At 35.1% G+C, this 144,179-nt stretch overlaps 2 protein-coding genes and 1 non-coding gene across 5 annotated transcripts; 2 read left to right on the top strand and 1 right to left on the bottom strand.

Annotated features, from left to right (window-relative positions):
- Positions 1–2,797: 2,797 nt before the first annotated feature.
- On the bottom strand, positions 2,798–2,904 carry LOC124077975 (U6 spliceosomal RNA). The gene has a single exon (XR_006846772.1). It is a non-coding gene; the product is annotated as a U6 spliceosomal RNA (small nuclear RNA).
- Positions 2,905–31,788: 28,884 nt separating this feature from the next.
- On the top strand, positions 31,789–45,458 carry Ndufa5 (NADH:ubiquinone oxidoreductase subunit A5). The gene is made up of 5 exons (XM_046422462.2): positions 31,789–31,900; positions 32,223–32,267; positions 37,027–37,143; positions 42,417–42,482; positions 44,796–45,458. Exons 1-5 carry the CDS (start codon positions 31,880–31,882, stop codon positions 44,895–44,897), a joined length of 351 nt encoding a protein of 116 aa, XP_046278418.1. The 5' UTR covers positions 31,789–31,879; the 3' UTR covers positions 44,898–45,458.
- A 144-nt stretch (positions 45,459–45,602) lies between these two features.
- Iqub (IQ motif and ubiquitin domain containing) lies at positions 45,603–127,095 on the top strand. Of its 3 annotated transcripts, none has more exons than XM_046422460.2 (13): positions 45,603–50,933; positions 61,116–61,498; positions 64,598–64,732; positions 68,236–68,397; positions 68,485–68,657; positions 68,895–69,050; positions 74,673–74,883; positions 87,608–87,783; positions 95,870–96,040; positions 100,245–100,421; positions 113,749–113,997; positions 122,393–122,578; positions 126,676–127,095. In XM_046422460.2, the coding sequence occupies exons 2-13, from the start codon at positions 61,120–61,122 to the stop codon at positions 126,856–126,858; spliced, it is 2,358 nt and encodes a 785-aa protein (XP_046278416.1). In that variant the 5' UTR covers positions 45,603–50,933; positions 61,116–61,119; the 3' UTR covers positions 126,859–127,095. The 3 variants fall into 3 exon arrangements, with proteins under 3 accessions (XP_046278416.1, XP_046278415.1, XP_046278417.1); XM_046422459.2 differs by having other exon boundaries at positions 45,603–51,139; XM_046422461.2 differs by lacking the exon at positions 68,236–68,397 and having other exon boundaries at positions 45,603–51,139.
- The last annotated feature ends 17,084 nt before the right edge of the window (positions 127,096–144,179 follow it).

Below are 144,179 nucleotides of genomic sequence, written 5' to 3'. Positions count from 1 at the left end.
TTGAACAGAAGTGGAGAGAGAGGGCATCCCTGTCTTGTTCCAGATTTTAGAGGGAATGCCTTCAATTTTTCTCCATTCAGAATGATGCTAGGCTGAGGCTTAGCATAGATTGCTTTTACAATATTGAGGTATGTTCCTGTTATCCCTAGTTTTTCTAGAGTTTTGAACATAAAGGGATGCTGTACTTTGTCGAATGCTTTTTCCGCATCTATCGAGATGATCATATGGTTCTTATTTTTAAGTCTATTGATGTGGTGAATAACATTTATTGATTTCCGTATATTGAACCAGCCTTGCATCCCTGGGATGAATCCTACTTGATCATGGTGCACAATTTTTTTGATATGTTTTTGTATCCGATTCGCCAGAATTTTATTGAGGATTTTTGCATCTAGGTTCATTAGAGATATTGGTCTGTAGTTTTCTTTCTTTGAAGTGTCTTTGTCTGGTTTAGGTATCAGGGTGATGTTGGCCTCGTAGAATGAATTTGGAAGTTCTCCCTCTTTTTCTATTTCCTGAAGTAGCTTGAAAAGTATTGGTATTAGTTCTTCTTTAAAGGTTTTTTAAAACTCTGCTGTATACCCATCCGGTCCTGGGCTTTTCTTAGTTGGTAGTCTTTTAATGGTTTCTTCTATTTCCTCAATTGATATTGGTCTGTTTAGGTTGTCTATATCCTCCTGACTCAATCTGGGCAGATCATATGACTTAAGAAATTTATCTATGCCTTCACTATCTTCTAATTTATTGGAGTATAAGGATTCAAAATAATTTTTGATTATCTTCTGTATTTCTGAAGTGTCTGTTGTGATATTGCCTTTTTCATCCCGTATGCTAGTAATTTGAGTTTTCTCTCTTCTTCTCTTCGCTAGCATGGCTAAGGGTCTGTCGATTTTGCTTATTTTTTCAAAGAACCAACTTTTAGTTTTGTCAATTTTTTCAATTGTTTCTTTTGTTTTGATTTCATTAATTTCAGCTCTGATTTTAAATATTTCTTGCCTTCTACTTCTTTTGCTGTTGTTTTTCTCTTCTTTTTCTAGGATTTTGAGATGAAGTATGAGATCATTTATTTGTTGGTTTTTTTCTTTTTTTAAGGAATGAACTCCAAGCAATGAATTTTCCTCTTAGAACTGCTTCCAATGTGTCCCATAGATTCCGATATGTTGTGTCTGTGTTTTCATTTATCTCTAAGAATTTTTTAATTTCCTCCTTGATGTCTTCTATAACCCATTGGTCATTCAGTAACCTATTGTTCATTCTCCAAGTGATGTATGCTTTTTCCTTCCTTCTTTTATCGTTGATTTCCAGTTTCATTCCATTATGATCAGATAGGATGCATGGTATTATCTCTACTCCTTTATATTGTCTAAGAGTTGCCCTGTGACATAATATATGATCTATTTTTGAGAAGGATCCATGTGCTGCTGAGAAAAAAGTGTAACTGCTTGATGTTGGGTGGTATATTCTATATATGTCAATTAAGTCTAGGTTATTAATTGTGTTATTGAGTTCTATAGTTTCCTTATTCAACTTTTGTTTGGAAGATCTGTCCAGTGGCGAGAGAGGTGTGTTGAAGTCTCCCATGATTATTGTATGGTGGTCTATTAGACTCTTGAACTTGAGAAGAGTTTGTTTGACGAACATAGCTGCACCATTGTTTGGGGCATAAATATTTATGATTGTTATGTCTTGTTGGTGTATGGTTCCCTTAAGCAGTATGTAGTGTCCCTCTTTATCCCTTTTGATTAACTTGGGCTTGAAATCTATTTTATTTGATATGAGTATGGACACTCCTGCTTGTTTCCGAAGTCCATATGAGTGATATGATTTTTCCCAACCTTTCACCTTCAGCCTATGTATGTCTTTTCCTATCAAATGCGTCTCCTGTAGGCAGCATATTGTTGGGTCTTGTTTTGTGATCCATTCTACTAGCCTGTGTCTCTTAATTGGTGAGTTTAAGCCATTAACATTTAGGGTTATTATTGAGATATGGGTTGTTCTTCCAGCCATATTTGTTTATTTCTGTTACTAAACATGGTTTGTTTTCCTCTTTGATTATTTTTCCCCCCTATACTGTCCTACCTTCCACTGTTGGTTTTCATTGTTATTTTCCATTTCCTCTTCCTGTAATGTTTTGCCGAGGATGTTTTGAAGAGATGGTTTTCTAGCTGCAAATTCTTTTAACTTTTGTTTATCGTGGAAGGTTTTAATTTCATCTTCCATCCTGAAGCTTAATTTCGCTGGATACACAATTCTTGGTTGGAACCCATTTTCTTTCAGTGTTTGAAATATGTTATTCCAGGATCTTCTAGCTTTCAGAGTCTGTGTTGAAAGATCAGCTGTTATCCTGATTGGCTTACCCCTAAATGTAATCTGCTTCCTTTCTCTTGTAGCTTTTAAAATTCTCTCCTTATTCTGTATGTTGGGCATCTTCATTATAATGTGTCTAGGTGTGGATCTCTTATGATTTTGCACATTCGGCGTCCTGTAGGCTTCTAGGATTTGGGATTCTGTTTCATTCTTCAAGTCTGGGAACTTTTCTCGTATTATTTCCTTGAATAAATTGCTCATTCCTTTTGTATGGAGTTCTATACCTTCCTGTATCCCAATGACTCTTAAGTTTGGTCTCTTAATGTTATCCCATATTTCTTGGATGTTCTGCTCATGGTTTCTTAACAGTCTTGCTGAGCTGTCTATGGTCTTTTCAAGTTGAAATACTTTGTCTTCATTGTCTGATGTTCTATCTTCTAAGTGTTCTACTCTGCTGGTAGTATTTTCCATTGAGTTTTTAAGTTGGTTTAAAAATATGGAACACTTCACGAATTTGCGTGTCATCCTTGCGCAGGGGCCATGCTAATCTTCTCTGTATCGTTCCAATTTTAGTATATGTGCTGCTGAAGCGAGCACTCAAGTTAGTTTTTGACATGGCTATCCTTGGGCTAACCCAGGCTACTCTCAGCATTCACAAGGTTTCTGTCCCTTCTACCACACTAAAACAACTCTCCCTGAAGATCTCTGGCCTCCTAACTTTAAAGCTGAAGGCGCTCCTCACTTCTCATTTTACAGGTCCTCTGTGACATCTGTTGTCAAGGTTCCTGCCCTTTCTCCTGCCTCAGTAGTCTCTGGGCTCCTGGGAGCATGAATTGCTTTTCTTTCTTTTCTCAACTTTCTGGTCTTAGTGTTTGATGTTAATGAATAAATATACAGATAGTAGGGACTTTATGAATTTGATTTAAAAGTTTGAAAAAAGCATAAATGTGAAATGAGAGGTCCTGCTTCCTCTACCTGGGATAGAGTGTGTTCACTTTAGTCATCCTCAGAGCAAACTCCAAGAAATATTTCATGTTTATGCCACCGTTGACTCTGTATTGAAAGTGTCAAGCATGGAGATTAAAAACACTTTTGCTAATTATTATCTAATAATTCAGAATTATTCAATAACATTTTTTCCTGGAAAGCACTACTATTACAAAATGTTTTAACTTTTATACAATGCTTTTATATTTATAATATTGAAAATTCAAATAAATTCATTTAAAGTGTGATGCCAAATTATGAGAAGAAGTGTACTCGACACTTTGAAATGTGGTTTGTCATATTTCAGTAAAATTTCTGTTTCTAAATCAATTTATACCTGTCTTACCCATTTATATTATAGCTGTTAGTACAGATTTTTCTATATCATACTATATGTTAAATGATGCTTAAAATGACAGAAAGGACAAAGACAGTGAGAGAGAGAGAGAGAGAGACAGAGAGGTTGCGTGATAAAAGGAATGAGAACAAGTTACTAAAGACAGTCCTGCAAATAAATCTTGCTTTACTACTTGCTGTTTCTGTACCTTCAATTAATTATTTAAATTTTTGTTATGAAATTTATTCATCTGTATTATGAGAATAATAACACAATGACCATGGCACCCCCCATTTTCATGAGGTCTGTTCCTGAAGTAGTTAGTTATTGATACACACAAATAAAACGTACTTTGAGTACCTCAAATATTTGAAAGAATGATCTGTTCCTTATGTTAATATTTTCTTCCACATTTGCCTATTTTGGAAGCTGGCTCTTCCTGTGGGTTTTCTCAAATTGGAAATAAAATGATCCCAGATTTTTGCACAATGTTCCTCTGGTTTGTCTGGTGAGGGTGTGTTTAGGGAGAGCTGTGACTTAATTGTGAAGGGTTACTGAACACTGCTATCATGCTGAAGGTACATTAAAGGCACTGACATCCAAATACACGTGGCTTCTCTCTATATTTAGGAAGACATGCATGTCCTATTTCAAGCTGATAATTATAGCAAATGATACTGAAGAGTCTTAGGTTAAAATGGTTGGGGCATAGTGTTAGAGGGCCTGTCCTTGGACCTATTCATTTCTATTTTGGGAATAAGGACTGTATGCTTCCAGGGGACATCGTCGTGACATCTTGGCATTTGGGCTTAAGGCACCTGCCGCTACCCCACTCCCCACTTTGTCCACAGGTACTCTGTGTTCATGAGAACAGGCGTGAGGCTTGCTGGCTTTTGTGGATTAAAAATACAGCTATTGCTATGATTAGTCATGAAGTCACATCCACTTTCTTTGCCCCACAGTCATCACGTTCCTATTGACCCAGCCCAACCCACTCTTTATAAAGCCTTATCAGAAATGCTGCTTTACCTCCGTGCTCTTAGTAAAACTGAACTATTCAAACAACTTGGAGAGTCCTGCTCTATTATATCTTATTATTTCGTTGTTTAGTAAGCAATACCTATATTTGTATCTCTCTTGGCTCCATATTTACTTCCGTGGATTTTAGATTTTTCGTTATTTTGCATTTGGGGTCTGTGATTTAAAAAATGCAGATTTGGTTTCAACTGTGCATAAATAAGACTGTAAATGTGAAGGGAAAAAATCTGTTTTTTTCAGTATATTCCCCAGTGCCTTGGTAGTTTGCTTTGGCTGGGCTGTGCACTCTTTTCTGATGGAAAACCCAACAACAGAATCTATGACTCCAATGTATTAGCATGAACACCTCTAGGAGTGCTGATGTCATAGGTCCTTGGAAGGAGCCCCACTGTTGACATCACTCTGGTCATTTCGTTGCCATGCAGCAGCACAAAGACAAGGTGACAAGAGGGCAGTCTTTAGTAAGGTACTGTATAGGTAGTCATACTAAATCCATGATGAGCAAAGGGAGTGGGGAGTGTTCTGTACAGGGTTTCATTTTCACTTACCCTTTATTAAGGGTGGCTGGCAAAGGGGTTGACACGTAGGAAGCACCCTTCAAATACGCCTTCAGCGATTTTGCTTAACACTGGGGACTTGTCCATATGGGTTAACTGTTATTTCCTGTATAATTTAACTGAAGATTAATTTGATTCAAACTGAGTCATGATAAGTTCTTCAAAAGCTGATTGATATTATTATTTTTTGTTTATAACAAAGTTCTTAATTTTTAGTTCTGTGAAAGACATTTTGAGTGTATTTAGAAGAAACAAATGAGTTTAATGAAGGCAAGGGATGTATATTTTAGTCATGTGTGTGTGTGTGTGTGTGTGTGAGAGAGAGAGAGAGAGAGAGAGAGAGAGAGAGAGAGAGAGAGAGAGGTACTGGGGATTTAACTCAGGGGTACTCTGTCACTGAGCTATACCCCTAGCCCTTTTATATTTTTATTTTGGGACAGGGTCTCACTAAGTTGTTGAGGTTAGCCTCCATCCTTCTCCCTTGGCCACCCGAGTTGTACCACCTGCTTGGATGATTTTAGGCTTAAGCTTTACCAATATTTTTGTGACTTAAGGCAAACATTTAAGTGTCCATGCCTGTTTCCTCCTAAATAATACTGCTCTTATTATTTCACACTATTGTTGAGAATAAAAAAACCCTATGCAGATACAGGATTTACTATTATAATATCATACTTCTGAGACATAAAATAGACATTAAAGAAAGTATGCCATTTGGATCTCTCTTCCATATATGTAGGCATACATTTTAGCAAGCATAGAATGTGGAACTAGACATTTCAGGGTATGCTAAGATGGGTGGGATACATGGTTCTAGTTCTAGAAGTTTACCTTTGTGTAGAGAACAAAACCACAACAAAAGCCAGAATTTGGTAAGAGAGTTCAGACCTAACTGTGAAGGAGAGAATCTGAGAACAAAGACACACATACACATACAAACACACACACATATTTCAACTTAAAAAAATAATTTTATATTAATGGATTACCAAAGAAATTTAAGAACTTTCTTTTTCTTCTCGTATCTTTTAATTCTGACCTTTTTTAAAAAAAAAAAAATTTCAGTTGTAGATGGACGCAATACCTTTATTTATTTATTTGTATTTGGTGCTGAGCATCAAACCCAGTGCCTCATACATATAAGGCAAGAGCTACAATCCCAGCCCCTAATTCTGACCTCTTACATATCCCCAATTGGTAGTGCTAAGGCAAGGAGACTTTTGCTATTCTTAATATCATGTTTAACGCAAACCAAACATAATTATAATCAACATTATACAATAAAGGTATTAGCAGCCAAAGGAAATTTTGAATTATTGAAATTATTATATTCTGTTCATTCTGAAAAAAAAACTGTAGTATTCCTGTGCTCTGGTTATGTTTCAATTTTTAACTGTAGTTGTAATTGCATGATGACATTTTATTAATTAGTATTTGATTATGAAAATGATCATTTAAAATTACCTCTTATGGAAGAAATTATATAAATTTGATGAAGAAAACTCACCATGCTAAAATTAAAAATTTCAATGTAAATCCATCCTTTTCACCATTAAAAATTCCACTCTTTCCCCTTTGCTTTCAGATTTTATTGTTTATATTTCAATTTTGTGTATGTTAAGATAATTTTAGTATAAAATATAAGCTTAATGATTCAGGAAACTAGAAAAAATGTGATTATTTCTGCTAAGATTAGGTTTCTCTTTAGTAGAATAATGTTAGTACTGGGACAAAATACTTTGGATTTTCAGAAGGTATTTCTACTAAATATTTGGCTTTTGTGGCTTCGTGTGAGGATTTAATATATAATTGTTATACAAATAAAGCATATTTTTCATATTTCCTTGATGTATGCTGTAATTGAAAAAGTCTTAAAATCAAATTGAGATTTGAGGTTTTGTTGAGTTTGGAATGTCTAAGTAATTTTCTAATTCTAAATATCTAGTCCATTCACTCTAGATGAATATTTTCAAGGAAGTTTTAGGAAGGAAATAATAGTAAACTGGCTCATTGGCTGTAGAGACCCTGACAAAATCAAGAAAGGTAGGACCCAAAGAAGAAGATGAATGTGGGATTCTCATCAATGCAATATTTGACAAATATATATTGAGTTTCTATAATACTAGGTACTTAAATACTGGTACCAAAAAACTAGCTAGTTGCTATGCATGAGAATTTTTCATTTATATCTATGAAGTGAATGCTAAATGAGTAAGAAAATGAATCATGGCAAACTCTGTGAAGAAAATAGGTATGGCAATAGTTAATAACTGATGTGAGAAGACGTCTTTTAGAAAGGACAGTCTGAGAGGTAACACATTTGTGCTAAGACTTTTCACAGATCGGAATAACCAGCAACAGAAAGTTATAAAGGACAGTCTCAGGCAGGTGAAACTGCAAGTTTAGTTTTTACTTGTTACCTTGAGGCAAAAAAGAATGTACCATGTCTGAGGAAGAATTGACAAAAGAACAAGTCAATCTGAAGTTTAGTGAAGAAGGGTAAGGATGGGAGGTAGACTATGGATAGAAGCTTAAATTTTATTTAAAATGAAATGGGGGGTGAATTAAATGACTTTAAGCAGGAGATGGATAATCTGGTTTATTACTAAAAAAATAGAAAGTACCACTTGGGGCCAATGACCTTTTCAACTTTGGCTTAAAATTAAGCTCAGGAAAGCAAACCTCTGAGATGTTTTGTTGATATATAATATATTGCTTTCCAAGTTGGATTTCCAGTCTTAGGGCCAAGGGATTATATTTGATTGCTTAGTGGTTCTGTCCATAATATGTATCTTGTCAAACCAAGATGAAGTGTAAGAGAGCTGGAATTGACAAGTAACATCAGCAAGATGAAAGAATAAGAGTTTTATTCTGTCATGTTCCCACAGTGTGCCAATTTTTACAACCACCCATGGAAAATAGGACTTCAGTGAAGTTTTTGTACATCATCGGATAAGAAAATCCAAAAATAGATGATGTAAAGAGGGTAAGAAGAAAGTTTCCCCTTACCTACATTACCCCTTCCCCAGGGTGGCATAGCTCAGTGATAATGAACCACCTTCAGCCCATGAAGCCTCCCATGGAAGAAAGTGAGAGCATAGTGAATAAGTGGCAGCTCCCCAAGCTCTAAAGGATGCTTCCCAAGAGGCCCATTTCCTTCTCTCCCAACCCCAAATAATGAGGGGATGAGCATGGCTGTGTAAAAGGGAAAGGATGGGTGCAGTAGGGACTTGAAGCCATCAGGGGCTGAAACTCAACAAAAGGCTGCATATCTCACTAATCAGTTTGTGGACTCTTACAGGAACCCCATCCCAAGCCACTTAGTGTTGGAAGCATGTATAAATTATGGGTTTGTTTGAGCCATCATAAGGCAGGGAGGCTACTTTTCTGGGAACTCCTGGGTGAAATTCCTCAGTTCAAGAAAGCCCAGATCATGCTGCCACCCTGCCTTAGCTCACAACCCTAGGTTCAAATGCAGCCGCTCGGAGATGGGCATAACCTGCCAAGCCCCAAACAACTTCCTTCCCCCATTCTTATCCTGTTTTCCTGAAGAAGCTCCTTACTAAATCCCTTTGTTATGTTTCACTATAAGTAAAGCATTCAAGGGCTTTTCCCTTTGTTAGGATCAGACCCACCAGGTCTCTTCCACCTGCCAATGCCCCCACTTTGAACACTTTGAATATATATAGTTGACGTTTTTTGGGTTTATTTCCATACACACATACACACACACACACACACACACACACACACACATATATATATATATATATATATATATATATATATATATATATATAGTTGTTGATAGACCTTTATTTATATGTGGTGCTGAGAATCAAACCCAGTGCCTCACACCTGTCAGGCAAGTGCTCTACCACTGAGCCCTAGCCACAGTAGTGTTTTTTTTTTTCTTAATATTACTTTCCTAGCCTTTATTTCAGCTGGACCACACCTCAAGGATTACCTACTCCCTCCCCACGCAGGTTGTGAGCAGGAACTTAGGATATCTGGCCTGTGGGGACTAGACGACTGGCCCATAGATTCTTCCAGTATCCCACCTGCTTCACTCCCTACCCCGCCCCCCCCCCCCATGGCCAGCTCCCTACTAGTGTCCCCTTCTCCAGTATGGGAAATGTGAACCTTTGCAGATGGCTTCTGAGCCCACTCAGTAGACAGGTTCAACTCTGTAGGATTGGGAGAAGGAACACAAACGTGTGTATTTCAGGGCACAGCCCTAGGAAAAGTAAATGGGAGGCTCTAGGAACATGTCTTGGCTTGGCAGGATCAAAAGAAGGCATACCATGTTCAAAATTCCTCTTGAGAAAGAATTAGAAAGGTGAAATGGGCCACATCTATAGAAAACGCCTGAGAAAGCCTCAGAATCCCTAGCCAAGCAGACTGGTGAATTTCTCTCCAGAAGCCAGTAAGTAAAGACGCAAAGAAATCAACTCCTCAATTGTGAAGACAGCCACACAAGATTTAAAAGTACATGAAAGTTGAAAAAAATGACATCACCAAAGGAAAATAATAATATTCCAGTATGTAGACCAAAAGTAATGGAGATTTACACATCTCCTGACAAACAATTCAAAATAATTATTTTAAGGAGGCTCTGTGAATTACAAGAGAACACAGACAATTCAATAAAATGAGAACCTAATAAAGAGATAGAAATAATTCTAAAAACCCAGAAATGCTGGAGCCAAAGAATACAATAAATAACATGAAAAATGAAGAAGATAGCTTCAACCACAGACATCAGCAGAAGAAAGAATCTGTGAAACTGAAAACAGTTCATTTGAAATTATGTAGTCAGAGGAGAAAAAAAACAGAGTGAAAAGAATGAAGAAAACTAGGAAAATTTATGGAACATTATGAAGAGAAATAACACATGCATTGTGGAATTCCAAGAAGGAAAAAAGGAAAGTTGAAAGGGGGAGAAAGCGTATTTAAAGAAACAGTGCCTGAAAATATCCAAACCCAAAGAGGAATTCACAGCATATTGTCCAACATCAACAACAAAAGGAGAATTTTGAAAGCAGCAGGAGAAGAGACTCATTACACATAAGGAACCTCTAATTAGACTAATGGTAGATTTCTCAGCAAAAACTTTGCAGGCTAAAAGAGAGTGGGATGACACATTTAAAACAAAGGAAAGACGGAAGAAAGGAAGGGAGGGAGGAAAGGAGGGAGGGAGGGAGGGAGGGAGAAGGAAAGGACTTCAACCATGAATACTTCACCAGTGATGCTGTGTTTTCAGAAATGAGAGAGAGAGAAAGATTTTCATACATACACATGCAATAAAACAACAAAAGAAACAGTTCATCACTACTAGATCTGCCTTAAAAAGAAATATTAAAAGGAGTTCTGCAAGTTCATAACAAAGGATACTGATTAGTAACATGAAAACATAAGAAAGTATAAAACTCACTAGTGGAAGTAAAAGTGTAGTCAAATTTGGAATAGTTTAAGACTTCAATATTGGTCTACAGATCAATTTTAATTCTAGTATAAATATTAAGAGAGAAATACTAAAAATAAGTATATCTATGTTAATTTGTTAATGGACACATAATAAAAGAGAAGCAAATTGTGCCATCAAAAACTTAAAATGTTAAAGGGGAGTAAAAATATAGGTTTTGTATGTGATTATGATGAGCTTGTCTTTAGCTTGTGTTTAGTGTGTGTATTCACATACACAATGATAATTATGCAAAGCAGTGGCTATATTAATTAGTTTGGTTGTGGTAATCATTTCACAATGTAAATCACATTATCACACTATATACCTTAAATATATACACTTTTTACTTATCAATCAGACATCAACAAAGCTAGAAAGAAATTTGAATAAAAATAATAAGGTTGAAATTCATGTCAGACACTATAAATGTTAATTGAGCTATATTTTATATGAATTCTCTCCTATAGTAAGTCAATTTGGGGACTCAATTCTAATGATTCCTAAATTAGGGTTTGGGGGAAAGGGGGAAGGAGTTTTGTTTCTGATTTGAATAAATTTGTTTAACAATTTAATCATTTAACAAGGTTAGACAGTTTATTTTTCAGAATCATTAACTTGTAAAAGTGAATGCACTAATTCTCTAAAAGGGGGTGTTATACAATTCAAATACAAGATTATTGAGTTCTTTGTTCAAATAATTATATTCTACAATTGAATAACAGACTTAGGAAAATACTAGCACATTAATTTATCTGTCTGTTTCCTTACTGGCTCCACAGTATTTGATTATTGCTTCATAAAATGAGATTGGCAGAGCAATCCTTCCTTTATAATTCTTCTTTTAAATTTTTTAAAATTTTGTGTTGTTTCTTATGGATGATTTTTAGAATCTCTATAGTAGTCAACATGAACTTGTGACTAAAAGTAAATCCCTGTGGGAAGATTTGACATGCTTAAAATATTGTCTCTCTCTACCCAGAAAAATTATTGGTCTCAATTTGTTCAAAACATTTATTTTGAACTAATAGAGTTTCATAGTTTCCTACTGAAACCTTTTTGAATATTTTTTATTTATTCCTCAGTATTTTGTAATTTTATTTCTTTGTGAATAGAATTGTTTTTGCCTAATATTTGAATGGACTATGGTTATATTTGAATTGGTTGTTGGAAAGTAATGCTTTTTGTATATTTATTTAGATTCAGCTCCTTTTCAGAACTTTTTTTCTAATGATTTCAGATTGATTTTCTTGCACTCTATACACAGTGCCATTGTACTGAGAGGCAAGAAAACTTAAAAAGAAATATTAGGTGAGCTTGTTAGGGAAAAAAGACATTTCTATTTTGAAATACTTAGAATAAGAAGTTAGCACACAAACACCAGTGTGCCTTCTAGCCCCCTAAATAAGTACATGGAGGTACAGAAATAATGATGCTGAAGGGATGAACGGGGGCTAGTCAAGGCCCAGAGAGAGAATGCAAACCAAGGAGGAAAGATCTGTGGCTAAAGAGGGTAACCAACTAAATCAAATTCTTCTGCTGGGCCAAGTCAGATGAGCACTAAGGACTAACCATTGGATTCAGCAACCTTTCGTCTTATTTTCTAGAATCATCTCCTTTCAGTGATTTCTATCTTTCTCTCCCTCTCCTGAGCGTCTCAGTATGTCACAAAGATGGTATGGGGAAAAGAGAGATAGCGTGGTTATGTTTAGAGGGTGCTGAGACCCAGGTATAATTTCCTAAATCTAGGAATGTTGCTTCCTTTTCCTCTGCTTTTTCTCTTTCTGAAAAATCTCAGCTCATTTTCTTTGACTTATTTTACGACTAAGAACCATTGATTTGCAAAAATCACTGGTTCAAATATTTCTTCTACTAAAAGAAGACTCTCCTGTAACACTCTTAAGTAGAATTTAAAGTTCTTTCATAACAACTTCTTAGAGAATGATGGAATGCCAAATGAATAAGTGATTGTGGTGAAAGGCATAATAACCATTGTCAGAGCAGCCCTTTGTGTCCATTTAGAATTTTCTTCCGTTCTACTTTCCTTTAGGTCTCACTTCCCCATGATGTCTCCTCACACAATGTGAGGCCCTCCGCAAGAGAATTGCCAAGGCACTCGGAGATTCGGCCATCTCCTGCCTCTCTAGATCCTCCCTTTCTCAGCTGAAATATTGCAACTGGGCCTGGAATTAGATAAGCTCTGATTTCTTGTTCATTTTTAGAATCTACAACATTGTTACTCTGTATTCTACGGTCTGAATATTCCTTACTTTGACAGTTTCAGATTCTGCTAAAATGTGTTTGCAAAGCTTACCACCTTTTTTTGTCTTCTGTATGGATTGTCTTTTTAAATCAGAGGCTAACAGATTAATTTTTGAGTAAGAATTATACTGATCCTAATTTATCATCTCTGAGCAACCTAAATGAGGTATTCCTCTTTGAGTAATACCAAATTCATTTATTCACTGGGCATGTATTTATTAGCTATTATGTACCACACACAATGGTAATACTAAACAAGGCAGGGGATGGAGGGAGAAAGAAAGAGCTGGGTAAAGAAAGCTTAGTTTCCAGGAGGAAACAAAGAAAGTGACATAGAGAAGATGATGTCTTGAGCTGAGAATTAAAGGATGGAAAAGAATGTTTTCTGGGTAATCTAAAAATGGACAGACATTCCAGACATAGAACCAACACACGAATCTGAGAGAAAATGGCATACTTTGGACGAATTATAAACACTTGTTATACAGCTGGTCACAGAATGTATTAAGGAGCCTGCAGAAAATGAGCAGGTTTAGATAGGTGTTCCAATATGTGGAGCATTATGTTCTGAACTAAAGAATTCATGGCTTTATTTCTCCCTTAGGACAAAGGAGACAAGAAAAATCTTTTATCTTTAGGGTAACCCACAATGAGTGTATTTTTATCAGAATCTCTAGAGGTCGTGTGTGCAGTCTGAACATTTTGAAACACATACTCCCTTTGGATATCCTCCTGTACCCTCTCCTACTCACTGTCTTCATACATCCTGCCTCCTACAGGAACATTACCTTGAAACACTGAACGAGTCTCTGTCTCAAGCGTTCTGGATCTGAGAACCAGTGAGGGAGACACAAGGAAGTTTGACAAGCAAGTTAGGTGGGGAAATATCACGGTTAGATTAAACAATGTCTCCTCTTTTGCAGATATTTTACATTAAAATTTAGATGTAGTTTGTGTTCCAAATTAATAGGAGGAACCACCCTCTGTTCCCATAGACCCGCAGAAACACAGTTTTTCTGCCCAGAAGGCATGGCTGGAGCAGTAAACAGGATCTCTAAAGATTGCATATCAATCCACTTGCTTTACCTAAAAAATTCATATGTATGGTTTTAAATGGTTTGAAGAAATCTTGTAAAAAGTACCCTGAAGTCTCGTAGTTTCTCCTCAAAACTTGTCAGGCTTAGTAGTGACAAAAAGGTAGAAAATATGTAAACATGTGGTGTATCATAATTGAGTACAAAGAGCAATAGGAGAAATTTTTCATATTACAAAGGAATTTGTTGAATTATTTCTTAATAACAAGTTCTCTGATATGTGTGTGTGTGTGTGTGTGTATATATATATATATATATATACACACACACACATATATATATATATATAGTTCAGCCAAAAGATCTTTCAGAAACCCATCTATTATGTTGTAAAGCTCACAAATTCTTTAGAACCCCACATATCAAGAAAGATGAAGGTAGAAATTGCAAAAATAGACTTAAGTTGGGCTGGACAATCTTCCTGGGGCATGGAGCCCACGTATTTGGAGAACAACTATTTTTTAAACTATATGGTTGGATGATCATGTCCTGACTTTCACTCCAACACTAACAATGAGACCAAATAGTCAAGTGAAGCTGTTACTTAGCAAATTAATCATTGATGCTAGCCGGGTTTCAAATGGAAAGTGTTAGGTTAGTGGAACTCTCCACAGTGGCTTACGGACTTATTGCCTTGTACTATCTAGTGAGAATCATCTCTTCTGAGGTGTGTTTATGTGTATCATGTAATACACAATTTCAGAGAGATGTAACTGCTCCTCGCCCACAGAGCATAAGGGAGCCTGTTGGAGACAGATGTCACCATTTCTAAAAGGAAGTCAGTTCCACTGTAACAAGCAAAAGCTGAGCACACACGAAAGCCAGCACCATCTAATGGGAGCAGCGTACCCAAGAATGATGCCTATTTGGTTTGCTTTCCATCTTTGTACTTGGAATTCTTTTTTAAGTGTATATTGTGAATATGGGTCTGTTTTTATAACAGGCTTAACTGGGAGGTCCCCTACTGGCTTCAATTTTGTCTGTTTTTTTTTGGGGGGGGTTGCCCCTTCATAATTGTGCTAATATTTATTGAGTTTTTGTTATAACCAAGCATACGACACCCTTTCCTCAGGGCTTCAGTGTGCAGTTGTACAGGTTGTGCCTTGCAAAAGATGCTTGGGTGAAGGGACCAAGAGACTGAGATGCACTTTCATCTTCACCCCTCTGTGTTCTCTGATGAAGGACTGCATCCACCTGGAGAGAGAGTGGGGCCTTTCTAACCTGCACAAATTTACTGTCTGAAGCAATTCTGGTGTGTTATATGCTTGATCTTATTGAATCCTCACAACCTTCTTGCAAAGTAGTATTGACTCATTTTTTGAGGAGGAATTAAGGCTTAGGGTAATAAAATACCCAATGTCACGTAGGTAAGGAGGGGGCGTAGCTTTAACCCAAACAGAATTAACTATTATTGTAGAAGGTCCAAAATGTGATTGTTCATGTGCACAGGTGCTTACATGGTAAAATCACAGTCCTCCCCACTCCCATCGGGAGCCAGAGATGCTGTGCAGTGTCTTCCCAACCTGAGTAGTCCTTGCTCAAGTGGTTCAAAACAGAAGCAAGCTCAGAGCTGCCTCTGCCTAGCAAATTTGACTGTGGGCAACCGAACAAGTAACCAAACCAAGAACTTATCAGACACTGTGCTAGAGGACCCAGGCTTGCCAGGCTCATTAGGGGGTCACCTGCTCCCTTAGCTTAACTTCTCAACAAAAGTTAAGCTTTGCCCTCTGAATAAAAGAAGCACATTCTTCCCTCCAAATTCTTGTTCACCTTGTCATCCATCTCAAATGCCCTTTCTTACCACTCCCCTATTTCTGCCTTTAGGACGCAACTTCAACCTCTCTTCCCTATCTCAGTGAAGTTTTGATATTATGCCAGACCCCATTTCTTTTCCTCCTTTATTTCCCTATCATGTTTAGTTTGCCTCCAATAGTAATTATTTGTGTCCTTTCATTACTTTGGGTTTTATTGTAATCTCTTTGAGGACAAGAGGAATAACCTTTTGGCTTTGCATAATGTGGACATTTGAAAACTGTGAGTGGAATTGAAGCCCTGGGACCTAAACACTGGCAGGAGAGAGCTGCAGCTCTGACATATGCTTCATACTCTCAGGGAAAAAAAAATTAATACAGGGAAAGACAAGCTGGGAATTTAAGCTGAATCCACAATGCATTCTATAGCACAATAGATTTGTTTTTAATAAAGACCTAGTGAATAATTTAATTAGTGTGATTTGCCATAATTAACTCAGCTCCCAGAAGCCAAAGGAGTTACAGAGTTGTAAATCCCATGGTACCAGCCAGGTTGAAAACTTGTTCTGAATTATTTTTCACTTTCATTTTGACTACAATTATCTATTAAGCCCTCAGGCTGGAGTCTGGAAGAAATTAAGTACAAGAAAAAATAGAAAAACTACTCAGGGCACTTCTGAGAATATTTATAAAGAGTTTATTTTGCATAGAAGCAAATTATCCATAAAAGAGAATTCAGAAAACAAACTATTGTGAGTATGTAGCAAAATAGAAATTTATTTATTTAAAAATAAACTTAAGATCCTTATTCTTAACTTTATAACTTAGAAGATATTTTTATCTAAATTTTTCACAGTTAAACCTTGATATTGTTAGTTTGGAATCAATATATTCAAATGTAATTGATAAGATAAATATGATCCACATTTTTACATACTATAACATTTACTATGAATGTCATTTCTTGATTCATATCTTAACATATAAAATATTTTTGAACAGAAACTGCATTATAATTGATTTATATTGACGAAGGAAAACAAAACTGGCTATTTCAGACAGGTTGCTGAAATACAAGACTTTTATAAGACTTTGTTAAGTTTAAAGGTAGCAATGAATCTCTACAAGAGAATGGACTATAGCATATAAAATTTTAACCATACATACAAGGTCCCATAGAAAACAATAAAGGGAGAGGCATTGAATGAAATCACTGTGGTGGGCTGCATTCTCTCCAATGAAGTCAGATATTAACAGAGTCGATAAAAAAGTTGTTAAAGGTGTTTATAATAAGCATAACTATAAAGATTTGTGATAGTGCTAGGACACCTAAAGCTTTAAATGAACTGAATCTATACAAATGAGTGGGTTAAGTAATAAATGAGTTCGGAAAGTATAAACAGAACTTTTAATGGTTCAGGAAAAGAAGTAGTAGTAGGAGAGGAGTACGTTTACAGATCAGGCAAATGGCAAACCTTAAAATAATAGGTACCTGGGCCAAAACAAGTGACTCCCGACAACCTAAAAATATGCAGAAATATGCAGTTCTGATAACAGAAATAATGATGTAATTTTTGAGCAACATTGAGAATGAAAGATACACAGGAGGCTTGGGTGGACATGTGTCATATTTTTTCCAGATGACACAGAATATAAGCAGGTAATTTGTGAACACTTACAAGAGAAATAGATAATCCAAAATGGGTTTTGAATGACGTTTATCATTTGAGCCCTATATTAATATTCAACTATCTTATTCCTTCAACATTTTACAAGTAATTTCTATATGCAAAAACTCCACTTTTTTTTTCCAGTGTTCCCAAAAGGAACACTGGACTAGCAAACAAAGATCAGGATCTCTATGTTTCCTTTGACAGAAACTCTCAGCAAACCTGGGGATAAGATGAAGAAACAAACACAAGTTCAATGTAGAACAGGTGTTAATTTTATTATTACCAAGCAGAATGTTGATGTTATATGTCCTGACAATATAAAAATAACAATACTAATATAACTTGGAACAGAAAAGGAAAAAGAAGTCAAGTGGAATTGATTGTATCATCTAGAGTAGCTAAGAGTAAAAGAAAACACATCAAGTCTGACACAACATAATGGAAATATAAGCATATTTAACATATGAATGCAAACCCTAAGGAAGACAAGGTTTTACTAAAATCAGTAGTAGAGGAGATGTAAAGATGGAAGAGTTAGAAACATGACAGTTTTATCATTTTTTTCCAGGTAAGGAATAGGTACTGTACAGAAAAATTGAAAACCAAAGAGTTCTATGTTATAAATCTAAAGTTTTAAATTTACAAAATGTGAGCATTCCTAAATAGCTGATCAACTACAAATAAAAGTGAAAACAGATTCCATAGGAAAAGATTTTTTAAAAACTATAATAAACCAAGCAGATATATTTGGCATTCCATTAAGTATAAATGAGTCTAACTCATTGATTAAGGGGGGGCAATTTAACACATTCTTGGTGGATTCTTACCTCTGTCTTCATATTTTCTCTCTTGCATGTCTTAAATAGATCCCAAGGAAGATGGGAGTTAACAGAACGGAATGTAGATCCAATAGTCTTCAAGACTGAAATAGACAAAATAAAGAGTACTGTGGAGGATAATAAGACAGGAACTACTAAAACAGGAACTGCTTGTTACTGGATAAGAAATAACTCGTTCATTAAGAAAAATATAGAAGACCTTTTATACAAGGTATAGTGGGTTAAGTAAATATCTGCATGTCTTGTCTCTGTGGCTACAGAGACAAGGCTATTGATAGAATGGGGTTCAGTGTGGGAGGACCTGGAACTTGGTCGTGTGGATGTGATGCTATTGGCAATTGGAAACTGCTGGAATATAGTGAGAAGAGTCCTTTAATGTGAACAATGCTTTTAACTGTGGTTCTAATGTGTGGTCCTCAGACCATCATCATCATCACCTGGGAATTTGCTAGAAATTCAGATTCAGGTCCTGCTCCATACTTCTAGACCCTACAAAATTCAACTCAGAGGTGAGGACAGGTTGAAGAAGACATGATTGGGGCCCAACATTCTGTGTTTTGATAAGTCCTTGGATGATTCTGATGGAAACTACAGTTTGAGAACCGTTGTTTTGAAATGTGTCCGGGTCTAGGCCTTTGTTTAGAAGACTGTTGCACTAGTATATCTGTGAAGTATTCAGAAACTATAATGGAAAGGGGTGAGAGTTTTGAGACAGTGAATCAAAAATGGAAGATGGAATCTGCTGATCAGTTTTACAGAAAAAGAAAGAGAAATGTCCAAAATGATTCCAAGAAATATTTTGGAAAATATGAATAATTGTTGCCCAAAAAGGAATATTTAACTGATTAACAATCATGTGAAAAGAGATTAGTTTTACTTTTAACAGAAGCAATGCAAAAACAATAAGTGACATGAATACTTTGGGTTGTCATATAGAATTAGAATAAGTAATGGTTCCCAATTAAGTTTTTTTTTTTTAATGTAAAGTCCACTCCATGAAGTTAACCTGTAGAAACACTCCAAACATTCCTGCCAATTCCTCTATGCTAGGGTGATGGGAATAGAGAGGTGGGAAAGACCTGAGTGAAGACTACAGGTTCAAGGGCTAATTAATAGCTCGATCGATTTTTCAGTACCTATTTAACATAGATTTTGACCAATAGCCTTAACACTTTTGCAATACCTCTTTATCATAGATTTTGATTAATGTCCCTACCCAGAAGATACATAAGCCCCTAGTACATTTAAGTGGCAACCCCCATTGGGACCCCTCTCACTCTGTGGAAGTTCTGTCTCTTTTCTTCTCACTTGAATAAATCTTACTCTCTTAAACTCACATTTCCTCATCTGTGAGTTTAAGAGAGTAAGATTTATTCAAGTGAGAAGAATTAGTGAACAAAGAGCCCAGAAAGCAATTGATGGTGAGAAGCTGAGGTCTGTCGTAATAAGGGGATGCGGGTGGGAATGGCCCACCATTGAGAGTTGCAACACACTGCTCAGCAATAATGAAAAATATGACTTTGTTTACCAAGGCAGGTGTCCCCTGCTGTTATTAACTGCTTAGACTACAATGGGCTTTCTTGGCTGAAAATACCTGCAACTTACGTAGACTATACCTGCCAGTAGAAACAGAGAATCCAGTTTTATCTCAAACTCCAGTTTCAATATTATCAAATATTTATAAAAGTGTTTAAATAAAATGCAGTCAAAATAGCCTTGTAAGTTTGTAATTTTTGCCTCCTTTTTTGACCTAAACATAAAGTAATGGTAGTTTTCTAAAAAAAAAAATGCTAAAAATAATACGAGCATTTCTGTAAAGCAAAAACAAAACTGATGTTTACACTCAGGTGATGATGGAATCTACAGACTTGTTTGTCTTTAGTCTTAAATGTAAAACATTCTAGAAATTTGAGACTCTCTGGGTAATTGGAACAAAAAGTGCTCCACTTGTGGAAAGATTCAGAAGCCAGGCTTACCACATGAAATTTAAGGCTGGGGCAGATTCGCTGTCTTACAAGAGAGGTTATGCCAACACTAGGGCCAAAGATTTTACAAACCTAAGTGTCTGGAATGTTAGAAAGGATGATGGAAGGAAGAAAGGTCAGAGACAATGTCCCCAATCTCACCTTGTCCCTCAGAGGTCAGGATGTGGTCCAAGCTGTGTCTTTGCTCAAGTGTAAAAACTATGGTATCTCCATGTATTACAAAGTTACCAAGTCTGGGAGTCAAAAAGTGACTTAGTTCTAGGTTGTGAACTACAGTCAAAATATTCAGATAAAGAAGGATTCATGGTCAGATAAAAAGGAGAGGGTGGGAAATTCTACTTAAGAGAAGACTTCAAGCTAAAATTTTTGACTATTAAGATCACAAAGAAAAAGCCCAACTCAAAGGAGTTGACCATCTACAGACTGAGACATCGGAAACTGTGAGCATCAAATATTTTCTCCTTTACATTATTCTTCTCAGGTCTTTCGTTTGCAGCAGAAAAAAATTGATTAAAACATAAACATAATAGTGAAAATGAACATGGAAATTCAGATATTTCTTCAAGATGTTGATTTCAATCATTTTGAAATTTTACCTAGAAGTGGGATTCATGGATCATAAAACTCACATGGAATTACAAAAAACACAAACTAAACAAATGACCAAAGGAATCTTAAGAAGAACAACGTTGAATACATCATATTTCCTGATTTCAAGGTGTATTACAGAGCTATAGAATTAAAAACATATGGTAATGATCTAAAAACTGATATGTGGACAAATGGAACATAATGGAGAGCACAGAAATAAGTTCATTTATTTACAGTCAATTAATCTTCAACAAGATTGCCAAGAATACACGCAGAGAGGATCATCTCTTTAATAAATGATACTGAGAAAACTCAATACTCTCAAACAAAAGAATTAAATTGGAATTTTATTTTGTACCATAAACAAAAATATTGATTTTTGGATTAAAGACTTAAATGCAAAATCTGGAAACTGTAACGTTACTAGAAGAAAACATGGGAGGAAACCTTCTTGACATTGGTTTTGGCAATGATTTCTTGAACATGGCACCAAAGGCTCAGGCAACAAAGGCAAAAAAAACAAGTAGGACTAGATCGTATATTTCTTTGCACCTTCTAGGTTTTTCAAAATTGAAACAGAATTCTGGTAAAGGCATGGTAAAGCAGCATCACCTGCACATTGATGTTTGTACTGCAAATTAGTACAGCTTTGAAAAGCAGTTTGGCAAGGAGTATCAAGGGCCTTAACTGTTCATATTTTTTGCCTTAATATTTTGTGTATGGGGGTGGATTTGGGTCCATGATTTATCTATAAATGAAAAGACAAATTGGAGTAAAAAATTATTATATTTTCTCTTAAAAATATTGTTATGACATTACTGTGATATTTAATTACTTTCATCAGGTAAATGAAAACCCAAATATTTTGAAGTTAATTGTACATAATTCACATTTTTTGCATTCTTCCTTAATTTGAGATTGACACTAGTGCCCTCACCTTGACTATCTTAAACAATGACTTGATGCAATTAAAGTCACAGAGAGAGGCAAAATTAAAAAAACAAGTAGAATAACAGTCCAAATTTTTGAGGTGCTCTATGTACAGACTTGAGAAAGTACTCCCAACCTCATTTGCCCTCCACAAACCACAGTACATACAAAGCTGCTGTTCAATTGAAAGCTCTCAAATATTTTTGTTTTAATGGGAAATTTAAAATATTGTTTTACTTATTACTTAAAATATAAATGGAAATAAATATTACAACTTTTATTGACCTGAATTATCTAGAGCACAGACTTGAAGAGCTAGGGCATCAGGAAATAAGGACCTAGTCCAAGCATTGTGTGCTTTACAGATGGAAATATTGGCCAACATCCAAAGGTGTTAAAGGAATTGCCTGAGCCATAAAGCTATTAGGTTTGTAGAGCTATATTCCTGTCAGAGTTCTTTTAAGATTTAATGATTTTTAAGAAAAGGCCATGTGGGTGGAAAAACTTGTTAGAAGGAGGAGCACATAAATTTCAGTGGGGAAGGGAAATGGGTAGAGCTTCAAAAGTAAAGATGTATAATCCTGCTTGATTTTCAAATTAAGAATAGAGAAGTAGAAATTTCCTGATATCTCCCTTGGGGAATAATGATTTACCAAAGGAGTCTTTAGGGCCATTCTGGTCAGGCCCATAGTTTGTCAAGGCAAGCCTGATGAAACCTTTGTAGAGGTGAGAGGACACTGGGAACCAGCTTTCAACTATATTCGGCTTTCCTTGTGCATGTTTTGATCATCCCAGAAACAAAGACCAGCACATGACAGCTCACATGGGTTCTCTACTAGCAAGCAGCCCATGTAGCTGCTGTTGAAGGGCTAGCCTGGGAACTATGAGGGTGGGTGACACAGTCTGAAAGAAAATGCTACTTTCCATACTTAAGAGCTGGTAATAGTTGTAAGCTTCAAATATGGTTGACAAGGATTAAATCACATCCCACCATAACAATTTTCTTAGACAAAACCACTATCATTACCATCATTATTTGCTTGCACTTTTTAATTGTCGGTTACCCATATGAAGGCATTTCCATCACAGGCTAGTTCCCTTCTGTGTCCCTTTTCTTGTAACTTACCAGGAAATCAGTTATTCTCAATGCACTTGCCACTTAGTTTCCTCAAGAGTCTCTTCGAGAGGTCTCCTGCAATCATCACGTTGCTTTTAAGATACTATGAAAATTCCATTTAGCTTCCCTTCTCCACCTCGCTCACTGGCTTTGAGCCACTGTGGGTGTGTGGGTTCCACTTCTTGCTCAGCAGGATTTAATCATGAGTTATCCACCCTTCTTCAGCCTGTTCCTTTTCCTTGCCTACTCCCCTTCCTCTAGGTTCTGACAACAACCTACTAACTCCCTGCTTCCTTCCTTCTTCTATGGCTCCTTAAGTCAGTTTCATATTCAACTATTAAAGTACATAAAATGCAATTGCATTTTAATATCAAGTAGCGCCAAGTAACGAAGACTTCCTTATCTAGGTCTTTACTATTATTAGTAAAACTTTTTTAAATGGCAGGTTGACTTTTTTGGGGGTGCTAGCCCTTTCTTGGACCAGATTTTTTTTTCTTTCTATCAGCTTGTACCTGAGATCTTCTAGCCCAATTCCTTTTACTAATTATATATTTTTTTTCCCAAATGAATTTGCCAGAACACCTAAAAGAAAAAAAAAAAAAATCTTGGTCTTCTCACTGGTGTAAGGTTGCCAAGACTGCAGTTAACACCTGTCTCTTTATCACCACCTCCTGGTGAAATGACTGCATAGCTCACACATGACTGAACTTGTTGGAAGGAAAAGGTACTTTGGGATATTTCATAGTAGTTCTACATTGCAGGTTTTAACAGAGAAAGGACGAGTTGCCTGAATGTATTATAAGACCACCGTACATGTTGCAAATTATGTTACATGTTATATACAACAAATAAAGCAGCTCTTGTGAAAGATATAGTGACTATGAAATTTAGAAAAAAAAATCCATCATTGAAGCATTGATTTAGCTTTTCACAGCACATGGATTTATATGAAGGATACTGACAAAATATTTAGTAGAAGTTTTGAAGTTTATACACTACAAAACATGTTATCTTTAAAACATGAAATATTTAAAACAGCTTCTCTATTTTTGAGCTGGACTTTTGGGGATCCTTGGACAATTTTCCTTTCTCTTCATTCATTTCTCCAATTGTTTCTCTCCATCTCTCTTTTGTCAGTCCCAAATGCAGGCATCTCATTTTAAATATATTCTTTCATTGCCCTCTTCTATTACTCTCTGAGAGTCCTGCCCAATGTTCCCAGTAAAGCATGACTTTTCTGGGGTTTCTTTCCTTTGGGAGAGTCTTCTGAGCAAGGAGGCTTTGCTGGATTTGAAGGTGGGAGGGAAAGTCAACTGAAGCGACATAGCAGTCATTGCCTTTGTATTTATGAAAAAGTTTCCCTCTGGTCAAATATTTTTTATCCTGAAGTTGCCTAAGGTAATGACACTTTCTGGCCTCAGTACTTTTCCTCACTGTGCCCTCTGCCTGGAACATTCTTCAGCTAGTGTTGTTGAATGATGAGGTTCTTCTCTCCCTTCGTGTGTCAGCATAAATGTCACCTTCTCAGAAAGGATTTGGTGCCCTTCTAATGAGGTCTCTTCCTGTCATAGTGTACTGATTATGCCCTTTTGAAAATATTCACATTTGACAATTTTATTAATTAACTTATTGACTTATTTGCCACTAGAACAAAGCTCTGTGAAGCTGCCAATCTAGTTTACTGACATGTTCCCCTGTACCTATGGCAGTTCCTGACACAGAATAAATTATCAATATGCATTTGCTCAGTAAATGATCTTTTCAGTTGTTCTGCTATATATCTAGTTTAAAAAAATCATATTATTCTTTTCATACTTCTGAAGTCCCTGGTCTAATTTTAGCTATTTTCCTCCATTTTATCTTACTTATTTCATTTAATTTGCCATTTTATACTGGATGAGATTAGTCTAACATATAGCATCAATATTTAGGATCTCTTTTATCATATTTCGCTGTTTTTCTTATCTCTAATTTTTATCTGCTTCTAAAAGCTGTTATTCATTTAAAAATATTTAAATTGATTTATTATGATTTTATTTATTAGAATATTCTGATTATCATTTTAGCGAATAATGTTTGTTTACTTAAAAAAATAGATTTCTTCTCCTTCAACAATTTCCTTGCCTTTCATCACTTCTTTTCTTTATTGCTTCTAAGGAGAGGGCAATAGCATTTGGTAGGCAGAAGTGGAACTAGGCAGAGCCCCAGGGGCAGTGGTGAAGTGGTCATAAATATTACTCAATGCTCCCACAGGTATTTTTTCTTTCAGTAGAAAAAATATGTTTAAAGTCAATATTATACCTAATCCAAGTTTGGGTTGGAGTATTGGATATCCCCATTTTTACAACATTGGTTGGAATATATGGAAGCAGATAGCCACTAAAGTAAAAAAGATAATGGCTTTAATTGCATTTCAGCTCATTTTCCATTGAAGTTCTGCAAGCCAACCTATCTGAAAAACACAATTACCTAGTTATTACCCTAGTTATTACTTTTTAGGAGTGTCCATAGCATTGTTAGATAATAAGACAGGAAAAAGTCCAAATAATTTTGAACATACCTGATATAAAGGGACAAGAGATGGATAATATACAAATTCTTGGAATTTGAATGTTAGTCTATGTTAATATTTAACTTAAACATATATATATATTTTTTATTTTTCAGCATGGGAGAGGAAAGTATGCTCTCTGACTCGGATTTTCTTCTTTGCTTCCTGATTATGAAATTCAAGAGGAAACAAGCAAAGGCAGTACTTGTCCTCGGTATGTAGGTATCCAGAAATACGGAGCCCTCAGGCCTTCATAACTGGGGTGCTTTCTTCCTTTGAGTCATTTGTCCTGGTTTCTCCCTCTGTGATTGGCTATGTGCAGAGCCCTAGTTTTCAGGGAGATATTTTAACTGCCTAATTTTGTTAAGATGCCTTCCCTCACAGAAGCTCTGCATCTCTGAGAAGTGGTGTAGGAGATCCTCATTCTTCAAGTCACTTACTTTTGCAGAAAGAATTCTCTTGTTGCGTAGGAGCAAATTATATAAAATATATTTTGACTCTAAATCGCCTGGCCCATTAACATTATTTACTTAAGAACTTCCCAACATCCATCTCATTTCTGAGGCATTTGGAACATCTACCAATCAGGGAAATACAATTTACCTCTCTCATCTGAGAAAGTCATGCATTTGATCCCCATGCTATGCACATTAAGACATTCCAAATCCCCACTCAATATGAAAGATGCCAAGAATGATGCCTCTTTGTACTTACTTCTACTGTCACTAGCCATAGAATACCACTATCAAGTGACTGTCCCTTTGCTAAGGGATTGACTGATAAAACCCACACATTGTCCCATTACCTAGAACTGGTCATCTAAGTAGTACCTCAGCTAAGATCAGCCAGGTCTGTTTAACCAGGTGTCTTTAGCAAATATGATGCAGCAAAAGCCTGAACCCAAAGTTACAACAAATAAAACATATGCATCTTATATAATCACATGGTTCTGTATTCTAGAACACCTTTCACAATGACAAAAATTCTTAGAATCTGGAGGGATGGGGAATAAAGGCTATAACCTCATAAACTTCCATTCATCTCAGTCCCAGGGGCTGTATCTGTATTGTCTAGTTATAAAAATAAGGATGCTTCCTCCCAATCCTCATGTGATCTCCTAAAAAAGAGTGATCTATTGTTGAGAGCCACAGCTGAAACGGCCCCAGCAAACTTCCAGCTGATTGGCTCTTCTCCGGTGATGCTCATTGGGCTGTTTCCCGGCCCTTTCAGACCATGGAGCTGCTCATTGGGGGACTCTTTTGGCTCCGCCCACGCAAACCAGCCAATCGGCCTCAAGAGCTGGAGGAGTGGGGGTTGAGAGGCTCACCAGAAGCAGGTGGTGACAGTTGGGCTCTGAGGGAATTCCTGAAGAGCTCCTGTGGTGCTGCGTGTGTTCTAAAAATAAAGTTCGTTTCTGCTTGACAAGTGGCTCATGAATTGTGCCCAGCCAGACTGTGGCATTTGGTGGCCCTCACGGGGAATGAACCTGCGACCTTAGCGTTATCAACACCAAGCTCTGATGAATCCAAATTTAAAAAGTTTAGAGTAAAAAGGGTTATTTTAAGTTTATCTTTGGGGAATATATACCCCTTCCCAATTCCCTCTTTTTGCTTTAGTAAGTACATTTTAATAGTTTGATGAGCTCTTTCAACTATGCCTTGTCCCTGTGGATTGTATGGGATTCCTGTTATATGAGTAATGCCAAATGATAAGCAAAATTGTTTAAAAGAGGTAGAGGTATAGCCAGGACCATTATCTGCTTTTAACTGTTTTGGAACACCTACAGTGGCAAAATTTTGTAAGCAATGAGCTATAATATCTTTAATTTTTTCTCTGGTATGAAGGGAACCCATCAAAAATCCGGAAGAAGTATCAACTGTAACATGCAAATATTTTAATTTTCCAAATTCTGGCAAATGTGTGATGTCCATCTGCCAAATATGGTTAGGTATCAGTCCTCTATGATTGACTCCAAGATTAACTTGTGGTAAAAAGGTCGCACAATTTTGACATTGTTTTATTATTTGTCTAGCTTGTTCCTTAGTTATTTTAAAACGCTTTTGTAAAGTATTAGCATTGACATGAAACTTTTTATGAAAATTTGTAGCTTCTTCTAGTGTAGAGAAAATATGTATGTCATGAGTAGTTTTATCTGCTAAATCATTGCCCAAACTAAAGGCTCCAGGCAATCCTGTATGTGCCCTGATATATCCTATAAAGAAAGGATCTTTTCTGTCCCAGATAAGACTTTGTATAGTGGAAAACAAAGAGAAAGCAGTAGAGGAAGGGGAAATCCTGCCAGCATCTTCAAGGGATACTATAGCATTAACTATATACTGACTATCGGAAAATAAATTAAATACAGAATCTTTGAACATCACAAAAGCTTGTAATACTGCATTAAGCTCTACCTTTTGAGCTGATTGTTTGGGTACTAAAAATGTAAAAGTTTGATCAGGGGTAACTACTGCTGCTGTACCATTATTTGACCCATCAGTGAATATATTTGGAGCATTCATGATAGGTGTTTTTCTTGTCATTTTTAGAAAAATTACAGGATGTGATGACCAAAAAGACAACAAAGGATTAGATAGATGGTAAGTGGTTATCAAATGAAACATTAGATTTGCACATGATTATTGCCCAAGTATTTAACTCATTAGCTAACTCATCAATTTGATCCATAGTAAATGGATTAATAATTTTATTGGGAGAAATTCCAAACACTCCCTTTGCTGCTTTTATTCCTTTGAGTATTAATTGTCCTACAGCCTCAGTATACCTAGTAAGAATAGTGTTAGGAGAATAAGATAAATGTAAAATCCATAATAATGGACCTTCTTGCCAAAACACTCCTGTAGGAATATTTTTTGTTGGTAGTATAATAAATAATAAAGGCAAACTTATATCAATTCTATCCAAATGCATATTTTCCATATATGTTTCAATAATTTTTAATGCCTTTCTTGCTTCAGGCGTTAACATTCGGGGTGAATTTGGATCTGATGGACCTTTTAGGATATCAAATAAAGGTCCCAACTCTCCTGTTGGTATACCTAGATAAGGCCTTATCCAATTTATGTCTCCTAATAACTTTTGAAAGTCGTTAATTGATTTGAGTTGAACTATTCGTATTTGAATTTTTGGTGGACGGACCATGGTTGAGGATAATAGAACTCCTAAATAATTAATTGGAAAATTTAATTGTACTTTATCTATTGCTATCTCTAGATTATAATTTTTAAATAAGTTTGTCAGTGTGGCATAACATTCTAGCAATGTGTTTTTATCTTTGTGTGCTAATAATACATCATCCATATAGTGAAATATTTGTAGTTCAGGATTTTGATTTCTAAGTGGCTGGATTACTTTGTTAACATAAATTTGACACATAGTTGGGCTGTTAGCCATCCCTTGAGGGAGTACTTTCCATTCATATCTCTGATCAGGACCTTCATGATTTAGTGCAGGGATAGTAAATGCAAAACGTGGACTATCCTCAGGATGAATTGGAATTGAAAAAAACAATCTTTAATATCTATAACTAAAACATACCAGGTTTTTGGCAAAGCAGACAATTGATGAATCCCCAATTGAGCAGGTCCCATAATAACCATCTCATTATTAATGGCTCTTAAATCTTGCAATGTTTCCTTGTGTGTGTGTTCCTTAATATTTCTGTATATAAGGTCACAGAACTGTAAAGAGACTTCTGTTTTGGATGGCTCTTTTTCCCCCCTATTCTTTCTTCTTGCCTAATTACCCAGGCTAAATATTCCAATAAAATATTAACTAGAATTGGTGAGAGCAGATGGCTTTGTCTTATCACTGATCTTATAAGGGAAAAAAATAGTGTTTCTTTTTAAAGTATGATAATTCAGTTTTTATTTTTTAAGTATGACGTTAGCTATGGCGTTTCTACTTTTTTTAGTTGTGTGGTTTTCTGAAATGCCTTTTATCAGGTTAAAGAATTTCTTTTCTATTCCTATTTTTTTAATCATGAATGGGCACTAGATTTCAGCAATCAAAAATTTTTTTCTATCAAAATCATATATATTTTGTCCTTTATTTTATTAAATGGGACATTACATTAATCAATTTTGGGATACTAAATCAACCTCATATTCTTGCAATAAATCCCACTTTGTTATGGTATATATATTTTTTATATGTTGCTGAATTTGCAAGTGTTTTTTGAGAATTTCTATGTCTATTGCCGAAAGCTCAGTCCTTGTCCCTGATGCCAATCCAATAAAGAGGACATGGTTTTGAGAAAAGGGAAAAAGTTTTATTGCTTTGCTAGCAAAGGCAAAACACAGGGGATTCCTGTCCCAAAGGCTGTGATTCTGCCCATCGGCAGAACAAGGTGGCTTTTATAGAGGTGATTCAGAGAAAATGAGATTTGAGAGGAGAGATCAGGGAAAAGAAGATCAGGGAGGAGAAGGTTAGGGAAATGAAGATCAGTGACAAGAAGATCAGGGAGAAGAAGGTTGGGGGGAAAAAGTAAGTCTCATAGCCACAAGAGATATAGTCAATGATTCAACGGAATGCTTGTTACATGTTACATATCTATTCATAAGGAATATTTCTCTGAAATTTTCTTTTCTTGTAATTTATTTACCTTCTTGAGTTCAAAGTAATCCTTGCCTTATGGAATGAATTGCAAAGTGTTCCCTCCTCTTGTATATTTTGAAATAGTTTCTGAAGGAGTATTCTTTAAATGTTTGGTGGAATTTACTAGTGGAGCCATCTGATGCTAGGTTTGACTTTGTGAATAGTATTTTTTCGTTCTTATTCAGTTTCTTTACTTATTGTAGATATATTCAGAGTTTTAATTTTTTTCCTAGGTCAGTTTAGGTGGTTTGTGTCTTTCTAGGAATTTCTTCTTATCTATGTTATCTAATTTGTTAGCATACAGTTGTTTGTTGTTTTCCTACTTACTCCTGTTATCTCTGTAGGGTTGTTAGTTATGTTTCTTCTTTTATGTTAATAATTTGAGTTTTGTCTCTGTTTTCCCCTTAGGTAAAAACAACTTCTAGTTTCACTAATTTTTCTCTATTGATAATTCTGTTAATTTTTTTCTGATCTTTATTATTTCTCTTATTCTGCTTGCTTTTTTTTTTAGTTTTCTCTCCCTTTGTTAGTTTCATGCCTCTAGTCTTGTCCCACCTTTTCCAATTCATCTTCAACTGTTAACAAATTTGTGTATCCAAATCACAAATGTGATGACGTCATTCAGATACTTAAAATCTTCTGATTGTTTCCATTTCTTACAGCATAAAATTCAAATTCTGTGGAATGGCATAGAAGCTCATTTTTCATTTTAATCAGTTTACCTTACTAATCATCTAGAAATAAATGTATAGACACACACAAACACACACACACACATATTCACAAATATACATAAACACTTCTACATACACATATACTCATATATAAATACACAACAATGAATGTGTACATATATGTTTGTGTGTATATACATGTGCTTTCAATTTATTATGCTCCCTGACTTGTTAAAAAAAATTCCTTAATTCCAATCGCCCACGATTGTTGAATAGTTATTTCCTCTTCCCTGTTACCACTGCACTTAGCACAAACCTCTTTCAGACGAACACTTACTAAACACTGTTAGCTATTGGAAATAAGTTGATACACTTACTAAATACTATCTACTGACACATGCGTTCATCATTGTTCTGTGAATTCCATAATAAGAGATCCTATTTTACAAATTAGTTCCCAAGAGCATGGAGTGAGTGTTCAATACATGTTTGTGGAGTTAAGTGGGGAAAAACGGTGTGGTCTGGTCTTACTTTCACTGGGAAATGGGATGATGTACTTCGGCAATGAAATGGAAGAGAAAAGAAGGCCTCACGCTGCGTACTGCTTTGGTTCATAAGATCGAGAATACTGACATCCCTGTACTATGAATTAACCTTTGCAGAGGAGACCACTTTAGATAATGCTCAAGCCCTACTACCATCATGTTAATAAACTGAGGAAGGGAGATTAGGGAATTCACCTAAGGTTAAACATAGTGCAAGTTCCTACAGCGACTAAGACGGACAAGTATTTTTAGTCTGTAGTGTCTTGCTCAGCCTTTGGGCAAGCAGTCAAAGGTACTAGCAGCAGGGGTCCAGAATGGAATCGCGAACTTGGAATCGTGCCCAACTATTCCAAGCCTTAGACCTGTCTGTATTCATTGCGCATGCGTCAGCTTCCCCGCTCTGCCTTGGACTGGCGGGATAGAGCCTTTGCTCCTTCCGTAGAACTTGAGGGAGAGGAATCAAGCTGTTTCCATGGTGACGGAGCGAAAGCCTCGATGGTCGATTGAGCAGGTCTGCGCGAGGTTCCCAGAGGGCTGCGCGGGGTCGGTTCTTCGGCGCTGTCATGGCGGGTGTGCTGAAGAAGGTGAGACGAATGGAGGTCACTGTTGGAATTTAGATCGTGGACAAAGAGTCAGCCCGATAGCCTTTCTTCCCACGGGGGTAGTGACTATAACTGGTGCGCGCGAGGCGGTGCTTTTTGGGGATTTGTTCTGCCCTTCTTTCAGGGGGTGTCCAGGTTAGTGACTCTGCTCGTAGAAGCAGAAAATAAGTTCCGAATGAGCGGAATTGAGAGACTGTTACCTGACTTTAGACCAGATTAGCCAAGGGAGTGCGGGTTTGCTTAGTAAAGGAAGAGCATGCGCGGAAACCGTAGTAAACTCGAATCGTGTTTTGTTTTTGAACAGACCACTGGCCTCGTGGGATTGGCTGTGTGTGAGAGTCCACACGAGGTAGGTGCCTCTTTCCTTTCTTCATTCCTGGGTCCCTGAGAAAGCCTGGAACCCTGCGACCTTGTTGGTGGCAAAGATAGAGGATGTGGATATTTCAAGCCCTCAATCACAACGCCGAGAGCTCTTGAGAAGGGCAGTAGCTACCTCTTGATCCACTGTCACTTTCTTTTTTCTTTCTTTTTTGGGCCATGCCCTCTTTATTAAGCCACTTTTCTTGTTGACTTTTTCCTTGGTATTCTCGTTGCAGTTGTATACACACTTCTGTCAGCTTCCTCCCAGATCTGTATCTCCATTTTTCATCCTTTTCCCCACCACACCAGTTCTGCTTAGGTGCCATAGATTCTACACTCTTGACTTTGCTTATGGTAGCACACTAGCAGTTACCTCCTTTTCCCTTAATATTCTGAAATGCTTTCATAAAACAAAACAAAACAAACTAAGCTTCATTTAATCCCTCCCTACCTTCAATAATCACTGTCCTTCCCTTTATGAATAACTCAAAAAAAGTATTTACAGCCTCTAATTTCTTATTCCCCCTTGAATGTACTTCAGTCAGGGTTGGCCAGAACTGTTGTTTTTAAAGTCATGAAAGATGCCCTTGGTCCCAAACCCCGTGATTAGCCCATGTTTCTCAATTTAATTGATCCAACAGTAACATTTTGACAAATTTGATACTCTGCATCAAACACTTTGTTTAGTGGGTGTCACTTCCTAAATCTGCTTCCTCCTCCCCCCCTTGTCTTTTGCCTTCTCCTTTTCTGATTGTTCTTCATCATCCCATTTTTTAAAATTTTTGTAGTTCTTCAAGATTTTAGTGTTTGGATCTTTGTTTAGATTTGATCTCTCTTGGTGAGTGGACCCAGTTTTAATGGTTCTAAATACTATCATACATTCTTAAATTTCCATATCAACTCTTGACCTCTCCCTTTATGAGAGTCGCGTATTTTATTGCTTAATGAACATCTCCACTGTATGTCAGACAGGTAACCCAAACTTAACATGTCCAAAATGAAGTTCCTGATCTTCCTAAAACCTGTTCTTTCCTCAGGCTTGCTCTTGTCAGTGAATGGCAGTTCCATTTTTTTGAACTCAAGTCAAAAACCTTGAAATGATCTTTGATTCCTTTCTTTATTTCACACCCTACATTTGCCACTTCTACCTTCAAAATATACCTAGATTTTGATCACATCTCACCACCTCCTCTGCCATTATCTTTTCTGCGACCATCATTGCTGCTGGGAACAATTTCATTAACTTCCTGTTTGCCTCTCCCTGTTTGCCACTATTCTTTTTCAGCCAAGAAATGTGAGGTCCTGCCATTTCTTTACTTAAAACCCTTCAATAGCTTTTCATTTCACACTGAATAAAAGTTAGGGTCCTTGTAATGACTCTAGATCACTAGCAGACAGCATTTTACTGATTTTTCTACTAGAGATAGGTTTCATGAAGGCAGGGATTTTTTTTTTTTTATTGTTCACTGTATATTATATGGTCAGTAAATAATGTTTATTGGATGAATGCCTTGCACTTATAAATTATGAGTTCATGATGACTTTATACTTAGTATTGTGTAGAACTGAGCTTATAGTTTTCCCCTTCTAAGTATGCTTCTTCTTCATCAGACTGTATTTCTCTTAATGGTATCAGAAACTTTCTACTCCCAAGCTGTGAATTTGGATATCGTAGTGTTACTTCTCTTCCCTATACCTTCCTATTTATTTCAGTGATGAATTCTGTTGATTTTTTTTTTCTAACAGCTTTTCAGCGTGACTTTCTTATACCTACTATTACTACCACAATGTAGGCCCTTGTTCTCATTTAGAGAATTGCAACAACTTCATTATTGACTTTTTCCCACATTTCTCCTTCATTCTTTTTAACTTGCTGCCTCCTGAAACCTAGATCTAATCATATGATTTTTCTAAATCTTTTAATTACCCACACAATGAAGCCCAAATGCTTTAACTTAGAATGCAAAATTACTTACAATTTGTCTTATCCTTCTGTCTTATCTCCTCAGAATTTCCTCATATGTCCTGTATTCTGTCCAAGTGCTGTGCAATGAAAATATGAGCCACAAAACATATAAGCTGTTTTAATGTAATTTTAAATTTTCTAAAAATCACTTTCTTAATATAGAAAAAAAGACTTCTAGCTGACAGATCTGACATAACCATTTCAATATATAATCAATATGAAAATATTTTATAGTTTTTTTATACGGAATTATAAAACACGTTGTATTTTTATTTAGAGAACACATCGTAGTTTGGATTAGCCCCATTTCAGGTGCTCAATAACCATAGTTGGTGTGCAGCTATGGTATTGGATAGCACAGTTCAGAAAAATAAAACTATCCTGTTTCCTTTTTGTTCCCTGTGTTTTCTGCCATTCAGTCCTATGTATTTGATGTGAAAATTGCTTTTGCCAAAGTCTTCATTTTTCCAAGTCCTACCATTCCTTTAGGTTTATCTCAGAAGTTACCTTTTCTGGTCTCTGCTGAAGTGATTCCTTCTTTCCTTGTGGAATAATAATGCTAACATTTATTTGTGCCTCCTATTATTTTAAGTGATATAATACCCAATGAGGCAGATATTATAGTCCACCTTTTACAGATGAGGAATGAAGGCACTCAAATGGAAATAACTTGTCCTTTGCAACTAAGCACTGGCAGGCAGTGAAGCCAGGCAGTCAGGTTCTAGTTAGCACACACTTAACCATTGCTTATTGCTGGTCTTTCTGTTCTACATTCTTCCCATCCCTACCATGAACATCTTTTTAAATTTTATGGCGTTGACTACCTTATAATATCCTAAACATACTGGAAATGGGATCCATGACCAATCTATCTTTATATCCAAATAGCACACAGTATAATATCATACATGGCAGTATAGTGGAATACATTCTTATTGAAAAAATAATATTCTTTAGGAGAAGTATTTATATACCTGCAGTCATTGAGATACATTTAAAGTGACTGTGTTTCTTGTTTGAATGGACTATTCTGTTTTACACCTATGTTTTGGAATAATGATTAGTGGTATCTTTCACTCATAAGGGTCCTATAGTATTCTTTTTTTCTATATTAATCATTCATGGTGCTAATGTGTATTTTTCTAGGAATAGATATATTTCTAGCAGGAAAAATTAAGATATTCTAAAAACCAAATATTTAAATCAGATTATAATTTTATTAAAATGCTATCTTGAAAACTAATATGTGCCTTACGTACATGTAAATTGGAGAGGATAAGAATTAGAAATATTTGTAAGTTGAAACTGAAAGCTTAAATTAATGGTTTGTAGACATAGACAGGGAATAATTAATTGGAACCTAAGTCTGTTGGCCAGGACTTTCTATTATCTTCTTCTTTGCTAAAAATTAAGAAGAAATGAGGCTAAAAAAACCCTGCACAATTGTGACTATATGTTATCTGACAAGAGCATCCTTAATCTGAAAATCTAAAGTCTAGAATGCTCAAATATGAAACTTTTTGTGTGCTGATGTGATGCCACAGATGAAAAATTCGCACTTGAAATATTGTATAAAATTACTTTCAGGCTATGTGTTTAAGGTATATATGAAATATAAATGAATTTTGTGTCTTAACTTGGATTCCATCTGTAAGATACTTCATTATGTATATTCAGATATTCCAGAAGGCAAAATGTCCTGATAGTCAAACCACATCTGGTCCCAAAGATAAGGAATAGTCAATCTCTGTAGTAAAATATTCTCTATTATGAAACATCATTTGAAATATGTAAATAATGGCTAAATATGTAGACCTTTTTTAATAAGTAAAACTAATCTTAGAGACCTTCAGAGTTTATTTGTATATATACATATATCTATTGAATTTATATTTGAATGAAACTAGATATTAGTTTCTCTGGGTTTCATACAATTAAACTGAAATAAATTTCAAGGACAGGGATATAGCTCAGTGGCTCAGTGGTAAAGGGCTTGCCCAGCATCCACGAAGACCTGGTTTCAGGCCGTAGTAGCACACACAAAAAACAAAAAGAGTTTAATATCAATTAAATACAAAGAAAAGTACAGACTTCTTAAGTACACAGTACATTTATAATTATATTTATTACATGAACTGCTGTGGGTTAGGATCTGCCAAGACAACAACTTAGCATTATTGGCTGACTGTACTCAGTGTGCTTCAGTATATGCTGGGTAGTGAATCCCTTCTATTCTTTTTCTGTTGAACTTTTGATGAAAATTGAATTCACTTGGTGCTAACACAATTGTAATCACAAAGAAACACTGACTATTATAATTATTCAGTTAAATTTTATTATACTAAAGATCTAATGCATGTGTGTGTGTGTGTGTGTGTAATTTCTATACAAGTTCAACTAAGAAAAACAGAAAAAAATTTATAGTGCCTAGGACCTCAGTTAGAGAAATATTGATCTGCTAAATGATTTGATTTCCAAGAAAGGTCATCAGCTTTAAGTTAGTTTTATTTCTGCTCATTATTATACCTGGACTCATGTACAACTTTTATTGCGCATACAAGACATGGAAAGAGTTTCCACATTTATATTCAGTTTTCCAGAGTTGTAAAGGGTAGAGATAGGGTACAGACAGAAAAAATTACAGTGAAGAAAAATTAAATTTTCTTTAAAAACATAAGATGTGAATCCTTTTAAATTTTTCTGTGAAATTCTTGTTTAAATGTTCTTTCTAATCTTTGGTGATATTTTAACCTATAGAAATTTGTATGGCTTGTCTTTTCAGAGGCTCAGAATATTGTACACAAAGATTCTTGATGTTCTGGAGCAAATCCCTAAAAATGCAGCGTATAGAAAATATACAGAGCAGATTACAAATGAGAAACTGGGAATGGTTAAAGCGGTAAGTAGCTAACTCATTTTTGTTCTTTTGGATTTATGTAGCCTATGTTACATTTAACCAAAAAATTCATTTGCTTCTTTTGCACTTCCTGTACAATTGCTCTCTTATTTGTAGTCTCCTTCCTTCAGTGCTTTTCTTCCATCTTTTCTCCTTTTCATTTAGCAAACTCTTGTTTAATAAGTGCTTTCTAAATGCAAAACACTGTTAATTACTAGAATGCAAGAATCAGATCAAGTCCTTCTCTGAGGTAACATTGTAGCTGTAACTTTTACTTTTCTTCTCTGTATAGTTTAATTCTTTATTGATATTTTGCATTTAATCGGTAGATACTGGGCAGGAACTTTGTTGTCACTTTGATATTGGGCTTCTGGTCTCCAGAACTCTAAGAGAATAAATTTCTGTTCTTTAAGCCATCTAGTCTATGTATTTTGTTATGGCAGCCAAGCAAACTAATACAAGCATTTTATAACTTAAATATCAAAGGCACGGGGCTGGGGATGTGGCTTAAGCGGTAGCACGCTTGCCTGGCATGCGTGCAGCCTGGGTTCGATCCTCAGCACCACTTACAAACAAAGATGTTGTGTACGCTGAAAACTAACTAACTAACTAAATATTAAATCTCTCTCTCTCTCTTTCTGAAAAAAAAAATTAAAAAAAAAATCAAAGGCACTAGACAAGATCACAGTAAACTACTGCTGTTTTTTTTTTTTCATACCAAACTGTATTGCCTTGTTAAATTTTCATACAAATAATTTCATCAATTATTTCATGAGCTTTATGTTATTATCAAAAGTAGTGGTCATAAATTCCGGAAGTATTTTATATACATTCAAAAGTGATCTTAATTTATATTTATTATTCTTATTAGATCACCAATCTTTATATTTGAAAAGAACTCCTGTCTTTTCCTTTGATATACAGCAGGATAATGCAACTTAATTTGGAATTTTTGTTCTTACCTTGGCAATTGTGGAAGTAATTTTATAGATTGAAGTCTCTAATACGGAAGTTCATTTTTTTTTTTTCATTTTGTTTTCATGTTTTCCTTGAGTGAGGAAATTTTTTTCCCTATCATGGAATAAGAAATTTCCCTTTTTCTTTTCATGAGGTGAACCTACTCAATTCCATCTTTGATTTCTTTTTTCTGTCTTTCTTCTCAATAATCTTGTTCTCCTTTGTTTATTCTGTATGTTCCCTTTTTTAGACTCTCCCATTTTATTATCATATTTAATAACCTCAAGATAATAGTAGTGTTGTTTTTCAATATGTAAATCTTACGTTAACTTCCTGCTTAAAATATTAGTATTTTACTGTTCAGTGTTTCTCAGAGACTGAGTTTAAGGATTTATGCTGAGGTGGTTATGTGAAGCTAACCTTTATCTGCATAATTTTTACACAGACCCATGTTTGGGAATCAGGATCTTAACAGAATAAAGTTTTTAGCATGGTATATACAGTCCTCTGAGATCTGGCTCTTAGTTTTCTTCTCAATCCTATTCTGTCATTTCCTCTTACACCCTATACTTCAGCAACATCAAGCTGCTGGCAATTTTGTGAATTCCATGCAATTTTATTTTTATATTATTTGTATTTTCTCTCTTCCTGGAAGGCCCCTAACCTTGTCTAGCTGGCAGTTTGCTATGGTTTGAATATTCCTCTCTAAAATTTTGGTGTTGAAACTTAATGGCCAGCATGGTACTATTAAGCAGTGATTGGTCCGTGAGTACTTCTCCCTTATGAATGAGATTAAGGCTTTTATAAATAAAGAGACTTTGTACAATTTAGGCTTTCTCTTGCCCTTTGCATCCACCACTTAAGAACATAGTGTTTCTTCCCTTTCTGAGGCTGTAGCCCTCACTGGACACCTAAACTTACCAATGTCTTAATCTTGGACTTTCCGCTTTCCAGAACTGTAGAAAATTTAGTTTATAATCTATATAGTCTTAGGTGTTTTGTTGTACCAGCACAAATAGATTAAGATAGTTCTTGAAACTCAGTTTTCAAGTATTCACTTCCTTTGTGACACTTTTTCTTACCTCCCTGAGTTTGACAACTTCCTTACATCTCTTATTGTACCTATCACATTATATTTATGCCTGTCTCATCTACTAGTCATAAGCTACTTGTGAATGATATTGAATTAATCTTTATACCCTAAGATCTAGCATAGTACCTGACACATGAGCCCTTAGAAGTATTTGTTTATTCAAATGACTAAATACAAATAGATTTTGATAATCCCAAGCATTTCATAATAGTTATATCTTTGATTTTACAGAAAATTTTACCAGTTTTTGGTAGAATTATCACATTTTTTAACCATTCACATAGTCATCCATGAATATTGTTATGATGATCAAATCTCTGTTTTCCAAGCCTAAGATGGAAATGAAAATTTTTTTTATATTATTACTTGGGAAAGATAGTAATAGCATATTGGTGAAAAACATTGGTTTGTATCTTGTCCAAGATTTTCATCAGCTCTGATTTGCTGAGTAACATGGTCTACTTTTTATTTTTTCTGTCTCAACTTCTTCATCTATAACTTGGGTATAATAACCTACCTTAAACACTTGTTGTTAGGATGAAATAGGTAATATATGTAAAAAGCTTAATCTGGTCTCAAGGACAGAGTGAGTACTCAATATATATCTTATTAAGCTTAATGCATTGGTAAATAAAAATCACATTATTGATTTACCATCAGTGAAACAAATTTATAAACTGTTTTTCAAAACAGTTTATAACAGGTCTTTCCCGAGTAGAAAATTTTGTTGAACATTCCTTGGCTTCTTTACCTTTTACCCCCTTCTGGTTCTTTTATAACTGTGATCTGCTTTCTTGTTTTGCTTTTGAGTTTTGGCCTCATTACTGAGTTAACTTGGTATTAAATTGTCTTTCTGAAACATGCTCATGTTATTTCTTTTTCCTCCCTTTTCAACTATTTTTAAAGTTATTATCTATTTAACCAAGAAATATTTATTGAATGACTGTTTATGCCATGAATAGTTCTAGGCATGGACACTAGTTCCTAGACGACAGTGAAAACAACAGATAAAAATCCTTGCCCTTAGAAATTACACATTAATGATGGGAAGCCCCAAAATAAATTAGTAAAAATGTAAATAAATGAAGTATAGAGTATATTAGAAGGTAGAAAGTATAGTGAAGAAAATAAAGCAAGGAATAATGATTTGTGCCATGTTAGGGATGGGAGATCTTATCTGTAAACTGTATTAGTATCTTGTGGCTGCTGTGTAACAAATTAACACAGATTTTATGGCTCTAAGATAATAGAAATTTACTGTTTTATTTCTACAGGCTTAATAATCTAAAATTGGTATCAGGAGCCCACATCAAATTGTTAGGGCTATGTTCTCTCTTGTGTCTCTGGGGTAGACTTTGTTCCTTGTCTCTGCCAGCTTCTGGTGAGTTTAGATTGTTTGGCTGTGGCTGCATCACTCTGATTTCTGACAACATAGTAGATTACCATCTCTTTCTTTCTCTCTGTCTCAGTGTAATTTCCCTTTACTTTTTTTTTTTTATCAGGACAGTCCAGGAAAGTCCCCCCATCTTAAGGTTTTAATGAAACCCACAAAGCCTTTGCCACAGAAGATCATAAGATAATATTCACAAGCTCTAGGGATTAATAAATACTTAAACATTTTGTGGGGCATTATTCAGCCTACTACAATGTGAGTTATCAGTAGTCCTTATTAAGAAGGTGATATTTGAGCAAAGATTTGGAGAGGGTGAAGGAATAATCCATGCAGAATTCTAGGCCATTCAGATTCTCTGAAGCAGGAACATATGAATTCCTATAATTAAAATAAATAAATAAATAAATAGAATCCTTGTTTTTCTCTTTTTAAAAAATACTATTATAGAACATAAAACCACCTGATAATGATGAAGGCTTTCTTACATATGTGGTATATGGCATGGTTCCTGACTGACTCTCAAAAAGTTTAGTATACTAGAAAATAAATAATTGACATTAAATGTTCTAGATACTATATTTATTAGAATATTTTCTTTCCAGTACTGAGGATCAGACCCAGGGCTTCACCCATGCCAGGCAAGCATTCTACCACTGAGCCACATCCCCAGCCCAGCAGTTCTTTTTAAAAATCATTTTATTAAAGTATAATGTATATAAAAATATACAGAAATTATAGTGAATTTTCACGAAGTGATCATACTCAAGTGAATACCAGACTAAAGGATATTTCTAGAACTCTAAACCCCTTGTTTCTTTAAAGTTACTATCCTGCTAACAGTAACTATTATTCTTATCTTTAACATGATAGATTCATTTACCTTTTTTTGAACTTTGTATAAATGGAATAATTATTATGTACTCTTTTGTGTCTGATTTCTTTCCATGTAATATTATGTGTGAGAGAATCATCTATTTTTGTGTATAGTTTGTTTTTTCATTTTCATCAGCAAATAGTATTCTATTATATTCAAATATCATAATTTTTTGATCTTTTTTATCATAGATTTGATTTATTTCTAGTTTGGGAGCTACAAATTGTACTGCTGTGTTCTGGAATGTGTTATTTGTTTTATATATACCCAGCAGAGGAATTTCTGGGGTCATACGATAGCATTTTTTTTTAATACCTTTATTTAATTTATTTATTTTTATGTGGTGCTAAGGATCGATTGCTCTACCACTGAGCCACAACCCTAGCCCCAGCATTTTTAAATATTTGTTTATTTATTTTTTGGTACCTGGGATTAAAGCCAGGGGCACTTAACCATTGACATCTCCAGCCAATTTTAATTTTGAGATAGGGTCTCACTAAGTTGCTTAGGGCCTCTCTAATTTGCTGGGGCTGGCTTTGAGCTTGATTGAGATCCTCTTGCTTCAGCCTCCTGAGTCACTTGATTACAGGCATGGGCCACTGTGCCTGGCTTATTTTCAATGTTAATATTCTCAGATGAAATACAGAAAACATTAAGAAAAGCAAAGTGATATTTTAAAATCTATTTTAGAAAGAATGAATTAGGCATCATATGCCTTACCTTTAATAAGCATATCAACAAATAATACTTTTTAACATTAAGACAAAAAAACAATGTAGCAGCGGAGAGAGTAAATGATTTTTACCAATTATTTGGTAAAAGTTTAGTGAGGGCATGTTGATAGGAAGATTATGTTTGTTGTAAGTGCTTTTTATATATGGGTTTTAAAATATAGGGTCTTAAAACATTCAGATATTGTGTTTCAGTAGCTAATATTTTTTTTTCCCCTGAAATGACAGGAATCAGATGTTAAAAAATTAGAAGAGCAACTTCAGCATGGCCAAATAGAAGAGGTGATTCTTCAGGTAAAGAAAAAGTTGAACATTTAAATGTTTGATTTCAAATGTTCATTTTATATAGACACACAAAACTGATAAAAGAAAGCTAAATTTCTTTGCTTTATATATTTATCAAATATAAGACTATATTTAGAAAATGTGCTACTTCTGACATGTGAACGTCACTTAAGTCTTTTATTATTATTTCTAACTTGAATTTTTGAGGCTTCATTTGGAAGATTGGAGTTTGATATTCTTTCAGTTTAGTTAACTGAAAGGTTAGTAACAGTGTGAATACAGTTTTATATTTAAAGAGCTTGGTATACTTTTAACATGGAGAAAAAAAAATGTCTGGAATCATAAAATTAAAATATACTTGTTTTTTGGTTATTGGAGCATTTGACCATGTTAAAAGTAGCTTTTAATTGCACAGTATATTGAAAGTTTGATTATACATTGTTATCTGCATACTAATCCTGACAAATAATGATACTGAATAATAAAATACAAGCATGATTATGAAAAATTATCATTAACAGCATTACATCTAGAATATTTAAATTTTAAATTATTCTATTTGGAAATATTTTATCCTATCCTCATTGTGGCCATTACTTATACAAGAAAAAAAATACTCAGTTTAATTTTGTTTAACTAGAATTTGCATTCTTTCCCCGTATTCATAGATGGGTAACAGAAATGGGCAAGAGAAGAAAACACTAGAAAAATACTGCTCTGAGCATTTGATATTTTTAAAAATCATCTATAATATTTTTGTTGGTAAAAATGTAATATTTTTTGCATTAGAGCATAGTGAATTTAACGTATCGTCTTAAAAATGGCTTAAAGAAGTCATGATAATACTATGGCTTAAATTTAAATGGATTATGTTAAAATGGACTTAAATTGGCCCAAGCTACATTCTAAAATTAGTTGTCACAAGTAACTTCTTTTCATTAGAACAATTTCTTCTTGTATCTTTTAATAATTTAGAGAGCTGAATATATGGCAGTATGACCTTTTCTTCAGTGAAATATGGCTGACTGCCTAGAAGATAATTGTGCTTAACAACTTTTTTGGTAGAATTTGTTTTTTATATAAGTATTTTAGTATCATTACAGAAATTTTTTAAAAATAGAGGAAAATCTTTTCCTATTATGAATAACACTGTGACTATGATGGTTGTACAAACAGCTTTTTCTATTTTTTGTTATTAGGATCAGTACCTTTAGGTAAAATTACTAGTGAAAATCTCTTACATAATAATTAGTTAAATTTTTGGACCATAATACCAAATTATTTTCTGATAGGAATAATCTCTAGTGCCACAACAGTATTTCAAAATACTGGCTTTAATACATCTATGCTGATAAGAATGCAAGTTTAATTTAATTAGAGAAAATGATGCCTCATTTTTATTTGACTTTTTGTTTTAAATAGTCCATTTCCCCCCATTTACTAGTAAGGTTAAATTTTTGGAATACGTTCTTATCTTTCATTTATTATAAATTATATTCATTAATATTTTTACCATGCTATTTGATCTTAATTTTTTTAAATATTAAGATTTGAGTTTTTTTTTTTTTTAATAATAAAAGACATTAACCTAAACTTTTGCCATATTGTCTGCACATCTTTTAGTTATTTCAAGGCCTGTTTTCTTGGCCCTTTTATTCACTTGTCAGGTTGATTGTGATAGCAGATAAAGTGCTAAGGGAACTCTGCAAACCTCTTGACTATTGTCCTCTTCCTGCTTCTATGTTCTGTTTCACTTTCATCAGATTGAGTTTAGTTGATACGTTATTTGATCATACAGTTATAGTCTTAAGGAATTTTCAGTAGTCTTAAGGAATTTTCAGTATTTTTGAGTCATCTTTGCACTTCTTCACATTTTATGGCAATATTAAAATATAAATTAATTTAATGTTTCTTTAACCTGATATGTTGAAAATATTATTTAAGTGTAACCATTGTAAAAGAGATATTTTATATATTTTTTAATATTAAGTTTTCAAAATCTAGTGTGTAGAAATAATTCATAAGTTTAAAATTGCATGATGTTCAGAGTAGCTTAATGAAATCTCACACTATCCCATTCTGTAATGCCAGGGATATGAGTCATCCTGTTGTTCATTGTATCTATGCTGTATGTACTACCTGACCATTAGTTACGTAGTAGAACCACTAAATAGAATAAGTGTCCTGCATTTTATGGTGAAATAAATCATGAGATATTAATATGAAAGTAGTAGCTCTTATAGTTACATTTTAGTTACTAACTATTTTAAGTACCTGTTGAACAGTCAATCAAATTATGTTTTTTAAAAATTTTTATGACAGGCTGAAAATGAACTAAGTCTGGCAAGAAAAATGCTGCAGTGGAAACCATGGGAGCCATTAATAGAAGAACCTCCTGCCAACCAGTGGAAATGGCCAATATAATCATTACATGTATTCTGTGGGCTGATGGGAAACTGATTTAATTAAGTGTTCTGTTATTTTTAAAATGTTTCCATGTGTTGACATAATCAAGAAAACTGACATAGGACACATTGAAGAGACTAGTGTTTATGGTAATAGGGTCGTATGAATCAGTTTTTGATAAGCAGAGTATTTGTGCAGATTATTTCAAAGATGGAATTTCTTTAAACAGAAAGTTTGAGGGAAGATTTGAAAGTTAATTAGAAAAATTCCTATAGATCTTTATTTCAGAGGTCAAAATCAAAAGTTTCAGTATCTTTAGTATGTTACTTAATTTCATTTCATTATCCTGATAAAAAGAAAAAGCACTTTATTATTACTGTCTAAACAAATTTACTGGTCACCATTTGAGATGAAGTAGTAAGCATGAAAATGTTTAGTTTTGAGAATAATGGCAAAAATAGTTCGTGATAAAATTTTAAATTGTTGACCTCCTTGGCTGTGATCTTATGTATAAAGGAAAACTTAAATATATGATTCTGTAATGACTATCAAATCCATTATAAATGTCATTTTATTTTAGGCTGCGTTTGGATTATTTACTCTATTTTCATTATTTCCATTTTATCTTCATTTTGTCACATTTTGTTGTTACTTTATTAGCCTTGAAAACCATCTGATTAGAACTCATTGTACAATTGAAGAATTGATTTTTGGTACTTGAAAAATTTCTTATTTTTACATAGGTTGTTGGATAAGCTTTTCCTTTTGTTTCATTTAAGGAAGTTATCTGGCCCTTAGCCTTTAGTTTTATTGATCAACCCAACTACACCAGGATGGATGTAGAATTTCTTTTAAAAATGGTAGTAGGAGTTCCTGAAGTTTACCTGGCACACATGAGTATATTCAAAATATCTTAGTCATACGGGTATAATTTCAAAGTGGAATCACTAAGTAGTTTTCACTGTTTGTAGTATGCATGCCAGGTAGGTATCAAACAGAAGACAAATGCTGTTCAAGGAAAGAAGTTGGCAAGCTCAAGTTTGACAAAAATCAAATTACTTTGCATCTGTCTTCGCTTTTTCTTCCTAGCTCCCCATTATTTCCAAATACCCAGTTAAATTTATTTTTTTTCTTCATAGATAAATCATAAATACTTCCCTCTGTGTGTGTGGGCATTTATGTGTGTGCTCTCTCTTCCGGCTAAACTGAATTATTCAAAATGAGGAAAAAAAATTGTATTTTTTCTTTAGGAAAAAGAAAAAATATATTTCTCCCTTATAAAGCTATAACCTAATACTAAATTAATATTAAGTAGGTAAGTTGGGTTACTTCTTAGCCATCAGATTACAAGGGAGCTTCTTGTGGAGGGCAAGCAGAAGTATTAAGGGAGAGTCAAGCCCAGGGTTCTCATTCCTGTGGTTCTAGCACCATTGTGAGTTCAGTGGCTAAGGTGAGGAAGGTTGTTAGTCCCTCAGATTATTTAACTTCCTTTTTCAGTTCTACATTTACTTAACTATGTAGTATATTTGCTAAGGTCAAAATATGTAACCCTAAAGCATGTGTGCATGGATGCTTTCAAGCTAATTTTCTAACCAAATTTTTTAGGATACTTTGGGGACATTAAAAAAATTGTTTTGCTGTGTCTTTACTTTCAGTCCCATTTCTCCCATGATTTTTGAGTATCTTTTATATTTCACCAGCAGTGCTTCTGTAGCTTTGTTATTTAAAGGAGACTTTATTCGTGTTTGCAATAGAATTGCCAGTTTTAGAATAACGTACTTGTAGAATAATAGCTAGTATGTAAACCTAATAGTTAATGATTTCTGAGACAAATATGAATGTCAGGTACTGTGCTAAGTACTTTCATTCATTAAATCTACACCACAACTTGGTAAGAGGAAGATACTGTGAACTATCTCTGTTCTCATAAGGAAATGGAATCCATCATGAATAGTGCTGCCCTATTCTGTGTAATGTGGGGTGCTGGAGGAACTGAGACAAAGAAATGATTTAATAATATATTCAAGGTCATATAGACATGGAGTTAAATTTTGAACCTAGACAGTCTGGTTCTAGAATTCATGCTCCTAACTTTATATTATGTTGTTCTTTACTAATATGCTTGGGATGCTGTCATTTCTGCCTATACCATATCAGCTGAATCCAACAAACCTAGATCTTGCTCCCTTGAATTTTTCTGTCAAAGTAATTGTAAAGAATAATATGAACAGAAGTAGTAAACTGGATTTCTCTTTGTTCAATGATCTTTGGATTTGCACAAAATGTTAAAAGGACTGATATCAAAAAGGCAGTGCGATTTGGTCCATCACTCTTTTGCATTTACTGGCATTACAACTGCGTGCACAACTTTACACCTGATTGTTCTTATTCCTTCAAATCTTTTACCATTTGCTTCCTATAAACTTCCATATTAAGTATTCTGACCATTTTGCAATTGATTCTTCTATTCACAGATCTTCAGTGTTGCTGAGTGGTTTCTAGACTAATTTGAATAATTTTCAGAATGGTTTATTTTGGTTTGCAGTAGGCTCCTGATAGATTTCATTCAGGTTAATCACCTTACTCTGACTGCTTCAGAAGAAAGCAATCAATTTGAGCTTTGCAAACAAGAAAATGATATCAAAATTGATACCTTTCACACCCATACTTCAGAATATTTTAATTTCTGGACATTTTTTCAGATGAAATGACTTTTATTTGGGATAATCAACTTGGAATGATTTTGAAGTGAAAGAAGGTATTAATAATTTCATAAGGATGATAGGTATCCTGTACAAACAGGACGTAGGGCCCCCTACTGAAATAAGGCTCAGATCTCAGGGTTGCCATTCTTCCTATAACAGCAGGAGCTGGACAGCTAAACAAACTGTCATTTGTAGCGAATGTGATGCTGTCAGGTTTCCATGGGTCCTTTTACAATATTCTCTCACCCTGCCTTTCCCTCAAATTGGTGGATGAAAGAAAAAATGCTAATCTTATGAGCTTTTTCCTTTTCTCGTCCTAATATTCAGTGAGAAATATAAGGCTAGGTATTTTTTTTAAAAAAGATAATACCTATGACTGTTTACAAAGGAAGAAAAATAATGTCTGTAGGAATAATCTCACATATAAGCTAATATCATTCCCCCCCCACCTCCCCAGCCTCCATGGTTATGTAAACAGAAGTTAATCCCCCTGTACAAGTGTATTCTGGGGTTTAGGGTTAAGTACCAAGTTGTTGAGCATATAATAAGTATATTTTTGTATTTACTGAATGCTATTTTTTCCATTAAAACCTGATTTTCAGTGAGATTCTAGATTTTAGATTCAATGTGATAAAGGATTTGAGTTATTGATGGGGACTGGAGAAATTTATTTGAAAATTTATTTAGAAGTAATAAGCTAAAACTCTAGGTAGTTAATAAAAGTAGTGAGAAAATAAGTGACTTTGCATAGGCTTTCCTAAATGCCAGAATTTTAATGTTTCTTTTTCATACTACTTTTCTAAGAAGAGTTGATAAAGAGTGCTCATATAAAGGAGCCAGGCTGATCATGGTGCCATCAACACAAACTTCCATGAACATAGTGGTAGGGTATGGGAACACAGGAGCAAATCATACAAAGAAACCAAAAAACAAATTCAATCAACGTTTTTGGGTTTTTTTTGGAATGTTCCATAGAGTTTGCCATGCATTGCTTAAAACTATCAAAGTGATCTTATAGTAGCTATTTTTTTTTGTTCTGTGTTTATATGTAAGTTACTATAGATTAGCTTCTATAAGTGACTGAAAACATTACAAAGATTCTTTTTGTGTATTTCTCATGATCTTCAAAACAAAAATTATTAGCTGAATCCTTTAACTTTCCTAAAGATAAGTATTATTTTATAATCATTGTATTTTAATCTTTTCCTCTAACTGTAGGGTGTATTCCTTTTCTCAAGGGCAAAACAGGCTCATGATTACTTATCTAAATTTTACAAATCTCTTAAAGTGCAGTTTTTCATAACTCATTTGAAAACAAAACAACTGATGGAAGGCTATTTGTGGTCTTTATTCCATCTTAATATGAGTATATTTTTGCCATATAAGTATTAATGTATTTGATTCTCGACTGTTTCCCAGACTCACTGAATGCGTTATGTAATATAAAATATATGCCCATATTACCTTTCAGAAATCAGAAATATTCTATAAATATAAAAAATCTGACTCACCCAGAAAGTTTTCAAAAAAGTTACTCTCCATCTGTATTTCCTGTCTCTTAACAATTTCACAAACAAGATACAAATATAATCTATATAGATAATTCCCAAAACATAATTTTCAGATCCTTAATTTTCTCAATTATTATTCTAATATTTGTTTATGTCAACTTGGCATAGCAGTGGAAGATGCTTCGAAGTAATTTATTTCATAAAGCCACTAGATGGCATCTTTGTAAAAATATAAGCACATCAAAAGAAGGACTTATTTATATAAATGTTGAGATAAATGAAAGTAGATGTTTCATAAGAAATAAAAGTCTTTTTGAACAATAAATCCTGAGAAAATGCATAGATTTATGGTTAAAAACAAAATGGAAAATGATACTGAAAATTACTCTTCTACTTTTGAAATTGAATTTTTTTCCTAATGATCATTTTCATTCATTTTACATTCATATGTAATGAAGCAACTGTGTGTGTGTGTGTGTGTGTGTGTGTGTGTGTGTGATTTTGACATGCTAACAATCTCTTCAGGCTGCACAAACTACCTAGAAATTCTACAGATTAGGTAAGATATTGTAAAATTGAGTTGTGTAAAGTCAATTCCATGCACACTGTAAACAAATATGAACATATACTGGGTAACAGGTCACATTTAACACTGTGAGACTAATACTTAGAGTTCTCTACTGTCTGTTTTTTCTTCCCTCCAATTCCTGTGATATCCCTAATGCTAGTGTTTTCAAACTGCCTGTAACATGATCATGAGTGACAAATTTTAAAGAAAAGACAAAAAAGTGTTAAAACCAATGTAATTCTTATTGCTAGTAAAATTTTAAGATGCATTATAATTTTGGAGCTGGGAGTGGGTTTTTGGAAAAACTTGTCTGTGTACCTCCACACCTAGTCTACCTTTATCCTTTGCTGGAATATATGGAAGTGATTCAAATGGACTTGCATTTACTTAAAATCATTCCTACAGCAAAACCAATTTATTTAAGAATACAGTACTTCATATTCTAATAAGAAATATGCATTTTGAAACAGCATAGCTGGAATGTATCCCATTTCAAAAATGGTATTGGACATTAGGAAGTCATTGAAGAGATGAGTGCAATTTTAGCAAAATGGCATAAAGAAATGACACCATTATGAATGAGGGAGTGGACCTGTACTATGTAAACAAAAATTTTAGTTTATTTTACATCCGTTTTAAATATGGAAGGGTGTTGAATAGTGGTTTAAAATCTGGGCTCAAGTCAGACTGCTTGGGTTTAATCCTGGTTTCTCTTTAAACCTCTTTGTGCCTTAGTTTTCTCAATAAAATGGAGCTCATACTAGATCCTCAATAAAATCTTTGCAAGCATTAAGTTAAAAATATAAGTAAGGTGCTTAGTAATAATACGTTTTACGTGCTATTATGAGATAGTAGCATGAAATTTGTTGATATAGTAGGCACTTGCTGTTGTACACACCAAGTTCTCCTTTGTCAATTGCTTAACCTCTCCACTTGATATTTCTATTTTCTTGGATTCTGATTTTTTAAAAACCTGTAAGCTTAAATTGTGATCAGCATTTGTTTCAGAGAAACATTCATTTCCTTTCAAAAATGTAAATGTTCTTGGGGAATGGTTACTCCCTGACCTAGGTAACCACTGGGCACACCCCTACTCTGGGCCTGGTGCACTCAAGGAACTCCTCAGTGCTGGAGGGCGGGGCCCAGCAGGAGGGAGGGACGCTAAGGCCGTTGCTAGGATATGGCCTGCAACAGAGTCTTTTCAAGACTTGTGCTGCTTGGAAGAGCCTCCAAAACCGCTTGGTCCCGGATAGCTGTATTTATTAGCCAGGTAGGACAGGTGTGGCTGCCCTTTCCTTGGGATCCCCCGTGCTCTGCGGCTACCTGCCCAGTCCGGATGTTCCACTTCAAAAGCCCTGAGAAGCGTCCTTTCTAGCTTCGCCTCTCTGATTTGGGATTTGCAGCAGCGTCAAGCTAGGAGGTGTACATCCCCTCACACCCAAAGTGCTTATCGCGGAAATAGTACAGAAGCAAAACGTAAGTGTAGCCCATGTCTGGCGTTAGAAAACATTTCGCCTTCCCTCATTCCTTAGTAAGCCGAGGGCTTTCAGACTTTGCTCACCAGTCACTCTGTTCCTCTACTTCGGACTTCGCCTCTTAACAAACAAAAATTCACCAGGCCAATCTGGTAGAAAGCAGGACTGGATCTCTGTCCTAATACTTACACCAACAAGCTTTAAATGGTAAATGAAATCGTGCATTGCAAGTGACAAGGGAGCTTTATTTGGTATGCATTCATAATAGAAACTGCTTTTTATTTCAGTAAAATCAAAACGTTTAGATAATACATGAATGATTAAAAGTTCAAAGAGTGAAAAAAATGAGCCATGATCATTCTGCCTTTTACCTGTAGTTACACCTGTACATTGTACATACTGTTCTGCACTTTGTTTTTACATTCAATACTATATATTTTGGAATCAGTTTCCATCATTGATGGATTCACCTCATTTTATGTGTGTACTTACATTTCATTGTGAGAAGGTTTTCTAAGCATATGGTGAAATTTGAAACTCTTATAAGCAAAAATATGGATACATTTCACTACCTAACAATTTAAAACTTGGATATAGCAAAAGACAACATAAACAACACATGTAAGGGAAATATAACCACACACTTAACAAAAGAGTATTTAATTAAAACTAATAAAAAATATAAGAACACAAGGAAGCAGTCAAGGGGCTGTTCATGAGTCTGTAGTATGGTGCTGCCTTTTTGGAAAGCAATTTGATGGGATTTAACAGAATTAAATCTGCATATTCTTTGATTTGCTTATTCTAGTTCTAGGAACATATACTTACACTTGTATACCAAGATAAAGGTACAAGGTGTTTGGGCAACAGCTAAATGTAAAGTGGACTTGGTCCTGTGATGAAGTTGTTGAAAAGAATGAGGTAGAAGAGTATGTTTTACATAGAAATAAGTGTTAAGAATGGGTTATGTAAATATTAAATAAAAGTAAGTTGTAAAAGAATCAGTTTTAAATATATAATAATAATTTACATATATAAAGATATGTTTATATGATCATAAACAAATTTAAATATATAATTGTACCTTCATAGACAGTTTCTGAAAAGATAAACTCTAAACATTGCCTAACATTGAGAAATAAAATTAAGGTATCTGGCAAATAAGAAGATACACTTTCTATTTTATTCCTTTCTATTCTATTAAGTTTACTATTTTTTGTATGCACATATTGCTCTCTTAAAAATAATAGCACAGCAACAAAATTAACATCAGTAGTGGAAAGATATTAATTAAAAATGTTTTCAAACTATATGATGCTACCTCTTTAGGTCGAAATTTCACAACATTTTACATTGTGAACTGCAATGTCTGTGCTTTGTCATTTATATTTCATATTTGCTACAGTGAGTTTATATATATATATGTATATATATATATTTATATATAAAAATGGAGCATGTTAATACACATATAGGGAGTATTAAGATCCATTATAATTAGCTACTTATCCTAAGTAGGTTAAGTAAAAAAAAAATGCTGTTGAATTCTACTCAGTTTAAATCATAATCATGTTTTATGTTTTCAATTAAAAAAATGAAAGGCAGTTTCTGGTTATAACATCTTTATTTTTCTTCTGGATCTGACCACTACTAACATACCTTGGGGCATTGTTGAGTCTCAGATTAGAGGGAGATAACAGTTCCAAGGTTTTTTCTTGGTTACAAGTACCCCTTTCCTCTTCTTTTTTGGTTTCCACTGATTCCTGCATTGAAATGACATACAATGTAGTGGTGTAGAAGCATGGATTCATATTGTCTGGATTTGAATCACAAATCTACTGCTTTCTTGCTCAGTCATCTTGAATATATTGCTTAACCATTTTGTTCTGATTTCTTATAACATAAGCACCATAACATCAACCTATCTATGAGGATTAAGTAATTAGTATAACTATTGGCTAGTTATTATGTTGTATTTTGAAAGTGTTTTTTCCTACTGAATGAAATGAATAATTTTTAATACCTCTGAGGCATGACTAATATATAATTATCATTAGCTTTTTGGAAGTATTAGAAATAGTTTATTAGTGGTTAGCTAACATTTATAAAGTTGTTATTGTATGCCAGGAACTATTTGCTAACTATTTATGTACATTATTTTATTTAATCCTTAAAAGCATTTTTTATATTGAATCTATTGATACCCCATTTTGCAAGTGAGGAAAATGAAACTTAGGTTAAGAAACCTCTTTATCATAGTCATATAGTATTAAGAACAGTGAAAGGCTTGGATTTTGGCCCACCTGCAAACTAATAAGTTTGCCTATCACTGTTTCTTGGGTGCTGGTCAGAGAAAAAGAACTCTTTGCAAAAGAGGTAGCCAGTGCTTCAAGTCTGTACCAATATCCCATGGCCTCCAAGTCCTATAGGGGTGACACAGGTGAATATGTTGGTCTGTTTTCTGTTACTATAATGAAATACTCACTATTGAGTAACTTATAAAGAAAAGATGCTTACTTACCCACAGTTTTAAAGACTGAAAGTCAACAGCATGATGCCAGTCTAGTAAGGTGTTGAAGAATGGCATCTTTATGTGGGAGTACTTGTGGGAGGGAACAGTTGCACTGCTGCCCAGAAGCCAGTGTTGATAGGGCTCTCTAGAGAACTAGCTCAGGATCCTACAGAACTACCTTAATCACTTCCAAGGGTGGCCCCAGTGATCTCCCAATAGGCGCTACCATTAAGGTCACCACCTTTCACCATTGCCATACTGAGGACCAAACTCCCAACACATGAACCCTTCTGGAACACACTCAAATGGTATCCAGACCAAAGCAGTAAGCCCACATGGGTGCCTGCATTTGGTCACAATGTACAGAAATGGTGAATTCAATTATTATCTACTATAATCAGTAGGTTTGTAAAAGGGTTTATAGTTTCTAATGGTGGACAAAGAACTGAGGTGAGGTGTAGAATGATATGATGAGGACATAGGAGGTGAGGATATAGAGTTATTATATCTTAGGAAGTATAGAAGAGAAATGTAAAGAAGAAGGTTAGTAGCAGGAGAATAGAGAGGAAGTGATTTTGGGTAGACAAGTGAGAAGACAGTAGAGTACATAAAACAAACACATATATTAAGAAAAATTAAAAAAATGTTAAAATAGTAAAAGTTGGAGGAAAAATAAAGATTATATAACACAATAATCTTCAATCTCACCAAGTTTTCTGAGGAATGTCCACACTGCCTTGCAAAGTGGTTGCAACAATTTTCAGTCCCCCACATCCTCTCCAAACAATTATTATTGCTTATATTTTTGATTAATGCCATTCTTACTGGGGTGAGATGAAATCTTAGATTTATTTGTGTTTCTCTAATTACTAAAGATGTTGAACACTTTTTTATATATTTGTTGATCTCTTGTTTATTTTCTGAGAAGTGTCTGTTCAGTTCCTTAGCCCATTTATTCATTGGGTTGTTTGTTTTTGTGGTATTAAATCTTTTGAGTTCTTTATATATCCTGGAGATTAGTGCTCTCTCTGATGTGCATGTGGTAAAAATTTGCTCCCATACTGTAGACTCTCTCTTTATGTCAATGATTATTTCTTTTGCTGAGAAGAAGCCTTTTAGTTTAACTCCATCCCATTTATTGATTCTTGATTTTATTTCTTGCATTTTAGGATTCTTATTAAGGAAATCAGGGCCTAATCTGACATGATGAAGATTTAGGCCAACTATTTTCTTCAATTAGGTGCAGCATCTCTGATCTAATTCCTAGGTCCTTGATCCACTTTGAGTTGAGTTTTTTGCAGGGTGAGAGATAAGGGCTTAGTTTCATTTTGCTACTTATGGATTTACAGTTTTCCCAGAACCATTTGTTGAAGAGGCTGTCCTTTCTTCAATGTATGTTTTTGGCCCCTTTGTCTAGTATGAGATAAATGTATTTATGTGGGTTGGTCTCTGTGCCCTCTATTCTGTACCATTGGTCTACATGTCTATTTTGGTGCCAATATCATGTTGTTTTTGTTACTGTTGCTCTGTAGTATAGTTTAAAGTCTGGTATTGTGATGCCTCCTGCTTCACTTTTTTTTTTTTGCTAAGGATTGCTTTGGCTATTCTGGGTCTCTTATTTTCCCAAGGAATTTCCTGATTGCTTTTCTAGTTCTATGAAGAATGTCATTGGAATTTTAATAGGAATTGCATTAAATTTGTATCACAGTTTTGATATTATGGCCATTTGGGCAATATTAACTCTGCCTATTCAAGAGAATGGGAGATCTTTCCATCTTTTAAGGTCTTCTTCAATTTCCTTCTTTAGTGTTCTGTAGTTTTCATTGTAGATGTCTTTCACCTCTTTTTTTAGTTTGATCTCCAAGTATTTTGTATTTTTTGAGGTTGCTTATCATATTTTAAAATCATGAATATGTTGATTTTTGGCATAAGTATAGATAGTTTTTTTTCTTTTTGTTTGATTAATATAGTGAACTAATGAACAATTCAGATTTTGTAATGCTCATCTTTGCATCCTATATTTACTTACTCATATATCAGAGTCAAGATTTTTTTTGAGCAACTACTAGTTGTTAGGCCTGTTTCTGGATGTGAGGAACAGCATTGTTAAGGCAGAAAATATTCTTTCTCTCATGAAAGCAATATTCTACTGGGGATGACAGACAGTAAGCAAGTAAGTGAATGAATAAACCATGATTTTCAACATTGATTAGATTTATGAATAAAATAAAACAGGGAGTGAGTGTGGTGTGCTTAGCTAGCTTCCCTGGAGAAATTGCATTTGAGCTGAGACATGACAAATTAGAAGGAGTCAGTTGCACAGATCTGTAGTAACACATTTTTGTTGAAAATATATAATGCAAAAGTCCCAGGGTAGAAATTGACCTTACACATAATAAGGCAGAAGAGTGGTTACAAGATGAGGTCAAGAGGTGAGCAGGAGCTAGTTCATTACATTCTTTTGCATTTCTTCTTGGAAGGCACTGACATCTTTGCTCTGAACTGGCTTTCCAAAGCTATTTCTATAATGAATAGCTTTGAAAGAGAGAAAGTGCAGATCATTCTTTTTCCTGTATTCTAGTATAATAACCACAGTATCCTCCCCTGGGACAAAGGTTTGGCAGATCTGTCTGTCTATCTATCTATTATTTATTTATTTATTTATTTAGCAGTGCTGGAGATTGAACCCATATGCTAAGCAAACACAAAATACTTCACTACTTCTTTCCCTATTTGGATGCTTTTGTTTTGTTTGATTTCTTGGCTAACTGCTCTAAAACTAGTACCATGTTGACAGAGGTAGCAGGAATGGGTATCCTTATAGTGTTCCTGATCTCAGAGGGAAAGGTTTCAGGTCTTCACCATGAGTTATGTTAGCTGTGGGCTTTATACATGTGGCCTTTATTTTGTTGAAATACATTCATTCTATGCCTAATTTATTGAGAATTTTTATCATAAAAAGATGTTAAATTCTGTCAAATGTCTCTTAGGCATTTGTTGAGATGATCCTATGGTTTCTGTCCTTCATTCTGTTATATGTTAATAAATGCATGTTATATTTAATGATTTGTTGAACCATCCTTGCCTTCCAGAAATAAATCCCTCTTGATCTTGGTGAATGTTCCTTTTAATATGCTGTTAAAATTCAGTTTGCTGGTACAGACTGAGTATTCCTTTCTCAAAATTCCTGAGACTGAAAGTGTTTGAAATTACAGAGTTCTTCTAGATAGGTGGGTATTTGCATGGGCTTTATCAATAAGTAGCCTTTACCTTAATCTCCAAATCTGAAATTCTCCTAAATCAGAGAAAAAATGTTTTGAGTTTTAGGTTTAGTCATATTTCAGATTTCAATTTTGGATTATTGGTTTAAGTATGCTCAATATGTAGTTTGTTGAGGATTTTTGTATCTATGTTCATAGGGATTTTTTTTTTCATACTGAGGATTGAACCCAGGGCCACTCAACCACGGAGCCACACCCCGAGCCCTTTTTTGTGTTTTATTTAGAGGCAGGGCCTCACTGAGTTTCTTAGAACCTCGCTAAATTGCTGAGGCTGGATTTGAACTCGAGATCCACAAACTGCCTCAAACTGCGGAGCCGCTGGGATTACAGGTGTGTGCCACTGTGCCCGGCTCCCGTGATCTTTTCTTGTAATGGCCTTGTCTGGCTTTGCTGTCAGTATAATGTTGGCCCATAAATGAGTTTTGCTGAAAGAGTTTGAGAAAGATTAATATTAGTTCTTTAAATGTTTGGTGGAAGAATTCTCCTTTTCTTTGTTGAGAGATGTTTTGATTACTGATTCACTCTCCTTAATCATTATTTCTTCATAATTAAGTCTTGTTAGGTTGTATGTTTCTAGCAGTTTACCCATTGGTTCTAGGTTATTCAATTTGTTAATGTATAATTGTTCATGATAGTCTCTTAATCATCCTTGTATATTTCCTTGGTATACAAATATGAGGATTGTTCAGTGGCTGAAAACCTAAGGAAATTTCTTGAATTTTTTCTTGATATTCCTTTCATTTTTTTCCCCTCTCATTCCACTGCCTCCTACCCCTTTGTTGTTTTGAAATTTCAGAAGTTTATTTTTGTTATTTTATTTATTATATTTTAGATTTAGCTATACATATATAACTTAACCAGTATACATGGCTAAATCTCAAGTACACAGTGAAAGTTTTTAAACAGTAGAGGGATTGAGAACAGTCTGATTTTCCCCTTACAGTTGCATATTATTATCTACTGTTCTAATTCCCTACTATTATTTTATGTTGACAGTATTTGTATTTGTCTACATATTTATGGTTTTATGTCTTCACCTTTCCTTCTTGCACTTGGAAAACAATTTCCCTTGGAAATTTTTTTCTCTTTCCATGTATATGCTTGAAAAAATTTCTCTAGAGCCAGTAAGTTCCTAGTGGTAACTTATTTGTAAATGTTTCCATTTTCTTTCTTGAAAAATAATTATTCCGCGTGCATAATTCTATGTTGATTATTATGTTTTTAAAATTATTACACTTTTTGCCTTTGCTTTTGTTTTTCCAATGAGAAGTTTGCAGTCATTTTACTTTTCTTAGTATTAATATCAGCAAATTAAAATGATTTCAAGTGATGTGTGTGTGTGTGTGTGTGTGTGTATACATTTTTTTTTAAACAACTGTTTGTTTTCAGGACCTTATATTCATCTTTGGTATTCTTTTATTTCTTAAAATGTACATGGTACATTAGGTATAGATTTATGTTGTACTAAATGGATCTGTGGGTTCATACTTTCTATCACTTGTGAAAAATTCCCAGTCATTTTCTTTTAAAACATTTCTTTTCCATTATTCTGTTTTCTCATTCTAATGAGAAAACTAATTTGACATGTGCCAGAACAGGGGCTGACAAACTTTTTCTGAAAAGGGTTCAACAGGGCATTTTTAGGCTTCATGGGGCATATTAAGTCTCTGTTGCATACTTTTTTATTTTTATTTTTATTTTACTTTATGTAGTGCTGAGGATCGAACCCAGTGCCTCAAGTATGCTAGGCAAGCGCTGTACCTCTGAGCCATAACCCTAGTCCTGTTGCATATTCTTTATTGTTTGGTTGTTTTGTTATAACAATACAAAACTACTCTCAGATCTCTGAAAAATGTATGCTTAGCAAAAACATATGTGCTTGACTTTCTTTTTCTCTTCTCCATGCTCTTAATCATAGTTTCAGTCAGCTTTTTCACTGCTGTGACTAAATGATCTGGCCAGAACAATTGTAGAGGAGGAAGAGTTTATGTGAGGGCTCACAGTTTTAGAGGTTTTAGTCCTTAGAAGGCTGGCTCCATTCCTCAGGGCTTAAGGTGAGGCAGGACACCATGGAGGAAGAATGTGGCAGAGGGAAGCAGCTCACATGGCGATTAGAAAGCAGAGAGAGAGAGAGAGAGGTCTCCACTCTCCAGATACAAAATATATACCCCATAGCCATACCCCAACAAACCACTTTCTTCAGCCATACCTCACTTGCCTCCAGTTACCACTCAGTTCATCCCATCAGGGATTAATTCACTGATTAGGTTAAGGCCATAACCTAATCATTTCTCCTCCAAACCTTCTTGCATTGTCTCACACATGAGGTTTTCAGGGACACCTCATATCCAAACCATAACAATCACTCCTATTTTCATATCCTTATCTCTTTGCAGTATTTGATATAAAATCTTATCTTCCAGTTTGCTAACTCTCTCTTCAACTTTCTCTAATACTTTATAGCTTACTTTTTGAGTTCAATGATTATTTATTTTTCAGATGTTCCAGCTCAAAAAATTTGTCCTCTAGTAGCCAGATATCTCCTATGACTAAGGGTGATTTTTTTTTCCTCCATAAACGTCTGTGCTCGAATGGAAGCCCCAGAGAGATCTTTCCTACTTCCCTAAGGTTCCTAGGTTTAATTTTCCCCCAGCTGTTGCCATAGAAATGCAGCCTCAGGGCCCTTGTGATCTCCTCCACTCCTTGCTGCCAGCCTCTATAGGTAGGCTCCTGCTATATTGGCTCCTTGTCCAACTTCTCCTTTTGGCAGTCAGGTTCTGGAATTCTCTCAACTCATTTGGCCTAAGCTTTTAGATACTGTCACATTGTTTCCTACAACCAGGCTCTTAGTTACTGTAACTCTGGATGGAATCAACTCCAAACTCAGTCTAGATTGGTCAAGATGTTTGTTTCTGCTGTGATTTGTGAGAGCAGAGCTAATGCAGGGTGTATTCTCTGGAATACTCTGGCTCTGGAGCTGCCAGGTTCCTTGAAGCACTGCCGCAGTCTGGCTGGGCACACAATCACGAGCCACCACACAGCTTGTAGATTCAAACAGCAACTCTTTATTCCCGAACTCACACCAGCCGTCTACAAACACATTCTGGGGAAATCCACTTTCTCTGCCCAAATCCACCTCCACTGGGCTTCTATCTCCCAAAATATACTGTCTGAATCCCGTGAGAACTCAAGGGGAACTCAGGCAGCAGGATACGCCCTATTCCTAGCAGGAATAATCTTAAACCTGGAACGCCCTAAACCCGATTATCCTAAACTGGGAACACCCTAATCCCGGATCCGCCATGGTCCTTGAGCAAGGTCACCTAACTGCAATGTCACTGCAAAATGTCCTATTTCCACGAGTCCTTCCACTAAGCAACATGGGGTACGCTGGCAAGGAAATTGTCATACCTACTTGGCTAATGGCTCCCAGCAAAGCACCTAATCATTTGTAAGCCAGAAGCATAAATCTCATATCAGTTTTATATTCAGAAAAAGAAGTAGTGCAAAAAGTCCTTTTTTTCCCCCCTCTGGGAACTCTTTATTGGAAAAAGAAGAGATGGCAAGATATTTTAGACTATATTTTCGACATACTTGTTACAGAATATTACTTAAAATTGTTTTGAGATTATTTTTGTGATAATTTAAAAAAAATTTTTCTGCGGTGTTTTTGAAGTAAAAATTCACCAAGGTTTTTAGCCCAATGACAGGCATTAAGAAAATGATCAACTTTTTTTAAAAAATGAGCACCATTTTATTTTTAAGATTTTTTTTTTAGTTGTAGATGGCTTCATGGGTCATATTTTATTTTATTTATTTTTTAATTTTTTTTTGTGGTGCCAGGGATGAAACCCAGTGCCTCACACAGGCTAGGTAAGCGCTCTACCACTGAGCTACATCCCCAGCCCTATTTTGTATTTTATTATTTTTTTTAATTTTTAATTTTTATTTTTTTCATTTTTGTATTTTATTTAGAGACAGGGCCTCCCTGGGTTGTTTAGGGCCTCACTTTTGCTAAGGCTGTTTTGAATTCCTGATCCTCCTGTGTCAGCCTAGCGTGCCCAACCGCACCCAGCCGTGAACACCATGTTAGTATGAACATCACTCTATGTTAGCAATGAGTTTGATATTTGGTGGAGAAACTCCTACATATGTAGTAAATGTGTTAATTTTTCTTGATATAGGAAAATGTCTGATCAAGAGGAAGAGTTTAATATTGAAAATACGGTTGAGCCAGAAGAACATGAGGAGGTTATTGACACTGTCAATATTCCAGCACCCTCAGAAGAACGTTCAGAGTTAGACATAAGTGAAGAGCATGAATCTGAACTAGAACTCAGTGAGCAAAGTGACATCAGCATTTTAAGCCTTGAATTGAACGAGGAAAGAAGACGCCTGGAAGAGGCTGTGTCTCCCAGAAAATCCTTGCCTGTTTCAGGGTATTCACCGCAGCCCAATGTGGAGTTCACCCAACAGGATTCAAATGAGGAGGCTCTGGCATTTCTGAATAAAATAAAGGCTATGAAGGAGTCTTTGCAAACATCAGTGAGAGAATCTTCAGCAACAGGTATTTCCAAAAGAAGATAGCATATTTCATTTCTGCATTTCAACGAAGAGTTGCTTTTCCTTGTTAATTTTTTGTTTATTTTTGTTTGAATACCTATTTTATATTTGTTGCTAGTTTTCCTTTCCCATGTCCACCAAATTTCCATAGTTATATCACTTAAAAAAGGATGAAAGCTTCCCTTTTCTTTTTTCTTGGTACTAGGGATGGAACTCCGGCATGCTTTTCGCTGAGCTACATCCCCACCCCATTTTATTTTTTATTTCCTCCTGCCTCAGCCTCCTGAGTTGTTGGGATTACAGGAATGCACCACAGTACCTGCTATGTGAAAACTTTTTTCTGTACTGCAATATCTACTCTTCTTCCTCAGTAAATGAACATCACTAAATTTTAAATTCACATTTACTTATTTATTCAAATAAATAAGTTTAAAATGTTTAGGGAACTTGAGAAATGGTAGAAAAATTATTAAGTACAATTACAGTTCTTTTGCATGACAACTTGGAATTGCTTTACATAGCTAGAAACCCGATTCCCTAGTTTCATATTCATTGATCATTCCTTGTATTATGCTGCTTTTACATATTTCTATAGTCTGCTTAGAGTTAACCATATATTTAGCCTTGGAAAAATCATTGTCTCTCATTTTAGGTCAATTTTAAAGCCCTAAAGCAGTGTTCATTATTTGAGCTGTGTGTGTGTGTGTGTGTGTGTGTGTGTGTATACTGGGGATTGAACTCAGGGACACTCAACCACGGAGCCACATTACCAGCCCTATTTTGTATTTTATTTAGAGACAGGGTCTTACTTAGTTGCTAAGTGCCTCGCTGTTGCTGAGGCTGCCTTTGAACTTGTGATCCTCCTAACTCAGCCTCCTGAGCCACTGGGATTACAGGCGTGCACCACCATGCCTGGCCTCATTATAATATTATTAATAATAGAGAAGGGGAGAAGTAATAAGGTAGTTACACAGAAAACCATTAACTGACTGCCTTTTCTTTCCTTGTTCATGTGTTTTGAGAGTTTCCACTCATAGGATGGAGAACATGGGTTGTCATTTAATAATGATAATAGCAATAGCAGTTTGGCTGGTAAAATGTAAGTTTTGACTATAGTGGGTTGTTTAACCCTGTGTGGTATGTTCAGAAAACTAATTATGTTATACAATACACAATAGAACTGAGTATCTCTCAATTTCATTATTTAGTGTAAATTTGGATTCCATTTTTGGTGTTTCTATAATTCCCTGATATTGTAACTTAAAAACATGGTGAGTTTTTAAAATTAAAAAGTTGTTTTGACCCTGTACTTATCAAGCTTCCCTCAATATACCACCCATTCCAAAACTTAAGAATCCACTTAATCATTAATTAAAACATTAATCATTAATTAAAATTTTTTAAATTTTAAATTAATTAAAATTTTTAAACACATTAAACACAAAATCATTAAAATTTTAAACACATTAGGAAACTAGAAAAATCTGGTTTATAGCTATGTAAGGCAATTCCATAGCTTTTTGCACCAAGAAACAAAATAGCCTTCTGATAAGTTCTGTTTGGTATCTGAAAGTGTTTCTTTTGTTCATAGAGAACTGTGAGAACAATTTTTAATAAGTTTAAAGAAACTTAATATGACTAATTCCTAGTTAGATTTTTTTCCCATGGGAGTTTTGATAAATGTCTCAGCTTTTTGAAAACTGTCTTGGAAATATATAAGTTTTTTGACCTATAATATGATTACTTATTGCATCCTTTCTATTAAAAATGTTATGGTTTGGATGTGAAATGTCACCCCAAAGCTCATGTGTGAGACAATGCAAGAATGTTCAGAAGAGAGATGATTGGGTTTTGAGAATCTTAACCCAATTAGTGAATTGATCCCCTGATAGGGATTAACTGAGTGGTAACTGAAGTGGTAGGATGTGGCTGGAGGAGATGGGAATTGGGGGCATGGCTTTGGAGTGTATATATTTGTATTTGGAAAGTGGAGTCTCTCTCTCTCTGCTTCCTGATCATTATGTAAGCTGCTTCCCTCTGCCACACTTTTCCTCCATGATGTTACCTCACTTCAAGCCCTGAGGAATGGAGCTTGCCTTCTAAGGACTAAGACCTCTGAAACTGTGAGCCCCTAAATAAACTTTTCTTCCTCCACAATTATTCTAGTTTAGTTTTTTAGTCACAGTGGCAAAATAGCTGACTGAAACAAAAAGTTAAAGTCTATAAAGGTAAAATAATTTATAATATACCTATTCCACATAATTTGTGAATACATGATCATTTATGATAAGTTTTTAATTTTTAACACATAAGCATCTTTTAAAAAACTTTTTAGTTATATATGGGCACAATATCTTTATTTTGTTTATTTTTATATGGTGCTGAGGATCGAACCCAATGCCTCACATAAGAGACGCAAGTGCTCTGTTACTGAGCCACAACCTCAGCCCTCTTTTTTTTTGCACTTGGGATTGAATCCAAGGTTGCTTAACCACTGAGCAACATACCCAACCCTTTTTAATATTTTATTTATTTAGAGACAGGGTCTCATTGAGTTGCTTAAGGCCTTACTAAATTGCTGAGGCTGACATTGAAATTGCAATCCTCCTACCTCAGCCTCCCAAATCACTGGAATTACAGGCATGTGCCACCTTGCCTTACTCAACAGCATCTTGATTTCCTATTTTGTAGGGTGGATTGTGAGCCATACAATGTAAACTTTTGTGAAAAGTAGTTATAATGGGGAGTTCAAATGCATTTCCAGGTTCTGAGACAACCTTTCTATTTCAAGGTCTCATTTTCTTATACTCACTAAACAAAAATGCTTGATTTTTAGAGCTACTTTTTGTACTTAAGTCATAATATAGGTGGTGAACATTGATGAAAAATTTTGAGATTATGGATTAATTTTCAAAGCCTAAGGTTGTAGCTCAGTGTTGGTCATTTCTCTTTAGATATCATTGTGGTGTGGTGGGGAAATATAGAAGAAATAACCTGTGTTTCACACAGTTAAAAGTCAGCCCATAATTCTGTTTGTGGAGTGTAGGTTACGGACCCTTGCTATATTTGATGATGCCTATTTATTTTCTCTTTTTATCTTTAGTAAGAGTTGTACTTATTCCTGTGGGCCAGGAAATTATAATGCCTTTTAAAGTTGACACTATTTTTAAACACCTCAAGGATCACTTTTCACACTTATTACATATCCCACCTTCTGTACTGCAGATAAGTTACAAAGGTAAGTTTGAAGGTTCATGAACTTATTAAGATTTCTCCTGTTTTAGTATGTAAACAGTCAAGACCTTTGATTTTTTTTAAACTAAATATCTACATATTTACTATTTTAGCATTAACTTGTGGTTATGTATTTATTCATTTAATTCCTTTTTATTAAAGACATTTGATTCTAGATATTTTGCAGATAGTGAAGGATAACAGAGAAACATGAAACAAGATTCCTGTTCTCAAATTGCTTGCAGACTAGTAAGGGGGAGAATTGCATGCAAGAGTTTCCATATAATGTGCAAATGCTTTATTGGAAATCTGCACAAAGAGCTATGAGAATAGGAAGGAAGAAATCTGGGAGATTATGGAATGTTTCAATTCATAAAGGTGATGATATTTGTGCTAAGTCCCAAAGAGATGAGAAAAACTGGAGCTTTTAGGAAGTGATAAGACATTTTGAGTGGCTGGAAGTAGATTTTGTATGTGGGATGGGAGGAGTTGAGATTGAAGAAATAAGATGAAGGATAATGTATAGAACAAGAAGACTGAAAATGGTATCTGAATATTGTATATGTTAAGGTCATTCCTGTGATGTCTGGTTTGTTTATATTTTGTGGATGATATTGAGAAGCCCCATTGAAGTTATATTAGTCTTGAATCATGATTGATCATGATTGGACATAGTCTTTGTAACTGTGATAGAGAACCAGACTAACCTAGCGAAAAGTGTATTTTTATACAATGTGTCAGAACAAATTCTAATATTTTAGTTTTAAAAGTCTTGGTATTGACTTATAAAGATGCTACACAATGTTTGCAGAGAAAAAAGAAGTTTCAAAATCAATTTTTAAAAAATCAATTTATAATGTATATACTCCAAAAGTAAGATTTGTGCAAATAGCACATTTAAAGCCCGACTAAGGAAACAAGGCTAAAGTTTAAATAATTATTAGTAATAATAATAATAATGATCATCATGATTAATTTATTTTTTTGAACCCTTACTATGTGTTAGTATGTCTGCAAAGTGTTTTGCCTACATTATCATTTAATCCACACAGCAACCCTTTGATGTAGGTAGTATTATTAACTCTTTCTCTGAGAGAAGGAAACTGAAACTCAGGGAACTTTTTTTTTTATAAAATCACATGACAGATAAGTAGCAGAGTCTGAACTGAAATTGGAGGTATAACTCCAAAGAGGGAAGTAGCAATTGCTGGGCATTAACTCAAAGGTAAAGTTGAAAGTTAGAGAAGAGAACACTTTGTGACTGTAGTAGATGGCCAGAGGTACTTAGGGATCCCTGTCCTCTTCACCTTTCTTCTTTGTAAGTACCAGATATTATCACTGAGTAATAGGTTTATGTTAGCAGCAATTATAGAACAGCTTGATTTGATGCCAGCCATCCTCTAAGATAGATGATTTCTCCCGGACTGGAACTGGACCTCAAATTTCATGGGATTGCACTCTCTAAAGAAATAAATGGAGGAAAAACCAGAGCTCTAGGAACCTGTATCAGTTTTCTAGGTCTGTTGTAACAATTAATCACAAACTTAGTGGCTTAAAGCAGCACATGTATTTCTCTTACATTTCTGGGGGCCAAAAATCTTAAATCAGTTTCATTAGGATAAAATTGACGTTTCAGTTGGCCTTTCTCCCTCTGGAAGCCCTAGGGGAAAATCCACCTCCTTGCCTTTCCAGCTTCTAGAGTTGCATCCCTTGGATTCCTTGGTTCATTGGCTTCCTTGCATATTCGGAGCCACAGAATAGCAGATGCAGCTCTCTCTTTGCTTTGGTCATACTGTCTTGTCTTTTCCTCTGTAGCCAAATCTTTTTTTTTTCTTTTTATACAAGGGCACACATAAGTACATTTAGGGCTCAATAAGATAGTCCAGGATAGTCGCTGCATCTTAAAATCCTTAATCAAATCTGCAAAGTCACTTTTGATATAAAGGTAATATGATGTGGACAAATTTGGGGCTATTATTCAACAAAGCCCATATGACATTCAAGTTAATTTTAAAAATTAAGAATGTAGGATGTGAAATTGAAATTCACAAATCTTTGAGTGTGTTTTCTCAAATATAGCCAAAGTAGTTTTGTGCTGTCTGATATATTTGTGGGTATAGCTTTTGTTATGTTCAAATTCAAAATTGTAATTGAGGAAGACCATACATTTGAAGATTGATAGATTCCATCAATGAAGATTCCATGAGACAAAACAGCAGCCAGTAACATAACATTATTGCATCTTCATGTGCTGTGAAACAGAGAAATGTGATCAGTTAATTTTTTAAATATACCAATGGCAGGGTGGAGTAGAGAGAGGGAAGAAGATAAAGTAGTACAACCACGACAACAAAAATAAAGCAAAGTTCACTTTTTTCAGTACAAAAGTGAGTCTAGTCTCCACCTTGGCATTAATTTATGTGTGTTTCTGACTATGGTAGGAGAGACAGGAAGGGATTATTTAGAATTCAGAGTCTATATTTATAAACACCAGAGGGTGAAATGGGTATTAAAATAATTATGCTTCCCCTGGAATGGATTTGTGTAATATTTACATATAATATATGTGAATTTTCACAGTCAGTGTTTATAGTATGTGGTTCTGCTCATGCTATAGAATGCTTTTATTTTTAAATGTCTATAGAGTTTCATGATTATTATATTTATATATCTGAAGACATGAGAATTGTAGTTTTATTTATAATGCTGAATTTCAGAACAGGAATGCTGCTATAATCCTTCCTATTGTAAAATTTGATTTTTATTTTTTATTAATTATTATTTTAATTATACATATTTATGGGGTACAGTGTGATAATTTAATATGTGTATACAATGAATGTATAATGATCAAATCAGGCAACATTTATTTTTCCTTAAAGATTAAAATTGTTTTGATTAATACGTAAAAATTATACATATTTATGAGATAACAGTGTGATGCTTCAAAATGCACACATTGTGTACTAATCAAATCAGGGTAATGGATGTTTCCATTTCTTTATCATTACTTTGTATTCAAAGGCTTTAAGCTCTTCTCTTTTAGTTTTCATAAAATATATAGTAGGTTATTATGAACTATAGTCACTGTTATGGTATTTTCTGTACTATTATTACAGCAAGAGATGGAAAACATTCATACTATATTTAGTGATTAAGTGATATGTGTTCCTACAAGCACCTGGGATATTTTCCATCACCTTAAAATGAGTACATATGATTAGCCATTTCTAGAGACTGTTGTACATCATGGTGACTACATAGTTAATAACCGTACACTGTATACTTGAAAATTTCTAAGGGAATAAACTTTAAGTGTTCTCACCATACACATAAAAAAATTATGTGAGGTAATACTTATATTAGATTGATTTAGTCATTTCACAATGTATACATATATCAGAAATTCATGTTATACACTATCTATTCATATATAATTTTATTTTATAACTAAAACAACAACAAAAATAGCCATTTTTTGTCATAAAACTTCTTAAAAATTTTCAGGAATAATTTTTAAAAATAATGAGACTTTAATACAACATGGAGTTAAGCCACAGGAAATTATACAACTGGAACTCTTTTCTACAAATCCAGATCAATATCCAATCAAAAGGATAGAGGGATTAAATGATGTCTCTCAAATCCTAACTGTCACTGTACAAATTGGTGAGTTATTTGATGTCTTTCAGATAAACTATGTTAGTTTTCCTTTGTAACTGAACTTCCATTCAGTCTTGGTTTTTATCTCCTTAGGCATTAATCAGTACCAGGTGGTAACTGTTGAGATTATAAAGTCTGATTTTCATAAGCCATTTCTTGGTGGATTTAAGCATAAAATAACAGGAATAGAATATCACAATGCTGGAACCCAAACTGTACCTAAATATATCCGAGGGAAAAAACAAGCATTTTCCAGGGACACCCAGGTAATATTTTTAATTTTCCATTTAGGTTTCTGAAACTATGGAATCAACAATTGTTGTATACTATATGACTTTCTCAAATTCTCCTCATTTATTATGTGGCAATTAAGATAGTAAAAGCAAAATTTACTGGACTGAATAGAAAAATATTCTCTCTGTTGTATGTGTGTATTTTCACAGTCAGTATTTATAGTATGTTTAAGTATGTATACTTACCTAAATGTTTTGTTTTTACTTTAGACAGTTTCTCAGAGAAAAAAGCTCCAACAAACTACAAATACAACATCCACACAAATGTCTAAAATTGGTGTGTATGTATCAAATATAACTGATAAACTGTTAAAACCAGGGGATTATTTTTCAGCAGCAAAATACCATGCTCGAAGATTCAATGCGGTAAGATAATTTCATTGTGAATAAATACTAAAAATTAAATATATAAAGCCAGTTGTTCTGTGTGTGTTTTCCTAAGCCACACCAGCCTGAGTAAGAACCCATATGTGTATGGGTCATGTTTCATGGATAGTCAATGCAGACCTATCTCCAATATCCCTCTGTATAAGCAACCCAGACCCTAAGTGCTCCTAACCCTTCCCTTGTCTTTAGGGACTCTCAGGTACCTTTGGCCATTATTAGCTTCCTCAACACGTCTGTCCCTTGGCCTTAACCCTTCCTTGTCACAGAAGAATCATGTAGGGAGCTTGCCAGACTATTTGAAACTCAATAGAACAAGAGTGCACAAGAAAGTTAGCCACTCTAACTGATATCACTTATACAATTCATCTTTTTTCACCTTTTAACTTTCAACCTATTTGATCTCTTATAGAGAGCATATAGTTGGATCTACCTCCTAGCATTATTTTGAGAGACAGACCTGGAATACAAAAAAGTCAAGTCTGTGGAGTCATCATCCTGAGGGAGACCACTCACTGCAGGGAAATCTTTGAACCTGGTTTATCAGTCCCAGTTACTCCAGCCTGATGAGTTTTTGTTTTTAATCTAAATTAATATTTACCCAACAAGGGAAAAGATAGAGTTGTGAGATTTCAGGGGAAATTGAAATGCAGGTAGAATTTAAGCAAAGTAATCTCTTCATCTTCTGTATACAGGAAGGCTGTACATACAACATCCACACAAATGTCTAAAATTGGTGTGTATGTATCAAATATAACTGATAAACTGTTAAAGCATGTAAGTGGGTCAACATCAAGGTCTGGATTGCAAGGTGAACCAGGATTCTGTTCTCTTGGGAATGAAATTAAAAGAGCTATAGAAGTTATCTATGAAGTTCTCCAAGTTCAGCACCCGTGGTTGAAAATCAAGGCTGCCTTTCCCTGTCAAAGTGATTTAGAGCCTTTTCGACAACACTGGGATGCTTTGTTCTTACTGATCTAATTTCAAGCAATAAAGTTTCTTTGAGTTTATGATTTGAGAGGAGAAAGTCTGTCAGTGAGTAAGAAAATAGTTACTCAAAGAAAGAGGGATTGCTATGACATTTTATAGCTGCAGAGCATCCTTGGGAGAAATATTGTTTCCTGTTAGCTTTGTGGCTGTCTTGATTAGTGTCACTTATTACAGTGATGTGTTTTTTCGTTTCTCGGTCCAAACTAATTTTTACTTTCTTATTGTTCTGGTTTTGGATGGTAATTTACTGTATCCTCAGGAACCTGCACTCCAATTATCTTCCCACTCTTTTACAATCTCACCATGCATAGAGTATTATTGTATGGTGACAAAATGGTTGACTCTTCTCATCACATCTGCATTCTGTGAAGGAACAAGAGGGAAGTCAAGGGAGCATGACCCATGTGCCCTCCTCCTGAAAACTTTACCCAGTGACATGTGCTTTCAATTCATTGGCCTGAGCCATGTCCTGTGATGGCCCTCCCAAAGGAGTAAATGCTAAATGCATTTGTTAATTAGTATATTGTTCCTCCAGAAAGCTGAGATCTTCTTAGTAGGAGGAAATAGAGGACATAGGATATCAGGTAGAGAAGTAGCCCTCTCTGTACTACTTTCCAAATGCCAATAAAATGATATTAAAGGGAAAAAATTCATATATATATATGGCAAAGAATATAAAAGAGAAGAGTAAATATCAGTTGACTTTGTTGAAGTTGTAAAGCAAATGGAGTGTGTAACTTGGCTTACTAGAGCAGTTAAAATCTAAATGCCTGCCAAGAGGGTTGGCATCAAGACCCACATACATTGGCCCCAGAGGGTCTTGGAAGGTGGGTTGGAGATTTTGTGGGAGGTCAAAGTGAGGAGTGGGCCGTGAACTGTTAAAAGGCTATATGAGGAGTCAATTTCCATTTAATAAGTCCTTTTATCCTCATTGATTTCCTTTCCACTTGGGTCATGTTCATTTTATTTTTTTAAAAGGTTTTAGAGTTCAATGCTTAATAGTTCTTGTTTTAAGCAAGATTATATTATGTGTGGCTGATATATTTGTATTCATTTCTGCCATCTCATCTTGTTAATTTACTAATCATTTTTGTTTGTTTATTCTTTTTGTTGGCTTGATCAGCTTTTTCATGTTTTTGTTTTTTCATAATTTAGAGTTGGTAATTTATATGTTAATATGCATTTTCTACTAGTTAATAAAAAATTGTTAAACATGTCTGTTTTATTTTTATGCCAAATGCATGGGTAATCTTGCTGTATTTCCTTTCTATGAACAAGAATCTTAATATGCATTTATTTTCTTCCTTTCTTTTTCCTTCCTCCCCTATTCCTCCTATACAGTGAGGATTTAGAATTATAAGTAAATATAATTTACAATATAATTATAATTCTACATTGTTATTTTAAATATTTGCTTTGATACATATATTTGTTTTTCTGAATAAAATATATTTAGTTTCATAAGTCTTTTTGAAGCCTTTTTTCCCTGCTTTAATTTTCCTGCTTGAATTTATTATTCTTGCTGGAACACATTCTTGAGTAATTCCTTCAGAGACTATGCATAGGGAATGAACCATGTAAGTCCTTACTGAATGAACCTCATATATGGGTTTTAATTTGAGTGGGTATGAAAGGTTAGATTTAAGTTTATTTTCAGAATTATTTTCCTTTGTAACTTTTGAAGCTATATTTGACAGTCAGATATTGATCTGATTCTAATTTCTTTGTTTCCTCTTTCTATGAGCTTTTAGGATTTTCACTTTATCCTTAGTATTTTGTAATGTTATCATGCTGCCTTTGAAACTTGGTAGTGGACCCTTTCTGAGAACTCATGTCTTGCTTTGGGAAATGTTCTTCTATTTTATTTTGAGTAATTTCTGTAATCAAATTTCTTCATTCTGTCTGTAACTTGTATCCGACATGTTTTGGAATGACTGGATTTATCTTTCATGTTTCTGATTTTCTCTTCATTGCTTTCTAACTTTTGTGACCTTTCCTTCTGCATTCTAAAAGATTTTCTCACCTAAGTTTCTGCTTATTAATTCCTTCTCAGTCTCTGCATTCTGCAGATCAGATTATAACAAATCTCTGCCAATATTCTTTCTTCCCTTCTCCCATGTACTGAAGCTTTAACTGGGCACATGGCTGTCCAGAGAAGATGACATTTCTTAGCTCCTTTGTAAATCAGGGGCGGGGGCATGTAACTAAAGTCTAGACAACAGGGTCTGTGGGGCAGTGATATGAGGCACTTCCAGGAGTTGCTCTTAAAGTGTTCTTTGTTCCTTTCCCACTATTTACTGGCTGGAAGATGATGATAAGTGGATCAGCCAAGTGAGACATACAAGTAGGAAGGAAGCAATTTGTTAACTGCTGCGGCAGAGCTTTCCTACCAGCCCTAAACTGCGAGGCCCTAAACTGCTCGCCAGTGACCAGATGGACATACGAGAGGGGAAAATTCCTGTTATTTAAACAAATCTTGTTTTGGTGTCTTTAATAAATTTTAAAAGTTTAATAACCACCCAAACTGACACATATTTTATTGTTTATTTTTTTTTAATTTTCAAAAGTAAAGATTTTTCCACAGTCCTTTTTTGGTTTTTGTTTTTAATCTTGTTTTATACTGATGGAATTTTACACCGAAAACATTAACTACCTTTAGTCTTGTTTTCTGTTTCATTTTACTTTAATAAAGTGGTTCTGAAACTTCAGCTTCCAAGTCGGAGAGTTGTTGTGATCTGCTGGGCAAGGGGCTGGGGGAGGGTGCTGGAAGCTGGTTGCTTGCTGATACTTTTCTAGATAATGCCTATACTGCTGGTCTTCCCACTACTCTTTGAGAATTACTCTTCTACTAATTCTGTTTCAAGCAAGAATAAATTGTTCTTTTGGATGAGGGGCTTTTTATTTTGTTCCCTCTTCTCAAATGCTTGGTTAGTCTGGGGTATCTACTCTCAGAAGATTTGAAATTTTTAACTCATTTTGTTCTATCATCCCAGATGTGTAATACCTATAAAAACTTAAATATAGTATATAATACATAACTAGATAATAATATAATTATAGTACTCATATGTAATAATATTAATTAATATAATAAAATAAATGTTCTAGGTTATGATTTCCAACCTATTTTAATTCACCTTTGTTAATTTCACTTAAATATTCACAGAATTGGAAACTTGGAACTTAATTTGCTAATATGCAATGTGCTAACAGCACTTTCTAATCCCAGTGGTTTTACAGTATAAGGCTTGATTCTGGGACGGAGCTATTTTTCTGGATAGGGCGTTTCTATACATCCTCAGTCTCACCAGCCTTTGGGCACACTAACCACTCTTGCCTAGGGATACATATTTCTGTTGCTGTTTACCTAAATTGTTTAATAGGAGCATGTCCCATTTGCATTTTTCAGGCAGGTACTGGGTTGGCTGCCCTTCTGCTCAGAGAATCCGCCAGTTTGGGGCATGAAGCAGTTCCAGGGCCACTTGTCTGTCTTCTAGCTTGCCTCTCCAGTGCACGACTAGGCTATAGATTCCTTCTTTAGTATGTTCCATCTGTCTCTTTGCTTGAGGGGATTCTTTAAAATTTCTATTCCCTTGGGTGACCCATTCAGTATGATCCATAGACTTTATTGATTTCTGTTTTACACATTTTGCTGTAATTATCAGACATTAGGAAGCGGGAAAGAAATGTGCCAGCATATGTTTTGTCCTCAATCTTGTTGCAAACTCCCCACATTTTATTTGAATTTATAAATAAAGTTATAAAACTCTGTTATATCATGAAGTTTTGAGGGGTTAATAATATGGAATACTGCCAAATATGTTTCCATTTCATGTAATTTAATTCTTCTTTATGTCTCTCTTTTATCTAATCCTTGCTGGTTTTCACACATACCTGTATGTGTTTAGGAAATATAGTTTTGTTTTAAATATGTGCCTTAGCTTATGGCAATTAAGATGAGCTAGAAATAACAAAAATTCATAAAAATTATAGTATAAATTGAGGATTTGTAATGTGATGTACCAGCTGTTTCTTTCTTTTTTGCACCAGGGATTGAACTCAGGGGCACTCTTAACCACCAAGCTACATCCCAAGCCCTTTTAATTTTTTTTTTTTTTTTTAGACAGGGCCTAAGTTGCTGAGCCTGGCTTTGAATTTGCAATCCTCCTGCCTCAGCCTCCCAAGCATCTGGGATTACAAGCATGCACTACCATGCCTGGGAGGCTAAGCACTTTCTAAGCATACTGTTATCACTGTTTTATAAATGAGAGTCCTAAAGTAAAGAGATGGCAAGCAACTTGCCCCAAATAAATCTACTTACTAAGTAGCAGAGAGGGATTTCCAATTAAGTCTAACTCCAGAGTCTGTGCTCTTAAGCATTATACTACAGCCTCTATGAAGGTGTATTTGCTAGATTACAAGACAAATAGCAGTGACATGTATTATCTGTGGCTTCTATGTTCGTATATGTAAGAATATCTAACACGGAACTAAAATCAGACTCAGCACCGTTTTATTGCTGAATTGGTATTGAAATAATCATCGTTGCCTTTCTTTATTGTCTGATCAAAAAGTTGATGGCAGGCACTTTATTTTCTTTTAATTTAAATACAGGCGATAGTAATACAGACTCGCTACAGGCAATGGCATGCTAAAGTCTTTGTAAGGGAACTAAAAGAACAGAAAAAGTTGAGGTTGGAGTGGGAAGCCCAGGAAGAACTACGGAAAATAAAAGAAAAAGAAGAATGGACGCAATTGGACTATCACCGGAGGCATAATCCTAAAACAAATGAAGACTTTGAACTTCTTTATAATGCACTAAACTGTAAGTTTGTCATAGGTTTTGAATAAAATATTAACTTAGAAATTTTTCATTAATAGGTAAACAGTTTTACTGAAGACAAAAGAAAGGCATGTTAGGCAGAAGTCTTGGGAATCTGATCTGAAGTTAGATGAATACTATCTTACATTTGGGACAGAAATTAAGGCCGAAACAACATTAAAAATGCTTTCATGCTAACAAATGTGCATATTGTTGTGTGAACTATATAGTTTAGGTATATTGGGTCATTTGATCCTTATTCACGTGAGAGAGAGAGAAAGCACTGTCTCACCTGGTTTTCTGATGCTTTGGGCAGTTTGTGAACTCAGAGGTGAGCTGTTTAAATCCCTCAATCCAGCATCCTGTGACTGTGCTCTTTAGAGAAGGTGTCAACGATACCTTTTAACCCCCCCAATAATAATAATAGTGAATGATTTATATCCTATTTCTTCTACAGTATGTGTGTTAGTCACTGATAAATGAAAAGCTTCAGTTACTTGAAAAAGGGTGACAGACACACCTCTGCCTTTCTTGAAACCCTTTCCCAATGGCCTATCTTCCAATCTCAGGACAAATGTCAACTACTCAAGGGTTTTGTGACTGACAATATAACTTGGATATACTATTTGTCATCTCGTAATCCTCACCCTACCCTTTTCATTTATATCATAACAATTCATAACAATACATCTTTTAACATTTATTTATTGACTGATTCTTTTTAGTTATTTATAACACTAGAGGATATATTTTGACATAATCACAAAAGCAGGGAATATAATTTGCTTCTATTCAGTCCCCAGCACTTCCCCCCTCCTCCCTCTATTCATTCTCCTCCCTTTACTGATATTTCTGCAATTTATGTGTTGTTTTTTTAAGTCAGTGTCTTACGTCTGAACTTGATGTTGGGATGCACTGTGCTGTATTCATGTATGTACATATGAAAGTGCAGTCAGATTTCATTGCACTCTTCTTCCTTTACCCATCCCTCCTTCATCCCTTCAGTCCCCTTGGTCTACTCTACTAATCTTTCCTCTGTTTTGATGAAATTCCCTCTCCTTTGTTCCCTTTTCTCTCTCCCATTGCCCTTATGTTGGATTAGCTTCCGCATATTAGAGAGAACATTTGACCTTAGTTTTTGGGATTGGCTTATTTCACATGATACTCTCCAGTTTCATCCATTTATTGGCAAATGCCATAATTTCATTGTTCTTTACAGCTGAGTAATATTCCATTGTGTGTGTGTGTGTGTGTGTGTGTGTGTCTATACCTCTGTTTAGAGTTTTAAACATTTAAAGTAGGCTTGGTTGGGTGCAATGACAAATGCCTGCTACTCAGGACACTGAGGCAGGAGATCACAGGTTCCAGGCCAACCTGGGCAAGTGAGCAAGATCATGTCTCAAAATAAAAATAAAAGGGGCTGAGGGTTTATTTACCTCAAGGGTAAAGCACTCTGGGCTTGATTCTCAGTAACACACACACACACACACACACACACACACACACACCTGCACACAAAAAAAAAACAACAAAAAAAAAAACCCAGAGCAACAATGGAAAATAGCCTGTCATTTGTTTTACAGTTGAACAAGGTCTTTTTATTCAAGGAAATTAGTCTTTTACTTTTCTATGATCATTCATAATATTAATTTTAAGTGATTTTTTTTCTGTCTTTACTTCCTTACATAACTTTTTTTTTAACCAGGAACTGAACCCAGGGCCACTTAGCCACTGACTCACATCCCCAGTTATTTTTATTTTTAGACAGGATCTCACTAGTTGCTCAGGGCTTCACTAAGTTGCTGAGGCTGGCATTGAACTAGAAATCCTCCTGCATCAGTCTCCTGGGACCACTGGGATTACAGGAATGTGCCACTGCACCTGGCCCCCTTGTATGACGTTTTGGTTTATGTTGTGAGTTCAATCACTCACGTCATGCTCTCAAATTGTATATAAGTTTAAGTGTTGGATTTTGAGTGTATTTAAATAGCTATGAGATAATACCCTACTTACTGGAGATGAAATAAATAAACACATGGCCTAACAAACACTTATCTCTTCAGTAACAGAAAAACCAAGTGATGTGGGAATGTTTACAACTTGGTGTAACAGTGTTTAAGGTAACTTCAAGCCTTCATAGACTTGTGTATCTGCTACCCTCTTTCTTCTAATCATTAATCTCTAGGAATACTGTTTATTTTATTTTAAACTTCATTTCTATTTAATTTTCTCTGTGAGATGATAACAATGGTTAATATAAGTGTCAGTATTAGAGGATAATTATAAAACTAACCTTATGTTAGAGCAGAGATCCATGAAAATGATAATACTCTAAATTCATACATGAATTAACTAAAGGTTGCCTTGATTATTTTTGTTTGTCTAACAAAAAACTCTGAAAAATACTGAAAAACATGTTGAATGAAGTTCTGCCTCTTCTAATTATTATTAGTGTTAACTAGAACAAGTTACTCACTTCTAAGCCTTAGTTCCTTTATCTATAAAAAGGACTCCATAGTTTCTGGCACACCTATTTCAGAAGGCTTAATAAAGTAAAAAATATAAAACATTATATGTATGAAAGTACTTAAAAAGTACCAGGGTCTATATGTATATGTGAATTGTTATTTTATGGTAAATAATTTTATTCAAAACTTGTATATCAAAATAGAACACATATGTCACATAAATCTACACGATTTGTATTGAGAAAAACAAAAATTAAACAAGATTTTTTTACATGAAAGACATATCTTACTTTCCTCCAATTCTAAAAATATAAATTAAAAACTTGGAGTAATAAGTTAAAATTTGTTTCACAAGCTCTTCTATTAAATATAGTTTTCTTCATTCCATATTCCTAACTCTGGTCCTTGAAACTGCTGCCCTCTTGTGGCTCATAGAGACAGTTATACAGTTTAAATTCATAATAGGAAACCACTTTTCCTCAAGACAAGCTGTCTTCCTATAATAAAAACAAAATGAAGTCAAGTTAAGGAAATAAATGTGACTGAGATATAGTGAAACAAAACCATTTCTAGCCAACATTTGATTTTTATGTCTTTTTTTCTTATAGTAATATGTTGAGGGTGACTTCCTTCACTACTCTGAATTGTCATGAGGGACAATAGAGGAAGAAAACAGGTGCTACAAAAGTACCTAGGTATCCTATATTTCAACAAAAGTCTGAAATAATTGAGTTGATTAAAAATTTTTAAATTTTTATATAAGTGGAATTATTTATAAGGAATATTTTCTATCTGGCTTTTAAAATTCAGTACTCTATCATGAGATTTTTCCTTGTTATTTGTGAATTTGTTCATTCTCATTTCTATAGAGTATGCCATTCCATGAATGCACCACAACTGATATATTAATTGTACTGTGGATTTGGGTCTCCACCCCAGTTTTGTCCAATACAAGTAGTGGTGCACAAATGTCTTAGGTAAAGATATGTGTACATTTCTCTTGGATGTGGATTTCTAGGAGTAGAATTTCTCATTCGTGGGATAGGCATATATTCAGCTTTAGTGGATCCTGCTAGATGATTTTACAGAGATTGTACTAGTTTATACTCCTTACAGGAGATTATGAAAATTTTAATTGGTCCATTGTCCTCTCTAGCATTCACCACTCTGTCTTTCTCATTGTGTCTTCCTGGAGGGTGTGCAGTACTACTACTCTGCCTCATTTTTCACAGAGGATCCAGTAGGTGAGATCAGGATGTTTGTCATGTGAGACAAACCCTCTTCCTCAGGAATAATTTACAAAATAAGTGAGATGGGAACTATTCTTTGTCCTAGGGATTATTCAGCAGGATCAAAGACCTGAAAAGGAAAGGGGGGAGGATTTGAAGAGGTTAATAAAGTGGTTCTTTGGAGGGAGCCAAGGCTGTGGGCTGTGCTTTGGGGTGAGGGCAGAGGGTTGTGCTATTCTCACTGCATGTCAAGTGAGAAGAGCTTCAAGAGAGTCCTCTAGGGGAGCTTTGGAATATTCCCTTTGTTTGAGGAATACAAAAGACTGCTGCTTACACCATGCCTAGGAGGGTAGATTGGAGTCTTTCTCTAAACTAGGAAACTAGAGGTCTATGAGAGAGCCCACCTCTGCATTGGATACTGGAGAGTGTTGCTGCATTGATATGTACAGCACTCTCAAGATTTTTTTTAACAGAGACACGTGTTTGTCAGAAGGCACTACACAGTAGAGACAGTGAATAAGTAACAAGGTGATCTGAGGTCCTCTTGGGCCCACCATTCAATAGAATCAACTGGAGAAAAGCTATTTCTTGCAGTTTGTCAGGAAGAAGCTTGAAGTGAACAGCAGGATCCTCCATAAGTGGCTACCTGGAGGGTGGATGCATATGTCTGAGTCCAGGGGAGTCACAGGAGGAGGGGTTCAGCTGAAGAGCCTCAGAATAATGAACTTGAGCCATCTTTCAGGTCTTCAGAGTGGGAATCTACCCATCCAAGTAAGACCTGCACCTTCCCAATTACCCATCTCCCAAGCCAAGTACAGAGGAGAAATAGCAGCTAGGGATGAGGACAGGCATCAAGCCGAGTCATACAGAAGGAGATATCCTTTCCACAACCTCCAGGGCAGGTTTGCATTTCTTTCATTTGGCTTGTCTTTTCATTCTTTTAATAGTTATCTGTCTCAGAGCAAAAGTCTTTCTTGCAGTTCCATTTGTTAATTTCTTCTTGTGTGGATCATGCATTTAGTATTTGTGTCTAAAAACTTTCTAAACCTAAGGCTGCAGAGCTTTTCTCCTTTGTTTTATTCTGGAATTGTATAGGTTAATGTTTTAAGTTTACAATCCAGTTCAAACTAAATTTATGTGAGACATGAGATATTGAGCTTAATTTTTTGAATGTTTTGTTTTTGAATATCCAATGGTTCCCATATTATTTGTTGAAAACAGTGTCTTTTCTCCCTTGAGTCACCTTTGTATCTTCATCAAAATCTTAGTCCATTCAGTCTGTGGTAACAAAATACTATCTGTTGGGTAGCTTATAAACAACAGAAAGCTATTTGTTAGAGTTTGCTGTCTGGCGAGGGCCCTGTTCTTGGTTCATATATGGTGCCTTCTTGCTGTGTTCTCACTGTGGTAGAGGGTAAAGTGCTTGGGCCTGTTCTATATATAAGGGTACTATCCTAATCATGAGGGTGTCAGCATTAGGATCTGATCACCTCTCAAAAGACCCACCTTTAGCCACGCGACCAGCACGCCAGCTTCATAATAGAGGTTCAAAACTTAGAAATTAACTAGTGAGTTCAAATTAAAGAGACATGACTCTCAATTTACCTTTTTCTTGCCCAGCTCAGAGACGGCTCCTCCCAGCTCCTGCCTCTAGCCATCTGATGTGGTAGCGAGGTTTACACAAGAGGCCAGCAAGAGAGAGAGAAAAACGCCGGGGAATGAGCTTTTATTGGGGAACAAAAAATTCAGGGGAAAATTCTATCCAATGAAGGTTGAGGGGGGGCAGCATTCCAAGGTCAGGGTCAGTGATTGGTTTTCAGGTCAGTGGTCAGTCACACCCCCACACGGACAAGCCCTCACACCTGGGGAAGGGTGGGGAAGGCTCAGACACAGCTTGTCTAAGGGCCTCACACCCAGCCAGGGAGGTAGCTCAAATCACCTGCAAGAACGGCTTCCCACACCACCTCCTCATATCATTGTCTTGGGGGTAAGGAGTTCAAAATGTGACTCCCCACCCCCCCAGAGGGACACAAACATTCAAACCATAGCAGTCAAAAATCAGTTGACTGCATTTGTATGGATCTATTTCTTGACTCTATTTTGTTCTCTCTGTGTGTGTGCGTGTGCACATGGTATACATGTGCACACTCACACACATACATGTACCTTAACTCTGTATCTTATAGTTTATCTTGAAATTGAACAATGTGAGTCTTCATGTTTTGGTTTTCTTTAGGCTATTCTAGTTTTTTGACTTTCCATTTCCACTTCCATTTTGGAGTCACCTTTTGATATTTTCAAAAAACCTTGCTGGGACTTTGAATGGAATTGTGTTGACTGTATAGATAAAACTAGGAAGAACTGACATCTTAAAAATATTGAGTCTCCACCCTGTGAACATGGTACATCTTTTCATTGCTTCATTCTTCATTGACTTCTTCACCAGGACTTTATATTTTCAGCATACAAATCTTGCACATATTTTGTTAAATTTACACACAATGGCTTCATTTTTTGGTGTTGTCTTAAATGGTGGTCTTTTTTACATTTCAAATTCCAATTGTCTATTTCTAGTATAAGGAACACAACTGACCTCTGTATGTTGATCTTGTATCCTCAGACTTGGATAAATTCACTTTTTAATTCCAGGACTTAATTTTTGGATCTTTGATATTTTCCATATAGGCACTTAGGAATTATGTTATCTGTGAATAAAGACAAATATGTATACTTTCTTTTTTAGCTTCCCTTATTCAGCTAACAAGGACTTTCAATATGATGTTGAATAGCAATGGTCAAGAGCATATCTTTGCTTTACTTTAAATCCTGGAATTTCCAAGTTTACCTGTTTTTTGCATGTGGAAATTAAACTGTTTTAATAACATTTGATTTTAGACATAATTTTCCCACTGAATTGCTTTTTTCATCTTTGTGGGAAGTTGGTTGTCTACCTATTTATGAGTCTATTTCTAACTTCTCAATCCTGCTCCATTAGTCTAAACACCAACACCATACTGTCTGGATTACTATAGCTTTATGAAACTTAAAATTCAGGAATTTCAATCCCTTGAGTTTTTCTTGTCAAAGAAGTTTTGACTATTCTACATCTACTGCATTCCAAGTAAATTTTAGAATCAGTTTGTAAATTTTTACTAGAAAGCTTTCTGGGAGTTTGTATGGGATTGAGATGAATCCAGAGTTCAATTTAGGAAATATTCGCTTCCTATCAATATTAAATCATCCAAGCTGATTTTAGGGTGAAAACATTCAGTCCTTCACCACTAAGTGTACTTAAAACAGATATTCACTGGTGTCCTTTATCAGTGATTGATAAAGTTGAGAAAGTTCCCTTCTGAGAGTGCTTTTGAGGAATGGGTGATGGATTTTGTCAAGTGTTTATTCTTTATCTATTGAGACATTCATATAGTCTTTTTCTCTTTCAGCTATGGTTATGGTGAATCATAGTGATTGATTTTCAAATGTTAAAACAACATTGCATTCCTAGGATAAACTCCCCTTACTTATGAAGTATTATATTTATATATTGTCAAGTTTGATTTGCTTAGGGTTTTGTTTGGAATTTTTGCTTATAGATTTACAAGGGATATTGGTCTGTAGTCCCCCCCTCCTTCATTTTATGTTATTGCCTGCTTTTTTTTTTTTTCCCATCAGGATAATGCTGTACCCTTCAATTTTCTCACAGTGCATATTCAGTGAAGTCATGTTGGCTTGGAGTTTCCTTTGTGGAAACAATTTAAATTGAACATTTAATTTCTTGGAAGATACAGTGCTATTTGTGTTCTATATATCCTTTGGTGAGCTTTGATAGTTTGTCTTTCAAGGAATTTTAAAATTTTTATCTAAGTTGTTGAATTTATTACCATAAAAATGTTAACATTATTCAGTATTATCCTTTTAATACCTGTAACCTGTGGGATCTGTAGTAATGTCATCTAAATCCCACTATTGGTAATTTCGTCTTTTCTCTGTTTTTCTGATCAATCAAATGATTTATAATTTTTTACTACTATTATACTCATTTTCTCTTTTATGTTACCTTTCATCATTTTTTATTATTTACCTTGTTATTATTTCTTTTATTCTATTTTTTTTGTTTAAATTTATCCTATTTTTCTAGTCATCTAGTGAAAGCTGAGGGTCTGAGACCTTTCTTTTTCAATATAGGTATTTGGCATTATGAAATTTCCCCTACTATTGTGCCAGTTTCATTCACAAATTTCAATATGTTGAGTTTTAATTTTCTCTCATTTCAAAATACTTTCTGATTACCCTTTTGATTCTTCTTTGATTCATGAATTATTTAGAACTGAGTTTTTTAATTTTAGATATCTTTCTGTCATTGATTTCTAACTTCATTGTGTGAAGAGACAATATAATTTTGTATGGTTAGAGTTCTAACCATACATTGTGTGATTGAGAATCACACAATCAGAATATAGATTATATTAGAAAATGTTCTGTATGTGTTTGAGAAGAGTTTGCATTTGGCTATAGTTGGGTAAAGTGATTGATAAATGTCAGGTCAGGTTGGATGATAGCTGTGTTACAATCTTCTTCTACATATCCACTAATTTCCCCTTTATTTGTTTATAAGTTATTGAGAGAAGAATACTAACATCTCAGGCTATAATAGCAAGGTACAATATTGGATTTTTCTATTTTTTTTGTAGTTCCATCAGATTTTGCTTCATTTACTTTTAATCTCTCTTATTAGATGCATAAACATTTAGAATGCTATCTCCTATTGATTAATTGAGACTTTTAACATTATGAAATAACTTTCCTTATTGCTTTTCATATTTTTTTTGCTATGAAATATACTTTGCCTATTATTGATATGCATTTTAGAGCTTTCTTTAGATTACTGTTAGCATGGTATATCTTTTTACATTTTGCTATTTTAGCCTCTTCTTTATATTTAAGATGTGTTTATTGTAGGCAACATATGCTTAGTTCTTATTTTTTAAGCCCAACCTGATGATCTCTGCCTTTTAATTGAGATATTTAGACAGTTTTCATTAAATGTGATGATTGATATCATTAGGTGTAAATATGTTATCTTGCTATTTGCTTTATGCTTCTCCCTCATTATTTTTAAAGGTTTATTTTTTCTAGATAGTCATCTGTTTATATTATATACTTAATTTGCCTACACTTATTTATTTGCATCCTGCTTGGAATTTCTTTACATCATGAACCTAAGAATCTGTGATCATTGTGAATTCTTGATAATTCTTAGCTAATGTGTCACATAAATATCACCTTTACTCCATTTTCTCTAATCATAACTTTCTGCCCATATTCTCTAGTTTTAAAAATCTTGTTAGGCACATGTTGACTTTTTTCAGATAATTTAGGCTTATAATTAGTGAGGAGAATTTTAAAATGCATATGCATATAGAATGCCAGTGGTGGATAAAATATTGTATGTTCTGTTATTTCTTGCTTAGAAATTATACATTTAAATTTTAGAAAATTTAGAATGAGTATAGATATATTAGATGCTAATATTAGCAGTTAATTTTATAGTTGAACTTCAGACTGGAGATTAGGTAATTTGTCTAAGAATGTATATTTAGGACAAAATAAGTTTGTTTTTCAAATGAACTAAATCCTTTAATATCTTTTGCTTCAAAATATTTATGGGTATTGACATGTGCTATAATGTGAGACTGCATCCCCCCACTCTAATTCATAAATTTAAGTCCTAGCCCTTTTTACCTCAGAGTGTGGCTATATTTGGAGATAGTTCTTTTAAAGAGGTAATTAAGAAACAAATATGAGGTCATTAGCGTGGGCCTTAATCCAGTATGACTGGTGTTCTTATAAGAAGAGGAGATTAGGCACAGACATGTATATAGAGAAATACCCTGATAAAACTAGTAAACTAGATATCAATCTGGTAAACTAGAAGACAATGACCCTTATAAGAGAGGCTTCTGAAGAAATCAACTCTGCCAACAACTTAATCTTGGATTTACAGCCTGCAGAACTATAAGGAAATAAATTTCTATTCTTTAAACCATGCAGTTTGTGGTACTTTGTTATAGCAGCTCTAGCAAACTAATACAACATCTTAATTTTTTTATTATTATCCCTAGGGAACATATATTTTATGAAAGGCGAAGACTTTCTTGTGTTCATATGTCTTCTCTGTATAATTTTGGAAACTGTTAGATCAGATACAAAATCTGTTTTGTTCAGCTGCTTCTGTCCTGTGTTTTTCTATTCCTTATAGGTACTTGAGGCATGCTATTTTTCTATTGGGATGTTCTATCTCTTCCTATAGATTTATTATATTCGTCTAATGAAGAATTTTATTGGAATTAAGGTCCATTATTAACTTGGTTGGATTATTTACTATTAAATATAATGGCAATAATTTAGGTGTATTTGAAAATAACAGTTATAGTGTGTCTGTCTATTTGCATATTTATCCAGGATGTAAGTCTATATGCAGGAGAGTAGTATGCTGCTATTTGAGGTTTCCAGGATAGCTTAAATAATGACCTAGTGGCCTATATTTTTTATAGGTTCTAAAAGTTTCTAATGTTACACTGGGAAATAAAAGAGGCTTACTAACATTTAATTTTCATTTGCTTTGTGGGAACATCTATGTAATCCTACAAGGTAAATATTCTTGGTTATTATTTCCACCGGCAAGCAGTTTTTCTTTTCATTTATATACTGCCTTTTGCCATACAGATTTTGTCATATTTCTTAAGTTCATTTGGTTATAAAGTTACTTTAAAATATCAAACTCATCAATCATATATTTCCTGGACTTCCATAATATAACTTGACTCTTAAATTTACAGTTCTTTTGCTGAGTATAATTTAGCTTTTAAATTTATAGATCTTCTTTCTGGACAGATCAAGCTGTTCAATGTTTGAATAATGTATTCTTGATAAAGGACAGAGTGGGTTTTTATAAAGAACATGACTGACAACACCTTGACCTGATCACGATAATTTCAAGTTGAAATTTGAGAGGAGAAAGAAATACTGATAAAACTAGTGAACTAGGTATCATGAAAGGCAGTGGTTATAAAGAAGGACCCAGAACAGCACTATGGCTTCTGGTATTTATCTTCTACTTCACAGAGATGCTGGTGTTAAAGTAAATCTGAAATTTTAATAGAAGGCAAATACGTTTTCTAGTTATATAAATTTACATGAACATTCTATATTCCGAAGTATCCCTGAAGCTTGATGAGTAAGTATCATTATTTTGTATTTTATGGTTTGGTTTTGGAATATATGTCATATGACAATATTTGTTGACAGTAAACAATGTTTTAAAATATTATAAATATGTTTATAATGTGAGTAGAGTAAATGCAGTTACAGTGGGAAGGAACATAAATTTCACTGAATCCTATCTAATACAAGACAAGGGAACATAATCTTATGTCAAGAAGAGGTCTTCACAAAGGAAGTTGTTAAACATAATGGTAAAAATTTGGGGATTTTGGGTGGTGATAAGTGGAAAGAAAAGCAGAAATTCTGTTCTTATGGAACAAGGGTTTAGTTTCTTAAATGTAGGACAGAACATTTTAATTTCTAAGGTTATCTCCAACCCTATTCTCTGTTAATGCAAATAAGGTTGATATTTTTGAAACGTGGGATGAAAAAGTTTTCTTTCCCAAATCTAGTATGTATGAGAATTGAATGGAGCTGGGTTTGTTGGCACACACCTGTAATCCCAGTGACTTGGGAGGCTGAGGCAGGAGGATTGCAAGTTCAAAGCCACCTCAGCAATTTAGCAAGACTCTAAGCAACTGGATGAGTTCCCATCTCAAAATAAATAAAAAAAGAAAAAGGTCTGGGGATATGACTTGGGTGGTTAGGCTGTTCTGGGTTCAATCCTTGGTTACCACTGCCCCCCCCCCCAAAAAAAAAAAAAAAGAACAGAAAAAAATTGAATGGAACATTTGTTAAACTGTATATATCTGAGATCAGAAATTCTGATTTAATTTTGAAGTAGGACCTAGCAGTCTACATTTTATGTTTTAGATTGAGGATTCCGTGTTATTCTTTAGATAAAGTAAGTTTATTAAAATATCATTCTTTTGCATTTTATGGTTTGGTCTTAGAATATATGTCATATAGACAATCTTTATTAACAGTAAACAATGCTTTAAATATTATAAATATTTTTATAATGTGAGTAGAGTAAATGCAATTACTTTATAACATTTGCTGCTGTAATTTAGGGTGTTGTGAAGAAAGGGAAAGTGGTACGTAAATGAATGAGGGCAATAATTGAAGTCAGCAATTCTACATGAATTTGTTATTTTAGATCCTCAGGTAAGCAGATACCAAGATATGGGGTAAGAAGTGAGAGATAAAGGGGAGGAGGGGAAGGCATAGGGAATATTTAGATTACTGTGAAATCTGACACTTTGTAGAAGTTGAGTGAAGGAAAATGGATGGGGTTCCGTGATACAGGCCTGAGCAAATCTAAGCCCGTCCAATGGTCAACTCTGATGTGACAACAAAAAAGTCCATTGTTGACCAGACACAGCCAGACCCTGGCTCCCTCAGAGTTCACAGTCTGGACATCTTTGTGGACAGAATGTGGCCTCTGCTCCAGCACTGTGGCACATCCTAAGTGCTGGAACTCCCAGCTCCCCCACTCCTCCTGACAGGCACCTCCTGAAGGGAAGCAGAGCAGTGCACATTCCTGGCTGCCACATATTTTTTGATGCTGACCGAGTGCGAATGCATACTTGGAGGCATAATTGGACATCATCTATGCTGATTTCCTTTGGCTTCTGTTTTTTTGCTTCTACTTTTATTGTTTTAAGTCTCTCCGATTCCATTTAGTCCCACACATTTTTCCTCCTCCACCCATCAGGTGTATGATGTGAATGATTCTATTCATGTATGATTTCGTTTATATCGATTCAAAAATAAATACCCTTTGTTAGGATGTGATGGTTAAAAACTGCTCTGTAAAGATATGGGATTTTAACAACTCAAGAGTCTTTCATGTTCTTCCTCTAGTCTGGCACCAAGAAGAACTTTCTCGGATTAACCAGTGTCTCACTGGAGCTGAAAGGAAGGCTGCTTTGTGTGAACTTTTGGAAAAAGAGACCCAGATAATTGCTTCCATTGGGAGACACAGATCCATTGCTTATTTGGAAAGAGAGGAATCAGAAAAACAAGTTTTTTTGAATAAGGTTAGTGAAGAAACTGTTATTTCAATATGAATGTATCTGGAGTTTAAAAATGTGTAATCATGATCTAAAAGGATAGAATTGTAAGAATTTGCATGAATTTTGTTTAGCATTTTGATGGCTTATTTCTTTAAGTTCCATATATTTAATTCTTGTGTAGTTGTATATGTTAGTCACAGCCAAGAATAAAGAATGATAAGTAACACAAAAGGAACGTGTTCTTAACTAAAGGGATTTGATCATGAAGGAAAAGATGGCGACACCTTCCTTGTGTCTCTGTTCATTTAAATTTAGGCTGGCTGTGTGAAGTAGATAAGTTGCACACTCTGGTGAAATGCATGGTATGAAAATCACAGAACATCAGGGTCTGGGGTACTCTGATAGTAAGCAGCCTGGGGAAAATAACTCAAGTCTGGTGTCTTACTTGGGGCTCACTATACCATCAACTGACCCAAAGGGTTTATGATTATTGAAAACCATGAAAAAATTCAGTTAAGGGGAAAACTAAAGTAATTACCCTTTTGTGGTCAAACTGCCTGTTTGATGTTGAATGGCTTGTTTCCATAGTAACACAGTTCCTTTTATAAACCTGATATTTCCAAACAATTAAAAGCCAATCCAGCCAGAAGAAAAGGATGAATTTCTCCAATAGATTAGCCTGTAGTGATTCTAGTTTTGTGGTTCTTATTTTTTGAGAACATTTGCTCTTAAAAACTATATATACATATATATATATATATATATATATATATATATATATATATAAATTATCTATATATAGTTTATCTATATAGTTTATGAGTATATATGTACATATATATGTGTGTGTGTATATATATGTATACATATATATACACATGTGTGTGTGTATATATGTATGTATGTATATATATACTTTAAATGACCTCCTATTATTTTACTTATACACTATTTCATCCCAGTTTATTTTGGCTTTTGCTACAGTTCCAGGTCCAGGCCAAACCTATAAGAGCTTTCAAATCATCTATGCAGCTTCCTACTAGCATTGTCCCTTGGATACCTCAAGAGTGCACCTCAAAATGAAGTAGCAACCCTAAGTCATATCATTTCACCATTTTTTACCCTCCTCACCTCCATACAGATCCTATTCTATAGCACTGGTATAACCTTTCTTAGGAATGTTTCATCATCTACTCATTTGCTCTAGACAGTTGCCTGGTTGGTGTTCTTTCTTCCCCATCTGGCTACAAACCTCTTTTATTTCTATTACTTTAATATCTCCTTAATTCTGCATTTTTTCCTTTCTGACTCACTATCATTGAGTACAGAGAAATGACTCTTTTGTGGCATCCTGATAACCTTGCCTGTAACAAGTAGGCCACACAGGCAAAGACTTGGAGCACAGCTATTGTGAGACTTGTCAGAATGCCTTCGGATCCTCCTGGAACAGGAAAGGAGAAGGGTAGCAGCTCCAGTTTCCTGCCTCCCCATTTTCCCTGAGAGAATGTCACAAGATAGGCCTTGCCTTTTCTTATCCATAAAATTGACACTTATTTGATGGACTCTGGATTTTATTCTCACCTGGATTATTTTATGTTTCCAAGTTGGACTATTGCCTCTAGTCTAAACTTCTCAGTTCCCTCCTCCAACATCTACACCAGGGCCATAGTGACCTCACTAAATACACCTCTGATCCTGTCCTTCCCCATTGCCCTGAGAGAGCAGTGCTTCTTCTCATGATCTGTGATATCTCCCTCATCCACTGTTTCCCTGTCACCACAAACACTGCCCCAGCCATGCTCAATTACTTGCATGTCCCCAGAAGGACCTCATATCCTCATTATGCTTTTGCATCTGAGGCTGCCTCTACATGAAACATCCTTTCCCTTCTTCTGTAGTAGCCAGCTACTCACCCTGTAAAACAGGCTCAGATGTCCCTTCTTCCAAAGAGGACCTGCTGATTCTCCTACTAGCCTGCACTGGGACTAGCTGTCCTGGGACTCTGTCTCACCTTTGTCTTTGTATGCAGTGGCCATGTTTTGCTGTCTGTATTGAATGTCTGAATTCTTCCTAGATTCTGCACTTCTTAAGGCAGGAGATGTCTTTCATCTCTGTATCCTTATGTCTTAGTACATTCTTTATCACAGTATCAAGAAATGTTTGTGGAGAATGGCAGGGAGGAGAACCAAGGAACAGATATAATGGTGTGCAATTTTACATTTCAAACATCATCAAGAAATTATGTAGATTCTGTCATTTAAAATTCTTGAATATCTTTATTCTGAGAAAGAAGACTCTACTGTAGGGAAAGCTGTAATACTCATATTTATTGTCATATTTCAAACAAAGCTTCTTCCTGTAGCAGGTTGCTTTTACTTGCATTCAAGTTTCAGCTCTGGAAACTATTCTGATGTGTCTGATCATTAATCTCACCAGAGAGAATAGCATGACTCCAGGAAACATGGGTGTTTCCATGAGCTGGAGGCTTCTAAGTGCTAGGGGACAGGAAGATGGGTGGCACCTATCCTTTCTTACTTGAGGCTGGTCCATCTCCAAGATGTTCCATATGTGTTATCATTGCTGCTTTCAATTTCCTATGAACTGCTGGAAATTCTGCTGTTCTAAATACTTGTACAATGCCTGTTCCTCTTTATGTGATGACTGTCTCACGTTCCAGTCCCCATGTCCAAAGCATCATCTCTAAACATTTTTTGAAATTATATAGAACTCATCAGTGGGTCAAAGCCCAACATGTAAAAGTGACTTCAGAGCCAGTTGATTACCCTGACCCTTTCTCACGAAGTATAGCATGTTAAGAGCTCTTTATGTAAATTTCATTTAAAAAGCAGATAAAATGGAGAAATTTTGTTTACAAGGATTCCTGTGAGGAAGGAAGACCTTTTTTTTTTTTTTAATACTTGATAAGTTTTTGACATAGAATTTTAGGTCCTAAAGAATCCTGTGTGTTATAAAGAATTGCTGTGTGTTAGGAAAATAGGAAGTTTTTGATTTATTTTGTTGTTGTTTTGGAAGAGGAGAAAGAACCAGATAAGTGAGCTGGATTTGTAAGGCTGTAAGGCTGATGTAAGGCTGATGCAGGGTACCTCAGAGAAGAAAGACCAGAAAATTGAGGGAAAGATTTAAATGTTAGCCACAAGAAATCAAAGGAAGGTTTCTTGTGGGTCACAGATTTCAGAATTGGAGTTCTAATCCTATAGACACCCAAGATGAGAAACCAGTTGATCTCAATTCCCAGGTTAAGTTCAGAGGCAGTGTACATTTTAGCTAGTTTTGACCAAAATGTTATTTTGGCTAAGAAAAACAAACCATATAATGGAACACTTACACTTGAGAACAATCCCCAGTGTAATCTCATAATCTTTGGAAATACAGAGTAACTGTGACTTTTAGCCTGTTGCAGTAAATTAAAAATCTGTTGCTACTATAATGCAAAATAAGTTTTATCTTTTTGTATATGCTGCCATACTGAACATCTAAAAAGCAAGATAAATTTTATAAAGTCTTTGTTGTAAATACTTATACAAGATTCCTGTCCACCTCCCCCATGCTATGCCTGGTGTTGTCTCTGATATTCAGGTGGAGTTGGTGTTGATTTAAAAAATGTTCATTTAAGTAACTTCTTATTCTATGGGATTTTTTTATTGCTAAGAAAAAATAGTTTAAAATTAGTACTTGAAGCTAGACAAGATGTCAAAACTAACAAACAACCAGAGACATATTACAAATATTCAGATCTACATTTTTTAGCATCATAACATACAGATACTTAAACAGAAACAGAAATATTTGCTTTCTTATAGTTTGGAAATAACTTCAGAAAATAAAACTTTATGTATTGGTTTTAGTTTAAGTTCACTGAGTCCAAATACTTTGTGGTCCATTGAAATAATATTTTATGTTTTATCTTTTTATCCTGAACATAGAATTTCTCTGAATAATGAATGATATGATTTTAAATTGATCCAACCAAGTAAGTTATAATGAGTTTCTATGCTGGGTTTTCAATTTTTTTTTAGGTTTTTTTTTTAGTTGTCAATGGACCTTTATTTTATTTATTTATATGTGGAGCGGAGAATGGAACCCAGTGCCTCACACATGCTAGGCAAGTGCTCTACCACTGAGCCACAACACCAGCCCCATAAGTTTTTATTCTTGCTAAGTGACTTACTCTAAATATTTTTCAAAGCATTAAATAATTTGTAATTTTAACACATCAAACATTGACTTCCACAGGTTGTCAGATATTAAAAGCCTATAGGTTGACAGAGGTGAAGAAATTCAGGTCAAGAAATTTGAAAGAAAAATCATCAGCTGGTTTCTAATGTATCTTGGATGCTCTTTACCCACTCTGCATCAAGAGATCATTTGAATTTTGTAAGAGGTTTCCCCTAGAGTATGGGCCATTTATTTCTTTGATTCTCTTTGATTCATACACCACTTCTTATAGCCACAAGCTTAAGAAACTGCAATTCACGTCAGCTGTGTCATTTAAATGCTTTTTCTCCATACTCAGGTCCCCAGCAGCTAATGGGACAGGAAAATGCATCCAGCTCTTTGTGAACATGGCAAGAAACAGGGGTGTCTCTGTGGATGAATAAAACCCCTTTGCTGTATAAAAGAAAGGTTGATCACCACCCAGTGGCTTTTGAGGGGTTAAGCTTGTGCTTGCTTTGTGCCCTTAAGGACTTGAGAATTAATTTAGGAGGAAGAAAAAGCCCACTCTCACAGTGTGGCCATTTCTTCTCTTTTGTGGAGGCCTGCTGCTCTCAAGGTTTTTGTTATCTTTCCACCTTCCCTTCCCTGAAATGCGTCTTCCTGCTGTTCTTCTGTTCCTCTGTCCCAGAGTCTGTGCTGTCTCATTTGTTGGCAGCTAAATGGAATTTATTACGCTTCATTTTCTGAAGCAATTTAAGAACATGATTGTTGTACAGTTCTTATTATAGCCAAAGCATTCAAAGAAAAAAGGAAGTAGGAAAGAGAAATAAGCAAAGTTGACATTTTTCTGCGACAGAGTGAAAAACACCTTAAGACCTAAAATCAAAGAAACTTACTCTTAAAGACAGTCTATCAGTGTTGGCAGAAATACGCCCAAGAATAAAAACATCTTTGCCAAATGGATTTTTTAATATTATCTCCATTAGCTCTAGGGAACTGGAACTTCAGATCTGGGACTCTCTGGTTTTATCACTCAGTTCTCTTTATTTTATTAACTCCTAGTTATTCTTCAGTTTTCCTCTTAGATACTGTTTTCTTTTCACCAGCCTAGTGCTTTATAGCAACCCATAGTTATCTACTAACCTGTAGTCATTTACTCCATTCACCCTTTCTTTTATTTTTTTAACATCTATTTTATTTTTATGTGGTGCTGAGGATCAAACCCAGTGCCTCGTGCATGCTAGGCGAGCGCTCTACCTCTGAGCCACAACCCCGGCCCTCACTCTTTCTTTTAATTACTTATTTTCTTAACTTTCCATCCCATAAGATTTGAGAGTTCTTGACATCAGGACAGTATTTTATTTACTCACTGTACTCACAGTACTCACATAGTACTATTTAGTAAACACAGTAAATATTTGTTGAATGAATGAATAAATAAATAATTTAGGCCTGAGAAATATATAGAATTTTATGAAGAATTTATTTCTTATAATCTTTTGGGAGAAATAGAAGTAATAATCATAAACCAATTATAGAACAATATGGATCCAGCTCTCATTGGCCTGAGTGAGATAGAGGCCCTCCATGTTTGTGTGAGTGTTTCTACAGGTGTAAAAGAATTTTAGATACATTGTTGGCTCAAACCATAGTATTAGATGGCTCTTTATAAAAAAATGTAGGGTTTGAGTTCAAAATTGAAGGGTAAGAAGTATTTGTATAAAGAACATATTTGGAAAGACCCAAAATATTATTATGTTGTACCAGATTCCACAGGGCCAGAAACTTGGAGGGAGAGAATGTAGAATTAAATCAAAGCATCAACTGAAAAAAAAAATATATAGTGAAGTAGATAAAGTAGGCATTTCATAAAAACATTTTAAGGACTATTACAAATGAAAAAAGTAACCAACCTGCAGAGAAAAAAGTATTGTCCACATCACTGGTAGAAAGTAAATTACATTTTATATAAACACCCTGAGAAAAATTTCATGCAATGATTAATATATTAGCTGGACTTTAGAATATTGCAGTATTAAACTCAGCCTAAGCTTGCTTATTCCTTCAAATTTTTAAAAGGAATTTTGAAACCAGTGTTGTACTTCAGTAACATGCTGAGGCTTACTCAAAAATGAGGCTGTATCCATTTTAAATTATTTTATTTCTAAGTGAAAATAATTAAATAATAAAATATTTTATTGCTCTATTTCATTTTTATAATTCTTCAATCAATTTTATATAATTTTATTAGTCTGCTAATTAACAATACATTATTTAATATTATTTTTATGACCTAATATAAATTAATTACAGGGCTACAGCTTCTCAATTTTTGTATTACAACTAGAATTGAGAATTTAAAGTTTCTAATGAAGTTCTCTACCTGTGAACTACATTTATTTTCACTTTGAACAGAATATGATGCCATTATTTTGAAACTATATTAAGGGCAGTTGTTTGCAAGAGGTAATTTTGTAGTGATCAATGTAATTTAGCTAATATAAAATGTAAAAAATTAAAGGTATATTGGTGTTATACCTAAAATTTCTTGATAACACCGACCTTTTGAATAACTGCCTTATATTATGTTTCCATTTGGTTATTCTACATTCCTAATGATTTGTTCCAATGCATACATCTTCTCTTTAAGTTTCAAATTAAATCTAGGATTTAAAGGGCTGCAGGTATGGAATAATTGGGCATAAATTGAGGTCCTTATGAACCCCATAGCAATTATCAGTTAACCTACAAAAACTTGGTAGGAGAGAACAGAAGCAGTGGCAAACAGAGAGGCCCCATCATTACAGATTATCCTGGTGTCCTCTAGTCTGGAAGAACTAATTCTGTGTCCTGTCTCTGGTCTTTGACCTCCTCTCCTAGGAGTCTTTAAATGAATTTCAAGGCAAGTGAACTCCATCTTTGGCTCTTGGCTCAGGGGGAGACTAGGTTGGGAATTACTAAGCCAGATTTGGAAATAGAAAGTGAGAATTTTAACTAACATCAAGGTAGCAGGGATCATAGCACTGCTAAGATAGTGAAGTGCAGATGTCCCCTCAAACCCATGGCAGATTGGTTCCAGGACCCCCAGTGGATACCAACATCCACAGTTGCTCAAGACCCTTATATAAAATAGCATACTGTTGGTATATAACCTATGTATGCCTTCTTGTGTACTTTAAGCCTCTGGATTATTTATAATACCTAATACAATGTAAGTACTATGCAAATAGTTATTACACTTGTTGTTTAGGGAATAATGACAAGAAAAAGAAAAGGCCTATATATTCAGTACAGACAAAATTTTTTAAAATTATTTTTTGATCTGTGGTTGGTTGAATCTGAGTATATGGAACCCACAGATAGAGAAGACTTACTATATAATTGTTTCACTATGGACATCTGTTTTGTGAAGAATTTTGAACTTGTTATAGATTTATTTTTGTGTAGGGCCCCAAACCATAAAAATCCCTTTCTGGTGTATCTTTAGGTCTGAAAACATTGAAGATTGTCATAACTGCTACATAAAGTTGTCTGCAATTGGCAGGGCATAATCAAGACACATTTATTATATACAGTCAACATAGTTGAACCAAGCAGATAAAATATTCTTAACATTCTTAATGCATGCCCCCTGTCCCTACCTGGGGCTAATGAGTAATTCTACATGCCCATAAAGCCATTCAGCATACCAATTAGTGCAGGTTGATTGCAGATTCTGAAATCTGTAGAAGACTTTTCTATTGACAGAACAGCTCATTTTTTTCCTAAAATGTTTTATGTTAGCCTGATCTATAAATTCTTCAATTAATTTTCCTAAGTTTTAGTGCTACTTTTAGTTATGAATGACGTTAGGGTAAACTTTTAGAGGAAGGAACAAAATTGTTATTTTTAACCTCTAATTAACAAGAATTCTAAACACAATATTATTTTAAAGTGTTCAGCTCCAAAGATATGGAGAAGATCTGATGGCAAAACGGTTGAGATGGATACCCAGTTCACCATCAGAGCCAGAGAACTGCAGAACATCTATAAGTGCATTACACTGAGGAATCTCTCTCAAGATGAGAGAGTGGATATACTCTTAACACTTAAACATACTGTGAAGGTAGGTTTACTTTCTCTTAGTTTTGGTGTAGAGTTCAATATAAATAATAAAATTAGCCATTAGCAATATAAGTAAAGTATTTTTTGTTAAGTAATTATAAATATTTTTAATAAATGTTTATATGTATTTTATTGTATCAACAATTATGTTATTTTGATATCATTTGGGAAGGATATGGCTTGTTAATTAATATTTACCTAAAAGCTCTTAAATATATATTATACTACATAATAAAATGTAAGCAGAACTTAGTGAATATTTGAAATGTAAATGTATCTATGCAGTGCATGCAAATGTAAGCAAATAAATTGCATGAGATTAATAATTAACTCATTTCCACAAAACAGCAATTATTATCTACACTTTTGGACATTTTTCAATGAAAAGCTGTTTTTCACAGTTTTAAAGTAGTATCATATAGTATTTTTCAAATCTCTTTTTCTCATCCATTATTGACTTCTGTGTTTTAAATTCTGCTTTTAATGAAAACAAAGTTAAGGGATGGCACAGGTCAAGTTTCCTCAAGAAACCGGCTCTAGTATGGGGTTTGTGTTTAGAGGTTCACCAGAGTGCACTCAAGATCACTGGTGTGAGGCAGTATAGAAAGCAGGATAGGGCAAATGGAGTTCACCTGCAGTGAAGTCTCCACAATGACTTTAGCCAGTTTCTCTGGGAACTCTGAAGCTGGGTCGGCCCTCCAGAGTCCTGCTGAATTGAAGCAAGGGGCAGGACTTTTCACTCCCACATGGACCTTCTATTGGATGTAAGCTGACACTGGAAAAGAAGTGTGATTTTGTATGAGGCACCTCTTTCTCAGTGTGCAGTAAGACTCAGAAAGACAAGTAGCCCATGTTTTCTCTCATATGTGGAATCTAGGGGGGAAAAAGCGTAGATATGAAAGTGGAAGGAGGCTGTCAGCGAAGAGGAAGGGGACATGGGGAGTGAAGAAATAGAATAAATATGATCAAAGTACATTATATGCATTTATCAAATTGTCTCAATGAAACTGGTATTCTGTACAATTAATATGTACTAAAAATTATAATAATAAAAACAGAATTTTCACAAAGGAACTCAGTTGAGAGTTGTTGGTCCATGACTGGCCAGGAGGGGGAGTGTGAGAGCTGCAGTTCTGACTATAGCATACCCTGCACAAATTGCTGTTGATACACTTGTTTCATGTAAGTTTGGGGAATAGTTCCTCAGATCTGGATAAGCCCTTTCTTCCTGGAAAAAATTACAGGAGTGTGGTTAATGAGAACAACTGCAGCCCCTGTTGTAGCCATTGGCTTTAAGGCCACACAGATACTCTTTCCTCTGCTACCCATTTTAGATTTCCATCACTCTAGACTAGCACCCTGACTGATCTGGGTGGCCAATAACTTGGGGTGACCACACCTTCAGAGCTCTAGACTATAGGTCACTATGCTTTTCTCAGGCTAAGGAGTCTAGACTTCCATTTGTTGTCAAAATCAGGCAAGGGTATACCAAGACATGCCTACTGTCCGAGTGTCAAACATATTCTTCACTGTCCCCATTAGGGAGTAAGTGGGGCCAATTCTATTTCCATTCTCTTTGTTTCTAGGATAGAGCAGTTTCAGAGGCTTCCATATGATCTTTTCCATCAGTATATTTCTTAATCTACAGGTCAAAAGATCAAGAGTAGAGTGGTTGTGCCAACTACCAAGTATTCCATTCCAGATATGAATTCAAGGACTGGGGAATGAATGCTTAAAGTCTCTATGACCAATTAGTATCCATTGAGAGCTGGACCTGGGCCAAGTTCCCTTTTCTTTTTTGTTTCCACTTACCCCTGATTCTCAGGGGGTCCTGGGCCTTTATGTCCTGAATCCTTAGTAATTGGTCATTTGAGTCAGGATATCACCAAGAAGAAAGCATGACTGTTTTAGTTAACTTTTTTGCTGCTGTGACTAACCGATTGACCAAAACAATAGAGGAGGAAAAGTTTATTTGAAGGCTCACAATTTCAGATGTCTTAGTCCATAGAAGGCTGGCTCCATTCCTCAGGGCTCAAGATGTCAAGGTGAGGCAGAGCATCATGGTGGGAGAGTGTGGCAGAGGGAAGCAGCTCACATTAGGAAGGAGAGGGGGGGAGAGAGAGGGAGATGGAGAGGGAGAGGGAGAGGGAGAGGTAGAGGGAGAGGTAGGGAGAGAGAGAGAGAGAGAGAGAGAGAGAGAGAGAGAGAGAGAGAGAGAGTCCACTCTCTAGACAGAAAATATATACCATATAGCCATGCCCCCAAGAACCACTTCCTCCAGCCACACCCCACCTACCTCCAGTTACCACTCAGTCAATACCATCAGGGATCAATTCACTGATTGTGTTAAGATTCTCACAATCCAATCATTGTTTCTCTGAGGTATCCTCAGATGGATTCTTACTGCTAAGCACTCTAATTCTTTTGAGAAGAAACTGCACCAAGACACATGGCACTCTTAAAATACATCAAATAGCTGAGTAAATGGTTCTTATTGGGAGACAGGTTCCCATAGTATCTTGCATTTCTGCCTATGTTGAGAGAACAGGCTTTCACTGCTTTTGTTCTGGACTGCCTTTTCAAAGATCGTACGTAGTGTAGTGATCAGCCTTGATAGGTAATGCTAGTTAGGTAGAGAGGGGAATCAATAGGTGTAAAGGCAAGAAATAAACGTGACATTTGTAGAGGGCAAAAGAAAGTTAGGGAATTCAGTAGGAATCCCTACCTGACCAAATAAGGAGCAGTACTCAGTTAATTAAAAATTCCAATGATGAATTCAAAAGATAACTCATGCATATTAATGTTTCAACTTAAAATATTCAGATATACACATATATATGTATATATATATATATATATTTAACATGTAAATATATATATATATATTTAACAGTATTTTGATGGAGTATGGAACAGTATTTGATAATATGTAAATATATATATATATATATATATATATATATTTAACAGTATTTTGATGGAGGATTAAGGTAGGTGAGCATACCTTAAATTCTGACTCTATTCACTTATGATTACACAACCTTGAATAAGTTCCTTAATATTTCTGAAAATTAGTTTCATCATTAGTAAAATTAGTCACTTCAAGAATATGTATATGTGTACATATCTATCCACATATATATAGATATATACATATTGTCTCTCCTAATGGGGAGCCCTCTGTGAACAACAGGTTTTATTTTGATGACAATTACTAACACAGAATCTTAAACCTGAGTATACCTTATAACCTTCTAGGGAGCTTGAGAGAGAAAGAGATCATGAAGGAGTATGAGAATAAATAAGAGTGATGTCTAGGTCTCATCTTAGGGCAGTTAAATTAGACCCTCAAATGTGAAGACAATATCAAAACCTCCCCCAGTTCCTTCTAGGGTAAAGTACCGCTGATGCAGACTTTCAAATTAGCTTTACCAAGTAAGCGTTAAGAAGCATGAAAGAACGTTATTTTACTCCTGCTCATTGCCTTCTAACTGTATTATCTTGTTCTCCTCTGGGCAGTTGGAGGAAAGTATTTCTGTTTTACTACTTATAAGTACTGCTTTCATCCTGGAACTCTTACCTGGGCTTTCTTATTTATCTACATTCATTATTATTACTTTATAATTTGTAATCACAAACCCCTTTCCCACCTGATTGCAGTCCTCTTGTCTGCTAGCACTTACTATCATGCTGACTTGCATGGTAGACATTTCCTTGTTTTTTCTTTAGTTTTACCACCTCTGTATAAATAATATGGTTTAGTGTTGCTTATTTTTGAATTTTCTTAAATTATACTGTATTGTTTCATCTTGCTTATTTTGCTTAAAAATCACTTTGTAAGATTTAAGCATATTATTTTATAAAGCTAGAGTTCATTCATTTCCATAAGTTAGATAATATTCCATTATATAAATAAACTGTAATTTGTTTAGGCAATCATTTTGTTTACGGATGTTGCTTATTTCTAGTTTTTTGACTCCTGTGAACAATAGCCCAAGAGCATAATGACTGGGCCAATGACTATGCATATCAACTCTACTACTAGACAATGCTAATTTTTTCCCCAATTGGTTATAATAATTTCTACTTCTAGCAGTATTGTATCATTTCTCTTAAAATGTAGCCTCTGGTTTGGTTGGGTAATAAATTTGAAAACAAACAGTGATTTTTATAATTTTATATTGAATATTTTGTGTTTTGTATAGGAACATGAATGTAAACTGACCCAGGAAATCCTAGAACTGATTGATAGAGAAGTTGACCTTATGATGAGAGGAGTCAAACCTTATAACCTTGAAGGACTCAGAAAAAGAATTGCAACACTCTTTTTTCAATATATTAAAACACCTCTGTTTAATCCTGAAGTGGCAAGATACTTGAAGGTACTATATTTTTTCCCCTGTATTCCTTTTTCAGAATCCTACATGCAATATGTTAAATTGGAAGATGCTCAAATTTTGCTTTAACTCTTTTTTTTAACATATTTTATTTTATTTTTTTTTAATTTTTTATTGTTGGTTGTTCAAAACATTACAAATTTCTTGATATATCATACTTCACACTTTGATTCAAGTGGGTTATGAACTCCCATTTTTGCCCCATATACAGATTGCAGAATTACATCAGTTACACATCCATTGATTTACATATTGCCATACTAGTGTCTGTTGTATTCTGCTGCCTTTCCTATCCTCTACTATCCCCCTCCCCTCCCTCCCCTCCCCTCCCCTCTTCTCTCTTACCCCCTCTACTGTCATTCATTTCTCCCCCTTGTATTATTTTTCCCTTTCCCCTTACTTCCTCTTGTATGTACTTTTGTATAAACCTGAGGGTCTCCTTCCGTTTCCATGCAATTTTCCCTTCTCTCTCCCTTTCCCTCCCACCTCTCATCCCTGTTTAATGTTAATCTTCTTCTCATGCTCTTCGTCCCTACTCTGTTCTTAGTTACTCTCCTTATATCAAAGAAGACATTTGGCATTTGTTTTTTAGGGATTGGCTAGCTTCACTTAGCATAATCTGCTCTAATGCCATCCATTTCCCTGCAAATTCTATGATTTTGTCATTTTTTAATGCAGAGTAATACTCCATTGTGTATAAATGCCACATTTTTTTTATCCTTTCGTCTATTGAAGGGCATCTAGGTTGGTTCCACAGTCTTGCTATTGTGAATTGTGCTGCTATGAACATCGATGTAGCAGTGTCCCTGTAGCATGCTCTTTTTAGGTCTTTAGGGAATAGACCAAGAAGGGGAATAGCTGGGTCAAATGGTGGCTCCATTCCCAGCTTTCCAAGAAATCTCCATACTGCTTTCCAAATTGGCTGCACCAATTTGCAGTCCCACCAGCAATGTACAAGTGTACCCTTTTCCCCACATCCTCGCCAGCACTTGTTGTTGTTTGACTTCCTAATGGCTGCCAATCTTACTGGAGTGAGATGGTATCTTAGGGTGGTTTTGATTTGCATTTCTCTGACACCTAGAGATGGTGAGCATTTTTTCATGTACTTGTTGATTGACTACATGTATGTCCTCCTCTGAGAAGTGTCTGTTCAGGTCCTTGGCCCATTTGTTGATTGGGTTGTTTGTTCTCTTATTGTCTAATTTTTTGAGTTCTTTGTATACTCTGGATATTAGGGCTCTATCTGAAGTGTGAGGAGTAAAGATTTGTTCCCAGGATGTAGGCTCTCTATTTACCTCTCTTATTGTTTCTTTAGCTGAGAAAAAACTTTTTAGTTTGAGTAAGTCCCATTTGTTGATTCTAGTTATTAACTTTTGTGCTATGGGTGTCCTATTGAGGAATTTGGAGCCCGACCCCACAGTATATAGATCGTAGCCAACTTTTTCTTCTATCAGACGCCATGTCTCTGATTTGATATCAAGCTCCTTGATCCATTTTGAATTCACTTTTGTGCATGGCGAGAGAAAGGGATTCAGTTTCATTTTGTTGCATATGGATTTCCAGTTTTCCCAGCACCATTTGTTGAAGATGCTATCCTTCCTCCATTGCATGCTTTTAGCCCCTTTATCAAATATAAGGTAGTTGTAGTTTTGTGGATTGGTTTCTGTGTCCTCTATTCTGTACCATTGGTCCACCCTCCAGTTTTGGTACCAGTACCATGCTGTTTTTGTTACTATTGCTCTGTAGTATAGTTTGAAGTCTGGTATCGCTATACCGCCTGATTCACACTTCCTGCTTAGCATTGTTTTTGCTATTCTGGGTCTTTTATTTTTCCATATGAATTTCATGATTGCTTTCTCTATTTCTACAAGAAATGCCGTTGGGATTTTGATTGGCATTGCATTAAACCTATAGAGAACTTTTGGTAATATCACCATTTTGATGATGTTAGTTCTGCCTATCCATGAACAGGGTATATTTTTCCATCTTCTAAGATCTTCTTCTATTTCTCTCTTTAGGGTTCTGTAGTTTTCATTGTATAAGTCTTTCACCTCTTTTGTTAGGTTGATTCCCAAGTATTTTATTTTTTTTGAAGATATTGTGAATGGAGTGGTTGTCCTCATTTCCATTTCAGAGGATTTGTCGCTGATATACAGGAATGCCTTTGATTTAGGCGTGTTGATTTTATATCCTGCCACTTTGCTGAATTCATTTATTAGCTCTAATAGTTTCTTTGTAGACCCTTTTGGGTCTGCTAGGTATAGAATCATGTCATCTGCAAATAGTGATAATTTAAGTTCTTCTTTTCCTATTTTGATGCCTTTAATTTCTTTCGTCTGTCTAATTGCTCTGGCCAGTGTTTCGAGAACTATGTTGAACAGAAGTGGTGAGAGAGGGCATCCCTGTCTTGTTCCAGATTTTAGAGGGAATGCCTTCAATTTTTCTCCATTCAGAATGATGCTAGCCTGAGGCTTAGCATAGATTGCTTTTACAATATTGAGGTATGTTCCTGTTATCCCTAGTTTTTCTAGAGTTTTGAACATAAAGGGATGCTGTCCTTTGTCGAATGCTTTTTCCGCATCTATCGAGATGATCATATGGTTCTTATTTTTAAGTCTATTGATATGGTGAATAACATTTATTGATTTCCATATATTGAACCAGCCTTGCATCCCAGGGATGAATCGTACTTGGTCATGGTGCACAATTTTTTTGATATGTTTTTGTATCCGATTCGCTAGAATTTTATTGAGGATTTTTGCATCTAGGTTCATTAGAGATATTGGTCTGTAGTTTTCTGTGTTTGAAGTGTCTTTGTCTGGTTTAGGTACCAGGGTGATGTTGGCCTCGTAGAATGAATTTGGAAGTTCTCCCTCTTTTTCTATTTCCTGAAGTAGCTTGAAAAGTATTGGTATTAGTTCCTCTTTAAAGGTTTTGTAAAACTCTGCTGTATACCCATCCGGTCCTGGGCTTTTCTTAGTTGGTAGTCTTTTAATGGTTTCTTCTATTTCCTCAATTGATATTGGTCTGTTTAGGTTGTCTATATCTCCTGACTCAATCTGGGCAGATCATGTGACTTAAGAAATTTATCGATGCCTTCACTATCTTCTAATTTATTGGAGTATAAGGATTCAAAATAATTTTTGATTATCTTCTGTATATCTGAAGTGTCTGTTGTGATATTGCCTTTTTCATCCCATATGCTAGTAATTTGAGTTCTCTCTCTTCTTCTCTTCGCTAGCATGGCTAAGGGTCTGTCGATTTTGTTTATTTTTTCAAAGAACCAACTTTTAGTTTTGTCAATTTTTTCAATTGTTTCTTTTGTTTCGATTTCATTAATTTCAGCTCTGATTTTAATTATTTTTTGCCTTCTACTTCTTTTGCTGTTGTTTTGCTCTTCTTTTTCTAGGATTTTGAGATGAAGTATGAGATCATTTATTTGTTGGTTTTTTCTTTTTTTAAGGAATGAACTCCAAGCAATGAATTTTCCTCTTAGAACTGCTTTCAATGTGTCCCATAGATTTCGATATGTTGTGTCTGTGTTTTCATTAATCTCTAAGAATTTTTTAATTTCCTCCTTGATGTCTTCTATAACCCATTGATCATTCAGTAACCTATTGTTCATTCTCCAAGTGATGTATGCTTTTTAATAGCACCAATTATATTGATGTTTTTATATTAACCAAGTTTAGCTTTTAAAGAAATAACATAGCACAATTCTCTAAAACAACAGCACTTGTTTAACCAGGTGTTTAATTTCTTTAAGATTACTTGCTCAAAAACTTACACTTATAAGCAACTTACATAGACCTTCTTTATATCATTTACTTAATCCCTCTTAATTACTTAATCATATAGACTCTTATCCAGAAACACATTTTCCCTCTATTAAAACCATACCTAGAACCTTCTAGTTTTTCTTTTTCATCTGTTAACCTCCTTCTGTTCACATTTTGAAACAATACTTGTGAATTTTTGAATTTAAGCAGATTATTTCATAGACATCAACATTTTATTAGGTTTTAATTTTGAACACCTAGAAAAACTTATAAGCTTAATTTTAAAGACATCTTTTTTTTATCTATTTATCAAATTTAAATTGAGCCATTTGAATCACATGAATCAAAGATATTTGGATCCATTTTTTAAAATTTTTCATGAGCGCTCCTCATATATCTATCAATTGTCATATCATTGCATGATATATGGACATTCACACATTCAGACATACCGACATACAACACGTAACACAAATGTAACACATAACACAATAGTAAAGGCCTTGTAGCTTTCTCATGTGAAATCTCATTGCAATGTTAAAAAAAAACTCCAGTTGATCAAAAATAGAACTTATCAGAAAAACATTAACTTGTCTGTAGGATCAAAATCATGAGCTCAAAAAAAAAAAAAAATACAGAATCTAAGAAAAGGCAAAAGTCCTAGAAAAAATTGACCAGCCAGTAATTAGTAAATGCCATATAATTTACTCTTTGGTTTAATCTAGTTTGAGTTCCCATAAAAAGACACTTTTACTCTTTTTTTTTTTCTTGGGCCTCAGATCTGTCTCCTACTGAGTGCTCCAGACTTCTATTTGCATATCAACTTAAGTCCTGGCTGAGGTCTGGAAGGAACTGGGAAAACTGGAATTCTGAGCAGAAACCTCATGCCTAAGGCATTTTAACCATAAGTCACAATTTTCAGGTTTGGATGTTGGAAATTATGATAAAAGTTTAAGATACATTTTCCTACACTAGAAAAACTTGCTCACACAAAACTGAAAATAGGATCTCTACCATCAGAAGAAATTTCTTTAGGATCATTAAGCTACTTCCTTTGTTCTGAAGTTCCTAAAGTAGTATTAGTTACATTAAGTCATTTGAAAAAAATTTTAAAAGAGAACCACACACTACCATGTATATCCAAAATTAAGCTTTAAAAATTTAAGACTGTTGCTATTCAATGTTATTTCAATAAGCCAGACCAACGTTCCAATTCAACATTTTTTTCCTAAATCTTACACACTGAGGGGAACAGATACCATATCATAATTTACTATCCTTGCCCAAGTTAATGCACTGGTACACCTAGTGAAATCTTCTCAGGCTACCCAGTTCAAAATAAAACTAAATGATTGGGAGTTACTTGCCAACTTGGAAGTAGAATTCTTTTAATTTTTTTTATCCTAAGTATTTAAGTTCTCTGGCATGAATTATCTGAAATCACAAACTAAACAATTACCTAACCCCAACTTTTAACTGCAAGATTATGCAATGCTTCAAACTCATTTAGGTACCAGATTGTTACAATAAAAAATCATCTTTTAGATACACATTCAGCCAAGATCATCCCCAAGAAACAATCTATAATAACCTTTAAAATAGAGAGACCAGATAAGAGAAAAATCTCTCCAGGTTTTTAACTTCCATTTAATTATGACTCCTATCAGTGGCACCATAGATTTCCCCATGAGTGGACCAGATGTTTTCACAGAGGGGCAACTATAGGTGTAAAATCAAGGGTCTCAGTGTGACTGACTTTACTGCATTCAGTGTCCCTTCTTTTTAAGTGGACAGAGATGGAGCAATCCTTACAGTGCAGGGAAGGATGAGGAAATTCCCCAAAGCGAAAATGGCTCTGGCAGCTGCTGGGAATCCTCAGTTTCCCTTTTACTTACAGGATTAGCTCCTTTGGATAGATCCAATCCAAGGCAATCTGGCATATCTCCTAACTTTCCAGTAGAGTCAGTTTTTATCTGCCTTAGGTCTTGAAGGGGGAAGGGGGTATGTACTTTGATCGGCCCAAATTTTTCTCTTGATTCTTTTCCCTCAGTGAGTCCAAGATTTTTTCTCTTCATGGCAGATATCATAGCTAAGTCTACTTTACACTGTTGGCATAATTTAGGATTTTCCCTTAGAGCAAAGAAAATCTGAACATACAGCACCTCACACCATTTCCTTTTTTGTAAATTTTATCAAACTGTAAAATTGTATTAAAATTGATATTTTCCTCTGGTGGCCAGGTTTCTCCATCAGAGAGTTTGTATTGAGGCCAGGCCAAGAAAATGAGGCGCTTTTTCTTGAGCGTCTGAGGTTCAAATTTATCCCAATTTTTCAATACGTAGGCTAGTGGTGCACCTAGCGTATTGGAGAGAGAGAAGCTCCTGTCTGAGTGAGAAGAAAACAGGACTCAGAGAAAACTGTTCTCATTAGGGACGTCTCCTTAAGTTTGAGCTTCCTAAATGGTCCAGAAAACCCGTCTCTCACCTTGCTTTGCCAAGGGGTTTCTGGTCCCCTTTAGCAAAGTGCTAGGGTCTCAGTTTGCCCTGTGCCAGAGACCCTGGGAGGATTCAGACTTAAGGGCATTACTGCTTATCCTCCCGGCCACTAAAAACCCATTGCAAAAGAGAAACATGCGCTCTTTGTTGCCTTTGCTCTGTAGACAAAAGGAGCTGCCTAAGTGTTAAGGTTGTAAGGTAGCAGATTACCAGAGGAGTTGATTCTAAAAATGCCTCTCTAGCAGCTTAGGGAACACAACACATTTTAAACATTGGGGCGGTAAAACAGACTAAAGTTACCTATGCATCTTAGGGAACCTGGGCAGATTTTGCTAATTATCCCATGCCTTTCTCTCAGTCCTACAACCTGAATTGCTAACATTTCTGACCTGCGAAGGAAGGGGAGCATCCAGGAGGAATGGATGCGAGGTTGGGAGTGTTGCATAGCCCATACGGAGGCAAATGTGATTGGGGCTTTCCCTCAGTGCCATTCATCTACCGATCACCCTAGATACCCCTGAGGGCTGTCGGAAGGGGGCTCAAGAGAAAGGAACCTTAAGAATACGTCTGAGTGTAGCCCAGACCGGAATTCCGCAGTTGTTCCAAACTCCTTCCTCCACCTCCACGCACCCGAGGCAGATCGGGATTCGGGACACTGTGTACTCACGCCAATTGCTCTCCAGGCCCAGACAGAAAAGTTGGAAGCGGCTTTGGCAGAACCCAACATGCCTGCTCTGTATTGAACAGGTGATTGAGAGCTGCCTAGGCCGGGAAACCTCTCACCCGAGTCTTGAAGAGTGGCAGCTGCACTAATTGCATTTAAGTAGCCGTTGGGTGCCCACCTTACCCTCCAGAAAGAAAGAGAGAGAAAGATGCACCTCAAAGAGACATGGGGTGCGTGCACTTACCTCGGTGTAGAATCTCTGTCTGGGACCTCCAATATGTTACCGCTGTTGACCGGTGACGAGTCCTTGCTTCCCCAATGTTGAAGAATAACACCAAAGAAGCACGCTGAGGCAAGGTCAGAGTAGAAATTAGAAGTTTATTAAAGGACAGCAGAAAAGACTTCTCCCGGAGGAAGAAGGGGACCCAAGAGGTGGAATCCTGCTTTAACTCTTTATTTGGAATCTAGTGGAAGATCTTTTTATTGGTGAAATTTCCTTTGAATGATTAGTATGTTGATAAACTATACTTACTCATTTAACTTCTATGCCTGTGATTATAGCCTTGAATTTTTCTCAAAATGACTAAACTAATGTTCCAGTTGAGTATTGCATTATGTTGAATTCATCTAATATCTCACACCTCGATGCTTTACACACACTGCTGTTTCCACCCAGAATGCTCTGCTATTTTATTTCATCAACCAAATCCTACTTATGTTTAGAGACTCAACTCTCATTCGTGTCCTCTCCTTCATGGAAGAGTTAAACTTTTCATTTCTTAGATTGCATGTTGCACCTTATTTAACTTCCCTAAAATACTTAACACATAGCTATACTGATTAGTGAACAGACCCCTATAGATATTCTGAGGAAAATCCAAATGTAAATTGTGTTTGAATTAAATTGTGTTCTCCAACTCTGGCATTCTTTGGTTTCTGGGGGATTTTGTGGTCCTACGCCAAGATAAGTGCCTTATTGCTTTCATACTGTGCAAAATCATTTAAAACACTTTCAGTAAATTGGGATTAAGGGGAGGGGATTGCCAAAGAATTATACATTGTGTTTTATTTCAATTATTATTTTTAAAGTTATAATTTAAGGAGCAGACTAAATATTTTAGCTTTTTGACAAAACAGAATCCCAATATTTAGACAAAACCTTTAGAAGAATATAATTTATTCTAGAACCTTAATTATATTGTTAAAAGCATATTAAATTATAATGGAAGTCCAAGAGAAAAGTTGCTCATTGTATTATTTCCATCAGTGGTTCATTTGTTCAAGTTAACTTCTAGTCTTTCTCTATAGACTAATGCAGTTCATACATATTCATAAAAACCTTAGTGGGAATTTTGTATTCTGCACTTCCCATATTATTTTATTCATGTTTTAAATTTACCTTTGGCAAAGTTTACTCTTTTTGGTGAATTCTGACAAATGTGTTAAGTCATGTAACTAACAGTACAGTCTAGGTAATATTTCTGTCACCAGAGAGAATTTCTTTTATGCTGCTCTTTGTAGTCAGCACTTTCCTGACCCCCCAACCCTTGGCAAACACTGACTGACCTGCACTTTATTTCCATAATTTGATCTATTCCATAATGTCATCTAAGTGAAATCATGCTATCATGGAATTGTATGCAGTCTTTTGAGACTAACTCTTTGGATTAGCATATTGCTTTTGAGATTCACCCATGCTATTGAGTGTATAGTAGTCCCTTGCTATGACTGAGCAATTATCTTATTGTCTGGATACACATAAGCTTCACTTTTATCCTTTTATCTCTACAGGAAATTTTGAGTTTAGAGTTGGGGCTTTTATGAATAAAAACCTATAAACATGTGATTATAAGTTTGAGGGTAATACCCCAAAGAGAATAAAATCATAGCATTTGCAGGTAAATGGATGGAGTTAGAGAAGATAATGCTAAGTGAAGTTAGCCAATCCCCCAAACCAAATGCTGAATGTTTTCTTTGATATAAGGAGGCCAATTCATAGTGGGATAGTAAGGGGGAGCATGGGAGGAATAGATGAACTGTAGATAGGGCAGAAGGGTTGGAGGGGAAGGGAAAGGGCATGGGGTTATTAATGATAGTGGAATGTGATGATCATTATTATCCAAAGTACATGCATGAAGACATGAATTGGTGTGAATATACTTTGTGTACAGCCGGAGATATGAAAAATTATGCTCTATGTGTAATAAGAATTGTAATGCATTCCACTGTCATATACATAAAAAAAGTTTTGAGGTAAGTGGGTTGGGATTACATTTTCTCATTTTTAAATGCTACTGGGAGTAGCATTGTTGAGCCACCTGGTAAATGCACATTTACATTTATAATAGACTGCTAAACTTTTTTTCCAAACTAGTAGTTCAAGGTTGAATTCTCAAATGCTGTATGTGTGGGAGTTCCAGTTACTTCACATCCTTATCAATACATGTATATCAGTTTTTAATTTTGAGAATTCTAACAGATTTTGTAGTGGTGTCTTATATATTTTAATTTTTATTCCCTTAATAGCTAATGATAAGTATAAAAGTAATGATAATAATATTGAACATCTTTTCATATCCATTTTGCCATACATAGACCTTTTTGGTGATATGTCTGCACATATCTTTTGCCATCTTTCTTCTTTTTTATGGTTATTTTCTCATTATTAAATTTTGAGAATTTACAAAATATATTCTGTATATAAGTTCTTTGTCAGAAATATGAATTGAAAATATCTCTTTCTGTGTGTCTTCATTCTTCTAGTAGTGTCTTTAATAGAGAAGTTTTTACAATAAGGCTCAATTTATTCATTTAAAAAATGGATCTTGCTTTTGGTTTAGTATTTAAGAAATCTTTGCCTAATGTCAAAGTCCACAGGAATTTTCTTCTCTTTTTTATTTTATAATTTTGTCATTTTAAGTTTTTACAATTAGGGCTCTCATCCATTCTCAAATATTATTTATAAGGTATGAAGGATTACTTAAGGCTATTTTCTTCTTTTGTTTTGTGAATTGCCCCCCCCCCCTTTAAAGACAGTTCTATAATGAATTGTCTTGGCACCTTTGTCAAATATAATTGATCACTTTCTTTCACTTCTGGCCAAGATGAAGTAAGTTGGAGTTATATGACTAAAATGGAAAAAGGAGAATCCATGTTTTTTAAGACACCAGGCAATGGAAGAGTGTGGTTCTTAGGAGACAGGAAACAAATGAAGCAGCCTTACAGTTGTCTTATTTTACTGCCCTGAAAAACTGTCCATGCTACAATACAAAGAGAGAGGATTCCCTGGGTTGAAGAGAGAGATCAAGACTCTTATTAGTCCCTGAGATTAACACCACTGAAATTTGTAGGACACAGGGCTATAAGTGACAGAACGGCACAGATAATGAACCCTGGAGATGCCTTTTATCTAGTTAAAGAGTGCCTCTTCAATTCCTGATTTCTTGATAATGGTCTTGCTTTTGATCTCTGGTTGTTTGAGTAAGGGATCAATACTGAATTTACCAAATATATTTTTCTTGCATTAATGGAAATTTCTTCCTCATATTATACTATTTTGTTCCTCATCGACCCTTCCTCAGTTTGATTTCCTACTCTTGAATCCCTTGAGACAATCAGCATTAATAACCTGGAGTGCAATCTTTCCTGCCTTACTCAATGCTCATGCAAACAGCAGTTGAAGCTGTGATTGAATTCAGTAACATAGGAGCACCTTAGATCATCTTTGAGCACCTGAAATAGCTGCTTCAATCTTGAATTTAAACCAATATATTTAATTCCACAAGAGTAACTCATGCTAGTTTTATCTATTTATATTTAACCTTATTCAAGTACAAAGTTTTTTTTTTTTTTTTTTACATTTTCTGTATGCCTGGTAATATGTAAAGCACAGAAGATATAATGATGGTTCACCGGGATCTGAGGGTACAATTGTAGAGCAGGAAGCAAAGTTATAACCACATACTATAGAATCTGAGGAGAGATTCTCCAAAGATCATGTCTTGGAAAAGAGAAGCTGAGTTTTTGGGAAATCAGTATTTCTTTTGTTGTTTTCTGTTCCTGTGGAAAGTTCTGAGAAGGAGTTAGAGTTGCAAGTACTGATTGGTCATTTGGATAACATTTAAATCCACTGGAGTAGAAAGTATAGCAAAATTGGGGATTTGTTTTTTATCCTCAAACAGCGTAAAAATAAAATTTGGAAAGATATGTGTGCCTCATAGGTAGGAACAGTTAAAATAGCGGGAAAGGACAACTGTTTTAGAGTGAAAAGGGAAGCAGATACACTATGCAATAATCAAATAATTCTATGGTCTGTTACCACAATACTATAGAATATGCTCATAAAAATATTCTAATTTATCCTAAAAATGACATACCTGACTGACTACATTATGTTCTGTATGCTTTAATTTTAAACAAAGGAAATTAAAACATTTTAGAAAGAATTCTATCAAACAAAATTAAGACAAACTTCTTCCCCAAGTGAGGTAAACTTAGAAATTATGCCAAAAATGAAGTTCTCATACCTTCAAAAGAAATACTTTGTGTACAATCAGTGTCTTGAAAAATTTTGCTCTATATGTGTAATATGAAATAAATTGGATTCTGCCATCATGTATAACAAATTAGAATAAATTAAAAAAATTTTAAAAAGTCAAAATGATCATTCTAAATAACTTCTATCAAGTAAATTCAACCTATAACCCATTTAATTTTTAATCCAATTTAAAATTACTGTTTGGCTCATGCCTTTGTGAAAATATTCATTAAAACAAAGGATTTAAGATTTTTTCCTACTATCTAGGGAAAATCTTCAGATAATCTTTGCTGCTTCTATTTTTTGGGGATACATCCTTTTATATCTCAAACTACATGCTAGGATTAAAAAAATGTTACTGACTTTAAAGAAGAGTGGCTCCTTGTACATTTTTAGTTTGCTTAGTGGAACAAGAATTTGTAGAAATACCACTAATCCTCTGCCCCCATCCCCAAATTATGTAGCTTAGTTTAATTAAAAGTTTTCTGCCATCATAAGCCTAATAGGGTTAAGTTGTCGTCTTATACAGTTTCAGGGTGGTAGAGAAAATTTTCTCATGGTTTCACAATGGTCTATCATTCCTAACTGGCTTTCATGAGCTGACTAATATAATGTCTAGTTTAATTCCTAAGAGGAAGGAAAATAATATTAAGTGAATAGATCTCAGAATAAGAACCCAGAAATATTGTCTTTGAGTTATTTGATTATATGTCGAGATCACTTTTCTTTCCTCCAGAGCAATTAACTATCTTTTTAATGTACATATTGTTATCTCCAAAAAATTATTAGGCAGCGGACAATGACATTCTCAAAGAATATTACTCTTCAGGAAGATGGACCATTTGGGAAAAGTAAAGCAGACTAGAAGGGAAGGTACAGAAACAGATGATCAGAACAAAGTAAATCATAAGAATGGATTATGTGGTCAATACTATAAATTTACCTTGAGTAAGAGAAAAAAGACACAAGTGAACATTGATGCCTGTTTCCTTCTTTATTAACATATTTTAAGGGCTGGTGATGTAACTCAGTGGTAGAGTACTTGCCTAGCATGTGTGAGGCACTGGGTTCTATCCCCAGCACTGACAACACAAAACAACAAAAATATATTTTTCAAAGTTTCATATATTAAATGCCAACTATGTTGCTGCTTAATCTTTCTTCTCACGGAGGCCAAAAATATGGATGTACCATAGATTAGGAAAGACTGGCTTACATAAGTAAGTCTTTGTTCAGTCTGGGTTGAAAGTGTTCTAATTCCCTTTCTTCCTCCCTCTTCCTTCCTTCCTTCATGGTACTTTGGCCCATAAAGAACAATTGGGTTGAATCTTCTAAGATGGAATTACTTCCTGCCCACAGCTTTAGATATGGAGTTTCAAATATTGAAAATTAATCATTAACTAATTCGAATTCATTTTTTAAATTCATGAAATGAGAAGAATAATTGGCATAGTGAGCTTTCATTTATATGCGAGACTGGCTATTTTGCCTATAGAAATAATTAAGTAAAATAGAATAAAAATATAAACTCTTTTCAAATAAGTGCTGAAAGACTCTGCCCACTATTTTTTTTCCTGTCAATTAATTTTCTAGTGATTTGCCACATGTTTCTAGGGGTTAATGAATGATACAGGGTATCATTCATATTTTGGCAGGGTAAATAAATTTTGTATAGATTATGGAATTTAAATTTTGTATAGATAGCAAGTTCAGGAGAAATGACTTTTTAAATTAGCCAATTTGTAACTCACTCTAAACATTAGTGCACAGTGCTTCTGATGAGTGTTTGGCCTGATTTTCGCACCTTCCCTTTTCTTTTTCTTTTCCTGCTCTTTAGGTCCCTCAAGACCCACTGAAATTTTACAAGAAGATTTACTTTTGCCGCAATTGCCAGCTCTATTTGCCTTCTACGGAATTTGCCATCTCATCCACTTCGAAGCACATATACAGATGTCGCCACTGCACTAACCTCCAGAATGAGGCTAAACAACGAGAAGCATTTTTGAAGTACAAGTGTTTACTTCAGCGGCTGTACTCTTCAGAGGCGGATTATGAAGATGACTCTCAAATTGCTTTCTTGATGCAGGTATGGTCCATATGGGGTGCCATACCTGGCTGAAATGAGTCCGTCAAGGATGATGTCTTGACAGGAAGTGGTTGCAGTTGAACGTGTGCTTGGGTGTGAAATACCACCCCCCTGTTTTCCTAATGTGGACAGTGATTCCAGCCCTGAGTTGTAGGCGTAGACATGTTCTTGGTATGTAAGTACTGTGCTTTGCCCTGGAGATGCACTAGTGACCAGACCCTCCATCCTGGAAAAGATAGACATTAAAAAGTAGGACAAGTCCTTGTAACAGCAGATGACAGTGTGATGAGGAGAAGTGTGGAGACCATGCAGGATTTAGAAAGGGAACTTAAGCTGATTTGTGGGCCAGAAAAGGCTTCCTTGAAGATATGACCTACAGGATGAGACAGAAGAATGAGTGGGAATGAGTCTGGTGACCATGACAAACAAAGTGTCACAGGCTCAAGAGCATTGTTCAGGAAGACCCAGGGCCAGAGGTGGCACTGTGCTGTGGCAGCAGAGATGGCAGGCATATTATGGGCATCTGATTTTTAGATGAGGGAAATATAATACACTTAGTGCTGTTGGGGGAAATGCAGGAGAGAGAGAGAGAGAGAGAGAGAGAGAGAGAGAGAGAGGGAGAGAGAGATATGGAGAGAGAGAGATATGGAGAGAGAGAGATATGGAGAGAGAGAGAGATATGAAAGACACAGGGCCGGATGTTGGAGGCAGCAAAACAAATTTGAACTCTGCTTCAACAGCTGTGTCTTGACATGCTACTTAACTTGTATGCTCCTCAACCTACTTGCCTGCAAAATGGGGATATTCGTAGTACCTACTCCTAGAGCTATTGCAATGATTAAAAGAATTAGTAGAGGATAAGGCAGTGAATTGTTTAAATAAGATGAATGAGTGGAAAAAAAAATGATTATGATGTCCAACACGGCTTGTAGATTTCCCTCTGTTAGGACGAGGATCATCTCCTCTCTTGAATTTAAGGGAGGAAATATCTGTAACGTATTCTGATTCTGGCCAATGAAAGATATCTCTAGAAGGGACAGTGAAAGAGCACAAGAGGAAGGAAGGTGGGGTGTGACTAGGTAAGTGGGAACCTGGTGTAGTAGAGTGAAATAATTAGGAAACAATAGAAGATCCCTCTGGCTCTCTCAGAAGTCCCAGGAAATAGAGGTGTGGCAAACACAGGTGGTTTATAGTGCTGTCAAGGTGAGTCCTGTGTGAGGCAGCTGTTCCAATCAGAGTCCTGTTCCTACTTGTCCTGTTCCTACTTGTTCCTACTTGAGACAGGCATAGGTTAAGAAGCCTCATTTTCCAAAAATGGTGTGAAGCCCTTGCTTCGCTCAGAGGTGGTGTCCTTTTGCTAGGCCTTTCTTGGCTCTAAAAAACAACGCTTTAAGCAATGCATTTCAATGGATTTGTCAAGATTCTCTTCACAGTTCCTTTTGAAATGCATTCTAGATGATACTAAGTAATAATTGGGTATTATTTTCACTGTTTAGTCTACCCCAAAATGAGAAGATATCTCTTCAGTTTTAAAACATATAATAACTTTGGACTTTTCCAAGAGTAAGGAATGGGCAATGAAGAGGAGAAGGGAGCTGTGAGGCCAGCTCTTATGCTTTTCTCTGCCTTCCCTGGAGCAGAAACTATGGGCAATTATAATATCCAATTACAAATATTCCTATATTTAAAGCAAGTTTAATTTTTAAAATATTCATTAATAGAAACATTAAGATAGCAAAAGGCACATAAATATTCCTTATGAGACTCTTTAGGCACTCTTCTATTGTGCTATTGTATACATTAGCACTTGGGATGGGTGTTTGTGGTCTCCCAGTTTATTCTATTTTGTTCCAAAGGGGGAAAAATTATCATTTATGCAATATGCAGAAGCCCTTGACAGACACTATAATAGAGGCTGTTCCGGAAAAGTGGGCTTGTGTAGCTTCTTTTCAGGCATTGCTGGGGACTGGGGCAGAATTGAAAGAGCCCCCCATTCTGGTAGTAGGTTGCAAGACTACTGGGAGCTAGGCACACCACTGTGGTGTGTGATGGGTAGGGCAGTGGAGACCTGGAAAGCACTTCTGTGGAAGTCCTGGGGTGGGGGCTGCTTACACAGGGGCAGAAACACACTTTTGGGGCTGTTACTCATGTTAAAAGGTGTGGTCATTATGTGAATCAATTGAGAAAAGGATATTGTTGATGGAAAATAAATAAGCAGGGTATTTCTGAAGCCAAAGATCTTGACTAGTTCATAAAACTGTCAGTGTTAGAGAGGTTTTAAAACAAATACATCTTGAAAATTAAAATTGTAAAAAGAAAAAAAATGCTGTTTTCATTGTAGACATGGACTTTCCAAAAATCTTACTTTCCTATTTTCATTTTCGATTCATATGGGAATATCATGCCAGGTCAAAATAGGTTAATTCTGTTGATATGACAGTGATCCTTAACTAGAAAGGGAGGAGAGATGATTCATGAAAAGAATTTTTTTGTGAAAATCCAAAAGTTTCTTGCTAGATTTTTAAAAATTTTTATTAAATTTTAAACAGCAAAGTAACTAACTTCCAAGGACACAAAGGAATGTATGAGTGTAAAATGACTTCTGTAATAATTATATGTAATTAAAATCTTTTCATAAACATTTACAATTTTTATTTTTGACTTTGTACTATACTTTGTTTTCTATAAGGATAGATTTTTGTTAATTTATTCACTTAACAGAATTATTAATTCCTGCTGTGTACACAGGTAGCTTTTTAAGACATAATGATATGTCCAGAGCTGATGTTCTACAGAGGTGGAAAGGAAAAGATGAGAAAACAGTTAATAAATAAGTAAAGAGATTCCATCTCACCCCAGTTAGAATGGCAATTGCCAAGAATACAAATAACAATAAATGTTAGTAGGATGTGGGGACAAAGTTTCACTTAATACATTGCTGATGGGAATGCAAACTGGTGCCACACTCTGGAAAGCAATATGGAGATTCCTTAGAAAACTTGGAATGGAATACCTTTGACCCAGTTATCCCACTCCTCAGTTTACACCCACAGGACTTAAAATCAGCAAACTACAGTGACACAACCAGTTGAATGTTTTTAGCCACTCAATGCACAATAGCCAAGCTATGGAACCAACCCAGATGCCCTTCAACAGATGAATGGATAAAGAAAATGTGGTATATGTACACAATTGAATATTTTCAGCCATAAAGAAAAATGGAATTGTGGCATTTGCTGGTAAATGGATGGAGATAGAGAATATCATGCTAAATGAAATAAGCCAATCCCCCCAAACCAAAGGCAGAATGTTCTCTCTGGTATGTGGATGCTAACCCACAGCAAGGGAAGGAAAGATTAGAAGTTCATTGGACTAGACAAAGGTGAATGAAGAGAGGGAAGAGGGGCTAGGAATAGAAAAAGACAGTAGAATGAATCCGACATATCTTTCCTATCTTTATATATGAATATGTGACCAATGTAATGCCACATCACATACAACCACAATAATGGCATCCTAATTGGAACAAGTTATACTTATTCTATGTATGTCTAATATGTCAAATCACACTCTACTGTCATGTATATCTAGAAATAACAAATTTAAAAAAATAGAATAGATAAAACAATTTTTTTTCAGCTATAGTTAATTTTTTTGAATGATCTAATGAAAGAGAGTTACTGGGGGAGGAGGACTTTTTTAAAGATTGTGTGAGCTGATAAAATGACAGAAATAACTATGAAGAGACAGAGCTAGCCCTCACATCAAATAATTCTTTGAAAATTTGAAATGTATAGTTATGATTAAAGATGTATACTTTTCTTTGTATGTATGTCATTGTTACAGTCATGTATGTGTGTGAGAGAGGGAGAGAGAGATCATTTAATGACTAAACTGTAAATCAATCCTGAGAGGGCAGGGTTGTTCCTTTTTTTTTCTCCTTCTTATGATATATCTGTGTAACCTGATACATTGCCAAGACTGTATATCACTTAATAATTGTTGAATGAATGAATGATTCACTTTTCCAGAAATTGATGTTGCTTATAAACATACTGGTATTGGCAGATGATGGCAATTATTAGTATATACTGAAAGTGATTATGATGGTAATAATATGAAAGTGAAAGCTAAGCCTTATAGGCAATAAAACAAATGAACAAACAAGCAAATGAACAAACAAACAAACAACAAAAACAAACCTTAGGGAAGAGCTTTGAGTGGATACTTATCTTCCTAAATAAAAAGTTTCTTTTGGATAAACCATTGCATTGGATCATTGACCCCATTGGTAGTTTGTCTCATAAGAATAACTCTCAGCTTTGCAATAGAGTAGGCCTGTGAAATCAGAGACTTTGACCTGAATTCCTAACTTAACCACTACTGCGGTCTCTTTGGCTTTCCCATGATTTTCATTGTGTTGTCTAGGTCACAGGAGTCTTCAGTTCTACAAAATCAAATTCCTGACACTATTTGAATTTGATATGTAAAATGAAAAAAGAGAAGGATTTATTGATGAAATGACTTTGCCCAATGTATTAGTCAGTTTTTCATTACTGTAACAAGATACTTGAGACAGTCAGCTTATAAAAAGGAAAGGTTTATTTGGATTGAATGCTTTAGAGGTTTCAATCCATAGTTAGTTTTGGGCCTATGGCAAAGCAGCACATCATAGCAAGAGCACATGAGAGGAAATTACTCACTTCATAGTGTTACCGCTGTTGACCGGTGACGAGTCCTTGCTTCCCCGATGTTGAAGAATAACACCAAAGAAGCACGCTGAGGCAAGGTCAGAGTAGAAATTAGAAGTTTATTAAAGGACAGCAGAAAAGACTTCTCCCGGAGGAAGAAGGGGACCCAAGAGGTGGAATCCGTGGGAGGGATGTAGTCTCCCCTTTTTATAGTTCTTTCAGTGATGGAATGTAGGTGGGAAGGCCCCAGGGGTGGGACACAGGTGGGCCAAAGAAGTAATCTGGTCAGGAAGGACTTCTGAGTCAGCACCTTTTTGCTGGGGGCTGTTCATTAACATTTCTTTGAGGTGGACTTTGGCCTAGGGCCTTTTAGGGACTTCATTAACATTCCATGAGTTGTCCTGTGTTTTCCCTGAGTCATTCTCCGCATGGTCTCCATTTTAGATTTCACTCGATATTAGACCCGATTTACCTAACTACACTGACTACCTAACTTTAAATCTGGCTTCAATAGTGTCTAAGAAGCAGAGAGAGGGGAGAGATTTGAAGAAGAGACTGAGGACTCACAATTCCCTTTGCGGACATAATCCCAGTGACCTAACACCTCCCAATGGGGTCCACCTTCTAAAGTTTCTAGCACCTCCCAAGAGTGCTAAGTTGGGTCCAAATCTTTTAACACATGGGCCTTTTGGAGACATTTCAGATCTAAACTATAGCACCCAACATTAGCAATATATTAATAAAAGTGAGTCATAAAAAGCACTGGTGATCTCAATAGGATATTTGTTTTATAAACTGTCAAGTAAAATTTTCTATAAAATCTTTAATTAAAATTAACTAAATTATATTTAATGCCAAATAGGAAATGAGGCAATATATTCTATGCAAAGTTAGAGTTAAAAAATATCTTCCAAATGTAGTGTGCTTTGTTCAAAACTGCTAAATCATTAACTTTCAAGCACTTGCTCACAATCTGTCACAACCTAGTACAGACACCCATGATAATAATGACAGTAATAATAACCATCATTCAAATAGTGCTTACATACTCTGTACACTTTATATATTCATTCACTCAACACAAATAATACTATCAAAATAGGAATTATTTCCATTCTGCAGATGAAGAAACTGAAGCACTGAGAGTTTAGCTGACTTGCCCCAATTTTATACTAGTAAGTACCAGCACGAGAACAGAAACCTAGGCAGACTGGTTCCCAGAGTCCCTCCATTTAAATGTGTACTGTACTGCCTCAGAAATAACAGTTTTCTGAAATAGTGTTTACTTTACCACTGTGGATGTCCTCTGATATTTTCTATTTAATTCAAATCTGCTTATTCTGATTTCTGTTTAGAGAATTTCGTGTCACCCAGAGGTAGCAATCCAGAGTTTGAAAAACAAATTGAAAAATGAGTGTGTGTGTGTGTGTGTGTATACACACATGTATATATACACATATACACTCTATATATACATAAATGCTATATATATGATATCCATATTCCAATGTGTGTGTGTGTGTGTGTGTGTGTATTCCAACAGAGTTAACATTTTTAAAAAATAAAGATGATGTTTACTTCAGGGCTTAAATTTTTATGTGCTTTTCTTAAAGAATTGTTGATGTTACTATTTTGGAAATCTTAGATTAGGGCTTTACCATAACTCACCTGTAAGTGCCATCTCAACATTTCATATTATATATTAGATAGATTTATTATAAGGAATTGGTTCACATGACTATGGAGGCTGGCCACGCCACAATATGCAAGCCAGTGTCCTAGATCAAATCTGAAGAACAGCAGGCTGCATAACTAGGAAGAGCTAGAGTCTAGTTCACAGGCTGTCAGGTGGGAGAGTTCTTACTTGGGGGGAGGGTCAACCTTTCATTTTCTTCAGGACTTCAGCTGACTTGATGAGACCTATCCATATTACAGAGGGCAATCTGCTTTACTCAGTCTACTGATTTAAATGTTAATCAAATCCCTTATAGAAGCACTCAGAATGCTGATCAACCAAATATCTAGAAATCTTGAGGTCCCATCAAGTTGATGTAAAATTAATATCACAAAAGTGGACATCTCAGAAAACATCCTAAGAGATTATTGCCTTTCTGTTCAGAATAGTGTCCATGAGTTGTAATTTAATTTGAATACTGTACATCTGTAGGGTTTGGGTCCTCTTACCTTACTTTTCTAATGTCCAGGATTACTACACAAATATGGGTGCCCAATTGCTCTTTTCCCTCTTGCAAGGGAAATAATTTTGATTAGTATTTAGTTCAGTAATATTATTAGCAGGCATATGACTGCTTGAACTTTCTGATCAAGTAAATAGGAAAGTCAGGGGCATTGGTAAAGATCAGCATAGACTGAATTTGGACACAATGCCAAGTAATGTAAAAAGATGAAAGCTAAGATATGTAGAAAGTCCAGGTTCTATTTAGAGAAGAAACTGAGTGTGTTAGTGGTCACGTAGTTCATCTGTAATCCATGCAGAGACCATCTAATATAGTAAACAATAGTGTTGCTTTTTTTTTTTATTTTAAATATTTAAGTTGTTGATAGACCTTTATTTATTTATTTATTATTTATTTATATGTGGTGCTGAGAATCGAACCCAGTGCCTCATATTTGCCAGGCAAGTGCGCTAGCACTGAGTTATAGCCCCAGCCGTAGTGTTGCATATAAGGCAGTTCTTAGAAGTTGCCAATCACATTGATCATGTGCACAGTTCACATTTACATACAAGTAAATACTTCATTCTTTTGGGTTCAATTTTGAAATTATTAATACAATTGAGGAAAATAAAAACAAAAATATGAGCAAGGCACAAATTTTGAATATAAGTAAAACTGTACAAAGTGTTAATTTTAAAACACCATAGATTTCTTTTTCATAGCAGCTGTGATAATATTGTCTTTTTTAAAATTAAGTAAAAGTGAGATTGTATTAGTTGAGTTTAATATATTGAATGATCCATTTAAGAAATACTGTAGATGTTTATGGTGAAAAAAATCTTTTTTTTTTTAACTTTGATAAATTTGTTTAGGTTTTATCGCTGATCTTACAGAAAAGATTCCTGCTTTTCCACATAAATTTAAAAATAATGGTTCTTTTTGCAGTGCTTGTACTTTGTAAAGCTTGTATCTCCCTGACAATTAGATGCAGCCTCATGATAAAAAGTTATTCCAAGAATTTTAGCTAATATGATTTAAAATTTTAAAAAAAACTTTTAAACACTATTTTGTTTCACCACCTTTCCCTTTTTTTTCAGTAAAACAACAAAATATTTTAAACTAACACTAAGAAATTATTTCATCTTTATTAAATATCAGCTTTCTTATTTGTAAAATGGCAGTAAAAATTCTTACGAGAGTCCTACCATGGCCCTGAGGATGATAGTTTCTAACAAGTTTTTGAAAGAATTGAACATCATATGCTTACTAAGGCAATATTAAGGCATTGCAGTGATTATATTAAGGCAAAATTAGCATACTGGAAGAAATATACAGCTTACTCTAGGTTAGGGTCATGAATTAAGACTAGTAATATAGTTTAGGCAAAATATAAGGAGCTGTATTCCTCTGACACCTTATGAATGATATTTGCATTAAAAAATAAACTGAACATAATTTAATTAGATCTTCAAAATTCTTTATTTAGAAGAAAACAAAATTGCCTTTCAAACTTATTTTGACCTGCAGCTACAGGATATTCAGTACTTGATGGAAAACATCTGGGCCTCACAGTCGGTTCTCAGCGCCTGGGACGATATCAATGATCTGGTCCTAGTCAGATGGGATAAAAACCTAGAGTGGTCTCCCTGGAACTGCATTCTTCTCACCAAAGATGAAGCAGTTGCTCATCTTAAGCTAACAAGTATTGAAGAGGTAAGAATTTGTGCTTCATTTGGGAAGTTAATTTACTCATTGGAATTATCATGGGTAACTTCATTGCCTTTATATGCATTCCATGATTGATTTAAATACTTCCCCATTGGATTAAGAAACAGAATCTAGGGGCTGGGGATGTGGCTCAAGCGGTAGCGCGCTTGCCTGGCGTGCATGCGGCCCGGGGTCGATCCTCAGCACCACATACAAACAAAGATGTTGTGTCTTCCGAAAACTAAAAAATAAATATTAAAAAAAAAGAAACAGAATTTATAGATTAACAGTAACAAAACATGTGGATGATATGGAAGGCAGAGGTTAAAATAACTAGATTATATTTAATTGTGTGCATGTACAAATATGTAGAAAAGAATTCCACTATTTTGTGTAATTATTATGTACCAGTAAAAATATATTTTTTTAGATTACAAAGGGAAGCTATAACATATAACAGGTAAAGATAAGTGATTTGAATGAAAAAATACCTAAACATCATGCCACTACCTTCTAACAGCAAGTTCAAGCCCATTAATTCCACAATTATTTCCATGAGGGTAAAGATTTTGTTTCATTTATTTGCATCTATACTCTAATACCCATAATTGTGCCTGTCACTGGCTAGGAGTTTTAATAAGTACTTATTGAAAAACTAAGTAAATATTACTACCAGAAAGGTATTATGAAACTCAGCATCTGTCCTTTGGTTGATTAATAATTATCACAAGGTTGCCTAAAAGTACACTCAATTGACAAATGTATTTTGTTCATAATTTTGTACTTTAGTACTGATGGGGCTTTTTTTTTTTTTTGCTTCTAACTTGGATTGGAGAAAGCACTGCCAAAATTAAAAACCATTTAGTTTCAATAACTTACAAGATGCAATCTGTAAAACATTTTGATGAACAAAATTGAGGGCCCCCTGAAGAGTTCCTAGAGAGCTCCATTTACACTACCCATGCCCAGCATCCCAAGGCTGATACTGATTCTTTGCCTTCAGTTGGTTACACTGCTGCACCTTCAATTCCAGGCATGATGTCAGCTAAAGGAAAATAAAGAAATGATGTCAAATAATCATTTAGAATAGTGCTATTCCCTGCCTGTTTGTTTTTAGAGTGGGGTAGGTTTACTTGTCTAGTATAAAAGGAGAGACTACTTAAATGTTTTAGCTTTTTTTTTTTTTTCAATAATTTTCAGAGTCTTAAGTATTCAGGATAAGAAAAATTTTACTCTAGGGATTGAAAGAAAGGGCAGCAAGAAATTGAGGCTGTGTTAAATGTTATATTTAGTAAACTAAGCTGCCTTATAAATATTTAATCACTGGAAGCATAGCCAATACTAGCAATATCATTTCATCTAGGACCCAAAATAAGATTGAAGTTCATTCCCAGCGCTGATATTCCAGTGCTTCTTCAATTAATCCACACAACTCCCTTTGTGTATTTAATGAAATTATTGCAGTATCAAATTAAATGTCCTATTCACAAGCATTTTTTTTTTATGATTACAATTCTTTTTTTTTTTTTTGTGGGTTCACAAGCATTTTTAATTTCAGGGTGCCAATCTTTCTGAATTTCTGGAAGCAAAGCGGAGGTTTTCAGCCAAACTTAAAAATGTTTGCCTTTTTTTATGGTTTGGGCTGATATAATCTTTTAAGTAGTAATATTTGGTCTAGTTAAAGAATATTGTATGTTTTATAACAAGTTAAAGAATTTCCAGAATTTCCTTGGTGCACAGAGATAAATGCTTTCTCAGGAAGTCAAAAACTTAAAATTTAAAATAATCTTGACTCCCTGCAATCTCACAAGTTATAGGAAAGGCATGGAGAAAGACTTCTGTTCTGTGAATCTAAGGAAGGCAGATGGATCTCTCAAAGTGTGCACATTGGCCAGAGTAGGAACAATTGTGGACTAAAAATCAGCAGTCCTGACCCAGTTCTTCCCTAGCTTTTTCACTAACAACCTGCCCTCTTTGCTTCATGAATTTTTAGATTATCTAAAAATGTGGAATCTGTAAAAAGAACGAAAGCAGCCCTGTCTTTGAATTCTGGCATTCTCCTTTATGAGTTAGGTTTGGGGAAGGTTGCTAATGTCTTGATGACCCAGTTTTCTCATCTATAAAAAGGAGATAATGTTATCTCATCACAGGAAAGAACTGAATAGCCTACTGTTTAAAGCTCTCAGCTTAGTGTTGTGCATGAATCAACTTGGGTAGTAACTATGTATATAAAATGACAGTATTTTAAAAATTTTTTGGTGCATTTTATTTTTAATTGTAAGAAGAGCAATGCATTATTGGTTTAAGTATATGAACAGGTTAAAATAATATAAAGAATAAAAGTCTCCTGATATCCACCCATCCCTATATGCACATTCCATAGAAAACTTTTATTTCTTATATACAATTTAATGAAATCTTTCTAAAAGTGTCTATGTGCAAGTATATTTGTGTGCACATATACATGCCTACATATATGTATATATACACATATATTTACACATACTTTTAACTTAAAGTATGTACATATAGTTTCATTTATTTCATGTAAAAATTGCTGTGTAACTTGATTTTTTGGGTTGGCTTAACAATAGATAGTGGGTTACTTTCCATATTATATTATTTTTAAAGAGTAACTTAATATTTCCTTGAATGCATATACCCTAATATACTTGGCTCATCTTTTTTAATTTTTAGATTTGTAAGGATACTTTGGAATCTACAAGATTTTATACATGTATACATTAACCTAGCAACACAGAAATGTTTTAGTTTTCCTTGGATGAAATACGGACAAACGTTGGAACAAAATTAGATTAGTGCCAGGGACAAGTATTTATCTACTAAATTTTTCTGTAAAGAGGAAACTTTAAAAAAATCTAGGATATTTCTGTATAAAACTTTCTGTAAAAATACTAGCCATTGTATATTCTATTGTCATGTATAACTAAAAAGAACCAATTAAGAAAAATGAATACCAAATCCACTGGCCCTTTTTCCCCAGGGCTGACTTTACCTTAGATTTGACCGTATAAAGAGATTTTTAGTGGGAGAATTTCTTACTCTCAGAAAGTAATGTACAGGTGATTGGTTGAAAAGAGAATAAGAGTAATAAAGAGAATAGATAAAGTTTATTAATTTAATCAGAATTTACCTTTAAAAAACATTTTTAGTTGTAGATGGACACAGTATCTTTATTATATTTATATGTGGCGCTGAGGATCGAACCCAATGCCTTACACATGCTAGGCAAGAGCTCCACCACTGAGCTACAATGCCAGCCCACCAGGATTTACTTTTGAATGTATTAAATATTATGCAAGGTGCTTAGAGAAAAATGCAGAAATATAATGAATGTGATTCATCATTGTTTTGGATGCTTTCAGGCTTAACCCCAACATGAGAATGAGCCATTTATCATGACTTGTCAAATGTGAGTCTAGTTTCCTTTATGTAGCAAGGTCAGAGGTTGGCAGTCCCAGGCCAGTGTGGTAGGAAACTCAGGCTCTTGGAAACTCAGGCCTTCTGATTTCCCTCAGCCAGCTTCAACCTTTGTTTTTCATTCTCATGCTTGTGGATTCTTAAGTCATAAATTGGCATAAATTACATTATATCTCACCCCAAGTATGGTCAAGGACTAAATATGCTTCATACGTGAGTCTTCCCATTCTTAAAAATCTCTTCAAAAAACTTTTCTGTAGCTAAACTGTGTGTGTGTGTGTGTGTGTGTGTGTGTAAATATAAATTTGTTACTTGTTACATGGCAATTCCTAGCTTGAATAAAGACCAGAAAGTTGGGAACATCTAACCCTATATAAAACTAAGCCTGTACCTATAAATGGAAAAGAGAATGAATATTAGATAGGTAACTTGCAGTGGTTTGGACTTGAGAGGCCAGAAGAAGACTCGGGGAAGGCTTCCAGTTTGAAACATCATAGACTGAGCCCTGAAAGATAACACAAAGTAAGAGAAAACAGGCAACAAACCTGTATTCTGTGGATAATGAACTTTTAAACAAAGACACTGAGACACAGCAACGTTTTTACCTGATGACATATATCTGTGGTGATTTTTAATATAATTTAATTTTCTTTTCTTTTCAGGAATATGGACAAGTATTTATCCACAAGATCAAACACAAACATATCCTGGCTAAGAACTACTTTTCTCAGATTCCAGCATTGGCTTCCTATATACTTGATCATGGAGAATTTAATGAGATCAGAAAAAAATATTATACTGATACATCACCTAAAATTATAAAAGTCAATGGGCCTCATTCTTAGAGGATCCAGAAATACTTGTTTGATGACAAACCTTTTCATCCACTGCTAAGAGAGTAATACAGTAGTTGCATGATATGGAAATGGAATTTTATCTTTTTATTAATTTTAATTATATTTTGTTTTTCATAGTATGATAAATTGTGTGAAGAGAAAACATCTCTATAAATGTTTCTTTGTTAGGCATTAGTTTTAAACTGAACTGTGATTTTGTTACTGAAATGAATAATTTAAAGAGAACCTTTAGTTTTAAATTTTTTCACGCTAAATTAAAAAAAAAGTAAATGCTTTAGAGTTAAAATACAACATCCAAACAAAAACAAGGCCTAACATTTAATGCAAATAATTTATTTAAGATAAAATATAATTGTAGGAGAGTAGTCAGAGAATTCTCTTTCTTGAAACTCTATAAGTAGGATGAAAGACTGTATTTCAATATAGGAATTCTATCTTTGTCTTTTAATATCTACTTTTATCTTCTTTCTTAAAATCCCAGTAAAATAACTAAAACTATTTGTAAACACAGACATAATAACCTGCATTTAATTTTGTAAACAAGGCAAATAGTGGAGCTACTATTCTATGAGAAAAATAACTCCCCATGGGGCAATGGTGAAACTCTTTGGCGAGAATAGATATGATCAAGTCAGACACAACAGCCCAGAAGAATGACCTGGACCACATGTTTGTCAGGGCTCAGTGGTATATGCACAATTGTATATCAGTCTTAACAAGAAAGAGATGGCACATTTAAAATACCATCACTTCAGAAGAGGACCTATTATAAAATGTGGGTGGAGTATAGGGAAATAGTGTCAGAACCCAGGTCCAGTTTGAGGTGTGCAGAATCTACCTCTTCTCTCAAAGGAACCCCAGCGGGGGAAACCTGGGAACTCAGAAAAGAAAGAGTGCACAGAAGGCTTTGGAGAGGATCAGTGACAGACTATCCATGGCACTGCCAGCTTTGGGTGATCTCATGGAGAAAGAAAAAGAACCACCCCATTTCAAATTTCCCTTCCTCCAGTGTGCTTGGGTTTCCCATAAGCAGAACCCAAGGGGAAAGCTGGAAGAGGAGTGGTCAGAAGTCATATGCTTCAGGACAAAGAGCAAGGAGGATAAAGGGTTGGAGTAGATCTGGAGGATGGAGAGAAACTATCAACACAAAGAGGGAACTAAACATGAGGGTCTATAATTCAAACAGCAGCATTTCACTCACAATTATAGAAAAATGTAAAATTTCCTCCCAATTCTAATCAGCAATTAATGAAGCTGTTCTTTTAAGTTAAGTGATCAAGAATTTCATTCTGTATGCATATTTGATAACATTTTCGCAACACATTTTCTAGGATGTCTACACTTTTTCTTAGCAAAAGCACCTTGCATTGCCAATTGTTAAGGAACTGAACATCAGAGAGGAAAGTGATATAACACTTGTCATTTTTGTACACAATCCAGACATTTTGGGAACTTTCTAAACAACATATTACAGAGGGGACTAGATTAGGGACATTTAAAAAAAATTGTTCTAATTAATTATACATGAATGCATTTTTGACACATCATACATAAATGGAGTATAACTTCTCATCTTCTAGTTGTATATGAGGTAGAATCACACTGGTCCTATAATCATATGCACACATAGGGTAATAATGTACGATTCATTCTGTTATCCTTCCTACTCTAATCCCTCTCTCCTCCCTCCATTTCCCTCTGTCTAATCCAAATACCTCTATTTTCCCTACCCCCGCCCCCACTGTGAATTAGCAGCTGCATATCAGAGAAAACATTCAGCTTTTGGTTCTTTGGGATTGGCTTATTTTGCTTAGCATGATATTCTCCTGCTCCGTCCCTTTACCAGCAAATGCCATAATAGATTGGGGACATTTTGGTCACTGATAAAATGACAACAATTTAACACAGACATATGCAAGTTTACACTGGAACACAAGTAACCAGATTTTCCCACAAGACAGTGAGAATTTGACAGCTCTGAGAAGTGAGGGCTGGGAAGCAAGGGGGAGATAGATAGGGGTAAATTAAGAATTTAGGGATTCCCCTATTGACTCATGGGTGAAGCTGCTGACAGCAATGTAGGAACAGAAGTCTGGAGTAAAATTGACAGGGCTGGAAAGGTGATTTGAGGCCTGAGAGAAAGTCAGAGGGTGGGTATTTATTTCCCACCTGTTTCTTGATCTGTCATTGGTGGCTGCTTTTCTCTGCCCAAGCCCATGGCTCCAGTTGGGTGATCATCCCTCCCTCACTTCAACTTTGGATTCTGGAAATCGTTCTTTCCCTTTTCTCCTTTAGTTCACAAGTGAATGTCTTTCTTTTTGTAGCTAGTTTACTTTTTCTTGCTGGTTTCCTTAAATAATGTCTTCTCCTTTGTAAACAGTCTTGTTATTAACATGCTTCTCAAACTAAATAGCCTGAGTATACCAATTGGTTCCTGGTAGATCCTGACTAAAGCAGAAATTGATCCCAGGAGACCAACCTTAAAATGGAATCCTCGGCTTGGATTGCTCACACATTTGAGGAACATATGGGCATCCTCCTTGCTGGTGGGGGATAATGATAATAACGCAGCATGTGTCAGCAACATGGTTACTCAAATTATCATCGGTGGTGGCACAGCATGGGGTGCAGATGGAGAACAGAGCACAAGGAAGGAGATCCAGTGTTTGAGGGCTAGTCTACATATCCAGCAATTTTCTGGACCTCAAGCCTATATGTTAAGTTCTGAATTCTAGGTAAGAACATATATTTGGCTTGACATAATCTCTTACTTTATTATTTTTAGTCTAATATCCTTAGGGATATACTCTTACACTTACTCTTGGGACTCTTGATAAGAAATGCCAAGATGTTAGAGCTCTTCAGTGTACAGCTAATTCATATGAGGCCACACTTTGAATCAGTATCCTTAATGTAGAATGAGATCTGTTAGGAGTGCAGATTTAATTGACAGAACAGCTCTGTAAACCTTACAGTCAGTCTCTCGACTTAATCGTCAGTCACATCTGCCCTACATATACAGAAAATAAGGAATTTCTTTGTAGTTGTTGCAAAGACATTCTGATTTTTTTTTTAAATCAGGGCCTTAAAATGACCATTCAAAACTTTCAACTTATCCTTTTCTTTTTGAGTCTCCTTTAAGGTAAGAAAGACTCACTCCTTGCCATAATCTTTGTCATCAAAGTGACTATGTGCTTGAAGTATGTGATCTCCTTGTGCTTTATTCTCCATCTGCACCCCATACTGTGCTACTGCTCGTGGTAATTTAGGTAACCATGGCACTACCACATGCTACATATTTTATTATACCACACCCCAACAAGGATGTTGTCCATATATTCCTCAGATATGTGAGCAGTCTGAGCTGAGGCTACAGTAAGTAGCCTAGAGTGTCAAAAGTGGCCTAATCTAATGAGCTTGAGATGCCAGAAATTCCCTGGAGAACATAAAAGTTCAGGAAGATGATGCATGGTGGGAGTGTGGATCTTTCATGTGAAACCTTCCCAGACACTTTCTAGAAATATCTTATTGAGGCATGAAGTTCAAGAAATGCCTTGGTGAGTGGATTACCAGCGTCATTGAAAATCTCTGTGATGGCCGGTCCCTGTAGTCTTAAGATGACAATAGGTATGCTGAAATTTGAATTTGATAATCTGATTTAGTGGGAATAATGTGATAGGGAAGTTGGGGGTTTGGGGGTGAAGCTTAAATGTAAGAGAAGAAGTAAGTTGAGTTATAAGAAGTGTCCTAGGGACAAAAAATTTAAAATACAACAAATATCAGTGACGGTTTTACAGAAATTGGAACCCTTGCACCCCCCTTGTGGGAATGCAAAATGATACAGTTGCAATGGAAAACATTGGGAAGTTTCTTCAAAAATTGAAAGTAGAACTACCATATGATCCAACAGTCCAATTTCTGGGTATTTATAAAACAAAAAAATTGAAATTCAGATTTTAAAGAAATTTTGGCACTCACTCTCACGTTCACTGTAACATTATTCACATGCCACAATAAGGAAACAATGTGAATGTTTATCATTGAATGAACACATTTTAAAAAGTTGTACATATATACAGTGAAATACTATTCAGCCTTAGAAAAAGAAATCTTGCAATAATTGATAGTATGGATGAACCTTGAGGACATTATGCTAAGTGAAATAAGTCAACCAGACAGGACAAAGACTGAAGGGTCCATTTATATGAGGTATCTGAAATAATTAAAGAGGCAAAAAACAGAAGTGTGGGTGCTGCCAGCTGGTGGGGAAGGGGGAAACTGAAGGTACTAATCAATGGGTATAAAATTTCATTTATGAAATATGAGTAAGTTCCAGAGATATGCTGTGCAGATACATGTCTGTAGACAACAATGCTATATTTATTGTGTACTAAAAAAATGTTAAGAAGGTAGATTTTAAGTGCTCTTACCACCCTAAAACCAAAAAAAAAAGGCCCAAGAGACAGAGTGGCTTGATCCTCTAGGAATTTATCACAATGATAATTTATAATATTGATGATCAAATTTATAGGAAGGAAATGTATTCGTTTCCTAGGGTCATTATAACAAGTTGTGATGAACTTAGCTTAAAATAACAGAAATTTATTTTCTCACAGTTTTTAGGGGCCAGCAGTCTGAAATCAAGGTGTTGGCAGAGTTACGTTCCCCCTCCTGGATAGAACCTTCCCTTGTGTCTAACAGCTTCTGATGGCTCTCACTGTTGCCTGCTTTTTTGGCTTCATTGTCCCAGTCTCTGCCTCTGGGTGTTGAAGTGGGGAATCATAATCTTTGCAGAATTCTCAGACTTAAACCACTTCACAGACCCAGAGCTTCTGAATGGACGGAAAGGTTGGCTTCTGCACACTTATAGATGTTTACGGTGAATGTTCCTACAGGCCATTTTCAGTATTTTTTACCAGGGGACAATGCCCTGGGGAAAGGTAAATACCCAGACCTTATAAGTGTTCTTAGATACTGGCTTTGAAATGACTCTGATCTCCAGAGATTCAAAACATCCTATGGCCTGCTGGACAGAAAAGGGGTATGTGATATCTAGTCGATAGATCAGTTATTGGTCTAAATACATTCAGTAATGGGTGCATGATGATCATCGACTTATTCTATGTTTATTTCCCCAATCCAAGAAAATAAAGTGGGAAATGTATACTTTTTTTTTTTTTTACTGACAATATTGCCATACATTTTGTGACTCATGTGTGAGGGTTCCTATTATAATAGTAGGGGGAAAAAAAGACCTTGAAACTACTTCAATCTCTTCCTCTCACAGAAAGAATAAACCAAAATAATACAGCATGCATGAGGGAACAGATGCCACCAAATACTGGAGAGGTAATGATTCCCACCATATTCCCATTTAGCTGTGCCTTAGGCTGGTGTCAATCCTAATCAGGTTTTAAAGGAAGGCTATGGCATAGCGTAAAGTTAATCAGATGATGATACCAATTGCAGTTGTGGTCACAGGTGTGGCATCTTTATTGGAGCAAGGCTATACCTTCCCAGCTCTTTACATATACCTACCAATATACTGTTTCCATTAACAAAATCACATTCATTTAGCTTCACAAATCAGAGTCAGCAGCGAGGCTTCATTGCCTTACCTCAGGTTTCTCGACTCTCCTGTTCTCCGTCGTAATCCAGAGGAACCCTGGTTGTCTTGCTGTCATGCTGGTGCACAGTTGGGTGCTATTTATATACTGAGCCTAGCAAGCTTGAAGTAGCAAGCAGTCTTCAAGTCTTAGTGTATGCAAGAGGGTGGGAGACATGTCCTTTGAGAGAATTGAGAAACCCGCCACACTGGCTAGAGTGATGAATTTCAATTTCTAGGAAGAAATCAAGTGGATACTACGCAGTATGGATATAGAGAATTATATATGGAACTCAATATTCTTTGGGGGCCTTTGAAAACTTCTTTGTCCCAAAGTAAAGGTTAATCGAGAGCTACAGCAATCAAATAAGGCAAGGTGAATGAGGACTTGACCTTTCAGAAGTGAAGATTTGGGTTCTGACAGGAGGTAAAGAATTCTGACCAGCTTTGGTTGACTAATGCAACTAAAACTTTGGAACCAATTATAGAAATGAGGACTTTGGTAGCTTTGTTTGTTTTTTCTTTGCTTGTTATATGTATATACTAATCATTTTATGTTTCTCTTCTCATTACTACTTAATATATAAGTTCATGCAGATTAAATTTAAAATTCATTCTTTAGATAATAGAATTCAGGCAGGCTGTGACTGAATTTGAGAAGTAAATAACATAACTAATGATAGATTCAATAGCTGTTGGAACCACGAATCTTGAAATTTGGGAGAAAAGGTAAGAACATCATTTATCACAGCCACATCAGTGTTTATAGCAGCACAATTCACAATAGCTAAACTGTGGAAGCAACCTAGATGCCCTTCAGTAAATAAATCTCAGGTGATATATCTGGTATCTGGTTACCTTCTTCTTCCTTTTTTTATTTTTAAATTCAGGGGTGCTCAACCACTGAGCCCCAGCCCCAGCCCTTTTTTTTTTAAATCTATTTTGAGTTAGGGTCTTGCCAAGTTGCTTAGGGCCTTGCTAAGTTACTGAGGCTGAGGCTGGCTTCGGACTTATGATCATTCTCCTTCAGCCTCCTGAGCTGCTGGGATTATAGGCATGCACCACCATGCCTGGCTGGTTACCTTTTTTGGGGGGAATAGGAGATGGTTGGTAGTATAGATCTACATAGTTCCATGATAGTGGCTGAAAAGTTGATCAACTGACAAGAGATATAGAAAGACTATTAGAAAATTGGGGACAAGCAGTACTGGGGAGACATGTGGGTAGACACACCCTGTCCAGTGTGTTCCAGGAGTACTCACTACTGAGGAGATGATCACTAATTAAGTGAACAAAATGATTCTTCCTGTGATGGATGTCAGCTTCTTTTGCTGACTTTGCTGGTGCATGCTCAGTGGACCCATTTACTAAGGGACAGTCCTGATATGGATGGAGCATATCTATAGACTTAACAACTCAGATTTTTCCTCACCAAGGCTCACTTGCCTATCATCACCATTGCATGCCTGATCTACCAATAGCATAAGGAAATAATAGACCACAAGATGATAACATTCCACAGAGAAACCAGCAGTTCATCCAGTGGCTGTTTCATTATGTTTAATCCTTTTCATTATAGAGTGAACAGAAATTTGTTCTCATGAAGATGGATACTTAACAGCATATGGATTTGTCTTATCTGCTTTTAGTGTTTCTGTCCACATAGTCACTCATGAACCTTCAGAAAACCTATCTCATCACTATGGCATCACACACTATATTACCTTCCCAGAGAATATAGTATGTGGTACTTATAGTATGAGATATAGTATGTGGTACTTTCCTTCATAGAAAAGGAAGTGGGGGAGTGAGTTCATCTTCACAAAACATACTGATCTTACAATGTCCCCTCTCACTCATCAATATCTGACTTGATAAAATGAAATGAAATGGCCTACTCAAGGATCTGTTGTGGCACCACCGGAATAACAACACTCAAGAGTTGGAGTGCTGTCCTACCAGATGCACTACATGCGTGAAATCCTTGGCTGATATGTGGTGCTGTGTCACTCACACACAGAATAATGGGTAAAGCTGGCTGATGGACATCATTGTCTATCCTGTCTTCACAGAACAGGGCTGGGAACAAAAGGGTAAAGCTGAGAGTGGCCTCTTTCACTATTGCACACAAATCCTATATACAGAGTTACCACTTCCCATCCCTTCAACCATGGGCTCAATCGACTTGGAAGTCTTAATGTCCAAAGGAGAAAGTCCTCCAAGGAGCACAGTAATGTTTCCACTGAATTGCGCCTTGAGACTTATCAAGTATTCTTTAGAGACTTAAATTGTTAAATTACTGTGATTTCCTAAAACAGGTTATAATTTCTATGTTCCAAAGGTTGACATCTACCGATATCTGATCAAAATAGAACATTTTCACATTTTTTGTTTTCAGATTATTTTGTAGTAATCATATTTCATAAGTCAGAATTCCTAGCAAATCCAAATGGTATCCCACTCAGGTAGTGTGCTATGATGTCCTATTATATGCAATATACCTTAATGCTTTACTGGATCCCAGAGATGCCTATAGATAGGACAGTACATCATTCCATAATAAACAAAGTATGAGTTGGGACCTACACTATCATACATCATATATATTTAAATGTGACTTTGAGAAGAAGACATGAAAAAGAGAGAGATTAGTCAGGAAAATAATATATTGGATGATCTTGGCTTGAAAACAATACTGATACTCCTTTTAACAACTTAAATATAATTCACTACAGATTTAAAACATTGTAGTACTACATCTATATAATACAAATAAAATATTAAAATGTTATCAGTGAATATTGATTTAAAAAGTAGACACTCAATTTTTCAATCTTGATTGTTCAGAAGGAAACAATTACATAAATGTTGTACATTTATCAGAAAAGGATATACATACTACACCATGAAACTTTCGAATATGAACAGTTTGTCATAATGACAGAATCCATGTCATCTTTTCATAGCATCTTGTGGACAGCTGTTCCAAGATGTTTGTGAAACAAAAAATGAATTTGAATTTCTTCACTCCCACACACAAAGCCAAATTAAAATACAACCCCAACATATACACGCTCAGAGTGATTGTTCTCATATTCTAGAGAATTTGCATTTTATATCATGTCAAAACAAATGCATAACATATCAAAACTGAATTTAGAAAGGTTTGATTATTGATGACTCAAGTGACATATGTGAATATAAAGATGCGGGATGCAGAAGCAAATCAGTCTTGAATAGAGTATAAAAGTTTTGCACAAGTTACAAGTTCTCTATTTTTCTGGCTCTCCAACAAAGTAACTTACTGGAGTTTGATATTTCATGTCAGTATTGGATTTGTGAATTGAATTAGGTATAAGCACAAGTAATGAAAGAAGGAGATTGGATTATTCTTTCCTAATAAACTTCAAATGATTGCTATCATCTGTACTTATAAACCCATTTCTCTTTGTTATATGAATTTTCATATACTGGACTTTCTCCCTAGTATTCTTTTCTAACTTCACTCTCTTGCTTCTACCTATTCTAATCCTGTGCATTTTTCAAAGTTAGCTCAATTATGCCTCATGCATTCATTTACTCATTTACTCAAAATATATTTCATGAGTGTAATATGAACTCAGCATGATGCCTTGGAGCTGCAATTACAAGCAAATTACTACCCATATCCTCCAGAAATCTAGGTAGACTGGATGACAAATAATTGCAATCTTTCTATTCCTGTTCTTCTATAATGTCACATTGGTCATATTTCAGCAGCAGGATTGTGAGGAATTAGAGTATACATGAAAACTACATGGGACATTGGAAGTGCCTGATGTCTCTTGCATAAGTAATGTTTGCTTATTTAAATTGCTTTTTAAGAAAGTGTAATTTTATTTCTTTTATTATTTTATATGCAGTATATTGGTGGGAGACTCATGTGGATTTACCCATCAATGACTGGTCATTTTCTTAGTGGCATATGTGGTTATTAACTTCAGAATAATGACATAGCCTTGTGGGGATTTGTAGCCCTCCTATCCTAATTTCACTCAAGTATCACCTCTTACCTTACTGTATCCTTTATTGTGTATGAAAATTATTGAAAAAGAAAAACCTCTGCTTTATAGAGATGAAGTTTCCAGGTATATCAAATGTGAACAGCTTCTGCCAATACTTCACAGTTATGCAATTTACAAGTATCCAAGAGGATATTGAGACCTTTCTATGACACTTCCTCAGAAAAAAACTCTCTGCTTCACAAGAGCTTTATCTGCAAATGGATTATTCAGTCTGTCTCCTCCCATTCTGCTTGGCTTCCTGCTAATGCCTCTGTTGGTAGCTTCCAGTGGTCTTTGTAACCTGTATTTATCTTTCCCAAATTAGAGGCAGCTGGGCACTTTTAGGAAGACAACAACTTGCTAATTCTCTCTTTTCTAATTTGCAAAGCCAGTAATTCTCTCAAACTTCAGGAGACTTATTTGGCCACAAAACAAAGAACTGTAATGTGGTCTTAAGCTTTTAAGGCTTTATTATTTTAGAAATATTCTATAACAATGTGGAAGTTTAAACATATCAATTATTAGAATCAATAAACATTATATATTATGATAGCTCTATTTTCTGTACCTGTCCTAAATTTGACATGAATCAAACCAACTGGAATTTTCTCTTTGTAAGAAACTATTTGATCTCTATTGAACAGAGTAAGTAGTGAGGAAAGAGTTCATGAGTTGGGGAAAAAAAAAAACACTTTTTAAGTTGCTTAGAATAAAGATAAGGAATTCTTACTTGCTAAACAAAACCCTGATTGCTTGATATTAACAATATATTTTTGTAATTAGTTTTCTTTGGAGAAAATTCCAGAGATATTAACTATTTTTAAAACAAATTTAATATCTGCTATTTTTTCCAGCTCTTAAATTACATTATTATTTTACCTAATTCCTATGGACATGCCTTTTCAACCATTTTTACACACTCTTTTTGAATAGCTCTTTGTGGAAAACTTTATTATGTAGCTAAAATATCATATATTGGTTAGGCTCTTTCCATGAAGTGTGGAGAAGGAAAACAGCCTCAAGTATTTGACAAATCATAATAATATTTGGATTTTAAAACATTAATATACTGGTAAAGATAATTTGAATAAGAAATAGGAAAATAGTAAAGTATTATTCTTTTAATAAGAGTAATATTTTCCAAGACACAAATTTGAAAATGACAAGACACTCATATAAAGGATCCTAAATTCTCTAACTAATGCCTACTGTTGTGATTTTTATTTGCAGTGGTTGAGGTATACATAAAGGAATTGTACGTCTTATTATATCATTTTATTGTTCAGATAAAATTTGTTTACCAGGAACTACTTAGATCCTACATGTATTATTCAATGGATTATACATACATATGTATTTATTATGAGTATAACCAATATGGTGATCAAGAAACAAAACCTTGATATTGTTTTAGAAAGTTCTTTTAAGACTGCTTACCACAAATTCCCACACACCAGAGACAATCACCATTCTGATTTCCATCATCAAAGATTATCATTGCCAGTTTTTGATTTTTGCAGAGGACTCTTTGATGCCTGGATTCTTTTGTTTAATATAATATTTTCAAAATTCTCTGATGTTGTTACATGTATTAGTAGATAGTTACTATTGAATGATCCCCCCCAATTCGGATTATAAATAAGCTTCTATGAATTTACTTTTCCAATCATGTACTGTACTTTATTTTCTATTAATACCCAGAAGTGGATTTGCTGATCATAAGATAAGTGTATCTTTAACTTTACAAGAAAGTATTGAAGTTTTCCAAACAGTTGGATTATTTTACACCAACAATCTATGGTAATTTTATTTGTTCTTCATCCTCACCAGCAGGTGGGGTGTAGGTGCTTTTAATTTTAGCCATTTTAGTGAATGTGAAGTAGCATCTCCTTGTACTTTTAGTTTCATGATTAATGATGTAGAGCAACTCTTTATGTTCATGTTAACCATCTTATGCCTTTTGTTGGAATTTTTATTTTTAAGTCTTTATTCTTGAGGTGTAATTGATCTACAGATATTCTTAATATAGATCCTATTTTCTTGAGGTGTAATTGATCTTCAGATATTCTTAATATAGATCCTTATTCAGATACATTATTATTGACACATTTTCCCAGTCTATGGCATTCTGCTTAACATTATTAATGGCTATTTTCATAAGTAGCAGTTTTTACTTACTCAGTTCCGAATGATCAATTATTTCTTTCATAGTCAATGTTTTTTGTGACCTCTGAGAAAATGTTGCCTTCTCCAAGGTTGAAAAAAATGTTTCCTTCTCCTTGCTTTGTAGAGATTAAAGTTTCTTTTCTGATTTGTGGATATTCAGTTGTTCTAGCATAATTTGTCGAAAAGAATTTTTGACAATTTGTTATCTTGGTGACTTTATTAAAATTCAACTAACCATATATATGGTGATTAGTTTCATATACTCTCTTCTGTTCCATTAATCTAGTTACCTTGGTTAGTAGAGCTTTGTATTAAGTTTTAAAATCAGATAGTATGAGCTCTGACTTCATATTCTTTTCCAAGATTATACTGGCTATTCTTGGTCCTTTGCACTTCCAAGTCACTTTTAGAATTGACTCATCAATTACTGTAAAAAATACCCTGCTGAGATTTGGGACTGGAGTTCCTTGACTCTGTAGGTTAATTTAGAGTACTGACTAGGTCTTCCGCTCCCAGAATTTGGTGTACTTAATTAGGTCTTTTAAAATTTCATCAGACAGGGGCTGGGCATGTAGCTTAGTGGTAGAGTGGATGCTAAGCTTGAGGCCCTGCGTCAAATCCCAGCATGCACATGTGCGCGCAGCACACACACACACACACACACACACACAGAGAAAATTCCCTCAGCTGTTTTTGGTAGTTTTCTACAAATTAGGAAAGAAACAAATTAGGGTTATTTTATAAACATTGAGCTATTCAGATTTTCTATTCTTCTTGTGTCAGTTTTAGTGATTGTGTTTTATGAAATTTCCATTTCACTTCAGTTAAATTTATTGGCACAAAGTTGTTCATAATACTTCATTTTAATCCTCTCTCTATAGATAGGATTTGTAGTGATATAACTCTTTTTTTTCTAATATCAATAATTGTTTTCTCTTTTTTTGTTGTTGATCAAGGAATTTATCTTCCCAGATAAATTCCTTTTTTAAAAAATTCTCAAAGAATAAACTTCTGGTTTAATTATTTTTTTCTATTGTTTATTATTTTTCTCATTGATTTCTCCTCTTCTTTTTATAATTCCTTGCTTCTCTCTACTTATTTCAGATTAATTTGGCTATATTTTCCTAGTTCCTTAAAATAGAAACTTGATCAATTTGAAACCTTTTCCCCTCTTTTTTACATAAGCATTTCACAATCCAAATTTTCCTCTAAAGCTGAGCATGGTTGGGCACATGCCTATAACATGGGCTACTTGGGAAACTGAAGCAGGAGGATCATAAGCTCAGGATCAGCCTAGGTAACTTAGCTAGATATTGTTTCAAAATAAAATCTAAAGGGCTGGGATATAGCTCAGTGGTGGAGTGCTTGCCTAGCATGCACAAGGCTCTGAGTTCATTCCCAGGATTGCAAAAGAAGAAAAAAATGTTTTCCTCTAAGCAGTGATTTAGCTATTATATTCAATAACTATGTTTTATATTCAATATAATTTTGTTTTATAGAAAATGCAAAATAACTTATTTATTTTACTTTAATAAAGAATCTAGTTTTCTATAATGCCAGTTACATATCTTTTATTTATCTGACTCTGCACTACATTCCTCAGATTCACATATAAACTAAAGGTGCATTTTGAGAAGGAAAATATGAAGCAGGTTTTTATTCATATGCAATTATATGTGTAATACATAATTTAATTTGGGGCATAAAATGACTTCCTGTAAGATAATTTATGAGGGTATCACATTGACTGGCTTTATTAGGTTTTAAAAACTACTGAAAGAAGACAGTTTACTTAGGGTGAATTCATTTTAGAAGTCTGTTCATCTATAAAATCCAGACAAGGAATGTTTTAAAATTTAATATCAAAACCTTCAAAGATTACTGTCCTTTTTTCCCCCTCCTATTTTCCCCTCTCAAGTTCTCTGAATTATTCTGATGCTGAGTTGTGGGAGAGGCTAAATGTGCCTCAGAAAAGTCTATACATATTGGAAAAGATTAGTCATTTCCCTGGGAAGATGGTCCCAGGCAGGAAACAAAATTACAGCCCATACAATGGTCTGCATTCTCACTTCCCAGCACTTCCCAGGAAGGGGAGAACAGCCACAGTTCACAGGTTCAGAGAAGCAATGCCACGGAGCAATTCTGATTTTAACATTTATTATCCACCATATGAGTATGAACTAATGGATATTTATTTATTATTATTTTTACTCAAATTGTTCCAGTTTTGGTTATCAGGAGCTACTATATGTTGCCCCCTGTGATGTCCTTTCTGCATGTCCTCAACATCACTCTTCCTTTCTTGTTCTCCTTCCACATCTTTATTTTCTGTTGTCACAAAATGCTTCAGACTCGTAATGTTTTCTGTTTCCCCGTCCTGGAGTCAACCAACTTCCCAAGAAGCCTTGGTTATTTTAATTCAATAATGGTATTATTAATCCAAGATCTGAGAGCTAGTTCTGCTTGTTGCTGGAATGTTACTGCTCCTGGACCCTCACAGAGGACAGAGCCAGACGATGGATGCATGTTTACTCATTCATATACACACTTCTATAGGCTGATGATTCTATATATTAACATATGTCTGAGTTTTTATTGGTACCTTAGATTGCAGTCCAGCATCACAGCATTCCATTTCTCATCTGCTATTTGTAACTTCTTTTGCTGATAGACACCTGGCTCCCATTATCTATAAAATATATTTATTTGTTCAAATTTACTATACCTTAGAAATAGATGCAGAATTGCTAACCTATACCCCATGAGAAGTAGGTATTAATTACAGTGTATGCAGTTTGATTTGTCTTTAGCCTTAAAATATCTCCTTAACACACTATTTTAAAATTTATATACTTCAGCTCTTTGTTTCCTCAACATCTGGAGCACAGTTATGTTATTAATTTGCAATAGGTTACATCCCTTTGTCATATAGTCTGTGTTCCTTCTTGGGTTCCTCTAACACCCTGGTTGATTTTTAAACTTGACACACAGTAATACTTACTCTGCAATGTACAGTTTTGACAAATGCCCAGAGTCATATATCCACCACCAGAGGTTATTTCTGCATGAGATTAACATTTGAAGTAAATCTGTTAAAGCAGATTGCCCTCCCCAGTGTGGGTGGGCCTCATCCAGTCAGTAGTGGTCCTACATGGAACAAAAAGGTTGATTCCTTAGTCCATTTATTGATTGGGTTATTATTATTATTTTTTATGTATGTTAAGTTTTCTGAATTCTTTATATATCCTGGAAATTAGTGCTTTATCTGATGTGTATGTAGTAAAGATGTTCTCCCACTCTGTGTGCTCTCTCTCCACGTTATTGATTGTTTCCTTTGGTGAGAAGAAGCTTTTTAGTTTGAATACATCCCATTTATTGATTCTTGATTTTATTTCTTGCACTTTAGGAGTCTGGTTAAGGAAGTCAGGACCTAATCCAATATGATGAAGATTTGGACCTACTTTTTCTTCTATTAGGTACAGTGTCTCTGGTCTAATTCCTGGGTTCTTGATCCACTTCGAGTTGTGTTTTGTGCATAGTGCCAGATAGTGATTTAATTTCATTTTGTTGCATATATAAACTTCAAGTTTTTCCAGCATCATTTGTTGAAGAGGTTATCTTTTCTCCAATGTATGTTTTTGGTGCCTTTGTCTAGATGAGATAACTGTATTTATGTGGGTTTGTCTCTGTGTCTTCTATTCTGTTCCATTGGTCTTCATGTCTGTTTTGGTACCAATACCATGCCATTTTTTATTACTATGGCTCTGTAGTACAGTTTAAGGTCTGGGTATTGTGATGCCTCCTGCTTCATTCTTCTTGCTAAGGATTGCACCAGCCTGACCATCTTAAGCAGGGACATCAATTTTTTCCAGCCTTCAGACTCAAAGGGAAATATTGCCTCTTTCTGGATCTTATGCTTTTGGCATTTTCAGGACTAGAACTACAGCATCAGCTCCTCTGGTTCTCCAGATTGTCAACCATGGATCCAGGGACTTGTCAGCTTCCAAAATTGTGTGAGCCAATTCCTTACAATTTTTTTCTCTTTCTTCTCTCTCTCTCTCTCTCTCTCTCTGCCCCCTCTTATCTATGTTTATCTCTCTAATATCTATATATCTATATCTTTTTATGTAATCTGATTAATACAGGTCTTGGTACCCAGAATAGGATCCTATTGTAATAAATACCTAAAAATGTGGAAGTGGCTTTGGAACTAGCTGATAGATAGAGGCGGCTGGAAGAGCTTTGAGGTACATGTTAGATAAAGTGAAGTTAGCCATGAAGAAATAGAAATATGGATGTTAGAACACTGGTAGAAATATGAATGTTAACGGCTGAGCCAGGGAGGAGAGACATCACACCAGGATTCTTCCTCTTTAGCTTTAGGACTGAATGGAGTTTGCCTTGCTAGTTTTATACTTACTTGTGACCATTGCCTCTTCCTCTTTTTCTATTTCTCTCTTTTGGAATGAGAGTGTTTTTTCTACACCTGGCCCATCATTGGGTTTTGGAAAGCACATAAGTTGTCTGGATTCACGGATTCACAGATTCACAGTCAGAGGGGAATTTTGCCTCAGGATGAATCATACTTGGACTCTTACCCATATCTGATTTAGATGATATTCAGATGAGACTTTAGACTTAAGAGTTGATGCTGGAATAAGTTAAGACTTTGAGGACTATCATGATAACATATGATAAGGGTATGAATTGGGGGTGTCTAGGGTAGAATGCTATGGACTGAATTATACCCCCCTGTAATTATGTAGAATTCCTAATCCCAATGTGACTGTATTTGGAGAAGGGGCCCAGAAGGAGGCAATTAAATGAGGCCATAAGGATGGAGCCTTAATCCAATAGTGCCGATGAGTTCCTTAAAAAGAAGAGGAGACACTGGAGCTCCGGCAGGTTGATCTTGGACTTCCTAGCCTCTCCGGAATTGTGAGAAAACAAATTTCTCCTGTTAAAGCCATTCAGTCTATGGAATTCTTTTACAGTGCCATAACCTTATGTGTGAGATAGGTGATATTTCATCTTAGCTTTATTTGTTTTGATTTTAAATCATGTGTTTTCTGAAGTTCTTAGATTGGTTGATGTCTGTCCTTCGTTTTGGAAAATCATTGACATTATTTCTTTAAATATTTCTTTTATACAACTCTCTGATATTATAACTATGTCTATGTTAGAACACTTAATATGGCCCCACAGTTCTTGAATACTTGATTCTGCTTTTACCCTCAGTTATTTTTTCTTGCTGAACTTTTGTTTAGGTGATTTCTATTGACCCATCTTCAAAATCACTAATTATTCCCCCAGCTATGTTAAGTCTACTGTTAAGCCAATTGAAATCATTTTTTTAAATCCCTGTTACTGTATTCTGTATTTCTCGTGTTTCCATTTGATTCTTTCTTAAAGTTCCCACTTATTTTCTAAAGTTACCAATCTGACATTATGTATTATCCACCTTGTCAATTACAGTTTTTAACATATAAACTATA

The sequence above is a fragment of the Marmota monax genome, unplaced genomic scaffold, assembly GCF_021218885.2.
Source record: "Marmota monax isolate L192 unplaced genomic scaffold, Marmota_monax_Labrador192_F-V1.1 WCK01_AAM20220418_F8-fsc00027, whole genome shotgun sequence".
NCBI lineage: Eukaryota > Metazoa > Chordata > Mammalia > Rodentia > Sciuridae > Marmota > Marmota monax.
This window is presented reverse-complemented; position numbering and strand designations above follow the sequence as displayed.

Bases quoted from the DNA above. Each gene is read 5' to 3' on its own strand.
- Ndufa5 (XM_046422462.2), top strand. From the start codon at position 31,880: ATGGCGGGTGTGCTGAAGAAG. The intron at 31,901-32,222 runs GTGAGACGAATG...GTTTTTGAACAG, and splicing joins TGGCGGGTGTGCTGAAGAAG to ACCACTGGCCTCGTGGGATT. The intron at 32,268-37,026 runs GTAGGTGCCTCT...TTGTCTTTTCAG, and splicing joins TGTGTGAGAGTCCACACGAG to AGGCTCAGAATATTGTACAC.
- Iqub (XM_046422460.2), top strand. From the start codon at position 61,120: ATGTCTGATCAAGAGGAAGAGTTTAATATTGAAAATACGGTTGAGCCA. The intron at 64,733-68,235 runs GTAAGTTTGAAG...AAAAATTTTCAG, and splicing joins ACTGCAGATAAGTTACAAAG to GAATAATTTTTAAAAATAAT. The intron at 100,422-113,748 runs GTACTATATTTT...CCTGCTCTTTAG, and splicing joins AAGTGGCAAGATACTTGAAG to GTCCCTCAAGACCCACTGAA.